At 38.8% G+C, this 142,706-nt stretch overlaps 4 protein-coding genes and 1 long non-coding RNA gene across 26 annotated transcripts; 3 read left to right on the forward strand and 2 right to left on the reverse strand.

The window, feature by feature from the left end:
* The first annotated feature begins 4,639 nt into the window (after window positions 1-4,639).
* On the forward strand, window positions 4,640-17,652 carry nr1h3 (nuclear receptor subfamily 1, group H, member 3). 2 transcript variants are annotated; one of them, XM_044355321.1, is made up of 10 exons: window positions 4,640-4,852; window positions 8,048-8,130; window positions 8,647-8,889; window positions 10,151-10,417; window positions 10,579-10,784; window positions 11,236-11,415; window positions 12,272-12,371; window positions 12,737-12,850; window positions 12,990-13,084; window positions 13,435-17,652. In XM_044355321.1, exons 2-10 carry the CDS (start codon window positions 8,088-8,090, stop codon window positions 13,579-13,581), a joined length of 1,395 nt encoding a protein of 464 aa, XP_044211256.1. In that variant the 5' UTR covers window positions 4,640-4,852; window positions 8,048-8,087; the 3' UTR covers window positions 13,582-17,652. The 2 variants fall into 2 exon arrangements, with proteins under 2 accessions (XP_044211256.1, XP_044211250.1); XM_044355315.1 differs by having other exon boundaries at window positions 4,640-4,847.
* A 2,801-nt stretch (window positions 17,653-20,453) lies between these two features.
* On the forward strand, window positions 20,454-72,980 carry madd (MAP-kinase activating death domain). 19 transcript variants are annotated; one of them, XM_044355351.1, is made up of 36 exons: window positions 20,455-20,854; window positions 29,089-29,306; window positions 30,510-31,151; window positions 34,366-34,669; window positions 36,215-36,346; window positions 37,146-37,259; window positions 37,418-37,498; window positions 39,712-39,768; window positions 40,669-40,841; window positions 40,951-41,186; window positions 41,287-41,443; window positions 41,569-41,672; window positions 41,859-42,064; window positions 42,394-42,647; window positions 42,899-43,038; window positions 43,793-43,894; window positions 50,219-50,327; window positions 50,464-50,650; window positions 50,986-51,136; window positions 51,518-51,721; window positions 53,154-53,204; window positions 56,142-56,245; window positions 56,598-56,678; window positions 56,962-57,120; window positions 57,692-57,812; window positions 58,722-58,784; window positions 60,021-60,141; window positions 60,320-60,425; window positions 60,530-60,640; window positions 60,730-60,837; window positions 60,963-61,127; window positions 61,214-61,286; window positions 61,543-61,649; window positions 64,877-64,946; window positions 68,365-68,411; window positions 69,617-72,980. In XM_044355351.1, exons 2-36 carry the CDS (start codon window positions 29,248-29,250, stop codon window positions 69,728-69,730), a joined length of 5,013 nt encoding a protein of 1,670 aa, XP_044211286.1. In that variant the 5' UTR covers window positions 20,455-20,854; window positions 29,089-29,247; the 3' UTR covers window positions 69,731-72,980. The 19 variants fall into 19 exon arrangements, with proteins under 19 accessions (XP_044211328.1, XP_044211286.1, XP_044211333.1 ...); XM_044355398.1 differs by lacking the exon at window positions 39,712-39,768 and adding an exon at window positions 46,480-46,539 and having other exon boundaries at window positions 56,598-56,681; XM_044355329.1 differs by having other exon boundaries at window positions 20,456-20,854; window positions 56,598-56,681.
* On the reverse strand, window positions 72,780-99,927 carry bbox1 (butyrobetaine (gamma), 2-oxoglutarate dioxygenase (gamma-butyrobetaine hydroxylase) 1). Of its 3 annotated transcripts, none has more exons than XM_044355405.1 (8): window positions 99,852-99,927; window positions 94,318-94,778; window positions 91,868-91,982; window positions 78,843-79,041; window positions 77,864-77,969; window positions 77,492-77,688; window positions 76,624-76,790; window positions 72,780-74,780 (listed from the first exon to the last, which is right to left on the reverse strand). In XM_044355405.1, the coding sequence occupies exons 2-8, from the start codon at window positions 94,720-94,722 to the stop codon at window positions 74,620-74,622; spliced, it is 1,350 nt and encodes a 449-aa protein (XP_044211340.1). In that variant the 5' UTR covers window positions 94,723-94,778; window positions 99,852-99,927; the 3' UTR covers window positions 72,780-74,619. The 3 variants fall into 3 exon arrangements, with proteins under 3 accessions (XP_044211340.1, XP_044211339.1, XP_044211341.1); XM_044355404.1 differs by lacking the exon at window positions 99,852-99,927 and adding an exon at window positions 98,473-98,560; XM_044355406.1 differs by lacking the exon at window positions 99,852-99,927 and adding an exon at window positions 98,158-98,257.
* LOC122984918 lies at window positions 98,627-111,257 on the forward strand. Its single transcript, XR_006404003.1, has 3 exons — window positions 98,627-98,710; window positions 99,880-100,045; window positions 111,081-111,257. It is a non-coding gene; the product is annotated as an uncharacterized LOC122984918 (long non-coding RNA).
* fibinb (fin bud initiation factor b) lies at window positions 104,157-105,971 on the reverse strand. The gene has a single exon (XM_044355407.1). It carries the CDS (start codon window positions 105,454-105,456, stop codon window positions 104,833-104,835), a length of 624 nt encoding a protein of 207 aa, XP_044211342.1. The 5' UTR covers window positions 105,457-105,971; the 3' UTR covers window positions 104,157-104,832.
* Window positions 111,258-142,706: the final 31,449 nt, after the last annotated feature.

A 142,706-nucleotide genomic window follows, 5' to 3' on the forward strand; every position in this document is an offset into this window, starting at 1 on the left:
TAACTAACTTGGCTAATGTTAGCAGTAAGTCTATGATCGAAACAACCACGACAATGACCATAAACAGTGTCAATACAAAACTTGTCAGGTGTCCTCTTTCAAGTGTTTAAGTTACATAACACGATTGCGAAATGACGCTAATGGAATAAAGTGTCAGTTAACTAACAAACTAACTAACGAACTAGTTACCGAGTCTAATTGCAAATTAGATAATTTAGCTTGATTAAAAAAAGCTGCTAGGCTGTGATAGTTTGGTCTTATAGTTTTGCCTTTGCTGAATATGCCTGGTTGTAGTGTGTGTGTGTGTGTGTGACTCTCACGATTGTAACTAAAAGCCCTGCAATGTACTAACACTCCATTGCAAGTAAAAGTCCTGCATGAAAAATCCTACTTAAGTAAAAGTACATCAGTATTAGTAGCAAAATGTAGTAAAAGTAGCAGTTTGGTCCCTCTGACTGATATATTATTGTATATGACATCAGTAGATTATTAATACTGAAGCATCAGTGTTAGAGCAGCATGTTACTGTTGTAGCTGCTGGCGGTGGAGCTAGTTTTAACTACTTTATATACAGTTGGCCAGTTTAGTCCAGTGGTTCCCAACCTAGGGGTCGGACCCCTCCAAAGGGTCACCAGATAAATCTGAGGGGTCGTGAGATGATTAAGTTTTTATACACAAATCTGTGTTCAGTTTTTGGACTTTTTCTCTAATCTTTGATTTTTGCTGAAATATTGGATCATTTGAACATTTATTGAAATGAAAGCATGTGAGAAGTTTAGAGGGAAAAATCACAATTTGGTGGAGCTGTTAACAACTCACAGACATCTGAAATGTGACTCTGACTACACACTGCTTTTTATAAGATGTCAAAAAGTTTGAAAACCACTGGTTTCATCTTTAACAATGTGTTATATTTTCAAAGCTTGTTATATTATCCATTGTGTCAAATCTTCATCTGAAAAGTAACTAAAACTATCAAATAAAGAGTGGAGTAGAAAGTACAATATTTCCCTCTGAAAAGTAGTGGAGTCAAAGTATAAAGTAGCATCAGATGGAAATACTCAAGTACAAGTACCTCAAAATTGTACTACAGTACTTCACTTAAGTAAATGTACTTAGTAACTTTCCACCACTGGTTCCTAAACATCCATGGTACATGGTAAGTGAAAACACCTGCGTACCCACACAGGTGTTTTTCCTCGATTAGTCCTCTGTGTGGGCGTGTGCAGACTCGACATCTGTTGCACCTGCTGCCAGACTTGCATCTTGATCACTTTTACTAGTTTGGCAACCTCATATAATTCCCAGCACAGCTCCACCCACCCTCAACCTGAGGAAGAGGTCCCTAGTCAGAAGAAGTGAAAACATCTGGGAGTGTGTACATGGCCTTGAAACACTGGATGTACTTCTTCTTCCATCTGTGTCGTTGTGGGAACTTCAATTCATTTTTGGGGCGGTGGCTCCTGAAAGCACTGACTCTTGATTTCACACCAAGTTGTTGCTGAGTATGGTTGTTAGTTTTTGCTTCACCGGAGAGAGTTACATCCGTTGGTACTCTGTGACTTTATGAAAAGGACGTTTCCCACTCAATCATGCTGACTACTATTTTGTACACTGATATTTGGTTTACTCACTGGTAGGCATTTCTGAACACATACACGCTGCAGTTTTCTCACCATCCGTCCGCCAATTTGGTTGCTGACAGTGATAATAATTGGGACGTTCCTAAAGTCCAAATTGATGTAAATACATTGTTAGTTTTGTCCAACCAACGGCCGAAAACCCAAAGGTGTGCGGTCGATGATTATAGAAGACTAATTTTATCTGAAGTTTATATAAAGCTTCATCAGTCTGAGTTAGTCATATCAAGTGGGTATCTGCCACATTTATAGTCTTTTTAGCATCAAATTCCCTCTTTGTGTTTCCTCGGACAGTGTTTCCCTGTTGAGCTGTGGTGGAAGTATACAAAAGAGGGACTTTGGCATTAATGGGACTAACATTGAAAGATATCGACTTGATTTGACAAACGGCCAAAATACACCGGGCATGGACATGGCGTGACATGTCTGTCACAGCAGGTCCCTCCAACAGGTAAAAACTACATACCTCATTGTAACAGGGACAATGCGAAGCAACAGTCAGGTTCTTTTTATATTGCACATTAAAATAAATCAATCAAATCAACGTGTATCCATGATCCTGTAGTTAAAACGATATAGTTAATTCATTCAGTACCAGTTAATATAGCCTACGCTTCCAAACCCTGCATAACCAACTGCATTATCACTTGGCAAAACTCAATATGCATGCAGTGACGGAGACTGAGTCGGTGTGGCAGGTAGAAAACCCCGCTCCGCTCCGTCTACGTGATGTACTACATCCATGCCTGGTGTATTTCAGCTGTGATGCCGAGTTCACGCTACATGATTTTTAGCCCAGATTTTCTACTCCCAAACAGTTTTGGGAGATCATAAACCCCAGATTTGAGGCAAATTGGCGTCAGCTTGGTGCTTGTTCAAAGACACGATCCAAGAGCTCGCCAATGCCTCACAGTTGCCCCGAAAGATATCAAGCAGACTAAATATCTGGACCTGTCCGGGAGTCCAAATGCTGTAGTGGCTGGATGATAGTTTCTATCAGAATACATACACCACAATACGAACAGGCAGCTACCTACGTTTTCATTGCATAAATATTTATTGACGCGCATGGCATTGTCATTTCCTGTGTCACTTCTCACGTGTGTTTTTCGTGACAAAGCGTAGTTTGGAGGCCAGAAAGACTCGTCAGGGATTCCTCCTGGTGAAAGATCTTGGAATGAAAAAAAATCTTGTAATATGTGACCTTGTGTCACCAATAAGTCATGTAGAGTCCAAACCTCAATGACTTCAAGATTCCCGATTAAAAGACAGAAGGTTGTATAGAGTGAACAGTACTACAGCAATCTGACGACTTTGAAAGTCATGTAATGTGTCATTGGCATAATTTGGTTGACTGAAGCTTCATATTAGCGTCAGATAATCTTTTTTAAATATATTTTTGCTCAGAAGGAGGCTTGTGGATTTTGTCCCCCATCACTTACGCTGTCAGTGCATTATAAGGGGATCTTCTAATGGTCAGTGTGAACAGGAGGAATGATTACAGCAGGAAAAACTTATTTCACCATTCATTCACCCAACGATTGTTTTAAGACAGACTTGAAAACCTGTAAACCCATCAAACAGCAAGATACTGTTGTGGAATTACAAATGTAGTCAGATTGATGAAGGGCTGAACTGACTAGTTGACATGAGAAATAAAAGAACTTCTCTAGTCTTCTAAGTTGGACAGTAAGATCTAATACTGTGAGTTATAATCAACTATCTGTGGTTATAATAATAATTTTATTTGTAGCACCTTTCGTACAAAAAATGCAGCTCAAAGTGCTTTACAACAAGAAATTACATGCACCAAGTGTTTTACATGAAAAGGACATAAAAGAACATAAAAGTATGTGGAAAAACATTGATGTAACATGAGATGGAAAATAAAATAAAAATAAAACCCACTTGATAAAGAGAAACTAAAATACATACAGTGCATACTGAATAATAATCAAAGAATAAAATATAATAAAAAAAAACAGTTATAGCATAGAATATGTTGAATGTATAAAATAAAGTAAAATATAACATTTAAAAAAATAAATTACCAAAACAGACAAGTTTTGAGGCATTTCTCTACACATGTCACCATTTTACGTATATCACTTACTATACATAGCACATGTGATAATCTGGGGATGAGAAAAACTTGATATCGAATTGAATCAAATCTCTCGGTTTTGTTCAGCGCTTTATCGATTTTTGTTGGCGCTTTTAATTCACTCCCAGCCGTCTATGACAACACGCACATGAACAAAGGTGACTGACTGATAAGACGCGGGGGACATTGGACTTGAACAGAGAGATCAGGGTGAGGACGACATCAGGTCACAGGCAAAGTAGAAAAGTTTTTTACAACCGCAGATTTTGAATTCACCCAATAAAACCTGCCAGCGCTTTTTGCCAGTTAGCTATTGTCTGTTGAAGAAATACATAGAAAACAGCTTGTTTCACTTCAAAACGACCAGAAATCTCATGATCCTCTACGCTGACAGGGCGTTTGACATATTGATTCGTAGTTTCTCAATATGTGAATATTGGACCTGTTCTGAATCTTGATAACTCTGTGTGATAGTCCTTTCTCTTTCAGTTCAATTATTGATGCATTTAATATAGATGTAATATTAGTTTATTGAGTGTTTTTTGGGTTTTTTTTTTGGGTGACATTTTTGGGAGAAGGGCTTTGAAGGGGGACAACCCTTACAGATTGGGGTCTCGGGGCAGTTGGACCCCAACGCTGGTTATATTTTGATGGGGAGAACTTGAGAGAAGATCGGGGTCATCTACAGGTGTCTCGTATGTTTTGAGGCAAACGGGGCTCCTTAAATTCTCAAACAGGAAAAGGCTGGAGCACCACAGTCCTGTGGGGATTTCAGAGCCATGCAAACGACCTATAGTAACCTCTTGTGTTCCCTCTTTCACCCTCCCTCCCTCCCTCCCTCCCTCCTCCCTCCTCTCTCTCTCTCTCTGTTTTCCCTCTTGTCTCCCATAGGGCACTGTAGAAAGGGACTCGTCTTCTTTCCTACTCCACTCTCTTCAAGATATCAAGTCATTAAACTTCCGCTCAATAAGTCACAGAGGTTTTGGCATCCTCAAGGCTCATCAGTTAAGCAAGTCCTCCATCAGCGCAGGGATATCGACAGACTGAGGTTGCGGACTCACGGGCAAGATGAATAGGCGATAAATAAGACATCAACTCCAGAGGTAAGGTCAGTCCAGTGCTATGACTGTCACACAGTCAACTGTGGCAGATTCATTTCAGCTCAATATCAATCTGTATCAAAATGTTGTGCTTTTATTTTAGTATAAACCAGTGTTGTATTATCTAAGAACAAAAAAAGTAATTGTACACAAATTTTTTTTTACTTTTCTGTGGAAATCTGTGGAAATAAGTGGAAAAATATAGACCCTTTTTTTTTTTTTTTTGAAACACTCTTTCTGAATTTCACATTTTTTCACAGCACATATGCTGCCAAATGCTGACATAGTTACTTTAAAAAACATAGCGTTAGTCATAGTCATGCTTTGCTTCATTTCGGTACAGTATTATGCAACATTAAGTGAACACAGTCATAACTGCTATTATGAATAAAGCCAAAAAAAACCCACCTTCACATTTTAGGCCCACATTAGCGCGGCCTTCATCACCAGCTCCTGCGTGAAAGCTTTTATCTGGGTGTGCAACAGTACCGCTTTACTACTTTACTGTGATATCTGGAAGCCTATTAGTCGCGCTCGTCGCCACTACCTCCATCATAACCGCTTCATGTGTTCCGGTGAACAAAACCTGATCAGTGTTATGTAATTTAAGACAGTCGTGTGTGTGTGTAATCACTGTTGCTCTTTCGTTTTCTTTGAACTGTTTAGTGTTGAGCTTGACACAATAATATGAACGACTATAAACTGCACAGCAATACAAGTCACGCAAGAAATACTGTGATTTTTGTGAGGGTTGTATTGTGTAATCTTGGTTACTTTTTTTTTGTCTATGGCGTTTGATTGACAGGCCTGACAGTAAGTTTTAGAAATCGCTACCAAGCTGGCACCTACCGTCAGCTTTACAGAGCACGTGCCCTGTTTTGTTAACAATCGGAGTGATAGTGGGTAATTATATCCTGTATTTTACAGACAAAAAAAGGTGATATCAGCCTTTTAGTTCTGTCTCTGCCTCTGTCACCCACGCATACAAACACACACACACTTAACACAGGTGCAAATTCAATGAATGACACTACTAGCAAACAGCTCAGCTTCACTGCTCAAACGATGTTAATAGCGATGGAAAACTTCAAGGATTTCAAGGAACGAAATTAAGATTGTTCAGGTCCCAGTGCGTCAAAGTATATTCCGATTGTGCGTGTATGTATTTAGTAAGGTAAATTAGAATAGACAGTGTAGTCGATATCCTACAACCCTGAACAGATATGTAGTTTATCATCTTTTTGTATCTAGATGTAAAAAATTAATGGCTATAACAACTCTTCATTTTTGAGAACATTATAGACAATGTAAAAAGTTTTTTAAGAGTTATACGTCCATATTCCAAACAAAACTTCAGAACATAAGCCGGTTTCATGATGTGTAAACTTATATTTGTTTGGATAAAGCTGCCTCAGTATTGGTACGACTGTCTTGCGGGTTCGTCGATGCATCATTGAAGTGCACAAAATCGATCGCCAGCAGGGGCAGCAGAATGTCATCGTAAGTGACACATAACTAGTGATTGATTAACACGTTTTTACTCTGTGGGTCGACACACTGCTTATGCATTTTGTTAAATTGTGAAATCTTGCAGAAGCGGCGGCCTTTGTCTTTATTAAGGTGATAATAAACATAAGCTGGCGATCAAGCGCTAAACAGAAGAGCCAGTTTTGAGGCACATTTTGATTTTAATACCCCGTACGATGATACTCTTCGCTTATTGTCCCGGGCAAACAACGTTCATAATGTTTTCATCTTTCCTCAGTGCTCTGAGAGCAAAGAGAGAATAAAAACAAACAATACAGTAAAAATCAAATACATTTAGGAACTGTGCAAGAAACAGCTCGATACTAGTTTGGATGTGGACATTTTGTCAGAGTCTGTAAAGATAAAATTAGGATTGGGTTTGCTGTGATTCACCAGAGATGATAGAAGTTTGTCAATCGTTATTGCTTCCTTTTCTGTCTCTGACTATATCAGACTATTTTTGGCATTTTGCTTCAAGGCCAATTTAGTATTCTCGTGATTTCCAGAGAATTTACTTTGTCATGATCAATTTCACAACATCATATCATATGTACGGTGATGCATTTTTAAAAAAAATCAAAAATATCACCCACTGTAGATGTAATAAATGTAATGAATTTGTCATAAAACTGGGGTGAAGTATTGTGCTACATCATATCACAGTACAATAATGAAAAAAAACCAAAGGTAACGTGCAGCTAAATTACTGAAACAGTGTGAATCAATTTTTTAAACAGATATTTTAGATATAAGTTAGAACTTTTTTTATTTTAATCATAAGAAATTACAGAAGGCTTTTTCTGTTTAAACTTGGTTTTCCTTGTTGTAGGCTGGTTAAGAATAGCCAAAAATCATGCAAGTGTCTCTGCTGAATCAGTTTCCTGAAATGCATCCATATGCGGCACATGACAAACTTTCATTTCTGCTTTTACAGCTAGTTGGCTTTCTTGCACACATGTTGTCATTGGCAGGATCTGGGTCCAATTCCAGACTTCTTATGTTTAAGATCTTTCTAAGAAATGTATCATCCTGTGTGAGATCATAATAATTATCCTGTCATCGAACTACATCCCTGTTTTGAATATGTACACAGCCAGCCACAGTCACATGGTCTACCCACAGTGTTGGCAGTGTATCGCACTTTATCACACTGCTTCAATATGTATGTCTGTTGAGTTTATGCCATTTTGTTATTGTGGGAAACCCTACTGAAGTGGAAATTAATTCAAGTTTAGGTTGAACACAGAGTTACGTATAACTGTATAATGCAGCAGGACAGCAGTCAGAGTCTCATACTTTAAAGTATGTCACAGGAGATTGCAAACAGTGTCTATGTCTGCCTCTTAATTGCAAAATCTTTACCACCTTGTTGACTACATACAGTATAAACAGGCATACTACTGTGAAAGAAAATAGAGCCAAAGAAAACAGGCTGAGGTATTTGTGAAACTTGTGTGGAACTTGTGTCCCAGACTAAGACTTTTCTGGGTTTAAGGTCAGTCTAAAATTGGCTGTCATCCAGGTGCACGTAGTTGACGGACCGACATTCAGACCTGCGTCAGCTAACATCTACGGCACCTTGAAGTGCCGCCGTTCAGCGAGACACGAAGTCCTCTGTACAATCCGAGGGAGCTCAGTTGTAATCATTACATCTGATTGTTATTTTTATTGCACAGGTACACGTTGATTTCGTAATGACAAGCTGCTGTGCAGAAGATGTCCACGCTGTCTGTGACTGATATCCCAGATGTTGGTCATGGTAAGAGGAACTACTTTTTCTTACATGTATTTATCCACTTTATCAGCTCAAACTAGGGTAGGTTCAAGTTCTCTATGTACATCTCTTTGTGCCATGCCACAGAGTTTGTATAATTTTCTTATTGTATGAGTGAGTATCCATTCTGGTCTTTTTTATTCTATTATCTATTATTTTGTCCAGCTAAAAGGAACATCTTGATTTATAATGAAATCAAGCTCATTCATAGACGTCTGCGGAATCAGTTTCCTGAAAAGCACACAACAAACTTTCATTTTTTAAGCCTCAAACCAAAGAGTGGTTTCCGCTGAAATTGTGAACTGTAAGCTTCACAAAAGTAGTATTTACCACGTGAGTGTTGCATAATATGTATCATATCCTTCAGCTGACGAACAACAAAGTTTATTCTCGACACTCGTCACAATTAAGACGGATGGAAACAAAATCTTGCAGGATAACACAAGTTTTGTTTTGATTGTGGTGTTTGAATGTGAACGGGTTGGTTTCCCCCTCTGTCAGATGAGAGTAAGGTGTTTGACGGGGCCTCAGAGCTGCAGCTGGACTGCATGGTCGAGGAGAGCGGAGGAAGCACCGCAATGAAGCACGAAAGCCTGCTGTCGCTGGCCGATCTCTCCCAGCCAGACGACTTCCCCGTGCCCGCTCACAATGGCCCTTCACTGACCGAGATGAGCAGCCCTCTGCCGATAGAGCCGAACGACATCAAGCTCGATCCAGCTGCAGGCGACACATCTGCCAGCATAGGTGAGAGAAAACTATTTACTTTTAAGTAGTTTCAGTACACGACTTTTCACAAGTTTTCAAAATGAAATTGTTGAGTCGAGCTCATAGGATTTGGTTTTACAATCAAACAATGAGTGGGTGTAGGGGGTAAACGCTCCACTGAGGTCATCAGGTGGGCACCCTCTTGCCTTAGTGTTTCGGCCCATGCAGCAACAAAACTTCATGAGGATCAGTGGAGTCCAGGTTTCTTCTGTCAATGATTCAGTCCTGTTCATGCGTACTGTAAATCATAACCAGCAGCGACAGAACTTCAGACGGATCAGTGGAGTTCAGGGTTCTTCTGTCAATGATTCAATACTGAGTTGAATACAGCCTATATGGAATGTCTCTGAAAAATATAACTAAAGTAACTGGAAATGTCCAGTTACTTGTCTCTTGAATAATCAATGTGCAGTTTCTGTAATAATACTACTTTGGTCACTGTTGTCATTGAGGGCATCACCATTCTGAAAATGAAAAAAATGTTCGTTACTTATGAGTTTTGGTTAAGATGCGTTAAAACGGGGCTAAAATGCGTATATGGGTGTGTGTGCGTGGCTGCGGCTTGTCTCTTCATGTATGTCTGCGTGACTGGTGTGACAACTTCCACAGACTAGACTAACCAGTAGCTTTACTGCGAATCTCCTCTTAATCTCAAGACATGTTTTCCCATGTATTGTCTCATTTCACAGACTAGTTTGAACGTTTCCTTTGAAATCTCTATCTTAGTTGCAGAATGAGGTTTTCAGATGCATTTAGACAGAGATACACAGAGGTACTGGTTTATTAGGTACACTGTAAAACTCCTCTTTTCACTAGCTCTGCCAAAAAATTGTTTTACTCATGTATATTAATGTGGGTCAACATAAAAATGTTGAATCAGCACATCCCTGACACATTTTTAACAAAGCCTGACCTTATGTTGGGTTAGATTGGATTAGATTAAACAGGTTTGATAATGAAATGGTAACTCTGAGTATTTGTGATGTTGGAAAATTTCTCCTCACAGTTTATTCTGAGATAAAATATGTTTTTTGATTTCGTAGATATGTCAGGATAAATGTATGCCAGGATAGTTAACTTGCATTGTACAGTACATCTTGCATTACCTACTTGCAAATTTGCCTTCAGAGTTTTTCTCTTACTGAAATCATCTTGAACAACATGTTTCTTGAAGCCATAATTTAAGTCTACGTTCTTAACATGCTTTATCAACTCTCTTTCTCACTTTCTGTGTGTGTAGATGGTCAGCCAGTAAAGAGAAAGAAGGGTCCTGCACCGAAGATGCTGGGTAACGAAGTGTGCAGCGTATGCGGTGACAAGGCCTCCGGTTTCCACTATAACGTGCTAAGCTGCGAGGGCTGCAAAGGCTTCTTCCGACGCAGCGTCATCAAGAGCGCCCAATACTCCTGCAAGAACAACGGCCGCTGCGAAATGGACATGTACATGCGCCGCAAGTGCCAGCAGTGCCGTCTGCGCAAGTGCCGGGAGGCCGGCATGCTGGAGCAGTGTGAGTTTGTGTATGCTAAATGAATCAGAGCTAAAGAAAAATTAGATTCAACTTCATTTTGGTCTGTTTGGGTTTGCAGAGTAATGACAATGAAATAAGGACATCCTCTCAAACTTGGGGATCGAACTTTAGTCGAGATCTGCTTCCTCTTTGACCCGTAGGTGTGCTCTCCGAGGAGCAGATCAGACTGAAGAAGATGAAGAAGCAGCATGACGAGGAAACGGCCCGCACGTCCACAGTGGTCACCCCCACCCCTCCACAGGAAGCAGCCACACTGGATCCACAACAGCAGGAGATGATTGAGAAGCTGGTGGCTATGCAGAAGCAATGCAACAAGAGGTCCTTCCTTGATCGACCAAAAGTGACGGTAAGTGAATATCTCAGAGGATAGATTTGTTCTAATCTAACATTATTAACCAAATAATAACCTGTGGTTTTCTTTCATATTTACTGGAGAACTAAAATATCAATATGTGACTTCACCAAGCACTCACCTTCTAATGATATTGTGTTTAGTTTACAGTAACAAAAGAGACTATTTCACTCAAAGTAATGAAACTGATTGCAAACTAAATGACAAACCCTGAAAAGTTTATGAATTATATTAATTTTGAAGAAGTTGAAATTTACAGAGATCATAACTTTAAACTACAACAATATCTGCAGTCAAATTTCTTGTGTGTGTTTTGCTGATTTTGGTTTTGGCATCTTTGCTGTTCAGATTCATCTGTTGAACCCAGAAGATTCTGTCTCCTGCTTTGGTGTTTGGATACATATCAATCCTAACCAATTAAATAATTTGTGTGTGCGTCCAACAGCCGTGGCCACAGAGTCAGGACTTACAGAACAGAGAAGTGCGTCAGCAGCGTTTCGCCCACTTCACTGAGCTAGCGATCATGTCGGTGCAGGAGATCGTGGATTTTGCTAAGCAGCTTCCTGGGTTCCTCGAGCTCACGAGAGAGGACCAGATCGCTCTGCTGAAGACGTCCACGATTGAGGTTTGTCATGATTTTATCAAGAGATGTTGTGTCTTCACCGATTAGTCTGGATGTAAGACATCGTAACTGTAAATGAGTGATTTCTAGTCAACGCTTTTTTTGATAATGTATGATACAAATGTGAGTGTTCTGAAACGTGAGTCAACCTCTGTGTCGTTGCCTGGGAAACTCTTGATGCGATGTGAGTGCCGCTGCTGTCAGAGTGCCTTTTAAATTACTGCAGAGTAAAAGCGAGAGCATATGGGATGCAGGTTAGCTAATGGTACCACCGAAAGAAAAAGCTCTAACACAGGGGACAAATATAACCACATATCTTCAAAGTTTTTCTCCAAAACTCTGGAGCCAAGCAAAAATACATATGGGGAAGAAAGGATCGTGACAGAAGTGGGAGAAGTGAGAGGGGCCGATTGAGGGGGGGAGCTCAAGCTTATTTTTATGCAATAAAGGCAGCTTATTAAGTCATCCTCTCCTTGTGACCTGACCGCACAAATATGCCATCCCGTGCGCCTTGTCTCTTTAGGGTTTTTTCGGTGCGTACCACCAGGCTAGGGGAAACACTGAGGCTAAATGTAGAAACTTCAAAAAGAAAAAACTATGGTACTCAACCATGACACTCTACTACAACTCCATACTTTCAAAATATGGTATGAAGTGCATAATCCAGTTTTAGCATACAGAAATATGCTAAATAAGTTAATAATGCACTTTTTTTAAAATGGATAGCACCTATAGGAATTCTGCTCCTCAACATTGCTGTTATGAAAAACTTGGACTTTGAATATCTCTGCATATCAATTTGTCTTAGTTTGGGTTTATATCAGTATTCCTCTCACAAAGACGTGTTTGTCTTCCTCAGATTATGCTGCTGGAGACATCTCGGAGATACAACCCTGCCATCGATAGCATTACGTTTCTGAAGGATTTCAGCTATAATAAGGAGGATTTCGCGAAAGCAGGTGGATTTGCTTATTTATGTCTGTCAAATGTTTATGCACGATATGAAAATGAAGTATCATTTAAGACGACTGCCTGTAGTCCATCTGTTTTATAGTCTGTTTGAAAAGACTTTGCCAGGTTATGCATAGTTTGTCTTTGCAGAGTTTTTGACTTTATGCAAATAGTCACCGCTATTTTCTAATACAAGAAGACCTGAACTATCGCCGCCTTCACAGTTCAGATATTAAATGCAAGACAATAAACTGACAAATGTTTTTTTAATCTCAAGAAAAAAAGTGTGTGTTTTGATTGATGCTGCTGAGAACCTCATTTCCTTCTTCAAAGTGAGTTTCCTTTGTCCCTCTCTCCACTTTCACCTCCTCAGGGCTTCAGTTTGAGTTCATCAACCCCATCTTTGAGTTTTCAAAAGGAATGAACGACCTGCAGCTGGACGAGGCCGAATATGCCCTGCTAATTGCCATCAACATATTCTCTGCAGGTCAGAATTCATAAACTAAGGATAAACAGTAAACACACTCAGAACTAAAACTGTTTTTTTTACCAAAACATTATCCAATACTCTGTTATAAAAGATATCAACAGATGCCTAAATGTTTCATGTGCTAAACACCGTTTAGATCGGCCGAATGTGCAGGATCATGATCTCGTGGAGAGGCTGCAACAACCGTACGTGGACGCTCTGCGCTCTTACATCATGATAAAGAGACCAAATGTAAGTGCCCAGGGGTTCACGTAACCTCTTCTCTTGTGACCAACAGTATGTCAACATCACTTGGTTGTCATCATCACAACAAGCACATTGGGTCAGGGCTGAGGTTTCACCTTTTTTTTTTTTTTTTTTTTTTTTATAAGGATAGGTGGGTGGAGTGTTGTTGCTAGAGCAGAAATTGATTTTACTGGAATGAAACCACTAAACGTAAACCAACTAATCCTGTATTTTCCTCCTGTAACAGAAATCTGGAGTACAGTTCAACATTATAAGTCACTCCTAGACATGTTACTGAAGTTATCAGAAGTCCTCTTCTTTCTTAGTATTATTTTAAGAAATGTTGTTTTCCTCAGGATCACTTGATGTTCCCCCGTATGCTGATGAAGCTGGTGAGTCTTCGTACACTAAGTAGCGTCCACTCGGAGCAGGTTTTCGCCCTACGCCTCCAAGACAAGAAGCTTCCCCCGCTGCTCTCTGAAATCTGGGACGTCAACGAGTGACTGCAAACCTGATGTCACACTCCGTGGCTTTTTCGAAGCCTGAGACAGACATGGTATCCAGCAGGAACACTGACTCCTCTCTCTGCCCATCTGGTCATGGATTTGTTCTAGGGTTGAGTTGTTTTTCTTTTTTTTTTTTTCTTTTTTTTTTTTTTGTCGTGGGAGGAGAGCCTTTACTGCCCTTTGCTCTCAAACAGACTGTTAAACGGTTTTGTGTTCACGAGGAGAAACACGAACACCAAATTTTCTTTGAGCCTTTGTTGTTCTTCCTTTTTGTGTTGATGCTGACATGATTGTGGCGATATGAAAATACCAGCATCAGGCTCTTTAAGCCAGTTATCTCTGATTTAATATGTGTTGAAAGTCAATCTCTAGTGCAGTTCTAAACTCATCCTCTTTAACAATTTAAAATCAGAAAGCTCTGAGCAGATTTTAGCTGTTGCTGTCTCAAAAACGTCAGGATTACGGTTGCACATTCAGTCGAAATAGTGATTTTTTTTTTTTATTTTTATTTTGCAGTCGTGCAATAGGCGGATTGGAAACAGAGTCGGGCTTGAGCAGACCCATATCTGCTGTTCACTTTATTGATGTTAAGATACATGGTAGGCCATCTGGTTGGTATTGTGCATTGTGATATGGCAACTAAAAGTTTGTATTTCATTTTGGAGTTAGTGCAGAAATGGAAAGGTCGGTGTAGTTGCTCAGGTAAAGTAATGTGAAGTAGACCTCTGGGAATTAGAGGTGTCTTTAATTTCTATTAGATTACTCACAGTTTTCTTCCAAGTACATAAGGGACCCTTTTGGTCATTTATAGACGCCCACAAACCTTTTATGTTAAAATTGTATATTTATTTTCACAAGAAAAATGTATAGAGTGCACACATGAAAAATATCCACAACATTGTACAATCACATACTAACGCACAAGAAGGTAATATTCTACAAGAGCTGATGGTAGTGTGACTGGCACAGGGCCCCCCATTTACACGAAATGTTGATGTGACTAAATCTTTTTTTTTTTTTTTACGCAGTGCACTGCTGTCTTGGAATGGATGGTACTGATGTGTCATACAATTCCATGTAAAGATAAAATGTTTTTTTTAAAAAAAAAAAAGCAATCGAGCTACTATCTGTGACCCTCCTTTCAAATGAATAAAAACCCAAGTTGACAAAGTTGTATTTTTAAAATCAAAATTGAAAGGATCGATCCTGCTAACGTCCTTATCGTCATATGTTCATGTGAGATGTACTTTTACTTATTTCATTACAAAGCAGTACAGCTATTTTTCCGATAGGGGATCTTGATTTGTGATATTATCACTAGTGTTTAGAGGTGTGAGAAATGTATAAACAATGTACATATAGTATGGGAAGGATATAAAGAATTTCACAACCTTTTATTTTTTATAATATACGTTATGAATGATACTGAAGAAAAAAAAAATGTATACCTGAATATCCATCGGAAAACTAACTTGATCTAAAGGTCTACCATTGTCTGAGTATTTTTGCTTGACCAAATACTCGACACCAACAGCTTTAACTGGTCAGATTTTGGGAAACCAATTTACCAAAATCTATATTAACAGGGAGCAGAGAACAACAGGAATGAGTAGAAACATTGAAATTGTAGTAAACATTTATTACTACAGAGATCCAGATGTTTATATTCATGTTATACTTCCCATGCATTCTCCTGTGCAGTGTAAATTTGAAATGCTGCATAAAGGATGATAAAGGAATGTCAATGTAAATTCATCATTGTGCAGTTTTTTTTCCATCTTCATACTCGCGTTTTTTTAGTGGGTTGCAGTTACTTCAAGAGGGCTGAAAAACTGAACAATACATCACCCTGTTGCAGTCTCTTCATTAGCTGTATGTGTAGCTATTTACAGGTATCACCACTGAACATCCATAACCACAAATGTAAACTGTTATTAGCCCTTTTTTTTAAAAACAAACTGCTCCAACCATTTCAGCTTTTTCACCACTGGCATTTATTTCACAGCACCACTTAATATCAGACATTATACATAATGTTTATACTTTTGTATAATTTTCATCTACAGTTCCTTGTGGTTTTTAATTAATAAAAACGGCACTTAACGTTAACACATGATAGCTGAAATGGAACATTGACTCTTCACATGAGCACATAAATATTGTACAAACACCCACATCTCACAGTAACACAGGCACAGGTGCTGTCCTCCTCTATTGTATTAACAGGGTGGGCCTGGTTTTGATTTGATATGAGATAATTCTGTCCATACGCACTTGATGATCAGATCTAAGGTGTGTTTCAGTAATTTGAATGTTAGACTTGGGAGTCTCTTATTTTTCTTACTTTTTCCACTAACATGTATGTATTACTGTTTTGTTGTTTAATTTAATGAGCTGTTATGATCTCCCAGATGGTCAAAACATATTTTTGAACAGCAGATGTTGTGATGCGTCACAGTAGGAAAAGCACAGGTGTCGCTAATATCATTAATGATGGCTCTTTTCTATTCAGGTGCCACAGTGAGTCAGCATATATAACAGCAGGACCCTGAAACAGAAACGACTAAATGTAATTCAGCCATCATTATTTATTGCTTTTCCTACTGTGACATGTCAAAATGTCTTCTGTGGAAAAAAAAAGTCTATTGTTTTATACCTCTGTCCATCGCACAGGACAGGAAATGTGTGTCTCTGAAGCCCAGGCTTAACATAAGATCAAGGGAATACAGCAGCAGTACTTACTAACACAACTCTATTGATGGTAAAAGCATTCATCGGTTGTGTTTGCCAATTTAATCATCTGATGATATGTAAATTAGATTTTTATGTTTTGTGGTGTTGATTAAATGGTCAATTTTTTAAAATCGAGCAGTGGAACATAATTCACTGCTTCTGCCTGGTGCATTATGGGTGAACTCTGGTTGGCTGTGATTTGAATATATTTACATCTTACCCCATGAAAGAACTGTAAATGTGCAAAAACGCATTGAGCTCCACCTATTGATGGGAAGTTTTCCTTCCACATTGTGTACTGTATCAACAGTAGTATGTTCTTAAATCTGTAGAATCATCACAGAAGCAACGGTTACCAAAGTGTTTTAACCTCTAAAAAAAAAAAAAACACCAGATATTTTCTTCTGGTATTGGAAGCATGTTTGTTTAATACAAAACTACATTAAAAGTTGCAGTTCCTTTTTTTAGCTGTATTGCCTGAATTAAGTGTCAAACTTAATATCAGCACTCAGTTTAACACTCAAAAGTATAAAAGATCTTCCTGATGCACTGACGGCCATAAGCAGTTTTTTTTTTCCAGTACAGACAGAAGTCAACAGAGAAAAACCATTTTCTGACCATGTATTGTATCAAGCCTTTTGCCTTCCCACTCAAAATTGATTCATTTTTTTAATGATGCTCTAAAAATGGGAACATCATTTTGATATCGATTTTCTTACATCCTTCTAACCCCCGTGGTAATATCTTTAATGATTTTCTTTATGACCGATGCACCAATGTTATAATAAGCAGATTAACACCAGAGTGTGCAGCACGACGGTGGAAACATACCAAATGATTTTTAAGTTGGATACGCAACTGAAACAAATCATCTTTCTTTTGGGTCCCTTTGCAATGAAATGTGAGGTTGCTTTTGGTTTTCTGCTTGCTGAGATGTCACTAACCATTACTGTAAGTTCAAAAGTAGCCTCTTAATATTGGGGTGAGTTTTCCCAACATGCCCCAATCCAATCCCAGGTCAATCTACAGAAGGAATTTGATGGAAGTGACATGATTTTTTTTTTTTTAACATGTACTCCAATCAAATGAACAGGTACACAGTAAAAAAGTATCAGTGGTTTGCTTAATGTACATGTTTTGTTAATGCTGTAGGTATCAAGGTTAATTGTGCTGTACATAAATTGTCATCTCTGATCTCGTTTAATTCCTCTGTCTTCAAAGGGTGACACTGTAAACATTATTGATACATAGAAATGCAAAACCTATTTTAATACTTGTAACTCCTGAAGACCTTCTGTTTTGTATGTACAGTAAATTAAAGCTGTCGTGCTAATATGTTTGGCATCAGAATCACTTGTTTACCTGGTCAGACATTAGAGGTGTTGATGCTCAGGGACTCCAGTGAGACCAATTTAAATGCAGGCAAGACCTTGGTGAATGTCTCCATATACTCAGATTTATTTGGTGTTACACAGTAACTGCCCTGTAAATAAGACCTTGTTGAATGTCTATATAAAAATGTCATCGTTCAGGCTGAATATACTGAAGTTACAAGCTCAGAAATAAACAGGGGCAATCTCCCAGAATATTGGGCAAAGTGTCATGTCATTAAATGTGACACCTTCCTGTATTTCTTTATTAGCTAAGCTAGGAAGTGAATACATTTCTGTGACCATTAACCCATATCAGTGACTCCCATTGTAAAATCACAGAGGAGTTTCTGGATAACTTCATAAAAAAGCTTGTATAATCTGTCATTAAAAACCAGTTTGGATGTTTAGGCTATTAAACTGTCAAAACTACATGAAGACTTTTATGTTTATTAAGTGCATATGAAGGCTTCTAAAATGTAGATGTTCATGGATGATGTTGAAAAGTTGTTTCTCTTCGTTGTTTCAGAGTGAGCATGAGACAGGTATCCAGAGTTAACATTTAAGATTAATAGCAGGACTCTAGTTGCAGTATTTTAAATCATATCTGATAGTTTGGTGTATCTGTTGTATATCTAAACTAATGAATATTACCTATTAATGTTTCATATACAGGTGAATTAGCTGACTGTATAAAGTTAAGTTAATGCAAGTTTGGTCTTGTATTTTTTTAGAATTATAATAAAGTTCAGATCAGGACACCATGAAACATGGAGGCAATAAATGCACAATCATTGTGCTATTGAAAATGGTGGAGCCTAAAATTACAGTTATATAACAGAAAAGGATGTGTCCTACTTTACCTCACCTACAGTCTTAAATGTAATACTACATTAATTTTGGCTTGAACACACTGAACCCAAATGTCATTCCTACTGTAGACTAAATCTAATACAAATGCTATAGATCCCTGTGTGGTTATACAAAATCTTAATAATTCAGAGATAAAACACACATGCAATAAACTAATACAGTGTGTTTCTGTGAAACTGATAGATAGTTCTACCACAAAATAATTCAACCTAAATTTAGGCCTACAATTCGTATATGAACATACAGTACGCATCTTAATATTATGATGACTTTCATGTATGACACTAGGCTACATGTATTGTTGTACATATTTGTTTAGTACCTTACATGTCCAAAACATACAGTATGGTGTATTAGACTACCATAAAACACATATTTACTAAATATGGTGGGTATGATCATGACATTAGACAAAATAAAAATGTTCATATACCTCTAAATTGCATATTTTACAACATTTGATTTAGCACAAAATCAAACTTGATTCTCAACACATTTTTTGAGTGCAGGATTTGGGCATTCAAATTTGTATAATATAGTACCCTATATTATAGCCATATAAAAGCATTGTTTTTATAAATGATATAACTCAGAGTAACAGCATACATCTTTCAGCCACTAGAGGGCCCTCAAACAAATTGAAAATGTGTACGAAAACATTTTAAGGACGCTACACTAATTTTAGTGTTAATTTTTACCAGGTTTTGCTTTTCTTTCAGCAATTTTAATTCTCATAAATTGTAGTTAACAGTTGGATGTGCACAGCTTGGAAGGGTCGCTTTTCAAATCTTCCTCGCCTGGTTCGGTGATAAAACACTGTGAAGTAAATAATAAGTAAATCGCTACTACTACAGGTTTTCATCAGGCTTGTTTAATGCTTCCATTGAAAGCTCCAGAAAAAGCTATCAAATGGACCTTGAGTTCATTTTTTTGTCGTTTTTTTGTTTGTTTTCAAGCTCCCATTTTAGGATTTTATGTTGCTATAGAAAAACTGAGATTATTAGAAAATTTAAGGGAACTATAAAAAAATTTGGTATACAGGGGCTTTATAAATATATTTATATATATATATATATATATATATATATATATATATATATATATATATATTAGGGTTATGACTACTCATTTTATGGTCTCTACCAAATTCGTGTATCAGTGTCTTAAAGCTAATACCAGTGTTAATATGAGAGGTCAAAGAAAGGTGAAAGGGTGGGGGTGGTGTGGGTGGCAAGTCCTTGTTACGGCCTGAAAAAGGCTTTGTCTGACCCTGAGAGAGAAAGAGAAAAAACACTGTAAAATACTGCAAATGGTTTACACTGATTATAAAGTGAAGTACCACTACTGCGGACACACTACTGGTCCCTGTAGGGAGCATTTAGTGGTTTTTGTCAGACCTACTTAATGCTTCAGTTAAAAGCTTCGGAAAAGGCTTTCAAGTGGATGTTGAGTTAATTTTTTTGGTCAAACTATTCACAGATACAAGCACTCTCTTCTCATCCAAAATGTTCTCTGAGCTCCCATTTTAGGATTTTATGTCGCTATAGAAAAAAATTGGATTATTAGAAAATTTTGAGGGCTCTATAATAAAATGTGGTACTAAGGGGTGTAATTAAATATTTTGGGTTTATTATCGTCACATTTTATTGTCTCTGTACCACATTGGTGTACCAGTGTCTTAAAGCTAATAATACTGTATTTTTATACTTTTAATCATGATAAATTGCATTTAAAAATTACGGTGGGGGGTGGGCAAATCCTCTTTAGGACCCCAAATAGGCTTTGTCCGGCCCTGTTAAGCGACAAAACACCTTATAATACTGTAAACTGTTTACACTGATTATTGAGTAAAGTACCAGTACCACAGACATGCTACCAGTCCCTGTAGGAAGCATTATTATCATCAGGTTTTTCGTCAGGCTTGTTGGTCGCTTCCGTTAGGTCGGGCTCTGAGTATGCGGAACTCCCTGCAGACCGATGATGATGAAGAGGATGTTGTGAAGGCAGGTTGTAACTGACCGAGCCACCCGTTCACCGAGCACAAGAGGCGGACACGCATTTCGCATCATTTATTATTCCACGAACCAGTCGGTCGGAGTAGCTTGACGTCTGAGCCGTCGTCCGTGTCCGATGTTTCCAATTCAGATATATAATCTGAACGAAACGAAGGCTGAATTCATACACACACCGCTGCCTCTCTGCCTCCGTGACCGAGGAGGGCACTCACCACCCAGGCCGTCATCAGCAGCTGGCTTCGCAGCGACTGTTAGCGGCTAACCGGCTAATGTAAGCAGGTAAGGATGCTCCACTTTGACGTCTGTGCTATTTAAACCCAACCGCCGCGTTTGGTGGCACGTATTCTGCTCTTTTTCTGACGTCGCCACCAGCTTGTTTTCATTCGACAAATCATTGTTTTATAAGACACATCGGTTGAAGCTACTGCTAGCAGCTAGGCACAGCGAGCTAACTAGCTAATCCATCCGTGACGTAGGAAAGCATAAAGCTAGCAGAGTGGAGGTGAGAAGATGCATCTTTGGGATGAACGTGTATCAGGACGAGCCAAGGCCTGGTAGGTTATCATAAATATACAACTGATAACACACCCACAAGCTACATGGCTAGCTCTTTCAGCCTTATCATATGTCTTATATTGTTATAGTGCCCTCCTCCTAGCCTATCTCGTTACTCTAATCTCCACTGTTAGCCCTTGTTAGGTAGTAAAAATGCCCACTGACGTTAACAGTTACGCCGCGTAACTTCACTCCTTACCTCGGTTATACCCTTGGCAGTATTCCGTTGAAACCCCTGTGTCATTGTAAAGCCATCATTGCATGAACGTCTAAAACGTAGCCTTTCGAGGTTGCATTATTTTACATTATGTCCAACAAGCTTCCGACTAGAATATTGATCCACCAACATTAATGTCACGACTGATCAGAGTCAGTTAATTTAAATGGATTGAAGCCCCTGATGTTGGAGCTGGTAAATACAAGATGGCAGAGACAACTAGACACCACTATCCAATGAATGAATGAATGAAGAACCCATTAGTATGTAACCTACACCACCCTGCAAGATGAGCACACATAATATATATAACCTAAATGTATTTCTCATAGCTTAAAATATAGTCATAAATAAGAGAAAGCTTTATTTCAGAGCCAAATATTCAAACATTGACTGAGTGAAAGCAGCCATAGGTGTTACATACTGATGAGTTGAGATAAATACCAACTGAATTGGTCCTAGGGCTGCATCTAACGATTATTTTCATTAGCTCTTAATCTGTCAGGTATTTTCTCGATTAATTCATTTAATTGGTTGGTCTCTAAAATGTTCAAAAATGGTGAAAAATGTCCATCACTTGTTTCCCAAAGTTCAAGATGCAACCAAAACCCAAAAAGATATTCAGTTTACTTCACATTTGAGAAGCTTGAAAATTTTTTTCTTAAAGAATGACTCCAAACAATTAATTGATGATCAAAATAGTTGGCAATAAATCTAATAGTTTTGAAACTAATCGACTAATGGACCCGTCATTGCTGTTCTAATTGGTTCTGAGTTCAAATTTGACTTAAATGTCAAAACCTCAGTACAAAATATATAAAAACAGCCAAATAAAATGATGACAAATGGCTTGAGGGGATAAATGCATCATCCTCCATACACCACGGGGTCAGTCGTTTTTAAAATGCAGATTGGATCATGGGAGTTTTACAAGCAAATGTATTGCTATCTGATTTGTTGTTAAATAAAAACCAAGTTTATATATTACCATTGTTATGTCCTATACAATGAGTTCCCTCTGTGAGCTCAATGTGACAGCTTGCATGATGACACACGAGCACATCACAGCACCTAAGGGCCATTGTGACTACACAAGTGCATAATGTATCTATAGGGCCGAACGTGAATCACTTTGACTATGTGAATTTGATTACAAAAGCTAGATAAGGTCTAGAAACAAAGCCATGGTCCAAGAAATTGAATATAAACAGAGATGAACATCTGGTACTGTGTCATTTTAGGCCTGCAGACATTCAGGCTACCAGTTTTATTGACAGGGGATCAAAATAGTTTCTAAATCTCTTTGTCTTGCACCATAAAACATTGTACCATTGTTTTATATTGTAGATTTGAATTTAAAAGTGAGGATTTAATAATCAGTGCTTTCACAATCTACAATGTATCTCTCTCTCTCTCTCTCTTGTTTGTGTATCTTCAAACTAAAACTAATTCAACACAGCCTTTTCCATCTGTAGTTATTGCTGTTCATTGTGACTGGCAAGAAACGCTGTCCATGTTGGAGGCCTGTGAATCATATCATCTCCTCTCTATGCTTACATAACCAATAAGTGCCGCCTGCAGACCACTCTGACCAGATTCATCTGTTGTGTTAACCTGCATCATTATCTTGCCTTTGAAGATTACACAGTTGTTGTGGTGATTCTTTATCTCTATTTTGAGAGAGAGAAACAAGCTCCATGCTCACTCATTAAGTACGATCAGTGAAGTGGCGTAGCCCCTTCCATCTTCATCTAAAAATAATGCTGTGGTCCTGTATCTCTGCTGGCTGAGTCTGCCTTCGGCTCTGCTCTCAGCTCTGCTGCTTCATAAAATAGCCCTTTTGGCTGTGCACCAGAAAGCACTCATGTTGCCAGACCTGCATGTTGATTCATTGTATTCATGGTTTTGCAAGATAAAAAGGTCTGTGCCGTGTACAGCCTTATTCTGTGCTCTTAGAATATTTAATATGTTGTTTTGAATTATTTCCTTTGCATAATTAGCGACCACTGCGAGAAAGGTTCCAGATGTTTCCACTGTCGAGAAATTAGTCTAAAGAACTTTATATCAAGAATTAGCTTTCAAAATTGAGTATTTCTACAGCAGTGCCTGTCTCTGAGAACAGATGCATAGTTATTAATGTTAAGTGACAGGTTACTTTGGTCTTCTTGTTCATCAACATGCGGCCAGTAGGAGACTGTCAGGCTCGCAGTGCATTTGAATAATTTCACCAAGAGTGATGAGCGCTGACATTAAGCTGAATCAACAGGACATGTTCCAATGCGCAGTGTAGTGCTGTTTGAACCGTGCCTTCTTATGGCACAGCACTCATCAAATACTGTTGCATTGGACAGTGTTAGCCAGCTTACTCATTCCTAATGTTAACCCTATCAAGTACGGAGCAGCTTATTTACTTCCCACTAAAGAAATAAATAAATATGGGTTTTTTTTTAACAACTATATTGGTGTAACCAGGTTTTTATATTAATATTTGTCAGTGCCATTGGTATAAGCATTTTCTATTTCAGATCTAGTGAAATTTTGATAATTATTTACCATCCTGCTTCATCAAGATTAGTTCAGAATTGTTTCACATCTCAGTGAATGGCAGCTCTATACTTAGTATCTGAAGCCCTCTGTAATAAAATCACCCCTTTAATGTCTACTGGATGCAGCTGTGCCGTGGCTGCAGGGGTTAATGATAGCCTTTGTATTAGGATGTTTGACTGTAGTCCCACTCATGACTTCAATGCAGCCCATTTATCTGTGTGCCTGGTCTGATTTTGCCAGATGAGTTCACATCTCTGAAGCAGAAAATTCATTTGTTAAATGTCAATATTTGTTCACAAATGGCATACAATTATATTAAATTATACATTTCATGTGTTAATCACATCACACAAAATGTTATGGTTCTAATATTAATATAGCCAACCTATTTTTCTCAATATAGATGAACAATACAATGTCTTTATTTCTGCTGATATCACTTTCAACATAAAAAGAAACCAGTGGGTGTTGATGAAAGGTATTTTTGGGTGCTAGAAAGGGAGAGAGAGAGGCGCACCGCCGCTGCAGAATGAATACAGGGGAAACACTGGGGTGTGTAGCCCCCAGCCAATAACAGCGTGCAGGGTGTGAAGTCGGGACTCTATAAAAAACGTAGCGACTGCTTTACATCGCTGTCTCCGTCTCTCTCTCTTCTGCTCTCTGTCTGTGTCATAGATGTATAAAGAGAACACGTCTGTGTCTGTTTAACCGAGGGCGGGGCTGAACTCCACACATACACACAGAACAGAGCAGAGAGGCCGCAACGGACAGGATGAAGCTCCAAGCATTCACACCAAATCCAGCAATGCGGCACCTTCCCACAGGGTTGTGAGGAGATGTTGGCGTGTCGATTTGTTTTTCAGAACATAAGTGCTGCGAAACGATCGGAAAATAACGTTTCATTTATCTGATTCACTGCTTTGTTCTTGCTACCGCCGCTCCCTCTCTTCATTCACTCTCTAGCTGGCTTGACCACTGCTGCTCTCTCTCTGGGCCTTTTCGCACCTGAAAGTCTGAACCAAGGTTCATGTTTTTGTTACATTGTATACATTTGATCTGATTAGTTTTGGTTTCACATTGCAATTATGTGAGCGTGCTAAAGAACTTAACATGCCTGTGTTTCCCTATACTTGACATTGATTGGTTTGTAGACAGGTACGCATCTGATGTAGGTGTGCTGTCAATCCGGTGCGTAGCCTTCTATCGCTGTTTGACTTAATGGAGAAAAATGAATGAACAGATCCAGACCGAGACCACCTCTTTTTGTCAGACCAAGATTTGGCTGTTTGTTCCGGACTGTGGTGTGGGGGAGGTTTCAGACCTGTGATTTTGGTTCAGATCAAACTGAAGAGTCTAAAAGTCCAGACCAAACGAAATAAGTGTGAAAGGGCCCTCTCTCTCTCTCTCTCTCTTTCTCTTTCTCTCTCGCTCTCGCTCGCTCATGCTCTCATCTTGCTTGAGGGACCATCTTTGAATGCTGTGTTTTTAAACAGCAACTGACAAACCCTGCATACTACGCCTTTGCGTTGCCTCTGAAATGCGTTAAGTGGACATCGACACTGCACAGGAAGCATGACACAGTAACAATGCAGCCAGACCACAATCATGTCTGACGGACCATCATGAAACAGGAACAATTGCACAGAATTTACACAAATTACCCCTGGATCATGCTTGTGAACCGGCCGTTTTAAACGTTTTCTAGTAGAAAACACGGCCTAGTCCTTTTCCTCCCGGGTTACTCAGCTTTTTGAATTGAAATGCATAGATGGTATGAACCAGTCTGAATTGTAGTCCCATTAGCTTATCAGTGCAGGGACAACATCCTTCAAGAGACACTGAAAAATTGCTCTGGGTTCAGAGTGTTTGTGTTTCAGGGTGGAGTTTTCGTGTTGCATAGCCTCATGTGCCATGTGTTGGTGTTAGAGTAAATGCTGTTCACCATGACACTCTGGTCTAGATAGGTCCTGTGACTGCAGCATGGTGAAGTTGTTGTTTTTTCCCCCCATATATGTGTTAAAGTTGCTGATGTGGGCTTGTGACTTATTTTTTTCTTCTCATTGTCTCAGCTTCAGTGCCACTGATGTAATATAACGTACATCACATTTGGTTTTCAGCTGTCTGAAGCGTCAGTAGTTAACAGTCAGGTTTTGGAGTCAGTCGCTCATAATCAAAGAGGCAGGGGCTCCTCTGTAGAGCCGCCATTTTATAAGAATGTTTAACAATCATGCTGGGATAAATGTGTTGTAGAAGAGGCAGAGACACCGACTGTAATCTTAAAATGCACCGCAGCAACATTAAGATCTCTGAATATGAAAATGTTGTTCTTTTTTGATGCCGTCTGTGTCACTGTAATGTAAAACACCATGGTATAAACAGTAACTAATTAACAAACGAGTGTACATGAAGCAGATCGAGTGTGATCTTGACCTCTGACCTCATTGTGTGCAGGAGAGGCAAGTTCCTCATGTGGATCAGTAACGTATCACATGACATTACCGAAGCTAATGATATGACAGGAAATATCTGTGGGAATGTGGAAATAATAGTATTTCTGGGTATAGTCTTAGGCCAAATTCTTAAGAGCTTAACCTAACATAATCCCTACCTCCTCCTGGTTTGTTTGTTTTTCAAATTGAGTGGCTTATGAATAGTCAAGGCCTTTCCAAGAGAACGACCAGAGCACAAATCATTTGAGCTGATAAAGCAACAGTGTTAATAATAGGTTTGTAGAGCTGTTAATTTGTGCACATTTTGTTCATGAAGCATGTGATAAACTCAAATACCGCTGTGTGGATTTCATAACTTTAGGATTACATCATCTTGTGGCATTCTGACCGTTATATTATATTGAACCGGAGCTGTAAGTGTGTCCATGGTGGGTGGGGAATAGCTTTCTGTAGACCTTCGGGTTACCTGTTAGTCCTAGGGCTGTGAGGGAAATAGTACAAGCTTTGAAGGGTGCTTACTCCATCAAGGCCCCTAAGCTGCTTACTATATCAGCGAGCCTCCCACTGAAAAGTCTTCATCCTGCTACAAAAACAACCAGCTGAAATAGTCACCAAAAAAAAAAAGAATGCTTAAACACTGTCAAAGAATTAAAGCCTTTGATTTTGAAAGTATTTCTCTATAACATTAAATATTCTTGACTCAATAAGCAACAAACAGCAAAGTTAGAATTATGTAATGAATAATTAAACAGTCAAAAACTCAGATTTGATTAAGAGTGACCAAACAAACCATCAACTGTCTCATTTTATTCGAAGGTTTAAGGCTGAACAACTAATCAAAATTTTTATCCAAATTGCAATATGACCTCCTGCAGTTTTCAAATCACAGGAGGTGAAATATTCATTAAAGGTGAAACGTGTGTCAAAATACCTTTTTATAAATGAAATATTGTCGTGCTGCAGAGATGTCCTGGCCTACACATCGTATCGCACTTAAAATATCATCATTGTTTGGTACAGATCCCTGCAAAAATCCTACCATAATCATTTTAATATGTTTTTTCAATAAAAAATAAGAATAATGATATAAAGTTATCACTCCCTCTCATATCACAAACCATATTGCAATTGCAATATCAGTCTAAATAATCACAATTAGGTATTTTTATTCAAAATCATTCAGCCAAATGTTACTAAATCCTGATTGGTGCATGGAAGTACGTGACATCACCTATCACCTTTTTTTCCCCCCTGAGCCCCGGCCACTTCAAACCAGTAAGAAAAAGAAACAGAAAAAACAGAAATATAGACATATCTCATGTGAAATAACCAAACCTTTTTTAACTTATACATAAAGTTTTGTGTTTGTGTAGGAAGTGATTGAGAAAATAGGTTTTTAGGGCCTTTACAGGAATGTATCAAGCATTTTCTGAGTTTAGTGTGGTTGTTTAATCATCTCATGTTAGTATGGTAACTGGTAAAACGTGGATAATGTGGCATGCTAAAGATGCTGGTGTCGACTTGTCATGTTCGACATCTTTTGTTCTCCTCGTGCTTTGTCTTATCGTCTTCAGTTTACCCTTTCTGGTGGAGCCGATCACACCATAAAAGGGAATTTCTCAGCATCAACTAGACAGCGTTGTTAATGTCTTTCTATTCCTGTAATTAAACAAAAAAATGCAACCGTGACATTGCAATGAAATTTCCAGTGAAACAACAGTGCCTTTTTAGTAAGAAGACACTCTAAAACATTCACTTTTGAGTATCAGCTCAAAAGCAGAGATGTAATCAGGATCTTTATTGCCAACTCGAGTTGAATTTTAGTGCATAAAACAACATCATGATACCATATGTAACCCAATTTAGTGACCTGCAAAAAAGCATGTGGTTTGCTGTATAATTGGGTTCACCACAGTCACCAGTAGGGTGGCAACGGTACACAAACTTTACGGTTCGATATGTGCCTTTATTTTGGAGTCACGGTTTTCAATACAGCAGAGAAAATGAAAGGTAGAGAATAACATTTTGGTCTCCTACTTTAAAAAAATGTAAACATCCAACAATGGCTCATTGGCTGTAACTGTTACTGAAACAGTTGAGTTGTGCTGCAGTGGAGGAAAACAACCTTCCTGTTTCTTGCAAGGACACCTGGCTGATGGCTGTTGCTTTCTGTGATGCTGAAACTCGATTTATGGTTCCTCAGAACAGGTTCTTAACGACGTGTTATCCGACCACATTGGAAATCAAATGTGTTTTGTTCTGAACAGCTTCAATCAAAGGCGGAGTGAAAAGCCTATCATCACAGAGAGAGGGGGATGGGGAATCCGCAGTATCATTAAATATGAGGATAACAACACATATTTTTAGCCGGTCTCTCCTGGAAGGCAGTCAATGTCATAGGAGGATTGTCCAGCTCAGGTCTCTTGTTTGTCATTACGACAGCAGTGATGCTACATGAGCATCGGTGACCATGGTAACCAGGCTAACTTGGCTAAGCTGGCTAGCATACATCCACATCGGAGTAAGTGGATTATTAAACTATTTTGACAGTAATTGTTTGGGTCACAGAGCATACCGAACTAAGGAAGTCGCTTACCGAACTGAACATCCTGTACCGAACGGTATGGGACAAATACATGTATTACATGTATGTATTTGTACTCTTGTTTATTTCATTGTGGCCATAGAAATGCATGATCTAAAACATTAATCCATGTTTTTGTAATCTCTTTTTTGTGTTACAGGTCTGACTTAGTCTGTTTTTGAAGCATCATGATGACAACCAAGGAGCTGCGTTTCACCTCTATATCCAAAATTTCCAAATTGTAATGGAAAGCCACCAGTGACTTAAGAGGGAAAATATATCCTGGATGCCGTGACACACAGGACGTGGTCAATCCAAGATGGAGAAAAAGAAAATGTGCCCTCGCCTTCTCGACTACTTGGTGGTGGTCGGAGCAAGGTAAGAACATAATGTAGCTTCAGGTAACAGTTTTGGTTTAAAGGAATGTTGCAGTCAGCTTAGTCATAGAGGAGGCTGTACATATTAGTTTCAAAACCAACACATAATTACATTAATTCACCCACTCATTAAAACCATTTTACATGGTTTTGTCACATTTCTGTTGTTGGTCTGAATGTGTCTTAATTGCTTGCTGTGACTTGGCATTTTTGGAAAAACTCCAGTCTTGACATTTGATGGTTTCAAGAGTTAATTAACTTCATTAACACTTCAAAATTGGTGGTTTTGAGTCGTTCCAGCAGTTACTCCCATATGATGGAGCATGCATAATGAAGCATAATAGCTCATTGTTTGAAGCACAGCAGCCACAGGAGAAAACTGTCTGGTGTCGGGGTTTCCACAAAACTCAGAAGAGCGGTTGAGATTGTGACTAACATGTGAATAACTAGTCCACTTTAAAGGAGACCACCTTAAGTGAACGTGGGCCTAAGTCGTCGCTAGCTTCGGGGCTAACCTCCTTTACTTCAACTGGGTGGCGAGCAAGATACAGGAACTTGGCTTGGGCCTTGAGGAGTTGTACTGTACTGTTGTGAACTGTACACACGCTGCAGTGTTCACAGCTTCAGACCTCAGACTTCCTGCTCCGGTTGCCATTTTCACCGTCACACACACGCGCTCTCTCTCTCTCTCTCTCTCTCTGTCGTTCTCAACCACACGCTTGCTATGCCCTGAGATATTCCTTACAGGAGCTACGCTACTTGTATAACACATTTAAGTTTAGAAAACATCTTAAAATACATAAAAAAATAATAAATAAAATTTCCCCGATGCTCAGGCCTGGCAGGGGGTCAACTCAGGCCCGTTCTTGGATTTGAATAGAATATTTGCCTCTGTAACCACCAGACTACTGTCATGGCTTTGTCAGCCTCTGCGTTGTAAATTGTGTATCAAATGAAGGTTTTCATCGCTCCTTTTTATGAAATGCTTCACTAATCACTTAAATACTGTTTCTAATTGATTTCTAAACTGTTTTTTTACATGTGGATATAAATAGATATGAGTAAGACAATGAGAGGGCAGCACTACAATATACAGACAGACATCTTGGATAGATAACTGTGTATTACTGGTTATTATTTAATATGTTTAGCTTTGTCTGTGTTGCTTTAAAACAGAACAAATGTTTGTCCGTCCTCTTTCCAGGCAACCAAGTAGTGATAGTGTGGCTCAGACCCCACAGCTCCTCCGCCGCTACCCACTGGAAGACCACCACGACTTTCCACTCCCACCAGACGTGGTGTTCTTCTGCCAACCAGAGGGCTGCCTGAGCATACGCCAGCGTAGGGTCAGCCTGCGTGACGACTCCTCATTTGTTTTCACTCTGACCGACAAGGACTCAGGAATCACTCGCTATGGAATCTGCGTCAACTTCTACCGCTCTTTTCAGCGAGGGCATCACCGTACCCGCGGGGACAAGAGCAGTCACACAGAGACAGCAGCACAAGGGGCGGAAACCACGAGCGAGGGGCTCGACGGCAGCGGCGGAGGCCCGGCTTCCACGTTAGCGCCGCCTAACAACGCCGAGTCAGCGCCCCAGCCTGCCTCTGGAGAAGAAACCGGACAACCGGGTGCCGAGCCGAACGCCGGAAAATCCCCGCAGCACAGACGAAGCGCGGCTAAGATGGCAGCCAGGAACCGCAACAGCACGCTGACCTCGCTGTGCATACTCAGCCACTACCCCTTCTTCTCCACCTTTAGGGAATGCCTATATATTCTCAAGAGGCTGGTGGACTGCTGCAGTCAGAGGCTAACACAGCGTGCCGGGCTCCCCCGCGCCACCCAGAGGTGAGGCTTTTAATATCTTTATAGCTGATGTGATTTCATTCACTCCGCCTCAGATCAGACAGCTAAACGATCTTACAAAAGCTAAGTGAAAATGCATCAAAGAAGATTTAAAGATGGATTGAAATCAGATTGTTCAAACCACATCTGGAGGTGGGTTTAGACTCATTCTAGCCAGATGTTTAAAAGGTGTAAATGGTGTCCCAGATGGTTCCCATAGTAAACCTTGGGGAAGCGGCTGTTTGCTGCTCTTTATCAGAGGTGTGGTAGTTAACCAGATGTACAACAACCACTTAATCCTCAGCCAGGGTCCCAGGGGCACCACGAAAACAGACTTTGTACATCAGAAATGCCAGAATCTGATGACAGATTGTGATGAAATTGTCGAGTATATTCACACTTGCCAGATGATTTCTATTTTTTGACACACCATGACATTTTTTGTTTCGCCACCTTTGGGCTAAATGTCAACTTTGATCTCAAAATCAATAGTAAGATTTCCATGAAATTAGCTGAGTACATTCATATTACCAAGGGGATAAAACCTTTGATTTTAATGAACCCATGGCATTTACTCACACACCTTTAAAACCTTCAGTACATCGTTCATTCCCTCAACACCTCTGTAGTGTATTATTGGATGTAATTAACTTTGCAGCCTTTAGGAGGTAAGGGGGAGGTTTAGTCTCGTTAAAAGCAGTAGTTCAGTGACAAATCTGTAGATGCACAGCTATAAATTCTTTTGAATTAATAAATAGTACAACTTGAAAACACTAGAAAATAAATTTGGTATTACCAGACCTCATCTGTAAGTAGCTGAATAGCATCATTGCATTTATGCTGATATTGCATCGCACGCTAGTTACTGACCACTAAAACACAGGGCGGATACATTAGATTAAAATCCTCCAACGCTTAAATTGCTTTAAAATTGAATTTTCAAGGCAAGGAAAATTTGCAAACAGTGAGCATAAATGTGTTGCTTTAACAGTGTTTCTTACCGCTTCTATCCTCCGCCATCTGCTTCTCTTATTGTCCACCTGTTATGTGTATGTTTGTATTACAGAATAAATACAAGAGCCTTTGTCTGTGGATCCGTGCAGTTCTGCAGGCCATCTGCAGCTCATGTCATGTTTTCACAGTACGCTTTATGCTGTCACACTCCACCTTAATGATAAATAATGGCAACCGAAATATCCACAATGAGTTTCATCCGGTTTGTTTTGACTGAATTGTATGACATCAATATTTAATTAAATGTTATAGAGCCATGTTAGACATGTTACTAAAAAAAGATGGTGTTGAGAGTTTAGTTGGATATGCTGAAAATACATGAGCTGCTTTTAACTTATACAAAGAGTGAAGCTATGATGTATTTAGCACATTAAACATGATTTTTTCTTACTAGACGTGATGTAAAGAGGTAAACATATTTCTTAATTTAACCACCAGGTATGCTTGATTCATATTTTTAGTCAAGCTGCAGTAAATATTGTTTTTATTGTTACAATTTTAATGTGACATTTTATCGTGATGTGGCAGTATTTGCAGCGCTCTTTAGGTTACATCGTTGCCATGGGTGACACAATAGATTGCAATTTTGGAGTGACAAAGTGTTAATTAGGCTGTCACTTCACGCTGGCGTAGGCCCGGTATGATTGAATGTTGGTTTTTCTCTCAAGGTGCACATGTTTTCTTCACAGTCATCTATTTATAGCTGTAAATCCAGTGCAGCGTTTCCCCCCTTTATCACTACAAGGGAATGTAGGAATGTCTAATGCACAGTTAATCTCATACCTTGTTATTTTTCCTCTTTAAATAATAAAAAAACAAAAAAAAACTGTGCAGTCTGTTCACATATCATCACTAAAGAATTATGGCTTATGTGACAACCTCAAAAAAGCCATCCAACCCAGAGGCTGAGCACACCAGACCTAAGAATAATTTTTTTTTTTCTGACATGGTCGGTTGAAATGTGGTGTGGCAATGACACAGTAGGAGGAGAGCACTGGCATAATGGCTGCGAGCGTTTTGCGCTGCGGCGGCGCTGACAGATTGAGGTCTCTGGCTGCCTTCGGGTAGCAGCTGCAGTTGGTGGGAGGGCTCCAAAGGACTAATGATTTGTCTCCCTCCTTGCCACACACACACACACACACACACACACACATTAAGTATACACTCTAGAAAGGGGTTTAATGGCACCATGTGTGTGTAGAGTGGAGGGTTTTCACATCAATATTTCGACAATTACTGAAGAGCCTCTCCTGTGTTTCGGTCTCGTTTGCTCATCATATTACTGATTACACTGGGTGTTTGCCGAGGCCTCATGGAAGCAGTTTACAGAAATAAAATGAGCAAATGATTTAGTTTAATGTTTAACCCCAAAATTACTGTTAACTGATGTCAATAGATGTTATTAGTAAAGCTTAGCATATGCTGCATTTCACTGAGAAACTGATTAAACCTTTTAAATTATAGATGTACAAACAAGGCCTTCATAAAAGGGTCACTGTATATAATGGCAGTATGTTTTTATGTTTTTATACAGTGTAGTGTAAAAGCTGAAATGATTAGTTGATTTACCAGTTAGTTCATTGATAGATGATGAATTGGCAACAATTTTAATAATTGATTGTTTGTTATTTAAACATGAATCTGCTTCCTGTTCCTCAAATGTGATCATTTGCTGCTTTTCTCTGTTTTATATGATTGTAAATTTATTATATTTTCTAACTATTTCCTTAAACGTTATGGACTAAACGATTAATCGCAAAAAAATATTTTTAAGATTTATCAGTTGAAGCCCCATCATCACTGTAGAAACTTGTAATAATTTTAGTCTTAAGACTTCAGTCCTGTTGTCTCTTATGTTGGTATTTATATCACAATATGGACTATTTGTGGTGTGTTTCATTTAGATCCTTTGAGCCTCCTCAGCTAGTGCTCGAACTGTCAATTAACAAAATACTCAAATTTTTCTACTTTAATAGATTTATTGTTTAATTGTTATCAAGCTAAAAATCCAGACGTTCACTTGTTCCAGCTTCTCATAGTTGAGGAATTATTACTTTTACTGCTCTGTTTTTATAAGGCATTTTCACTATTTTTTCACCTTTTCATAGATTAAACGATAAAATGACAAGTTAATTGTTAATATAAAGGAAAAACTGTTGTTTAACAAGAGGTCTGACTGTACACCTGTTCATATCCTCTTCAGGGACACCATGTGGCGAGTGTTCACCGGGGCGCTGTCGGTGGAAGAGAAAGGCAGCCAGCTGCTGGCAGACCTGCGGGAGATTGAATCCTGGGTGTACCGGTTGCTGCGTTCACCTGTGCCAGTGGCGGGTCAGAGGCGCGTGGATGTGGAAATGCTTCCCCACGAACTCAAACGGCCTCTCACCTTTGCACTGCCTGACAACTCCCGCTTCTCCATGGTCGACTTCCCCCTCCACCTGCCCTTAGAGCTGCTGGGTGTGGACGCCTGTCTGCAGGTTCTCAGCTGTGTCCTGCTAGAGCACAAGGTAAGCACAGGATGTGAAACGTCTCTTATCGATCATCGCCGAGGCTTATTTCTTTGTTTTCCTTACTGTTTTTTAAAAAAAGCAGGAAGAGGAGCAGTGTGTTCGGCTTTAGATTGCAACCAAATCACCTTTGGGATTTTATTTAAGGCTGAAGTGATTGTTTCAAGGGGAAGCAAAACTATATTTAGTATATTGTGGTTGGTCAATGGGTTCTTTTGGAGTGCAGCTGTGTGTCCCCGCCTGGACAAAAAACTTGAGATCTCTTGAGAAATACCCTGAGTGACCTTCACCCGGCATTTTCTGTTTGATATAGTCTCACTGATGCCATTTCAGTGAGATGTGGATAAAGCATGATGGGTAAAAAAGGAGCCTGCATATAGCGCACTCACTGTATGACTGAGAGGAAAGACTCTTCATCTCTGTCTCTCTTATCTTTAACACTAGAAGCATTAGCAGGGATGTAACTGAATCCTTGTTTGGCTGCTGCTGGTGTAGTGTTCTGTTGTTGCTCTTAGTTTACAGTGACATCGATACTAAGGATGCAACTAACAATTATTGTCATTTCTGATTAATTTCTAGATTTTTTTTCTCAATAGATTGTTGTGTTTGATCAACAGTCCACAACCCAAAGAAAATCAGATCACCATCATGTTTGAAAAGCAAGAAAAGCATTAAATCATCTCATTGGAGAAGCTGAAACCAGCAAAAATTTAGCATTTTTGCTTAAAAAATAACGATTATTATCAAAAGAGTTGCCAATTGATTGACTAACTGATTCATTGACTAATTGTTGCAGCTATAATTGATACACAGACTAATTTACAGTGATCCCACAATCAAATCTGAGGCTCACATCTGCAGGCCATTCTCCTGTTTTTCAGTTTTTTTTGTCAATCTCAGTGTTAACCTACCCCCCCCCCCCCCTCATTTTGTCAACATCTGTGTGGAACTGCATTTTAAAATGTAGATCGATTTAGAAAGTCAGATTTAATAGCGCATCCATGAGCAGTTATTAGTTACATCATGACTTTGCCGTTGTCTGCGGACCACCCGCACTTTATAGCCTACATCACAGCGAATAAATCCTCAACTTATGGGAGACGCTGCCGTCACGTCTTGTATTCGTTCATTTTAGGCTTTTGAAGAAGAATTCAATACATCATTAAATTCAGTCGGGCTGAACTAAGTGCTGCCTAAAAGGCAGAATGACTGAGAAGCTGAGAGTCACTTCCTGTCGAGCACTCAATGCTGCCGAATGAATTTTTCATAAAAGTCAGTTTTTAATATTGCTGTTATGAATCCAAGGTAAAATCGTCTTCACACCTTTTTTATCTTATGGTCAAAAAGAGGAAATATGTGTAGCTCAGACTTCTTGCTCTGGTGTTGTAACAAACCATTATTTGTCCAACCGTCCGTCTATTTAAATGCGACTGTATAAACACCCACCAGTTTTTATGAACATAAACGTTTGTAGTTTTTATATCTATGTACTTTATGTCTGTTGTGTTTTTCAGTCATGTTTTATGTTTTTTTCTCTTTTCTCAGGTTATTCTTCAATCCAGAGATTACAACGCTTTGTCTATGAGTGTAATGGCCTTTGTGGCCATGATCTACCCTCTGGAGTACATGTTCCCCGTCATCCCCTTACTGCCGACATGCATGGCCTCAGCTGAACAGGTAAAACTCATCATTGGTCATTAGATGATTTATGTGTTTATCTTTAATTTTACCAAGCAGTAAAGATGTTTTTGTGGGGTTTGGGGGTTATGGCAGCCAAGTTTCCATCCATATTAAATGGAAATTGTAACCACATTTAGAGAAAATTAGCAAAAGAAAATGCGAATTAATCAGTTTCCATCCACCACTGTTATGCGAATATTTGGAGTTGGCATCATCAAGATAATCATTTGTCGTCTCTAATATATTCTCCAGTCTGGTGCCATTAAACCAATTGCAAACCAACAAATGGGACGATGTAATTACAAAGAGCGTCAACAGTCAAACCTCAAATGATGGAAAACCATGTGGAAAACATGATGGAAATATGGCATTTGTTTGTTTCTTTGTTTTACATCATGATGTATTCATTAAGTCTCCACTCCACTGCATTTTTTCATGTTTTGTTTTTATCGATATACTTTTTCCACCTCAGCCAAGCGTAAAAACATTTTGAGACTTTCTGACTTTTTTGAATTTCTGTTGTTTCCAATCAGGTTTTTTATGCACAAATAAAAACAGGTCAGTGGAAATTCATGTAGTGTAGAGAGACAGGAAACTTAGGGAAAGAGAGAAGGGTATGATGTGCAATGACGGTCCCCCAGCTGGAATTGATCCATGGATGTCGCAGTTATGCGTTATGTTTTTTAACCATCAGGCTCCCGGAGCGCCATACGCATGCTATTTTTAACTGAAAATGTTTTCTGTTGAGGCAACATCAAATTGTGACTGATTGTTCTGTTTTTTTTCCTCTGCACAGCTCCTTCTTGCCCCCACTCCCTACATTATAGGTGTGCCAGCTAGCTTCTTCCTCTACAAATCTGATTTCAAAATGCCAGATGATCTGTGGCTTGTGGACCTTGACAGCAGCAAGGTCAGTACATCAACACGGTGTTCTGCCTGTTTCCAGATGTCCAGATTAAATTTACAGATCAAGGCTAATTGGTATGCTATTGGAGGGACATGTATTTTTGTATAATTAGATTTTCAAATAAATTTAGAGTATAATTGACTGTTTTTTTTTTTCTGCAGGTTATAGCACCCACCAATGCAGAGATTCTACCACCTCTTCCAGAGCCTGAAGCCGGCGAGCTTAAGAAACATCTGAAGCAGGTACTGTATGTGATACGTCTGATTTTGGCCTCATAGATTTTTATCAGTGTAACATTTTCTGATTCTGCTGAGTCAGTCAGGGCTCTGCCCAAAACCAGTGAGAATACTGGTACATATAAGACATTTGCAGAGACATTTCTGGAATCCAGGTACTTCTTAAGACTGTTACGTGATTTTACTCCTATATATAAACGTAAAACTTCTCTTTCAGCTGTGTGAAGAGTAGGGGCTTCCTACTTCAGCAGAGTTGTATGTATTGTATTGACAGAGTGTGAGAGCATTGGAAATGGGTTTTGTAGTGCACTAACATAAACAAATGTTTTTTTCTTTCCTTCCCCCCCGCCCCCGTTTTCTTTGCATGCTCTAGCTGTTGGAGGTAAAATCAGATCTTTGGACCCTGCTATCCCAGCAAAACCTTTAGTAATACTGGTAGTAACTAACTCCCTCTAACCCCAATTATCTTACATAACATCAGAATCTGGTTCTGATTCATGGAAACACCCCCCCTCTTTATCCTTTCTTCCACACTGTGATCAACACCATTAACATGTTTCTCCCAAGTCCATTCACATCCTATAGAGCGTAGCAAATATAGAAACCTGACTGCTCAGTGCTCTTGTCGGCCATGGCCAAACTATTAGCGGTTGTTTCTCCTCGTTTTGTAAAAATGGGTATGAATTAATTATAATTTTAAATTGAACAAGTTCTCTATTTGAACAAAAATAGGCATCTTAAATGCCAGTGATGAATGAGATCCTTCTTTTGGTTTTCCACTTGTTTCGCTTTGAAGTGAGACCAACAGAGGAACGGGGTTATAACCCTGAATGAGATTCTAAAATTAATTGATATTCACTTTTTAATCATATGTCTAAATGGCACAGAAACATCACTGAAACCTATGTTTAATATTGTCCTTTCCAAAAAATAATTGGTTTCTGCCGGTAAGAGTTTTCTAGGTTATATTAGTAACTTTAAATACATAAAACTTTCTCAAACTCACTCTTTCTTAAACTGTATTTTATTCTTTCATTAAATACAAGCAAATCATCACTTGTCACATATGCTCTTTTCAAACAATTTAGAGGTTTATATCCTTACATACACTCAGTCTTGTTGGATATGTCTTGAATCAGAGCCGGTTCGGTTGCTGTGTGTGATTAGCAGCTCTTTCCCCGTGTGCGGATGTGTGACTTAGAGGCTGGTGTGTAGGAATGTGCAAAGCCTCTGTTTAGCAGTTGTATATTTGGAAAGAAGCACACACTATTGATATCTGTGAATGGAGAAAATGTCACTGGAGATGGTTTTAACTGATTATCTGAAGACTGTGATGCCAAAGCAGAATGCTTTCGATGTGAGAGTCACTGAAAATACTTGCACTCGAGACTAAAATAAATCAATTCCAACTAGGAACTGATTTATTTCCTTTATTTACTTATGAAGTGGTTGTGGTATTATTTCTGTTCACCCAACTTTTTTTTTTTTTTTTTGAACAATTAGGAGCTACAGTTAAGGCTTTTTTGCTACAGGTGTTTTAAACGTGCAAGTATTTTATCTGTGTTTCTGAAAAGATCTGCTGTTTTTGTATCTGTCATCACCATTCCATCGTAACCACTGGTTCGTCCCAGTTGGTCACCATGGATGGCCTTCATGTGTCTTTTTAGTGGCTGGATTGTAAAGGTGAAGTCTGGTTTTTGGTTACATTATTGCTTTGTCTTTGTCTCTCACTGTCTTTCATGTTGACCATAAAAAAAAAAAAAAAACGTCTGTTCTTTTCTCGTATTCCTCTTTCTCTCTCGCTCTTTCTTCCCCCAAACTTTTTCTTTCTTCACCCTGTTCTTCTCTCGCTCTACTGGCCGTCCATCACGTTTTCAAGACAAACACAAAAATATTTTCTTATCTCCTTTCTTCAGTAAATTCATAGATTTGAAAGACAGCCAGGAATATTTCCTTGCACCTACAAATCAAAAATAACATGAGCATTTTGTTCATAAAGTAGGATCTTTTTGACTCACATTTGGGTGGCACCAAAATAGACTTAATAGCTGTCAGCAAAAACTGACAAAAAGGGAAGTACTGTTGAAAGGAGACAAAGAAAAGAAAGGGAAAGGGCCATGGTTCTGACCCTTCCGTCGTGCTGTTCCAGTGTCACTCACAAAATTATCATCCCAGGCCTTCATGTGACTCTCCTCGCATCTCTCTTATCCCCTTCCTAGTGTCTGGTTAGGTTGACCGTGATCACCCAAAAGCAGATCTTCTCCTCTGAAAATAAGGTTACTCATTTCTCCTCCTGTGGAATGTGTAATGCCCCTGCACGGATATCTTCTCTCTCACATTATTTTTGCTTGTCTCTACTACTTGTCTCTATTCTCAAGACTTGAATAAAATGCATAACAGTGTCGCAGAATGATGCGGACCAGTTTTTGATACACTGCTTAGCTCTGGCTTGAGCATGACTGAATGTGCGTGCATCTATCTTGGCATCAGTGAGTGTTCTTGTAACCAAAACAAGATATGATGAAGCTAATCACTTTGACAAAGTTAACATTCATCCAGACCCAGCAACTTAATGTTCCATTATGCTAAGCTAAACATTGACACTTGAGTCTGCAGCAGTTCCCTCAAAGCAAACCATGCATAGTGACTGACTTCCCTTGTGCTCCTCCTCTCCAAAATGACACACCCACCACAGGCATCAACATGCACAAATCTAACGCCCTAGTTACTGTACATCCTGAGAGAAAAAGTGAAATCATGGAAGTGAAAGTAAATGGTGAAACCGGGGAAAGTCTGTGCCTGGACCCCATTATTTAGCAAGAGAAAATGGCACAAATTCATTTATTATTTTTTACCTCATTATATCAAACTCCTTTTTCGCACTGCTGTGCGGCAGAGATACTTATTAGAGATGTACAGTATGTGTAGATTCCTCTCAGCAAGTCAGCGAGATCACCCCTGAATATGATCGCTTAAACTAGACACCTTTCTAGCAGGCAATCACTGAATTGTTTTCCCTCTTTTTCATTGGCAAATGATTATATAATGTCCCCTAAAGTGTAAAAATATTAACTAAGTGTTGATGCCAATCGTGGGAGTGGTTCATCACAGCGCTCTTTTTTTCTTTCTAGCTCCCCTACAAGGTTTATAATTTGTGTCACTGCCACCTATTCTAGGCCTTGGCCAGTATGAGTTTGAACACCCAACCCATTCTGAACCTGGAGAAGTTCCAGGAAGGTCAGGAGATACCCCTGCTCCCACCTGGACGAGATAAAGCTTCGCCATCCTCCACGGAGTTCAACCCCCTGATTTATGGCAACGATGTTGATTCTGTGGATGTAGCCACCAGGTAAGCCTTGTGTCTTGCTATTGTCCATTTGTCATGTTTCAAAATAAATTCATTTGTCAACATGAAAATAAAGAAATATTAAAGCAAAATAACGTCTTTGTTTTTACAGGGTTGCCATGGTACGGTTCTTCAACTCCCCGAATGTTCTCCAGGGGTTCCAGATGCACACTCGGACCTTGCGTCTCTTCCCCCGTCCTGTGGTGGCTTTTCAGTCGTCGTCTTTTCTTGCATCTCGGCCACGGCGTTCTTGCTTTGCAGATAAACTGTCTCACACCCAGGCAGTGGAGTTCTATGGAGAGTGGGCTTTGAATCCCACCAATCTCGCCTTTCAGAGGATACATAACAGTAAGACTCCATACAAGATTATGGTAGTTGTTTTTTCCTTTGCATTACATAAAGTGCATTATATAAAGAGTGTTAACTCGACACTATGCACATGTTTCAGATGTGTTTGACCCCTCCTTAATTGGTGACAAACCCAAGTGGTATGCTCACCAGCTACAGCCAGTGGTCTACCGGGTGTACGATGGAAGCTCCCAGCTGGTTGAGGCTATGGCTGGTCCTTTAGAGGACGAGGGCAACGAATCTGACCCCACAGACAGGTAAGGAAGAACCAGATCCTTGTCAAAGTAATAATCCAGTTCACTCTGCTTAGCTGAGTTTATGAGGTTTACCAAATCTTTGTTATCAGTCAGCTTTTGGTGATGAGAAATGTAATTCGTTGCAGTGGTAGTGACAGTGAGGCATACGATGACTCCAGCTCTTCCTACTCCTCACTTGGAGACCTTGTGAGTGAGATGATCCAAGGAGACATCCAGGGAGACACGCCGAGTAAGTTTGACAGTGAAAGGTTTAAATGAATCATTTGTTCGGTCACTGACTGTGGTTCCATTGTTGTCAAGTGAGACTTTGGAGCTTACGTGCCCCCTTGTGAGATTCCTTTGTAATTTCTTTTTGTTATTACAAGATACATGCTGACCTCATTCTTCCTTGTTGTATTTTACCTTGACGCATTAGGCTTAGAACCACATACCCATGCTGCACTCGGAGATGCAAGTGAGGTTGAGTTTCAAGATTTCCAGGACATCAGGGAAGGCCAGAGCTCGGAGGGTCCACCCAGTGGGGACGGACCTGCTGAACCCTCTGATGGACAACCCCTTCGCTCAAGCTCCAGCACAACTGCAAGCTCAAGTCCCAGCACAATCATCCAGGGGGTCAACCATGTGTGTGATGCCTCAAATCATTTGTGAAAATTATAGTTTTTTTCCTCATTTCTTATTTAGGCTAAGTGAAGAAACTGAATATGTAATATTTTGATTAATAATTTGATCTGCATACTTATTCATGTTTCACTACTATAATATCTTAACTTTTGAAATGAAGCATATTTTCAATCAGAAGAATGAATGTGGCCAACTAGAGTTTAATGCAGAATTAATCTCATCTGGATCGAAATGATGGGAAGGAGAGTAACAAGGGAACACACATTGAAATAATAGATATAATCCCCATGAAAACCACAGATTAATCCTTGTGCTAATATTTTTTTCAGGAGCAAGGGGAAGCACCTGAAATGGAGGCATTACCAAGTGCCGCCTTACAGAATCCTGTCCCAGGACTGGGCAGCCAGCCGTTCCTCAGAGCTCCAGCTGAAGCTGGCCTGGTGGACCCAGCCAACAAAAAACAAGAGTATGACAACCCATACTTTGAGCCTCAGTATGGCTTCCCCTCTGAGGATGACCCTGATGCAGAAGAGCAAGTGGAGTCATACACCCCTCGATTCAACCAGAACCTCAATGGCAACAAGTGTGTTTATACTTGTTCATCACTTGAATGAATGCATCATCATCATTCAAATGGGCTCTCTGACCATCCATGCAATGTTCAATATCAAAACCCAGCATGTCATATTAATCTCTCCATTCATGGTGGTCTTGAATCTTTGGTGGTGTGATGTTGTGTTGTGACCTGAATGCTTGAATGTGTTTCCCATATTTTATGTGTATGTTACTGTGTCTGTGAGGCACCGCTAATGTCTTCTGGTTATTTTTCTCAAGGGCACAGCGTCCTTTACGTCCCAGTAGTCTGAGGCTCCCCGGTGAGTCTGACGGGGAGGGAGATTCTCGCAACAGCTCGCCAAACTCCACTATTTCCAACAGCAGCAATGATGGATTTGGAGGACTCATGTCCTTTGCTAGTAAGAATATTTGAAGTCCATTTGTTTGTTTTTTTTCAGCCATTTCTTTGCCACGTAAAAAGTGGAGTGATTTTTGATGATGAAGAATTGGAGAAAAGTACTTGTGAGATCACGTTCATCCATTCTTAACACCCCATTTTAGATTCAACACACCCAGTTTACGTATTCTATAAATATGACTTTTTCTTGTACATTGTGGACAGAATTACTACATTTTCTCTGGAAAAGAAAGAAAGAACTGCTGTTGCAATGACTGTACATAGCATTTACTAACTCAAAAAATGGGATTTAGTGTTAAATTACTCTTTGAGAGATGGGTTACATCAGAAGGTTTGGTTTTATAGGAAGTTTTAGTCTTTAATTGTGGATATGGACAATTACATATTTACTCTACAGAATTACTTGATTGTCTCTGGAAAAGAAAGAGACAAGGATCATCAGATAAAATAGACTGTGCATAGAATTTACTAACTCAAAAAAGTGGATTTAGTGTGAAGTTACTCTTAGAGAGATGGGTCTTTAATTGTGGATATGGACCAATTACATATTTACTCTATTCAATTTAATAATTTTTTTTCCGACAGCTGGGTCAGTAGCCTCTTGTTACTGAAAGAAAGAAATTTGTGCTTCTCTCATTGATAGCACACCAACGTTTATATGAAGGTTGAATAGCGCTGAATTATGATGCCTTTGGTTTTTGCATGATCATTAAAATGTTCCTATTTCTGATTATGTTATCATTTTTTCACTACAGGCAACCTTTACAAGAACCACGGCACCAGTTTCAGCCTGTCCAATCTCGCTCTTCCCAACAAAGCAGCGAGGGAGAAATCAACGCCTTTCCCGAGTTTAAAAGGTACGACAACACAGCCGAACTGACCACTTTTACATCTGTTCAGCTTTCTTCTGGTGTGTTTCTGTCATTTTATTCTCTGTCCCAGTTGTTGCATTTGTGGTTTCAAGGGTAATAAGAAACATGATCATAAAATGTGTTGATTAGGACGTAAAGGTAGGGAGAGGTGAGAAATTACTGGATAAGAGTAAAAAAAGGAGATGCACTGATTTGCCTTAAACATCTTTGTTTCTCTGATCCACTCATCTTTTTTTTTTATTATTGGCTTCATCATTGGTTGCAGTCATGTACATGTTTATTAAGAGATTTTTTTAAATCCTACTTTATACTAATCTACACTTGAATACTATGATTTGAATTATTAATAATTAACAAGTATTAAAATGGTTATAGCTCTATGTATGGTCTACATTACTTATTCACTAAAAAGTAAACCATGCATCTTTACATTTCTTAAAAGCATAGTATTTTTATTCAATATTTTTAAATTTCAACATTTAAATTTACTTTCTGTCCTTCTCTGCCTTTTTTGTTTTCATTTCTTTTTCTAAATTATGTGTAAAAGAATATTTTGATTTTGATATTGAGGAGGAGATGGAGCAAGCAGGTTTGTAGAGATATTTTTATAGCCTGACTTTCTTCCCTCTGGATTGCCAAACAGATATGGCACTATTTTAAAGGAGAATATTGAGGATATATCAAACAAAAGTTTTTCTCTCATGAAGTCTAAAAGGAAAAATCCACTCAAAAACAGACATCGCATTTATTGTTGCCAGGGTTTTGCAACTTGTTCTCCGTCTTAAGAGATGAGCAAGTTTTTTCCATAAATATGCAGCTTATGTCAGGGGCTTGAGTTTGTTATTCATTCACCAACCTATGTTTGAAGTGAACTTATATGAACTAATGTTTGTACAGGTGTCTTTTGCAAAGTGATAAATGTCACAAAACAGTGTGAAAATGCAGTTTTCCAAGCAAACAGTAGGAGCTGAGAAAAAAAAAGCAATCCAGACCAACTGCAGAACATGTGGTTTTATGGGTGTTAGGACTCAGATATTGATATCAGATCATATAAACAGCAGTTTCATGCGCTTGAAATACTGAGTTAAAAAAAAAAAGAAAAGAATCCAACCACAGTCTCAGCTGATGCTCATATTCAGCTATTTATGAATGTATTAACTGTACCAGTGAAGGTAAACTATGCACAGCATAAACAAGTCATGTTTTGCTAAAGATACATGATATAAGATAGAAGAGGATATGAAATTGAATATTTTATACTTGCTAGTGGCTAATATTTATGAATTCTTTTCAAAGATTACAAGGCCAGTATGAATTCTGTTTAGGCTGGATTTTCGCTTTAACTGAGAGAAAAAACAGGTGAAGCATGGTAATCTAACTCAATAGCTCCACTCCATGTGGAATAGCTGCCATAGAAATAAATGTTCTGTTCCTTTTGATTTTGATGTGCTTTGTCTTTGTTGTTCAGATGACCCTGACAGCCCGGGTATGTTATGTCTGGTGTGATAGTTTGTTTTAGACCCCCTGACTAGGCATTTATCTATCCTTGAAGTGACCTTTACCTATCCTACACCCTATATCTCAGCCTAGGACTAAGATAGAAGATACACCTTTAGTGTCATTCATGTATATCCATGCCTCCCCCCCCCGCCCCTGTTCCTTTGCCATTCCTCTCTGTGTGACTGGTGGGAGTCTTTTTGATGATGGAGACATTTATTAGTTAAAAGATTTCCTCTGTGACTGACAAATTGTTACTGGTGTGGCATCTGCTCATCCTTACTACTGCAAGAAGGATGCTCAGTCGCTTTTTAACCGTGTTTGCTTAATTAATGTGTTAATACAGTTACATATATGTGTGTTTGAATGACATTCACAGAAAGAGATGTCCTCAGTGAATGGAATCTTATTTCCCACCCGACTCCTTACTCTCATGCGTGTTTTGCTTTGCTTGCTTGTTTTGTGGCTTGCCATTGTTTTGTGTTTCCTTCCCTTTTAGAGGTCACGCACTATTTTAAACATAACCCATAAAAGATCAAAGGTTTTCTAATGTCCTTTTATGACTGTGTGTCAAGATAACCTTTTTGTTTTTGTGCTCAAAACAAGATTTATGTCTAGTAGTAGAATTTAGTCATGTACACATTCTGAAAAAACAACTCCAACTCCATCCGTTGCCCTAGATTTACATTTTCTGGACTGTTGAGTGTTATTCACATCAGGCTACTAATATGTATATACAACAAAGTATGAGCTATGTACAGCTCCTACTTGGTACTGTTTGTAAAATGTTGAATGTGTTGTCAAACACATTGCATTAGTCATCTTATCGAACACTTTCAGGGTTGATACCATCATCAGTACATATTGTCTTTTTCTCTTCTCTGTCTGCCCTTTTCTCTTTTTACTTTTTTGTTTCTTACTTTGTTTATTTATTTATTTTCTCTGTTTTGGCGCCATGTTGAGTGTGCATGTCTGTTGTGTTATGGGTTGATGTTCAGACTGGTTGTGTCTGGGCCGGTGTCCCTCTCTCTGTCCACCTTTTTCGCGGCACTAATTCTGGGTTTTGTGTGCAGTATTTGGGCTAAATTCTCTAATGGAGATAATTACAGAGGCCGGCCCGGGGAGCGGAGAAGGTGGGTTCTGCCCTTTTTATCGAGTGAGCTGCATGCTTCTCCAAGCCAGTCAACTACATCTCCCAGCATCCCCCTTCTGTCTATCCTCATTCCAGTCACTGTGTGTGTCATCAAAGATTCAGTGGAGCATATGGAGTCTGTTGTGTTATCACGCCGCCACTCATAGTGACTGTTGTCCTTCAGACTAACTATTATTTCACTTCACAGTTCACAATTTTATTTATTTAGATAGAACTTCATCACAAGCACGTTTTAAAGGACTTTGGAGGAAAAACTATGTCTAGAGCTAACATTGATAATCACAGGAATAAGTGAAACAATCTATTATGCAACACGTAACCACAGGGAAGCAGCACAAGACACAGAACAGGATGTTGAAGGGACAGATTAATAATAACTCATCTACCAGCATCTATTGTTTGTCATTGTTTCCTCGTCCTTTATGCTACCACAGAGTACAAATGGGGTTGGGCCCAATCATGCTGTAATTGTGCTGTGCACAATGAACAGTAACTACAGTAATATTATGCAAATCTTGAACCTTAGTGGGTGAAATTATTTTTTCTCATCAGAAAACTAATTTCAGACTTTTGCCAGGCAAGATACTGGTTGTGTAGATGGTTGTTCATGTCATTAAAAAAAAAAAAAAGTCTTTACTGTCAGTGCTGTTATGTCTCTAGTTTTCTGAATATTTTCAGTGATTACCGTGGATCTAGAACAATATATTGAACATTTTAGAAATGTACTTTCATTTGTACTGTAGGATCTGTAGCTGGAAGTGAATTGTGTCTGTTATATTGTGTTATCTTCATGAGGTTTTTTTTTTTTTATCCCATTGTTAGCTGTGTAGCTACTGTATGCTTATCGAAAACACTAAACCAACGATACTACATAGAGTCATCTGTGGCTCTCCACCACAGTTTCATCACATTCATCACAGAATCAAAAGTGACAACAATCCCATTATGAAATCTTAAATCAGTTGATGAAGTTGGTTAATTACTGTCATCATTCTGGACAGTATTTTATCCAGTGCAAAATTATAGGAGGTGGGTCAGAATAGACTGTGTATTTCTTAGCCTGTTTACCTGCTCATTAAATCAGTTAATTGAGTATTAAAATAAGGAACCAGCGTAGTGCCTGTGAAGAGAGCGTGCTTGTCACTCAAATTGCCTTTAAGGCTTACTTTTTCTTATTACGCACAAGTTTCAATCAGGAGTGTGTCGTGTGAATGATATGCTGATCCATCAAGTTGGCCAAACAATTTTCAGTTCTGCCAAAATGCCCCACATAACATGGGCAGAGCTGATGAAATTCAATAACAGAAATGCTTAGATTTCTGCCCTCAAGAGACTTTAATTATTGGTCGACAGGTATTTGGTGTTCATATTTCATATTTTCACAGATGTCCTCCCAGTTACTGAATAACACATGCAATGTTTAAATCCTCATAGCTGCCATATAGAAAAAAAAATCCTTAGATATAAACTGTAAAATTGCATTTATAATATTTTTTTTAATGTATTTTGTCACTTAATGACTTACTATGAACGACTGTGTCTAAGTTCAGCCTGGCGAGTTCAGTTCAGGCTGAAATAGGAATGATGTTGGCAGACTTGCTTTTCGTATGCTGGCGATGTGCCAGGCATCTGTTGGCTAAGTTAACAATATTTTCTAATTTGTTGGTGTGCTGACATGATTGTGCAGTTGCATTTAAGCTTTTGCTGGCTCACACTTGGGATTCACTTCCACATCTTCCTTGTTACTCAGGTTGACAAATCATTCGAACCCTAAGGCTAAGTACCATTTAAGAAAGCCACAGCCTCTAAACATCCTCCATTGATAAACCTCTGGACTCTTGTAGCTTTTGTAAGAAGCCACATTTGAAAGCTGGGGCCTGGCCAAGACTTGCAGGCCATTCTGCAAAAGATATTGATGAAGGCCCCCAGCCAGACACCCCATCGGAGCTACTTCTCTGTTTGTTACTAATAAAACTTTTCCACTTAGCCTGAGATATGTGTAACCCATGCTCATGGTGGGAAAAAATATCCATAAACCATCTCCAATCTCTTCCTCCGGTAATGTTTATCATACTCATAAAGAGCCTCAAGTGCCTTGTGTTTTATGTCTTTTGTCTCTCTACTGGAATCATAACAAAACAATATGGTTTTTATACAAAAATCTGCTTGTGCAATCAAAGTATTAGTATTGTGGATAAAACCCAATTTCTTGTCCCCATGACACCCCAGCAACAATAATAAACAATAGATCCCTGCTGTCACATAAAACTGACAATAAGACAGCCTGTAATGACAGATGTCAGATCATTCCTCCTCTCCCACTGTCTCCATGCCTCAGAAACAAAATAGAGAAGTTTTGAGTTATATTGTAGCTTAGCGTGTTTAGTGAACTTGGACTGAAAAATGTATTTGGTGAATATGTGCCATGTTAAACAGGAGAACAGTGGATAACTTTTCATGACAACCTTCAGCACTTGTATTTGGAGTCTGTCCTGTCTCAATTAAAGTGACACATTTATGAGTGAGAAAGTTTTTAGTGTTTTATAAAAATTTTTTCCTTTTTAATAATTACGTGAACTGTTGCAACAAGTGCACATCTGCCCCTGAGCTTTGTCAGCACTCTCTGTGACATTTGATAACTTTCACGGTCATATATAATAACAGCAAAAGGGGACGAAGGTGAAAGAAATTCACATATGGGGAATTTATGTTGGCGTTAATGAGGGGAAAGCCTGAGATGTGGAAACACTTTAATGTTTTAATAGCTGTGTGGAAAAAGGTATCACTAAGGTATAAAGCAGCAAGATATGACACTAATTAATGACCTACTTCATTAAATGCGGCAGTGGATTGGACTCAAACGGATCAGTCTGAGTCAAGTCTCATCTATTTATTCATTAGAGTCAGTTGAGTGAGATGATAGTTTCCTAAATGTTTTGAGCCTCTTTAATAATGATGCTAATGATAAATGATAAATTGATTGACCCAACCCCTACACACGGTCCACTTATAGATGCACAGAGAGTCCCACAGCAGTGTGGCAATTAATTAAAATGAGTCAGCTTATGACCTTTTAAAGTATAACTTACTTTATCTTATCATTCACTCATCTCCTTTTCTTTTGTGCATGATATCACTGATGTAGTCGCTGTACTGAGTCTCCTCAGTCTGACCTCACATCTATCTGCTGCTAATGTGTGATGCCACCACCAAGAGCACCATTTGGACTCCTGTGTGTGTCAGTGTGTGTGTGTGTGTGTGTGTGTGTGTGTGCGCACTCCATGTCCCTGTTTGATTTGTCCTTCACCTCTCTTGTTGTAATAATAGACTCTAGCAGCTTCAGTAATTTGTGTGTTCAGCAGTAGATAACCTACAGTAGAGTCCAAGTGTGTCTGTTGTCATAAAGTGATGCAAAATTCCTCCTTTTCTATTTGATGTGGTAGCTAGAAGAAAAAAAAAAAAAAAAAGACTAGTTTAAACGCTGTTTCCTTTTCTGGTTTACAGTGCCTGGTGAGCAAGTGCCTCTCTGTGTGTCCAGTCCAATTATATTGAGTGTTCTTCTGTCTAGTGTGCTAGTAGTTTGCAGTTTGTGTTTTGTTATTTTTTGTAATCTCACTCTGTGGTGTTCAGAGACCTCATTGATTTGGCTCTTCCACCAGGCGCACGTGCACCTCGGGCACTCGTGGATCAGAAGTCTTCTGTAATCAAGCACAGTCCAACAGTGAAGAGAGAGTCGCCCTCTCCTCAGGGTCGCGTCAACAACACAAGGTAATATAGTCTTTCAAATGTACAATATCTGTCTTGCAACATGGAAGATCAGAGCGTATTGTCAACGTATCAGAGTGGTGTTTTATCATTTCTTCTATTTGTGGAATATGTCTGAAAACGTGTTATTTCGATACAGCGAGAACCAGCAGTTCTTAAAGGAAGTGGTGCAGAGTGTCCTGGACGGACAGGGAGTCGGCTGGCTCAACATGAAGAAAGTGCGCCGCCTGCTGGAGAACGAGCAGCTTCGTGTCTTTGTGCTCAGCAAGCTGAACAGAGCTGTGCAGTCGGAGGAAGACGCCAGACAGGAGATCATACGTGATGTGGTGAGATGATCGTTTTTACCCCACTGTGAACTCATGTACCAAGAAATACACATTATTAACAACAAAACCTTAGGAATAAAAGCACAAATGTCACATTTGCAAAACAGCCTAAAGGCACAATGTAGATGCTCTGCTATCTGTAGATTCTGTATGTTTTGCAGCATCTCAGTCGTAAGTAATTGATAAGCAAGATTAAGAAGTCGTGATCATGCTCAAGTGCACTCACACCAAGATCTTATGTTATTACTTGTATTCACAGCTCGATTTAAGAAAATAGGACCTGTAGTGTTGCTTCTATTTTTCTGTCTAATCGAAATGTTGAACCTTGTTCCCAGGAGGTGAGCCGAAAGGTGTACAAAGGCATGCTGGACATCTTGAAGTGCACAGTTTCCAGTCTGGAGCACTCCTACACTAATGCAGGCCTTGGAGGAATGGCTAGTGTATTCAGCTTATTGGAGATTGCACGCACACATTATCAAACCAAAGGTACGTTTCCTACATTTATCACAGGGATGCATACAGGAAATGCTGTTTTTTTTTTTTTTTTTCCATTTATATACGAAATTGATTTTTATAAATTCTGTCAGCTCATTTTTCAAAGCTTTTGTACTGTGAAGCAAAACGGCAGCGGGCTTGTGCTACTAACACTTGTCCATGTCTTTGCATTGTGTTTGTATGAAGCTTTAAGCTGCGTGCTAGAGGTTAACCCACTAAAACATAAACTGTAATTATAAAAATTTCCTCACTGTTTTTCCTCCTTTGTCTGACAATCATGCTCCTCTCTTAGTTTGAACCTCTTCTTTTTTTTTTCTTTTTCTGTAATTTTGATGAACTCTCTTTGGCCCCTTAATTTTGGTAACTTGGTAGACCCAGAAAAACGCAAGCGAAGCCCCACAGACAGTGCTGGAAGCCCAGGGAGTAAAGAGAGTCCTTCTGGTCGTATGGAGACCGCCAGACCTCAGGGCCTTCTGAATATTCCTCACCTGCAGCTGCCGCACCACGCAACGGGCAGAGGAGCCCGCCATTTTGATACGCGGAGTCTGAACGAGGAGAACTTTATTGCCTCGATTGGTGTGTACACCACTCCGGCCCCGGTTGCATGTGCACTGTGAGATCCCTTACCCCGTCCCCTACAAGCTCATCAACCTCAGAACCAGTCCCCACCCCTCCTCCAACCGTCTCCAAGAAAGTCCCTTTCACTTGTCCCCGACAGATTCTTACAGGTGTTACAGTATTCCACACACTTTGACGGAAACACTGCCGCTAAAATGGGCTTTCTAAAAAATTTGGGCTTAGAATTAGTAATGTTGAAAAAATCATGTGATCCCACGCCAAATACTTGTATTCTATTCTTCTATTTCTGTGTCTTTTGAGGATTTCCAAAGTGTAATATTGGTATAAAATTTAAAATCTAAATTCAGAATTTGGCTTTAGTCAAATATTTGCCCTGTAAGCACGAAGAAGCCTTGAAAAGTGTTTGGAATATCACCCTGTGTACCAGCCTGGACTGCGTGTGTTTGTCTCCCCTTCCTTAAACATCTGTGCCCCTGTTTGCCTCCTCTCTGGAGTTCTGTTGTCAGCCTCTTAGCACCTTGAATGCATGTTTTTGTTTTTGTCTTCCAATACTTAAATCTGCAGTAGTGGACGAGGGAAACCAGAGGTATGCGCATCGATGGTAAAAATCGGTGTCTGTGCCTTTACTGCAGGTTTCTGCGAGGCGTGCTGTAGAAAACCGGCAGCTCCCTTTGCTCTCAGCATGGAGGGTGGAAGCATCACTCCCCAGTAAACAGTCCCAGTACAGAGACAAATTTCACTGTAGCAAGTGGTTTTGTTTCTATTGGTCACCAAAGAACCAACTGACTTAGAAAATCCTTTGAAAATCCTTCTATCACTTAATTTTCTGAGAATTATTCTGGGTCTGTATACGGGGGACACTTTCAGTCAACCACCCTGACACCTCTCCTACCTGCACCCTTTCTCTTCCTGTTAGAAGTTGCACCTTCAATTCTACAGAATGCTGTGAGATTTGCATCCCGGCTTCTGCAACTGCTCCATTTCACCTGCTGGCTAGTCGGCCTCTCAACCCCATCCCATGCTCTTTTCCAAACAAACCATCTCTTGCTCACCTTTGCTCTGGAGAGCCAGACAACTGCGATCTACGAATACTGACCTGTGGTCAGAGCCAAAGCTCATTCTGATGTCACTGTGTGGCTCTCCAGGACTTTGGGCCAGGAGCTTTGGGTGTGTTGTAATGTTACCTTAGTAGTTGTCACACACAATGGATCCAGCTTGACAAGACGATACTTTATTTTTCATTTTTTCCAGATTTTAACACAGCTACATGCAAACATTACAAAACATCCTCATTTAATAGTGACAGATTTCAAAATGCTTTCTTTGTTTTGTTTTGATTTCAATGCTCATCCACCATACATGCCTTTTCAACCTGCTCTCTGACTCTCTCTCTGTCTTTCTCTCCTTGCTTGCAATGCATCTTGGGTAGAATTGTGGAGCAAGCACCAGGATAAGCAAAAAGCTATGGAAAAACCACAGAGTAAGAGACTTTTCACACACCAAAAAAAAAAAAGAAAAAAAGATTGGGGTGTTCAGCTGTTGACCTTTTTTCCACCTTTTCAACTCACCAGTGTCTTTATACATCAACTGATGCAAAGGACTGTACCTAATAAGCATATAAAGTGGATAACCTGAAGAAATATAGACATACGAGTCTCGGTGTGAGATATTTGAGATCGAGATTGATAAATTGAATGGATTAAATACTAGAGCTAATAAAATTGTAGATGTGGATCAGGGTCATTTTTTACTTTTGTGTAAAAGTTAATGAGGTTTAAAATGGGAAGTGGAGAGGTAGGTATCTACCAACTGCACATGACACATTATGACATGCAGCAGTGTTGGTAGTGGTTATTAAACTGCCTGTATTTGCTATATGACAATTACACACTTATTTTACTTCCAAAAAAACTTGTGTCTTGAGATGGACACCGAATCTCGTCTCGGTGTCTTTTCTTTCCTTGCACAGATTGGTATCTTCTTTTTCCTCGCATACAGCAGTTCATCTGGCATTATAATTGCTAGTTTTATTATTATACAGTATGTAATGACTTTTATTGAAGGAAAACTACATTTTATTATAATTTTGGTTTTATTTTTATTGTTAGGGGCATCTGTTTTATTGGTTGGGTTCTTTATGCTCACCAAAGTAGTTGCTGACATCTGGAATGTGGGAAGGAATATTATCATTGGTATTTGGAAAATAAAAATAAAACTGAAGAGTAAAATTATTAACCTAATTGCCCATCGTAAACGTCCATCTCAGTAGAACAACCTCTACGTTCAGCTTTACTCGGTTCCACTGTTCTCTTCGTTGTTATGTGCACTCAGTTTCCTGTGCAAAGAGGGATTAGTAGTAATATTTCTGGTACGCTGTCTTTGGCTTTATCTCCAAATAAACTGGTTTAGATAATCTTGCTAAACTGTCAGCTTTTTAACAACCCGTACAACTGTCTGACCGCCTGTGCTTGTTGCGCCATTGGACCTACTTTTAACGATATCCAGGAGATCTCAGCAATTACTTTGGTGATTACAGTGTTATCAAAACCGATTGAACAGATGGTTCGAGCAACAAAAATTCCACAAAAGTTGTAATAAACCATAGTTTTCCTTTGAAGTAATGGCAGTGGCTCACAAGGTTGGATGCAGAACCTACTGTAGAAACCAACATGTGTGCAAAAGCAATTCTTTCGCTCCACATTTATCCCTTCCACCTACAGTTTAGGCAGTTGTCAAATCAATTTTAAACCCAACAGAGACCCAACATTTTGAGCAAGCACTTGGAGACAGTGGCAAGGAAAAAACCCCATTTAACAGGAAGAAACCTCAAGCAGACCAGACTCTGGGTGGGTGGCCATCTGTCTTGACCAGTTGGGGAAAGGGAGAGAGGGGGAGAGAACAATGCAAGTTCCACATAGAGATGTCTAGTAGTTATAATGATAATAATTATAGCAGTGGGTGATGAGCAGGATTATGGGGGCAGTGGCTGGCTTACAGAAATCCAGATTCAGCAGCCCCAGAAGCAGAAAGCACAGGAGGAGAAAGGAGAGATGAGAAAGCACAAGACTACAGGAGAGAGAACATGCTGAGTTAGTAACATGCATTAGTGGGACATGAATGCGTACAGAGAGAGAGGGAGAGAGGAGCTCAGTGTATCATAGGAAGTCCCCCGGCAGTCTAGGTCTATAGCAGCATAACTAGGGTTTGGCCCAAGGCAAGCCTGAGCCCGCTGTAACTATAAGCTTTATCAAAAAGTAAAGTTTTAATCCTGCTCTTGAACGTAGAAAGGGTGTCTGCCTCCTGGGCCCAAACTGGAAGATGGTTCCACAGAAGAGGAGCCTGAAGGCTCTTCCTCCCAGTCGTTAGACTGTATGTTATTCTCTACAACATTAAATATAAAAGCAGAAATGTTCTCTCGGGTGGATATCTTGCACAAAATCTGTCTGTTATTTGATTCTTGACATCAAAAAAATATGGGAACTTTTATGCTGTAGTCACTGGCTTAAGCTCAAGCAATATGTAATTTTGTTTTCCAGTGTTTTTTTTTTTGTTTTTTTTCCCCCCTGAGACCATGCATCAAGATGAACAGAAATGAATTCCTGCTGCCCTGTCCTGCTCTTTTAACTGTTATTTTTTCCAGTTTCAAGTGGCTTGCTGTATATTTACAGCAAATATTCTACAGTTTCTGGTAAATTTAAGGCTGTATTAAAATTGTCTGCAAATGTTAAATGTAACAAAGAACTGAAAAAAAAAAAAAGCGTAAGGATCAACTTTCCACCGTGAAGGTGATAACGTCAGACAAAAATGACAAAGTACAAATCACACTTGAAACAGAAAATGTCTCCTTTACCGTCCATCAGTTTGTCTGCATGCCTAACTGCCTGTGTCTGTTGGTTGTTTCTCGTGTAACTTGGGCCACATTTGCAGCATTGACTGAGAATTAATGTCACGCTCTTGCAGTTTTGTTTTCATTTGTAATTTTTCCCCTATTGTATCACACTCTGCTTGCCCCTTTGTCACTTCTCTTTCTGGTCTTTAAAAGTTATTTTATAGATTACATAACTTGGTTATGAACCAGTATACATTGTGAAAACATTTAATGAAATATGGTTTCTTACTCCTTCAGATTGTGTATAATAGTCACCCTGTACAGTATTTTTATTTTAGCCAGAAGCAGTTTAAGGCTCTGAAGTCTTGGATACTAAATTAATTCACTGATGGAATTGAAAAAGTGTTATAAGTTTTGCTTCATCGCAGTCATAATGCAGTGTTTAAATAGAGGCTTTGGCACTTTAGATGGACGTAGTGTCAGTGTTGCTGTGCTGTGGTGGCTTCGAGTCAGGCGACTCACAATAAGGTAAGATAATGTTGTTGAAACGTTCATGAAAACGTGCTGAAGATTGTGTGTATCCCTCAGGGTCTGAAGGAGCGAAGCAGCAGCGCCCCCAGGTGACTGATGCAGAGGAGAAGAAATCACAGATTAGTGCCGATAGCGGTCTCAGCGTCACATCTGGATCTCAGGTTTGTTACGTGAAAACATGTTGACGTTGTCTAGTGAATCAAATGAGTGTGAAAGCTTAAGTAAATAAACAAACAAAAACTAATATCACAGTCCAACACACTGAGATGTTGGTTGCACACACAACCTCCAGGCCTGAGACTGATCCTCAGTTTCACCAGTATATACATATACATATATATTAATATGCTAATGTTTCAGCCTTTTGGCCTTCACCAGAGTTTGTTGTGCTTGCAACCTGCACTTCATGGTGTGGGTCTTTGAATGTTAAAAACTATTAATAATGTGAGAGCACCTTTTTTAGAAAAAGTTTCACACTGAATCCCCTTTTTTTTTTGCTCCTTGGCTTTGTAGAAGAGCGACACAGAGTCTGTAACGAGCTCAGAGCCTCCGATCCTGACGAGAAGCACCAGCCAGGACTCAGAGGCTAGCACAGTGGTAGGGCACGGCCAACTCTGAGCTTAAGCACTTTGTTTTTTATTTATTCCACCTACATACTTAACGACACTCACTGCAGCTCCCAGGATGATAGTTTCAGCCCAAACTTTCAACTTTTTTTTTGTAATTGTCTTTTGAATATGTAATTTTAAGAAAGACATATCCAACATTTTTACACAGAGCAATTAACCATGAAGCTGAATTTTTTTTTTTTTAAGTAAACCTTGAAACATTTTCATTTATTCATTTGTTCTCACATCTGGATTTTTCTTTTTTTTAGATAAGCAATAGCTCTGGAGAGACTCTGGGAGCTGACAGTGACCTGAGCAGCACAGCAGGAGACGGCCTTGGTGGGAGAACTGCTCCTCATTTAACTCAGTCCAGAGGGACGCTTTCTGACAGCGAGATTGAAACCAACCCGGCCACCAGTGCAGTGTTTGTAAGTTCAAGACTCACTTTAAGTGAAACTGCACACTGTACAGTTCTTACTTTAGATAATAGTTCATTGTCAGATTGAGGATGTGCAGATTTTAACCAAACTAGGACACCAGTTTGGTGTAGTAAGTACATGTCTTACCTATTGTCCAGGCGGAGGTCATTGAGGTCAACAAAGCACAGGAGATGGTTGAGATTTTAAGATTCCCATGTGCTTTAAAAGAACTGGAAAATAGCAGACTTATTATTCCATTCCCAGTAAACACCTGAAAATGAAGGGAAAAGAACTTCATGTCCTGGAAAATTGCTTTTGTTTTGCCAGGCATAAACTAATACAACTGCCAGCAATTGAAAGTTTGTGATGTGTTAAAGCTTAAATGGTGGTTAACGAGCAAGAGTATTTTAAATAGGCAACAGTTGTTTACATTTAAAAAAAAAAAAAAACAAAAAAAAAAAACTGTGAATGCAGCTCAGGTCTGGAAAACTGTACTGCCTGTCACAATAATCAGGACAGAGCAAAAACAGTGCTCAAAATATATGAAGTCCAACATTTGTGCTTTGTCCTGCTTCCACAGGGAAAGACCCACACACTGAAACCAGGTGCAAAAGATCATTTACCTGCTATGGCGAAGGGACCGCCCCCCCAACCCATGGAGGACATCAGTATGAGGATCTACCTGTGTGAAGGCCTGCTGGGTATGTTCTTCTCTCTGGTTTGGATGCTCCTTATCAGAATCACGTCAAACAGGGAACATGCATGCTGAAAAACATTTCCTATTTTCAAATAACACTTGATTCGTGTTTCAAATATTACAAGATGCTTCCAGTAAGTGTTAATAGATGTTGTGTGATCTGTTTGATTTCTGTTCTTTTTTTTACTCACTACAACTTGTGCAAGATCTTGCTTTCACTGGAAACAGACCTAATGTTTGTGTAAAGTTTTTAGTTTTGAGTGAACAAAACAGAAAACAGAACATGTGATGACACAGAAGTGGTCCAATAATCTTTAAATGTTTATTATAGAACTGTGAAGCAAACATTTGTCAAAAGGTGAAAGGTCTGATGCAACTTTATAAAATGAGATTTCCCAATTCTTGGTGATGAATTAATATTACTGAGTTAAGTAGAGAGATGTGTTCACTGCTGTTTGGAAATGAGTTGGAGAGAACATATGTGAGAGGTTTGATAAAAGTGATTTAAAATATGTAATTATAATATTTGCATGTGAAGAAAACAAAATGAAAACATAACATTTGGTGCTTTAAGAATGATTTTTTTGTAATTTTGTTAAGTCATGACTGCAGCTGCTGCAGATTAATTACTGTTTAACAAAAACGATTGCACAGCCTCATCACCACAAATCAGAGTAACCAAATTAATGCTCAGAAATATATTTAAAAAAAAAAAAATAATAATGGAAGGCTTTAGTATAAATTTACAAGTGTGGTTTGTCTTTGTTTGTCCTTGTTTTTGTTCCCATGGTGCGTTCTCGGCTCGCTCTGCTCTTGTTTTTGCCATTAAATCTACTCACCTCTTGGCCTAACCCCCCTCTTGCTCTCGCTGCTTCTTTTCCCTGCTGTTCCTCCTCCTGGGAAATTCTTCCAGGCCGCGATAAGAGCTCCGTTTGGGATCAACTAGAAGATGCTGCCATGGAAACCTTTTCTCTAAGTAGGGCTAATCTCTTGCCTTTGCCCCCTTTTTTTCCTGAGTGTGATGGTGTATCTGTTGTTCACCGAGGCTAGCTGTGTGTTTTAATCTTTCATGTGGTGCGGGTTTTTCCTGTCTGTCGGTGAGCCGCACATCAAAGTCCTGCGAGTTTGTTGATCATGAGATCGAGGTGGGAAAATAAGAGAAGTCCTGCAGAATTCGATCGCAATTAGTCTCACAGACAGCAGCATCATACGTGTGTGATTCTTTTGCTTTAACTTTTAACATTTACTCAGTCTCTGCTCTCACCTGCCTCTGCACCCGGTTTTCTATCCAACTTTTCCTGTTGACCTAAAAGCTTAACATTTCATGGGTTTGCATATCGGATGAGTGCTTGTCGCCTTCAAGTGCTGTCAGAAATGTAATTATGAGTTGAGCACACTCAAGCCACCAGCTGGTAAATAAGATTAGGAAATGTCAAGATTTCCACTGAGTACAAGAGGGAAACATGAAGCCGCATCTGCTACAGAAATATTTCATTCCTCCTTTGTCTCCTCAAAATAACATTTTGTTCCTGTAATCCTTATAGTCGCTATGCTTTCGTTTTCTCAGTATAGTTAAAATGTCATGATTTATATTCCCTCATTGAAAGTATCAGCCAGCAAAATAAAAAACGTCTGAAGTCATGTAAAAGTGTCAATGAAGGTCACAAAAAGCAGCACTTGAAGGCAGCATCAGATACTAAAAAATTACAATGTTGGTCATTAGAAAAAGCTAAAAATAAATGTTTTATTAAACCTATTAGTCGCTGAGCCTCCACACAAACCTTCCTGCTAAAATAAAGCCTGAAACAATGTTACACAAGACAACAGCTGGCCACTTTAAATATATACACAGTTAAGCTTCAGTAGCCGTTATTATGTGTCTTGCAGTCGGTCTAATCGACACTTACTGTTGCTCTTATGCATGACTAAGAGCTATACTCTGCTTGTTCAGGATTGTTTTAAAAAAACTAGCTGTAGAAAAGCTGAAATGATAAATATTGTGATGGATGAACTCAAACAATGAAGTAAAATTCTAGTTTTTTATCATATTTGACAGAAGTTACTGTGTAATGTAACTGAAGATAAATTAGTCTTTATGTAATAGATGTTGTGACTGCATACGTTGTGGTTTGAATGACTCAGTTGTGTCGTTGGTGTCAGAGCTGATCTTTGTACATCTTGAGCTACATGTGTGATGTTTTGACGTGTTCAGGTAAGGAGCGCTCCACACTGTGGGACCAGGTGCAGTTCTGGGAGGATGCCTACTTAGATGCCGTCATGTTGGAGCGTGAGGGGATGGGGATGGACCAGGGACCTCAGGAGATGATCGAAAGGTTCAACATAGCTGACGTTTAATGTGTTTTACTGTCTGATTTTTAAGATACAGTTTAAAAGTTCAGGTTTCCTTCTGCAGACTCGAATGATTCTTATCTTTATATAACTTTATCTTTTTCATAGTCGTCTAGAAAACTTTTGTAATCCTACTTTATATTAATACTTGTTTTGTCACAGATACCTGTCACTGGGAGACCATGACCGCAAGCGTCTGGAGGATGATGAGGACAGACTTCTGGCTACCCTGCTGTACAATATGATAGCATACATGCTAATGATGAAAGTACGTAGTGCAAAACAGTCCAATCACTGACTTTATGCTGTGTTTGACATTTTTACCAGCACCAACCACCATTTTTCACCATTTCTCTCTTCTTTTCTTTTAAGGTGAGTAAAAATGACATCCGGAAGAAAGTGAGGCGTTTGATGGGGAAGTCCCACATCGGCCTCACATACAGCCAAGAGATCAATGAGTTGCTGGACAAACTGGCCCAAATGGTGAATATTTATCCTTTTTTTTTTATTATTATTCAGCTGGTTCAGCTGTTCTGCATCTCCTGTAATTAATTGTACTGTATTTTTTTTAGAACGGCCGCGAGCTGTCCATCAGGCCCAGCGGAAGCCGTCACATCAAGAAGCAAACGTTTGTCGTTCACGCCGGCACCGACACCACAGGAGACATCTTTTTCATGGAGGTAAGCAAACTCTTGACTATTTGTTCTTTAATATTACAAATAAACCTTGTGGAAATCAGCTGGAACCTCACCGTGTTGTCGCTTACGTTGAGGAGTATTTCACACTTTACCCGCCGACATCTCAGGTGTGCGACGACTGCATAGTCCTGCGCAGCAACATCGGCACGGTCTACGAGCGCTGGTGGTACGAGAAGCTCATCAACATGACTTACTGCCCCAAGACCAAGGTGCTGTGCCTCTGGAGACGCAACGGCCAAGAGACACAGCTCAACAAGTTTTATACCAAAAAGGTCAGAAGCTCTATCTTGTCTCAGTCGTACTCTGTTTTGGAGAACGTCGATCATTCATAGAAATATTTTCCTCTTTTGCTTTCTAGTGTCGTGAACTCTACTACTGTGTTAAAGACAGTATGGAAAGAGCTGCAGCAAGACAGCAAAGCATTAAACCAGGTACACCAGTCTCATTTTTCTCTCCCAGTATGATTACAGCTCATTTTGTTGGCCAATCAGATACCAGCATTTTCTTTTTCCGTTTAAAATCTGTAAACTTCATTATATGGAACTGTTCTAAAGCTGTAACTATACATCAATTCTGCCCTCTTTAGTATTTCTACAGCAGCATGAAATGTTATTTTTGTTCATTTCTATCTTATTCTGTAGAGATTGATGTTCATAGCTCTAAACTCAGGTTTTGTGGTTTCCTCAGGTCCTGAGCTGGGCGGAGAGTTCCCCGTCCAGGACATGAAAACTGGTGAAGGGGGACTGCTGCAGGTCACGCTGGAAGGAATCAACCTGAAATTCATGCACAGCCAGGTAAGAGGCCAGTACCACCGCAGAGAAGCTGCTTCTCATCTCACACAAAGGGCATGAAAACAAACAAAAAAAAAAATCACTCATCACGGTTCATCCCCTTCTGTCCACCTCTCTGCTCGTCTCTCCTCTTCGCCTCTGTATCATTTCCTTTCATCTTGTGACCGTCTTCCTCTATTGTCATTAAAAAAAAATAAAATAAATCAAAATCTTAGAGATGATTGATAACAACATGTTTGATTGGCATTTTCTCATATCGTACCTGATGTTTTCCCCTTAGAGGAAGAATTCCTGTTTGTGCTTTTGCTTTTTTGGATTTGCTTTTTTTCAGTTTCCGTTTGTGTTTGTTTGTGCGTGTGTGTGTGTGTCTGCATGCCTTTTCAAAAAAAAAATTTAAAAAATGAACACATCCTTCCACACGCGTTTCTTTTGACATTTGTGGTGCTCAAACCTCATATTCATTTACTGTGTGGGAGGACATGAAGTGTTGATGTGTGTGTGTGTGTGTTGTGCATCAGTGGTAAGACGGATGACCTTGAGCAACGACTTTTCATTAATAATTGGCTATTTAGTAGCAACTTTCACATTTAAGTTTGGACCCTTGAACATCGTCACGTTGTTGTCTTCACATCTGTGCAGTTAATTATAGTCAGCGTTCGTTTATTTCCTGAGTTTTGTTAGAAGCTGTGATTGAACGATATGCTGTAGTTGAACAGTGTTAGAGGTGACTGTGCTGATGCTGATGGTCCCATAGAATTAACAGACACTTTATACATTTATCTTTAATAATGACACAACAAGAAAGTTTGGTTGAATGTGTTACCAAAGAGCAACATCCTTCATCAGACATCCTACAGAGTAAAACTGTTTTCTCAACAACAAAAGTAAATTAAAGGGTCGATTCACCCAAATTCCAAAAAATCTGTTACTTTTGATTTTATTTGTCCAGTTTTAAGATATCCATCTCTGAGAGATTAAATGTCATTTGAGGTGTTCACACAATTTCATTTTAAGTATTCAGCAGCATCATGTATTTCCAAATCTAATGTCTTAGTTACTAATAATAATAATGATGATTACTGATTATTACTAATAATTTACAGCCTTAACTTCCTACAGAGGAAATAGTTGTGATGTCCAACTTAAATTAAAAGTGCCCTGCAGTTCTCTTGTAAACAAAAGTCATATTTTCATTGAGTAACACTCACTGAAGATATACGTGTGTTTCTTTGAGGTCTAACAAACGTTTCCTTCGTCATAAAAACTGACAGCAGCTGCGACAAAATGTCAATATCGGTCAGTATAGATGCTCCTTTTTCTTCAACATCACAGCTAACAAAAAGCCGTCTGTCATTGACTTGTAAACTGCAGTAACCAGAACAATTATCTCCTGAGCCCAGCCGGAACAACTGTCAATCAAACAGGTCCACTCAAAGGACCGGAGAGTAAAGGAGCACTTCCGAGATACGGTATCTCCGAAGACCTTTCTTTCTTCCTTTCAGTAATAAAAAAATGATAAATATCTTTGACATGATTTCTGACTGCGACAGGAGATGACTGATTGTGATTTCAATTGACCTTTTTAGATGTAATTTTCCACTGCTGTGAGCACCACAAATTAAAGTCTATTCACCCCCACTGCTGCAGAAATCTCAGACGTTGATATCTTAAAACTTGGGCTGATAAAACCAAAACCAACTTAACCAGGTGCAGTGTATTTTTTTGTAATTTAGATGAACCGGCTGTTAAACTTGGATGTTGCTACAGGGAGTCACTGTTATGATTATCGCCTGCTTTTTCTTCGCCGCTTCTGCTTTTGCTACTTCAGGCTATTTTTTGGCTCGAGTTGAACGTTTGCGCTTTATATTGCAAGGGGTAGAGCGCTTTTTAAAAGTCTGAACTCAATTAAACATCAGCTATAAGAGTGTCTCAGCGTAGAGCACCATGTTTCTAGAAGAAACGATTACCATTATCGACTTCGTAACGGTCGTTAGATTGTGAGTATTCTCCAGATCGGCGTCTTCACGGATAGTTTTACACTTTTTTGACTGATTTCACAAACTCCTCAGCAGCAGCAGCAGCAGCTTTATTCAGCATCCGTATGATATTTTATTAAAAGGTTAAATGGTAAAGTGAGTGAGCGCCGGGTGGGCAGCTCTGCAGTGATTCGGTGTCGGGGGGGTGGTGGGGTGACGTCTTAACATCGTAGCGGGAATTAACCGTCCTTCAGCGACTGCCCTCATTTATGTGTTCTGCTGTGTGAGCAAGTGGTGTTGGTGCCAGCCCTTGTTGCTGGAGGAGGAGGCATGGAGGGCTCTGGGGGGACTGAGATGTTTAAAGTCCAGGAAAACAAAGGTGAATCCAGCTCTCAACACCCTAGTCAAACCTCTAGTCCTCTTTTTTTGTTTTGTTTTGTTTTTTGTTTTTTTTTTAAAAATCCTATTTCCTAGTTTTTGGGGGCTGATTCTCTTGTGACGGGTTTTCATATTGGCTCTGGTAACTTCTTAGCTAGATTCTTGATTTGAATCCGTACGAGGCTCCTGTGGATAGTGCCCTCTCGGAGTGTCGTCGAGTGTTTGTGCTCTTCTGTCCGATAATAATCCAAACCATTTCTCTCCCATGCTCTCTCCCCCTGCAAGGAGCGGAAGGTACACAACCTCTGCTGTGTTTGCTTATTAGCAGTTACATCTTATTGGGTTCCTTTTTTATTTTTTTTTGCTTTCTCTATCTTTTCTTTTTACTGTCGTAGCTGTATGGCAAATCTAATTTTGTGTCCTTGTCTACATTTTTATATGGAAATTCCATGTATGCATCATATGGGCCATATTACATCTCTTAGCATAAAAAAAAGAAATGTGTTATTCTCCTACTTTTGCTGTTTTTACAAATATAAATACACATTTTTTTCCAGTTCTAACACACTTCATTGATGAAACATCTTGAATTAGTTTTCAGCTTTGAGCAGACTTAATGCATTTCTCCTCATTTGACCGTCGCCCATGTATGCGTTTGATCATGGAAACTTCTCATAGTGTGCTTTTCTTTTTTCTTTTTTTGGTTTAGCTGTTAAAAGCTTGCATTCCATGTGTAGTTGTTTTATTTTACCTTTCATACTGAATAAAACAAGTTTAACATGGTTATTATTTAAATATGAAGTGTTTAATTTCATCCAGTGTTGTTGAGTTAATAATGTTCTGTCTTGTTTTGTTTGTTTTTTTGTTTGTTTTTAGGTTTTCATAGAGCTGAGTCACATTAAAAAGTGCAATACAGTGAAGGGAGTCTTTGTCCTGGAGGAATTTGGTAATTACACCATCTATTGATTCTAGGCCTGTACTCGGCACGGCAGTAACTCAGCTTCATGGCAAACGTATTGACCGGAGCTAATAAGGGTTCACTAAATTGTGTACTCGCTCCCCTCGAGGAACGCTGAGACACTCGTGTCTGGAGGTGTTGATGAATTCCTCAGAGGACGTGGTGTTGAAGTTTATAGCTAGGAACATTTCATTATGTTGATAAAGAGAAACAGAACTTATGAGAATAACAATTCAGTCATTTCAGTGTGAAACAGAAGAGCGAGGGCAGAAAGGCTAATCACATTTTTCCCAAAACAAACAAGCTCAAGGAGAAACTGTCTTAGTCAAATATTCCACTAAAGGAAGCTGTCAGTTCTTATGATAGATACATATCTTAATGTATGATGAATAAAAGTAATTTACAGTATCTATAAAATGTCACTTTAGAGAACACAAAATAGAGATCCTTATGTGTCATAACAGAAAGATCATAATCACAAGATTCTGACTCGTAAAAAAGCGCTCGTCAACATCCAAGACGTATATAGGAGCTCTGATACGTCCAACTCGACACTCTGTGATATGGAAGTGCCTGAAAATCATGCAAATAAGGAGGCTTCACATCGTTTAAGGAGATTAATCCACATTTTCTGGATGTGATGTCAACGCACGGCGTTTTTAACCCTCATTCCACCGGCTCTGTAATCACACAGCTGTTCTATGCTGCCCTGTGACGTGAATGCGCGCAAGTTGAAAACCTGCTAATGTTTCCCCATTTCTACCATCCATCCCGTAACACATGAACGCCTCTGATGTTAGCAAATGTCTCGACAGCTGAGCCAGAAGAATAAACATTCAAGGAGAAGATTGCTGGTGTTTCATATTGTCAATAAATCTCATGAAAAGACCAAAACTAACAAAGTATCTTATTCCTCCATTGTTGTCCAAAAACCATTAAAAACACATTAATGAGACACACGTTGCACTCGGTTGACACGTTACTTCATTACATTAAAGACAGACGCTCTAGTTTATTGTGAGTCAGTTCCACATCTGTACACTCCTGCTGCTTTAGTCACAACTAATCCCCAACAAATGCTCTGTTTACTGAGTAACATCTGCTTAAAACTACAGATCCCAGCTGCCTTTTTTCAAAAAAAAAATATTTGCGCCCCATTTTTTTTTTCAAGATTTACATCTTCAGTAGGAACCAGTGTGTTTGGGGCTGAGTGCTGACTACCATATTGTTTATTTTTGGACTTTTTTGACCAATAAAAATCCAGAATAACACTGCTCTTATGTTGTAAGAGCACTGGATGATAAATCCTTTAGTTTAAAACAGCTACACCTCTAACTAAAATAATAAATGAATAATGGGCCAGCAGTGATTTTTTATTTTTACATTTTGAAATATTTTACATTAACTTACATGCAAAAAAAAAAAGTCCTTTATTGAGGTTTAAGTAAAGAACATTGAGCAGTTTCAGCTCTCTGTTAATAAGATTTTAGAAGAGAATTAATGACCTGCCCTTCATTGGTTTGGTGAAATTTACAGCAACAGAGGAAAAAAAAAAAACTCTTCCACTAAAGTTTTATTTTACCATATACATCTGCCAAGTGCTATTACAATTACAAAGACCATAAAAAATACTTTTAGTCTTAAAGTCACATCATAAAATCAAAGTCACATGTTTCACAAAAGGCAATACAACAGTGAATTTTAAAAAAGGCCACAATTGACAGCAGCAGTATCTAGAACCCAAAATTTAATTTTATTTAAAGGTAAAAGAGATAGAAATTCATTATATGGCTTCATTCCTTAAAAAGTGAGACTTGATTCTTGGTATTTTGTGAGATATACAGATTCAGATGATACAGATGATGAAAAGAGAGCGACGAGGGTTAGTTTTGTAGTTCAGGAGGAAGGTCAGTGAACACTTGACATCTGTAGAAAGCCGTCAGCGCAGTGTCGGATCGGTAGAGGTTGAAGTTGAGCGCCAGGCTGGGTTACTGTCGTGTCTCTGTGCTGCTTTTGTAATGTTGCCCTCATCTTTGCCACTATGAAAACCTTCATTCTCCAGCAGGTAAAGTGTTGTCACCTTTCTCCTTTCTTATTCAAACTAATTCTGTGCAGAATATTTCCTCAGTCCATCCTTCCACTGAATTTTTTTTTTTTCTTTTTTCCTTTTTCTGTATCACGAGTTTTCCTCTGCTTCCGTCATCACTTGCTTTTCATTTCGGAGATCATCACCCCCCAGACTCCATCTCCCATGTTGTCATCGTTCTCTGACAGTCTGCCTCAGTATCTCAGCAAGTGGAGATCTCAGAGGGACTGTTTTTTCTTTTGTTTTGTTTTGTTTTTCTCTGAGGTGATGGGCAGAGAGATTTAACATTTCCGAGCCCTTCATCTGTCCAGATCTCAGCCTCCTCACCTCTGCTATGGGTTCACAGTTACTAATGAAAAGTCCGTCTGTCCTGTAGACAGCGACATGGTCCTGGGCCAAACGATTTTGGCCTCCTGTAGCTGCTTTTCTGTGATGTCTTTAAACTGTCAGTTCAGTGGGATGGAGGGGGGTCGGGGAGGGGAGGGGAGGGGGAGTCGTCCTTTTTTTTATTCTTGTGTTTCTTGTTTTTTATATTTGAAACTTTACAACCTGTGTAGTCTCTTGTAAAAAAAAAAAAAAGACATTTGTGTTTTTATTTGTCCATTTTTGGGGCCATGAACGTCCTCACCAACAGTCAGCTGTTTCTCACATTTAATACTTTCTTTTTTACCATATAAAGAGTTCAGAGCTGCAACGATTAGAAGGTTACAGAAAAATAACCAGTACTATTTTGATAATCTATGAATCATTTTAGTCAATTTCTTTTAAGCAAATATGCAAAAAAAACATGCTGTGTTCAGCATATCAAATGTGAAGATTTAATGCAGGTTTTTGTCGACGTGATGGTGAACTGAATATCTTTGAGATTTGGACTGTTAATCGGACAACACAAGAAAATTAAAGACTTGGACAAACTGATATTTTTCACTATTTTCTGACGTTTTATAGACAAGATGATTAATGGAAAATAATCGGTATATTAATCGATAATGAAATTACTTGCAGCTCCAAAAGAGTTAAATCTCTCAAGTAGCTGTTTTGTTATTATTAATATTAATATTATTCATTCGTATTAAAGAAAAACAAGATTTCACAACTGAATTTGGTCCAAACAAGACAGACAACCACTGTCACCGTCTGTCTTCTGTGAAGTTGACAGTTTTCCTGACTGGTGTTGTTGACTCTTCTTGGCCCACATCTCATTTTACACCTCCTTCAGATTTCACCCCCCCCCCCCCTAACCCCAAAGCTCTCAAACATAAACTGAATGAAGTTCCTGCTGCCTTTGAATTCTTTGTTTTGTCTCTTGCATCGGCATAGTTCCTGAAACTAAAGAAGTGGTGATCCACAAGTACAAGACCCCCATGGTGAGTCCTCACTTTTCTTCTTCACACCAGTCACCAGGTGTGCACAGCTGAAACGTGCCTCACAATATTTGACATTTGTGTCTGTAAACATGGCAGATGCAACTGTAGAGGTTCCTATTTTTTATTAAATGAAGGCTAATGCTATAATCTCAAAGGAAGCACTTAATTTAAACTGTGCCGGCTTCGTCTCTGTGTTCCAGCGACACTATCTGACTCCCGCTGCTCATTAAAGGATTACAGCTCCGTCGGGAAGTTTGGCCCTTTGGTCACCTTTACCCAGCATGTAATGAGAGGACGGCATCAAAATGATCTGCCTTTAGTGAGTTCGTCCGTGTTGAGACTGAAAAGAACTGTGTAAAAAGAAAAAAAGGGCTTTAATTAAAAACGATCCAGGAAGTCCAGTTTAATAAAAGTTTGAAGAGACAAAACCCTGCACAGCTCTTCATAAAACTAAAACCGAGACAGTATTTTACAAATCTGGAACCTTGATAACAGCGACAATCGTTTAATTCTCTGACATGATGTGATGAAACCACAACGATTGAGACGTCACTGACGCTGTCACAGTAATCAAGCTAATAAGCGTTTCCGCCACAGTCGTAAACAAACACGGCATCTGCGGAGGACTTTGTACCGCTGCGCTTATTGTACACAAGAGGAGGGGAAAAAAAAGAAATCACAAGATGTGATGCGCAACACTGAGAATTCCTCTCTGAAGAGGTGACAAAGTTCAGCCGGAGCCTCGTCGCAGCGCTCGGCGTGATTGTTTTGAGCAGAAGTGAATCCAGACAAAGAAGGGGTCAACTTGTTGTTTCATGCTGTAGCGACACTCAAATCACACTTGGGTTGCGTTAAATTTCAGGCGACACGCTCCAGAACGCAACGATGTGTGAAATCGACCTCGTGTAGCTCGAAGCGCGTACAAACTCGTAAACTCTGAGCATGTTTGAGGCCAAAGTGGAGTTGAGGTGACCACAGGGGCAACTTTCCATTTGATCAGATTCTCAACAACCAGCAACTTTCTGACATTGCTTAAAAAACGTCGTCACTCTAAAGAAAAACACAAAGTAACTCAGTGAGTTTTGGGTCAAACTGTCCGCTTTCCTTTTTGAAGACTGACATCTTTTGTAGGTTTGTTCACACAGTTGTAACCTTTTCACCGGGGCCTCGATCTCCTTCCTCATGCTTGTTTTCCTCCTCTGCAGGCACATCAGATCTGTTACTCAGTCCTCTGCCTTTTCTCCTACGTGGCGGCAGTGAAGGGGAAGGAGGCGGAAGGAAAACCCAAGATCCTGTCACCGAGACCTCTTCCTAGCTAGTCTACACCCCGCTCCTTCTCCCAAACCCTCCCCCGCCCCCCCTCTCCGTCCTCTCTGTGCCTCTCTACTTGAAATGGCATCTCAGCTCTAATACCACAGACTTCTGACAATCCCTAACTTTATTCTAAGCACACAAAACCCGCTCCCTTCCCCTCTTGTATATACGAGCCTAAGATCCTTTTTAGACCCTGTCGTGTAGATGTGTTTAACCTCGGTCTGTGATGTCGTGTAAATACTTCCGACCCCCTCATCGCCGTCGTCATACCGACTTGCTAAATGTTTGCCTGCTCCTTAACTCAGGAGAAGTGACTCCCCCTCGATCTCTTCTCCTCTGTGTTGAACGTCTTCTATTGTTCCCGCTGCCAAGACCCAACTGTTTTTAACGATAGGAGACGTGAGGGATAGCCCCGAGGCACAGAGTGCATGCAGGTCCCGTGCACAGCCTTGACATTCACTACAGAGTAGCCCCCCCCCCCTACCCCACCCTCACCCCAACGCCCCCCAAAACCTCTCCCCACTTCGTCTCCATACGACTGTGTGAGTTATTCTGTGCTATGTGATTACTGTAAAGTTCCAGTCTGTCCAAGTTTGAAACTGGTGAAACATCCAGAGAGCCTCTCGTAGTGCAGGATGTCCCGTACTGAAAAATGCTACTGTAAACTGCACCAGAGCACCGCATGTAAACGCTTCTTAAAAAAGGTGTTTGAACCCTAAAATAATGTGAGTGTTCTCAGATGTGTTCTCTTTGCCCTAGCTCGGCCCGCCAGGCTGAATTACTGTTCTAGTTCTACTGTAAAATTTCTCGTCTGTGGTCTGCTGTTATCAATTGCATGTTGAGGATGAAAAAATAAATATTATATATATATTTCTATATATAGTATTTATTTAATATATACATATATTTACTGTACATTTCTCTGAAAATGAAAAAAACAAAAAAAAAAAACGTTACAAATTGTTGATTTGCTTGATGTGCAATACAAAGTAGTTAGCCATTGCCAGAGCCAGGTTTTCTTGAGTTAACTGGCTTTCACAGGGTGAAGAATGTAAGAAAGTACTTTTTTTTTTCTATAGAACATATTGATTGAAGTGAATATGATGACTTAAGTGTGACATGACTGTTTAAAGTTTGTCTTTTTAAACGGTAAATCAACTCCAAATCACACATGGCAGCGAACTCTGCTCTGTACGGGGGGGGGGAAGCTTTGCAGCACTCAGGCCACGCCCCAATCAGTGATGTCACACCAGGTGTTTTCAAACAGCAGCAGGTAGACGTTGTTGTTGTTTTAGTGTTGGCAGAGAGTGTACAGCACCTCTTCCATTTGGATTCAGCCACTATAAGCCATGTGACGTGTTAACACGTTATTTTGTTTATGCACAGAGCCGTCGATACAAGTTGGCATATTGCCGTGTTCACGTTATATCGTTCAGACTGCAAGTAATCACCCGAGATGTAAAAACAGTTCAGGTCAGTCTCCAGTTGTAATTCCAGGTCTGAGATCGGTGGACTTGTGACAGCTGTGATCTCCCACTTTGTCTGCAGAGCCTCCGTTAGCTAATTAACTCATTTAAAAGGACCTATAGACTTAATATCTGGTTCCAAATATAAAGGCAACAAGAGTAGCTAATATAGGCAGTTTGTATAATGTGACTACAAGTTCAACAGTAGAATCATGTGTGAACGCTCCTGAGTCGGTTTCCTGTTCTTCACATGCCGCTGACGTTGTTTCAATGCAGCAGAAGAAGAAATTGGTTTGAGGTTGCATGGATGATGTCACACTTTCTGCAAGCGGTTGGCATTGATTTATTTAATGTCTGAACAGGTCGGTCATTTCACAGGTAAACTGTCACATCTTCTGACAGCCTTCGTCTGAAACGGTCTTCTGCTGCCATTCTGTTGACCTGTACCAGGAAATTTAAAAACAAAATAAATTAAAAAAAAAAAAAATGCTGCATCCAAATACAAGTCAAGAACTTTCTCTCAACTTTTATAAAGACAAAAAAAAAGACAAAGCAGAACAACAGCAGAATGTCACGATTTCTGATGCAGGCGATCACAAACATTTGACCTGGGATTTAAAATATGCAGCATCCAAATATCAGCAGGTACCCGTCCTTTCTCTGAATCTTTTTAAAAAGACTGAATAACATTAATAATGACAACATTCACTTGTTGAAAGCGTGACATCATCTACAAACAAACACCTCGGGCTGGAACTATCGATTATTTGATCCCACAATTAATAATTTGGTCCGAAATATCAGAAAATCATTAAAAATACCTTTTGTAATTTACCTGAATCTGAGTTAACCTCTTCACATTGATTGGGTTTTAGACTGTTGGTCAAACAAAACAAAGATATCCAGTTTACTATCACAGGAAAACAGCAAATATTCACATTGGAGAACCAGAAAACTGCATTTTTGGGCATTTGTTTAATAGCTGACTTAAACAATTAGCTCTAATTCAATCATTACAGTTGTCATAAGCAGTCCAGAAAAAAAAAAAAAAAACACTTGCTTTTACATCACTGATTGAGTTGTGAAAAAGTGCCGCAGTTTCCTGTCCTGTGATTGGTTGTAGATTTACCCTTCAGACATGTTGAAACCTACAGACGTCGTCATCTGCTCCCCGAGGAGAATCGTCAAGTCTTAATGTTGTTTCTGTTCCGTGATAGTAAAAGAAATGTTGAATCTGGTCCCATTGCTGACCTGTTAACTTTCACAGTGAGCGTGTTTGTGTGTGTGTGTGTGTGAGTTCGTGTGTAAGTGTGTGTGTGTGGGTGCAACGTGAGTTCATGTGGTGAACAGTTTCTCCAGATCAGCAATATATCGGTACAGCTATATCACTGGAAGATGTTTTATTTTGATTCTGACATGCTTGTATTTCTAAATAACTGAACTGTGCAAAAGAAAAATAATCAGTAGGATGTTCACAAGATGCTGTTTCCATTCATGAATAACGCCGCACATAAAATGTGTAAATAGGACAGAAGTCAGTCTGAAGCATCTCTGGATTTGGTTTGGGGAATTGGACACAGCTCTTTCTGCTTCAGTTAAAAGGATGTTTTTTTTTTGTTCTTTTGTTGTTTTTTTTAAACTGGATTATTACAAACACCTCTGTCATTGTACTCGCCGGTTGCTGTAACGAAAATGAAATGAGATGCCAGGTGTAAGTATTCCAGTATTTGAAAAGGTATTTATAGAATATGTACAGCTTTGGCAATATAATAAAGTTGTCCCAAATGAAGCTCATTGTTCTTTTTTTATGAATAATACAATCTAACTCACACATCGACTTTGTAAAAGAATAAAAGAGTAGAAGAAGAGACGTTTGGAGCTTTGAAGATTTTATTCTAGCGAGCGCTGTGACAGTTCAGTGAAACATTTTTACAAAATGCAAGTTTGTCTGATCGTTTGAAATATTTGGCTCCAGATTGAACACCAGCACAATCTTTAAAAAGTTGTATTTAAGACTGGATTAAGGGAATAAAGGCACATTATTAAAATGTGCAAATACACAGTCGACCCACCGCCGCAGAGGACGAAACATCAATCAAACCCACTAATGGTAAACAAGTCTGTGAATGCATGACCACACTTGTCTTTATAAATGTTTTAGGTTACACAAAAAATGCCTTAAATAAATAACTTGGCAACTCTTGATGTGGATTTAAAAGCAAAATTCTATTTACAATAACAATAGTGAGCAAAACAGACTCATCGACATCAAATCACAATTTAATAGCATCAAAAGTCTGGATATTTAAAGGGTTAATTAACTACATAAAACATTTTATCCCGTTTTATCCTTTAATATGCAGAAGTTTCGAGGTTTCTGAAACTTTTGTCAACCATATCTACACGTTAGAAGTAAACAGCAGTGTGTCTTTCTATGAACTGATGATCCACACTGTCAGATGTGGTTTCACACGGGGGTGTTTGTGGATTATCCAGAGCAACCGGGACACAGTTTCTGGAAAGACGAGGTGCCCTTCAGTCTTTGCAAATGTATTTTTTTCAAAGCTCTGAACTCCAAATACGAAGTTAAGTTTTCACATCTATTGCACTGAGGTGGAGAAGGAAGTTTTTGCTTGACCAGATGTTACTGGGGTGAAGTAGAGAAATACATTATGTCTTAATTATGTTGTAATTTGAGTGAACTGACCTTTAAATATACATCTACGGTTAGTTTGCGCGGCCAGCTGCGGTACAGCTACCAGTTTTAAACTTGAAGGCAATTCAGACTGAATGAGGAGAAAGTCAAGGATGTCACATCCTTTGTGAAGGCACATGATTGTACAGTAGAGGTAGTGAAATACTGTAACAGGCAATAAGAAAAAATAATGCCTTATTATAATACTACTGACATTATCGTGTACTATAATACACTGTGGAGTAAAAGGACAATATATAAAACCAATTATAAAAATCAGCCTATAAAAATTTGTCACTAGTCACTATGACTAATCAGTCCAAAAGCCCATTTAAGTTATAATTTGAATGTAAAATGTCTTTCCTAAGTCTCTGCTGAGATCATTCACACCATAAATGTCATTTTTTTGCATTGTAGTGTTGCATTAAGTGTCATAAATGATAGATGATGTTCCAACTGATGAGGAAAAACTTACTACAGGAAGAGTCTTCACTTATCTAAATCACTGATGCATAATCTAACCGACATCTATCATTTGATGCTTGACTACTTCACTCAGTGAGCTCTTGACCTGCTGTCCGCTATTTCAGTATCTTTGCACTTTGCCCAATGTAATTTCAGCTTTTTAAGAGCAACATTAAGTGTGGCTCAGTAGTTTATAGCCGCCTGGTACCGTTTAGATTCTCTGCAAAGGCTGTAAAGCTACGTATTTAATTTTGGGGTTTTCCTGGGCTCACATGTCCTCGTTGACGGAGCTGCGGAGAATCCGGAGACGAGACATGACTTCGTCCCAGTCCAGGTAGGCGCCCTCGAGGTGTCGCAACCGGTCCGGCCTGCTGATGTAGCTCTTCCGGCCGTGCAGCAGACGCCAGTTATCAAAGGTCACGATGTCGCCTGCAACACAGCAACACCCAGAGATCAGATATAAGAGGGATAATTCATGTGATTTTTACTTTATTATCTCAGTAAGGAATTAGATTTTGTTATTTCTCTCCATCACAGGGAGGTCGGGGTCGGCTACAGCAAAGTTGGTAGTTGTTCAGCTGGAGATAAAAAGCCTCAATATGTTTCAAACTAAATGTTTTGGACCGCGTGACAGCGTCCGAGACAACCATCAGACAAGTGTCGACAACACCCGACAATCACACCCAACTTCATCCAGCGAATGGCGGAGGTGTGAAAGAACTCAGGGTTTTAACATCTGTCTCAAGTTCTCTTTTCGTTCTTCACACAACTACTTTCATCTTTTTTCATGTGAACAACGTGTAACACAGCATCACACTATCAACACACACTGCCTGAAAGTGTGATTTGCACGATCATCTCTCTAAGTGCCGGGACGTTTGAGTGTTATGTTGCCTCAGAGTCTGGACCTCTACGGTTACAGTAGCGTTTCAACAGTACATGTTGAACTTTTCATGTTTTCAGGTTTTTGAGTTTTAAGCTGTTGCACGCTTTATAGGCCACAGGAGTACAGGTCATGCTGACAGGATGTGTCAGTAGGAAGTAGGAAGTACAGTCAGGGCCACTTTAGGCCTCCTATACTTATGAAATATTAGGCTTTGCTACATTAAAGCTGATGAACTTATGAAATAATGAGTGTTTTACTTTACTTACTGTGATAACTGTGTTGATTCTGTTGACTGTATTGTTTTTCCAGTAAATAAACACCTCGTATGTACAGTATGTTGCATCATGACAGTTGCAGAAATAACAAATTGAATTGAAATGACTGATGTGTTTAAATCAATACATAAAGCACTTTGACAGGTATTATATACAGTCTAACTATCCTGCCAGGAGAATTATCTCGAGGCTATAGTCTGACTCTGTTAATAAATCTGACGTGCTCCAACACGATCTCTTCGGTATTCTTACAATAACACAGGTTTGTAGAGCTGAACGATCTCTGCAGCGAGCGTGTAGATGAGTCCTGAGAGGGAAACGTGTCCGCCAGCCACCGACCGGACTGCTTAAAACATAAACTCAAGTGAACTTTTAACACTGTTTAATGTTTTCACGCTTACTTCTGATGGCTGGTCGTCAGTTTGCTAACACATAAAAGCTGAGAAGGCGAGAGCTTTTGTCAGTATCAGACTCAAGAGTACGAGGCTGTGACTATTTCCTGGAAGCAGTACGTTTGTTTGTTCATTTTTTTTGCCAGCGTTATCTATGACAGCAGATTTTAGAGTGTGATTACGCCAGACGGGTATAAACACTTTTGCCTTTAGATGTGGTTGAATGACATGTCGTCCTAACGGGTTTGTTTGAGGCATACTGACCCTGAAGCGTCCTCAAGGACACGTCATTACGATGGATGTTTGCCAACATTGAATCTAGGGTGCTGCTGTTGAAACAAAGGCGCCATCCTGCTACAATTTAATGTCCTTAACGTCTCAGACAACATCATTATTCCCTCTGTGTCTCCTGATGCTGAGGACACTTTGCTGAGCAGTGATTATTTAAAGAGGGCCACAATAGATTTGGGTAATTTGATTTGGTCTGGAGCGACAGAGATGACATCGACATCCTTGATGTCGTCATGACCTTGTTGACGCTGCTGGATATCAGCAGAGTGGATCCTTCTCTCAGAGCCTCACTGTCATTTTTAAGTTATTTTTAGTTCAAACTTGAATCATTTATAGTCTCTTAAGACTGTAAATGTGGTAAGGGGGTTAAATAAATGAATTTATTTAAACATATATCAGTAGAGTTTTGAGAGGAGGTGCTTGCTGACCTGGCTCCATCCGGTAGGTGACCACGTTCTCCGGTCGGTTCATGATATTCACGTAGGCCTTCAGCGCTCTGTAGAAGGGCTGAACCTGATGTAAGGGCATGTCCAGCACTGAGTCTCTGGTTGCGTTGTTGTAGTTTATCCTCAAGACTCGACCCTCGGCGTTAACGCTGCTCAGAGAGAGAGAGAGAGAGAGAGAGAGAGAGAGAGAGAGAGAGAGAGAAGGACAAACCACCAGATGATTAGTTTAACAGAAAATTAATCTGCAGCAATTCTGATAATCAGACACTGTCTATTTCCAGCTTGTTAAAGGTGAAGGTTTGCAGTTTTTCTCTTTATTACGTTTCTTGTAAATGTAATTAAACAAATCTTTATTTCTATAAAAATACTTTGGGTTTCGGACTATTGGACAGATAAAACGAGCAATTTAAAGACATCATCTTGTGCTCTGGGAAACTGTGATCTGCATCTTTCATTATTCTCTGTCATTTTCATAAATTAAATGTTTAATCAATTTTTAGTTTTACCTAGACAAGATTTAAAATGCCTCGTTTATTCACTGGACACATTAACTTACACTACAATACCAAAAGTATGTGGACACTCTAACAGTATATATCTACAGTATGTGATTACTTCTCTAACATCTCATCCCAAATGCGTTGCTGTATCAGCCTCCACTTTTTGTTAAGGCATAATAATTACCAACAGCAGATGGCAGTGTCCTCCTACAAATCTCTACTCACTCGACGATGAACTGCTGCATCTTTCTTTAATGCATGTCATTTCCAATTTGCGTTGTCTGGATCTTTACTACACAGAGATGTTATAAACGCGTGTGACCGTGATCTGACAGGCCGTCTCCACTCACTCGATGATGCATTTCTTGGACTGCAGCATGAAGTCGCAGTAGTCCGTCCCCGTGTCGGTGAAGTCCACTTGGAGCGAGGTGAGGGTGTCGAAGGCCTCCGGGTCTTCTCTCTGCAGCTGCTCGGCCATGTGGAAGCCATCCACCACCTCGCTCTCCCCTCCATCCACAGCCTGGTTGATGCAGTGCAGAAACTGCACCTACACACATGCCGGACAAATGTTCGTTTTACAACACAAAAAAAGGACATAAAAGCCAAATACCGCCAGTCAAAACAAACATATAAAAGGCTGCAAATAAATTCATAAGTGATAACATATCTGTTTAGTGCAGTTTAATCCTCTAAATAGACCGAGTAAGTCAGATTTTACTCACTCCAGGAGCAAAGTGTAATGCAGGATAGTCAGTGTGGAGACTGAGCTTGCCTGACGTGTAGGCCACATTGTTTGCCATGTATTTGTCCTGGACCTGCCATGTGTGCCTGAGGATAAAGATAACATAAGTTAATAAACTCCACCTTAATTATTTAAGTTTGGCTTTAGAAGATCAGCAGCGACAATTAAGCTGTGTGGAGAGAAAAAGGATGAGATGAGATGAACTTTGCGGTGATCCCTGAGGGGAAACCGGGCAGCTTCATAGCAATGCTTAGACGGTAGCTTCTGAAGAAGATACTTCATTGAGATGCAGCAAGAGTCCGAGCGCTAATGAGGTAAAGTTATCTTCCATGTTCTGTTTGCCTGCCTCGTTTGGATGCCTGACTCGTAAAACAGTCTAGTTTTTTCTGATGGCAGGTCTGCAGCTTCAGTCTGCACTCTCTTTACTTCCAGCAGTATGAGCTCATCTGTTGGCAGTGGAAAAGCTTCACGCTCCAAACCTCTGTTCTGACTGAGTGCACCAGGTAATTCCTCTGGCTTATAAAAGCTGGAATGCTTTTAGGTTGTTTTCCCCGTCTCTGTCCTCAAGTAATCAGCACCGTAATAAGTCAAAGTGATGAACTCCCTTGTGATGAAAGGGGCCAACAGATACTCGCTAAGCTTCTCCATGGAACCAAAATGAATCAAAGTTACAGATAATTGAACAGTGCACACATTTTCCTACACATTAATGTTGTAAACTGAGAAACTTATATCAAAATATCTGGTTGCTTTTTCTGTGATTCCCTAGAAAGGGAAATAAAGGTAAATAAAGGTCTTTTGTATGTTACTTTTACTAATAACACTCCCCGGGCTCTGCTCCAGAAAAAATACGCTCAGTGGAAAATTCAACATTTCAAGATTTAGAGGGGCCTTAGATTATTAAACAGTGGCTTGGCCGAGGATGACTGGAGCAAAATGGGTGAATGTCAGAGTCTTACCCGTAGAACGTCAGCCTGAGATAGCCAATCCTCTCGGCGAGTCTGGCCACATGGCCTTGCTCTGCCGGAGCCCCCTTCAGGTATACAATGCCAACGCGGCGCAGAGCCAGGAGCCAGGCCAGCGCAGCCTTATCGTCATGGAGGACTTCCTGGTAGTCGGCTGTGGGGATACGTAGTTTGCGGTCCCAGTAATAGCGCTCTGAGAGGAGAAAAAGGACACGGAAGAAATATCAGTTAGTGGGGGGGGGTTTTTTTCATTTGTCTGACAAGGAATAAACCATTTCTGCAATGCACCGACATGAAGCTTTTCCACCCACCAGTGAGTCTTGGTCCAGTCCTGTAGCTGCTCTGTTAAACAAACAAAAGCTGTACAACAGGAGCAGAATATCTACCCATCATAACTTTATCAGATGTCATATTTTTCCTCCCCGTAGTCTGTTATAACCCGCCACGTTCTTTCTTTTAATGCACACTCTTCTCCCTGCTGCAAGAATAAATCTCAACTACTGTTTTATTCAACAGAGGATATTGGCAGGTTTATGTGGAGGCATAAATGATAGGTACATATGGACACCATTCACAAAGCATGAATTCACAGAGATACTGAATGTTTTCAATAGAGAAACCTGCGTCAGCATCATACCGTGGTTTGGTACATCTGATAAAAATGGACTAGAACCACCCAGGTGTGCAGCAGAGATGAGCATTAGAGCGTGCCCGATCCCTAATACTTTCCATAACACATGCATCACTACCTTTAGAACATGTTTTCCTCTGAGACGAGTTAAAAAAAGGCACATAATGCATCTGGTCTACTAAGGACAAAGAAAAACAGGTCAACAATAAGTACGAACACACACTCTCCCAATAAAACGTGCAGTTGCCATTTTTCCAATCTTAGAAATAAAAACTTCATTTAAAAACTGTATTTGAAAACAGTTTTATGTTTGTGTTAATTATAGGTCTGTTATTGGCTTTCTTATTAAAACCCATCTCATTTAAAGAACTTTGCAGCTTGCCACTGCATGCGATAGTCTGCACACTTTAAGATGAATAGCTCACTGAGAAAAAGCTGCATGTCTCCCTCAGACAGACAGAAGTGGAAAAAATCCTCCCACTGCTCTCCACCCAGCTGGCTCCACTCCTTTTTCCATGGAGCCTCTCTCTGGTGACTTCCACAGAAACAGCTGCTAAGTACATTTATGGGAAGAGGAAGGTTTAACTGAGGAGATTGTGTACCTGTCTGATGTTTGTGGCTCCTCCTCATGTCTTTTTCAGTACCCGCTGACTTTCAAAAACAAATATGCCAACTTGCTGCATCACAAACAGATTACAAGGCCGAAGCCTGCAGGAGAGATGGACACATAGCAGGGCGAGCTTGCTGAACTTCACGCATAATTTATCACTATTTAAAACTGTGTCTGGAACTTTGAAAACTAAATGTGACTGTTTACTCTGAGAGGCTGTGAAGATTTACAGTTGCAACAGACTTTAAAAAACTAGCGATGAGAAACTGCGGGGCCTCGTTTCTCAAAAGGCAACGAGTCACAAAGCACGCCGAGATGCAACATCAGTCGGAAACACAGTGATCATCATGACTCGCAGACCTCCCTCCAGGCTGTTGTCACAAACAATCAGTTTCTGGCTGCATAGTTCAAAGGGTCAGGAACTCCCCGCTTGTTAAAACTTGTCAAGAGGGTGGAGGGAAACCAAGGCTAAGACTGAGAAACTGGGGCAAAGGTCAAGCCTGAATGTTACAATTACTCTTGTGAAACTGGACCTGGATGTCTTGTACAGGTGCTACGGTGTTTAAGCGCCTCGGTTTGAGGTGTCACCCATGACAAAGAGGCTACAGCTGCGGTAATAGTGAGCGTATACATCAGCTGTGCAGACCTGGCCGTGGTTCAGCTTGAATCTCGTTTTGAAAACTTATCACGCTCGCCGCTGTCGAGTGAGTTCACATCGTGTCGGCCGCCGGGTCGAGCAGAAGATGAGAACTTTACACGACTATCATGTAATCAGCTCGTCACATGGGCTTTGTTTTAACTGGAAAGGCTAATCACAAATCTTAGATGTGAAAGGATCACAAGGAAATATTTTTTTAGCCTGGTCAGCTCACACTGGTCGTTGTCAGGGGTCTTGACATCCGAACTGTTGTAGATATAAATCTGATCCAATTTGGAACATAAAACAGTATTTTACACTTATTCCACTAAAAATCCATGGTACACTACCTACCCACACCACACCTTAGACACAAAATTAGTGACTAACTGGTGAGCATTTAGCAGCTTAAGAGCCTGATATTTCCTTCAGGATTTGGTGGAGACTAAAACAAAGCTATAAAGGAGAGTGAATATTGAACTAACATTAATCAGGTGGCTAGAAATACAACTTATGCTAATATGTGTGTCTGCTGGATGTGTGAATGGGCAAACTTTGCTATTTCAATTTCTAAAAGGTAATAACAGGTCATTGTTGTGTTAATTATTTGTTTCTGCTGCCCCAGAGTGGCCAAAACATAATTGAATTCAGGTGAAACTTTCCATGGTTTTCAGACTGAACCAAAACAATGAAGTTGTTGGTTGGAAAACCAAAACAAACAGCTGAAAGATGCTAAAAATCTCAGCAGATGCTGCCGAGGGGAACTGCAGAGTTGGGTAATAATTATCTGTGGATCTGTCATTACAAGTGACCCCTTTCATGTAAATAAGTAAGTAAAGCCTTATTTATATAGCACTTTTTTAAAAACACACAGTTACAAAGCACTTCATAAACACACACACGCAAAATTAAAACAAGCAGATTAACAAAATAGTTTTATTTACACAGAGAGCAACAGACCAAAATGAAACGCAACAAGACATGAGAACAAGAAGGGAGGTTTATAGAAAGGCTTGCCGATATAAACGGGCTTTTAGGCGCCGTTTAAAACAGTCCAAAGATTCAGCAGATCTAATAGATTGCAGAAGATGATTCAACAGAGTCGGGGCTGAGACTGTGAACCTTTTGTCTTGCAGTTAGTGTGGGGGGGGGGGGGTAGACAAAAGGCCGAGATTTGAGGATTGGAGTGGTTGAGAAGTGGAGTGAGGAACCAGGAGGTCAGAAACGAAGCTTGGGGCAAAGTCATGGAGTGCCTTATACATAATCAGCAGGGTCTTAAGAGTTGATTCTGAATTTTACAGAAAGCCAACGGAGGGAAGCAAGAACAGAGGTAATGTGGGACCTAAGGCTGGTTCTGTGAAAATAGACACTTGATCCATTGGTTATATAAAAATATTGATTATAGCCGCTTTAAGTAAGTCAATCCCTGCAGAGCTTTCAGTGACTCTCTGAGGAGTGGACTCTTCTTGTGACAAAGCGACTATTCACGGACTAAAAGAGAGACATGAGCGGTGATTGATGCCTTAAGACTGTTGATATAAAGGCATTAAGATGAACTAAAAAGAAAACAAACTGGAAAAAGTTGCAGAAGAACGACTTAAAGACGAATAAATCGAAGATTAAGTGAACAACATTAGATGACTCATCTGAACTCCAACATGCTTTCATGTTGGCTTCAGCGCCCTGCAGCAGTACAGGCTGATGTTCCGGTCTCATTGGTGTGTAATACTCACAAATACCCCCTTATTCACCAGACGCTAATTGACCGCACTGTTTTTTTTTTTCCTTCTACAAAGGCCTGTGTGTCAACCTAACCCTCTCTTGCATAGTTTCCAGCTGTGGTTAACGGAGATACGATGTCAGAATTAGCATGTGTGTGTTTTTAAATACCTGCGTGTAAGAAAACACAGCGAGGGGGCGTCAAACTGAGACAGTCTTGAGTTTCTGCTGTGTGCTCATTTGTGTAAAAAAAAATCACTGAGGTTTTCACAGGAAGGACTGTGCTTGAAGGGACACCTCTGACAGTCTGACAAGATAGTATATGTGCATAATCCCCTCCCCTGTTTCCCCCCCCCCCCCCCCGGTCGTGGTCTGCTACAGTGGCTTTTCCAGATGAGGAAACCTGAAGCCGCGGCTCCTGTGGCTGTCATGCAGCTCTCCCCTCACTGTGCTCTGTTAAAGCTCGGAGGGCTGCGTTGCTCTCCTCTGCAGCTGGGAGCGCCTTCAAAGCTCTGGTTCATTCACTGCAGTCATCCAGAGAGCTTTGTTTTGTCTTGGTTAAGTTTTATCACAGAGCTCGGATCAGCTCACTTCAATGGGCCATCTGTGGAATGCACACTGGAGGGTTCAGTGTCAAATGAGCATAAACAACCTTTTTTTTTTTTTTTTTTTAAGAAATAGGCTCAATAAATTGAATTCAATCTGTTATTTATGGCAAAAACACATCTTAGAGATTTTACTGAATATAACAGCAAAACATTAAATATTTAAACTTAGGCATTCATGCCTTATTTCAGCTGCGATTCAAATAAACCATTGTACAATATTTCCATTTTTTGAACGCTTCTGTATCAATAAAGGCATCTTTCAACTGACAGTTTGTTACTTTTTTTCCAATATGTACTAAATCATTGTTTAGTCTCTGCTAATGCTTGCGTAAGTGAATACATATCATAACAGACTATTATTTGAACCAGGTTTTCCACCCACAACTCAGCTTGTGTACAGCTGCAAGTATAAAATCTGATTTATGATTTGCGTTCTTGAGAAGATATAGCATACATATTACATATACAACTCACTAAACTATATTAGCCTGACAACTTAGAGCTACTAAGTTACTTTCTAAATTCATTTTTAAAGGGGAATAGCAACATATCTGATGACTGATTAAGAATTTTCAGATGATTTCTTTCCTAAACAGTCAAAAGTAACTGTGACCTATATTTTGCCACCATATTTATTTGTCCTTGTATAGAAGAGACACATTCAATCATATTCTTTACTCAACAGTCTAAACATTTGCAATATAATTAAAGAAACTGGCCCCGGTTATATTCCAGTTAACAATTAGCACATATGTTTGTGTTTTCACAGTGTACCTAAAATCTCTGTCTGTGCGTATCCATGGAGCTGCAGAGTCACACCACCCTCCCCTAGTTTCGACAAACACACCTTTATTTATGAGACAGACCTGGATGACAGAGCAGCCAGCCTCTGATTTCCCGGTTTAGAGGAGACAGACTAAGCAGTGTTTCCTCACTGGAGAGCTGCAGGCCCTCCGCGCACTAATCCAAACCCAACTCTTTCTCCCTCGGCAGGTTTAGGTTCCCAAAATTCTACTGAGCCTTGCGGTAGTTTGTCAAATTAGATCCTTTTTGCCAACTTATACTCAATGATTTCATTATTATCTGAAGTGCCAAGCAGAGAGTCTGGGTCACCAAAAAAAAATGAAAAACCCAGTTCTTATAATCATGATGTAAACGGTGTTGAAATAGCAAAAAGAGATGACAATGAAAGGAGATTTGACCCAAATACAGTGAATTAGAGGAATGCACTGAGAACTTAACTGTGTCTGTGTGTGTCTGTGTGTGTGTGTGTGTGTGTGTGTGTGTGTTTGTGTGAAAAATAGTGACATTTGTTGAAAAAAGGCCAAATTTCTCAAGAAAGAGACAGCTGATATGTGGAACATTTGGCTGACCTACATAAAAACAGACTCAGCTGTCTATTATAGCACAATAAGCCATGATAAAAGCTAATTTTGACAAATGAAAACACTGAAGTCATACAGGAGATTTAGATTCCACGGATTCCTTTCAGGTTGATAACACAAGCATGTTCACGTGTACGAGAGCACGTGTGTGGAAAGTCAGCTCTGTCGGAGCTGTTAATGGCGTGTGAAGTGATGGTCAGCTTTGGGAGAATATACAAGTTTTTCCCATAATGGACCTCCGCAGTAATGTTTCCAGGAGCCTTTCTGTCAACTGCCGAGTGATGACATGGAGGACTAAATTCAGACCAGAAGGCGAAGAGGAAACATCAGCCAGACAGCAAATTGACGAATCAGCTGCTACACAAATTAATAGAGCAGTAGAAATATAAGCAGACTACAAAAATCTAAACTTAATATGTAGAAAGGTAGAGAGAGATGAAAGTTTAAAAGTGAAAATGACTGTATAAAATGCTTAAAAACTTACTTAGCAAATGTAAGGCTGAAAAGTTTGAATTTAAAAATATCATGTTTACAAATGATGCTATTTTCCACTCCTGTTAGGTCTTCGGACAGTCTGTTCTAAATAGAGAGATATAATCTAAGACATACTCAGACTCAGAAAGCGGAGGTGCACCCGTTACTGTTTATACTACACTGGGTTTCTGCATGTGTCCACACATGTGGAAATGGCGTATGGTTATAACAATTTTCAGCTGCACTTGGACATCCGCAAAGAGTCCACAAGGACCCTCATGGGCAGATGACAAAGGGTTAGTTCTAAAGTACAATACTTTCAAGATTTTATAGTCAAATTTGTACAAAAATAAGTAAAGCTTTTAAAATGTTTCGAAGCAACTTAAACTGTTTTTTTTTTTTTTGGTAGACCAGATAGAAGAGCATTACAATTTTCAGGCCTGCAAAAGATCATCTGTCTGTGTTGGTACCACAATGTTTTACCAAGTACCACAAAGAGTGTGACAGATAAATTACAAATTGCTTGTGAGTGAGTATTTTCCACCTTGTTTTTAGATCACATATGGCCTTCTGCGCGGTGCTAAGATCGATTAAGACCAGATCGTTGAGGTTAAGACATGATGAAATGCTTAGGCTTCTTTGACAGGCAATCATCAGCTTAAGGTTAGATATTTTTCAACTTTTGGCTGCTACTACTGACTGGAGGCGTTCTTGGCAGGCTGGAGGAGGATGTAATAGCGACAGCTGTTACAATGAGAGAAATCTCATCGCACCTTCAGTGTCGTCACTGTTTTCTGTCAATTGGACTCTTATAAACTTTTTCTACAATAAATTCAATAAAATGTAGCTTTTTCAGCCTAAATACTTTCTTTACATTTTGTGATTTTTTGTGTGTGTTTATTGATTGAGTAGCCTTGTGTTTTTACTCAGAAATTTCTGTATAAGGGGGACAGTAAAGTGGCCAATTATAGCTGTGACCCAATTCAGAGGATGGACCTTATATGAAAAACCTACTCCATGAAAGACTGATGGCCAGGCTAAACCTGCACGTCTTCCCTAAATTGGTACACTTTTATTACCAGAACAGAAGAACAGTATTTCATGAGACAGGTGTGTAGGAGAGGGACGAATGGATCAACTTTCAATGATACATTTATTTGCGGCGTTCGCAGTTCATTAGACAGTGTGCAAGAGTTTGGTTGCAACTTTTGATACTTTCATCACCGGGAAATTGCCCACAATTCCCCTCAAGTTTAGACTTAACTGTAATATTTCACTTCAAATCACGATTGACAAGAATGTATTATGGGATGCTGAGGTTTGTAAAAGATACACCAGTTGTGTCTTCCAAATTTTTGTTCAAAAAGAAGACTTGATTTCTTGGATGAATTTGAGGGAGGCTTTGAAATGGGACAGGTCTGTTATTCAGTATTCAGTCTAGAAATCAGGACTAATGAGGATCCAGATCCTGCATTAGGATGTGGCTTATGTGTCTAGTCCTCAATGAATGATTGGTAGTGTGTCAGCCATTTTGTATTCAGTATTACTCATTCTGCTAAAAACCCTGACGAAGGCCATTTGCTGAAAAAAAAGTTGTCTGAATAAGTTTTGAAGGGTTATCTTTCACATATTTTGTGAGACACCGTGTTCCTTAACACAATCCAAAAGGCCTCCCTGTACTAGATGTTTACTCATTTTCACATTAACACTTTGACTGAGAGAACCCAGCAGTAAAAAAGAGTAAAAACAATCCCAATCTTAGTATGTAGAGTAGAGTAGAGTATGACTTTATTAGGACCAATGCATCAATGTAACATGGAAACATGGAGCTTTGGTGGAATCTAACACTCGTCAGAACGAACTTGCAGCCAACTCTGCTTTTGTTCTGCTAATAAAATACAAAATTATCAATCAACTGGAGGAACAAAACAAACACTATCTGCCAATGATTATAATAAACAGAATAGGAAATCGATTTCACATGGTCAAACTACCATGAAACCGCCTTGAAACCGTGAAACCACATCAAACTTTGACCAGAAGAGCAGAAAGAAATGTGAAGGGAGTTTGGCCAACGAAGGGCAGGCAGTGGTACTTTCCTCTATTAGTACAACTCAACACAGTTATCATGAGTGATCACAGCAAACGACTCAACTTGTTATAAAAAATGACATGCCATTATGCCTTGTTCAGAGTGAGCAATTTAAACAGTTTGCTCAATTAGAGAATGGTCGTAAAGGCAGATTGGAAAAGAAGGATTACGTGTCCAAACTACAAAAGTGAGGTGATGTGTGAGAAAGCACTGTGAGCTATGTGTTTGGGCATATTTTTACTTTCTAAAAAAGTCCATTGAACCTGTATCATATCCGTCTTTTAAATACCAGTGACATAAAATTAGTCATGATTCCCACCCTGACTAAATAAACATGACAAGCGCAAAATGGGAGGCCTGAGACGATGACATGGTTCAAATATTAAAAGCATCTGGCAGGCGTTTGAGTAAATCACTGACAGACTTATCACCAAAAAGGAAGAGTCATTGCAGATAAGGACGTGAGTGACACAAGCCTTTGTTGTTCTGGGAGCAATTCAGCATCCTAATTCTCCTCCGAGTGACGTAATAAGTTCAAAGTGCAAATGCCAGCAAAAAATGACTGGTGTGAACTCCAAAGGTCCTGAACACATCAATGAATCAGATGTAGTTTAATGAGATATAACTGTTGACAATAACAGACCTCAAGGCTTTTGATAAAAACACTAATAAATCTGACAGCATTCTTGTCACATAGTAGTTGACTAATTAAATATTTGTCTGCACCACATTTTATGGCAATCCATCAAATAGTTGTCGAGACAATTTCTCTCTGAACCACAAATGTGAGCCTGCTGTCACAGGATCACCAAAGTCATTAGTATTTATGTATAAAGGTTCATGGCAATCAATGGATGTTGAAATATTTCATTCTGGACCAAAAATGATGGACCGACCAACCAATCCAACCACAAAGTACACAAAGTAAAGTGCAGCTGAGCTGTTTGGATGTCAGTGGTTTTCAAAGTATTTGGTCATTAAGCCAAGTGTTGGACAAATTGAAATTTTGATCTGATGGCGGCGCTAAATGAAAAATTAAGGGATCACAAAAGTCATAACAATTCATCTTGAGGGGGGTGACAAACCATCAAATAGTTGTTGAGACATTTCACTTAAAAGCATATATGTCAACCTAATGGTGGCGCTAGAGGAAAAGTCAGGGGACCATCAAAGTCATTAGCATTCAACCTCTGGGCACCATGGCTAAATATTAAATTTTAGTACAGATACATATGAAGACAAGTCACTAAAAACCAAAAATGTCAACCTCAAGTTGACCCTTGAAGAGAAGTCTGGGGATCACCAAAGCCAGTAAGATTCATCCTCTTGGGGCCATAAATGTCTGTACAAAATTTCTGGGCAAACTATTTGATTGTTGTTGAAATATTTCAGTCTGGACCAAAGCGGAGGACTGACCAACCAGCCAACTGACCTTTCCATCCCTAGAACCACGTCACTAGCTTGGCTTAAATAAAAAAAATAACACACTGGATTGCTGTGGCCTAACTCTAACCAGCTCAGACTGGCCCAAAATGATCAGTCTGTAAAACCTCAGTTCTTTTGCAAAACCTACGTAAAAAGACAGCAGAGCTACTAAACATAACCAGAATGTTGAAATTCAAAAAGCAAGACGGCTCTGCAAAAACTAAAATAAAGTGTCCAAACAATAACAACTACATATTGGGATATTGGAGAATTTGGCAATAGCATCTCACAACAGAAAGGCAACATCCAAAAAAAAGTCTTAGAAGTTAACTGAAACTAAAAACTTACATATATTGGACGGGACCGAGAACGTGTCTTTGAGAGCTCTTCGGTTACATGTAAAGGCTCAGGGATTTTGTTCGTTCCCAAGGAAGGAAATACTGACAACTGTGAGCTGTGTTTGGTAAGAACATGCAGATCTTTTCTTGACCCTAACTCTAAATCAGTTTTCCATATGGCAGAGTCAGGAGGGGGTCTGAATGAGACTCTGGCATTCATACAGACGCCAGCCTGTAAGGTCCACTGCCTAACGCTGTTTCACATCCAGACCGTACTTTGGTTCAGTTTTGTCTAGATTGGACATGCAAGGACAATAAACTAGAGTTGCTGACAAATCACATGCGCATCAAATACGCTACAGGAAACAAATTGAAAATCTACCAGAAGATCTAATTGAAGAGGTTATTATGCTTGGAAACTCATTTAAGAGTCAAATTTACTGCCAGTGAATGAGGAAAACTAGAATTTGCGCAATAATCAACTGGATCCTTAAGTGAAACTATAAATTGTCAAGATGACTGAGTGCTTAACTGTTTAAAAATAATGACCAAAGACAACAAATTCAACATGTTCTAGTTTCATTCCTGTATTTGGGAATGTGTAACACACACATTAAAATGTTCTCTGTTAATGTTTTAAGTGCACATGAATAGTAATGGTTTAAATCTCACACCAATAACAGCTGCTGCTAAACGACATACTGCGGTTTGAGTTGCACATCTCCATGGAAACGGCAAAAGCAGAGGAAGAAAACATTACTCTAGACATGAAAACAGAGGTATGGCACAAGGTGAATAATATCCCCTACGCTCCCATTTTAAATTTAACCTCACAGTGTCCTGTGTGTGGCACACTTTTACTGTTGAGGACACTTTAACAGGCAAACTTGGGCCTATAAAACCAAGGTGCTCTGCATGAAAAAGGAAACAGAACTTCAAACTTTAAACTGTGGACTGTGCTTCTGTGAGTTAGCGTCATGGAGAAGTAAGGAGTGAGAATATGAGAAAAATCCTCCGAGGTGAATGCTGTTCATCATCCATCTTTCAAGAATGTAGACCTTTCCAGTATTTTTCAGAGCAAGGAATTTCAGGCTGGCACTCAGGGGGAAATAATTAAACCCAGGGAGTGTGTGTGTGTGTGTGTGTGTGTGTGTGTGTGTGAGCACGTCATCTTGTATTGTGTTTTGGTGTATGAGCTTAGCAGTATCTTCCAGGAGCGCTCCTGGCTCTGTGCTGAGTGGTTTAAAAAAAAAAGTCTACACTACAAAATGACTATCTGTCTCTATAATGTAGTGAAGGGGATCTGTTTACACTTTAACATGAATGGAAAGGCTCTGCAACACACACACAACCCTAATCAGTCTGGAACAGAGACAGAGCAGGAGCCGCTCAGCCCTGTGGGTCCTTCAGGACCACGTGTGTGTACACAATCCGACTACAGTCCATCCCCCGCTCCAGTGAAGTGCCGCTACCTTGTTCCACTGCTGAACTTTCTCCTCTGCTGTCTGGCAGACTGTAAAGCGTATTGGGCCATTGTAAATGTACTGTAAAATTAGTTCTCCTTCCAGTCTTAAGAAAAACCTCTTTCCTTAACAACCCTGCTATGTTCCTGAGGGAAAGAAACGTGTGGAAAGAAAGGTTTAAATCAGGGGCATCTTTTATCCCCAGGAAAGGTTAGCAGAGAACGTACACTTATTTTCATCTTAACAGCTTCTGCTTAATTGCATAATGGATGTGAACAAGCATTTTGTCCATAACCTCTCAATACCTGCTGTTGCCACATGCCAACTATTGCCCTTGAATTCAAAATATTTCAATTAAAAATATCAATTAGGGAAAAAAATGATAGATTAAGAGAGTGATAATGGCAATGCCAATGCCAGAAACATCCCAAATGTATTAAAAAAAAGACAAAACAGTCAACAAACAACAGGGCCAAATTAATTTCTGCTGACTGTTGGACAAGCGTAGATTTCATGAACCAAAAACAGGAATTAGACAGAAATGTGCATTTCTGCCAAAGCAGAATCTCTTCCACTTAAATTTTTATATTGACTTCATAACAGACAGTGCATGTCATGCAGGAAAGAACACAAATTATACCCTTTCCAATGTGGTTACATTGGAAGGAAAGTATGAAAATTAGATCATCTTGTATTTTGCAATAAATTAGAGTTAATGTGGTAGCGTACTCAAGTGTTTGATAGAAAGAGCTAAATCAATGACATTGACTAATTTATCACATTTCAGCTTTGAACATTTCTGCATTGAAAAATAAAGTATGAAATTCATCAGGTCTGATCTCATCGGAGAACCAAAACGGGCTGCTTTTGGATTTGGGATTCTATTTTTTTTTATTATTATGTTGGACTGAGATATGACGGTGTAATTGGGGATTTGGATGTTAATGATAAAGTTGTGTATCAGATGGCATGGGATCTGACGTTCACGCCATGTGTGATTCATGCTAAGCCTCATCAATCTGCTAGCTTGCTACTTGTGTACAAGCACGTAACACTCCCTGCCTGCCAAGCAGACGTTGCTGTTCTCAGATACGGTTTTTGAAAATATAGCAATACATGACAGTGTTTTTTCATCCTGTGAATTCCAATACAGCCACATTATTAGTTATGGCCTCCTTCGAAAATGATCTTTGGCCATTACATTAACAGCAGAGTAATCAATTAGAAAGTAATCAGAAGTTTCAGACCAGCGCAGTTCAATCTATACTAATGTTTTTTCTCTACAGTTTGTGTGCATTATCTTATTACAATTTCATATCCCACAACACCACTGACTTCATGCTGTGAATACACATGGATACATACATTTAAGAGAAGATAAGCACATCCTAATACATCATAAATTAAACTCCAACAACGATATGTATGTGTATAGTTTTAGTGCTGGTGCCATCTCATCTAAGCCCCTGATGCACATCAAACATTTCTGTGCAAACAACAGATCACTTACAGCAGCTGTACACACATACAACAGTAATTGGCACCCAATACCAGTTCATTACATGCAATTTTAAAATTACAAAGCCTGGTACATGTATTTGTACAGTGTAAATGGAAAATATAAAAGCTGGACTCACCATTGAGGAAGAGCTCTTCTTGCATTGCCTGTCTTGCAGCATGAGAGAAACAGCGTTTCTTGAGCCACTCTGCGTCAAACACACTAGTGTGCTGGTCGGGCCACACAATGGACACCTGGGGAGGGAAGGCAAGAGAACTGAACTGGTAACAAGGTAAAAAGCTCATGATCCCCACTGGCCAAAATGTTTCAGATTTTTTCCATGTTGCCACCTCTTTAATATTTTGCTGTGATCAACCATCTACTGAAAGTGTGGTGTCTCGCTGTCAAATAAACAATAAGAGAAAAACTTGTCTATTGACTGGAAATGATGAGGTCAAATACTTGCTGGGTTTTCTGTTTTAAATGAATGCATGATTGCACTTGTTTTCAGAAAGAGAGAGTGTCTTTCAGAACAGACTGCCCTTGAAGCCAAGGAAAGCAGTACTCTCTTAGGTCATACAACTGAGAAAGCCCTACAGTACATACAAAAAAAAAAAAATCAAACAGTTTTTTCTAATTAAATGCAGATCGATTTGTTGATCATCTGCTTCTTTTTTTTCTATAGCCAGGTGAAAGCTTGTTGTGTCACTTAAAACATGTTTACTATAATACTACAGTAAGTCTTGGTACAGGAAACAGTAGAACCGCATTGGGAACTTATAGCATTTAATTTTCACCAACAAAAGGAAATGGCACAGAGCGTCACTGTGGCTTGGCAGCACTGTCACATCACAGCAGTCTGTTTATGGCTGTGTCGCACTTCAGGAGCTGAAGCCCCTGAAGGACGCAGCTTATGAAGGTGGTTCCTTTGGAGGATTTAAAAGGTCAGGCTGAACATGACATTCCTGACAAAATGAGACAACGTCACCTGACAGTTGCTCTTAAACAGTAAGCAGAGTGTAAAGTTTCATCATAATTGGATTTACAGAATGAGTTGTGATGTTTCACTTCAACACAGGGTGGACAACAGGAAAATAGTAATAATAATTATAATTATAATAAACCTTTCTATAGCACCTTTCAAAACCAGAGTTACGAGGTGCTTCACATAACACGATACCATAAAATACAGGTGCAAGATAGAAAACAGAGAAATAAAACAAACAAAAAAAGATTTAAAAAGAAAATGCAATGAAAACAGTGGAGTTAAAACAGAACAACAGTAAATCTTTTGAATAGCCATTATATAAATATTATAAAAACGCCAGTCTGTACAGGTGGGTTTTTAAAAGTTTTTAACAGCTGAGGTGCTGACTCAGCTGATCTGACACTGAGGGGGAGTTTGTTCCACAGCGTTGGAGCTAAACCAGTAAAAGCATGATCCACTTCTGTTTTAAGCCTGGACCGTGAAACTTTTAACAACATCTGATTCTCTGATCTGAGGGGTCTCGGTGCAGAATAAAGGGGGTTAAGAGTTCTGAAATGTAAAGCGGAGCCAGGACATGTAGGGATTTAAAAGTAATCAATAGAATCGTAAATTGAATTCTATACTGAATGGGGAGCCGGTGATGTTCAGCCAGGACTGGAGTGATGCTGGGTGTTTGTAAGAAGCCTCGCTGAGGCATTCTGCACCAATTGTAGCTGCATCGTTTAGGCAAGTAAATAATGAACCGCAGTAGTCTAGGCGGCAGGAAATGAGGGTGTGGGTGAGTTTTTGGGGAGCAGAGGGGGAGTAGGGTATCAGGACAGTCTTAACATACCCATGTAACTTCCATTTATCTTAAAACACCCAAACTTTTAAATTGAAAAACGGTGTGCAAAAACATTTCCCCTTTTGCTACTTTTGCTTTCAAACATCACTTTGAATCTTTTCAGCCCCAGTCTGAGTCTTTTTATACTGAGTATCTGCTGATGCCAACTCCAGTTCGATACATAATATTTCATCTAAAATGACGATGATAAATGATGATTAAATGTGTATCTAACACGCTGAAATAACTGGTGTAGCCTACTTAATTTGTCACACCTTATTTTAACATAAGCCTCTTGATCCAAATACTGGAGGTCCTGGTTCAAAACTATTACAATGATAAGCAACAATGACTTTTATGATATAAATGAAGGTTCAACTGCGAGAATGTGACTCCTGAAATGGACATGATGCGATAACCGAAATGTGTGCTGGGATTTTCATTGAATTTGAAGACAGCACCTCATTGCAGCTCCAGCTCCATCTTTTACAACGGAGTCAAAAAGAGCAAGCAGCACAAGTATACAGATAACTGGACAGATAATAGGTTTTAAATAAAGTTAAGGTAATTGCACCTGAAATGTTAATTATTACCATCTCGTGGATTGTGAAACTGTGCAAGCAAACCACTTAATGTAGGGGGCTTAATGGTAAACCAGACATTTACACTGCCAGTTTGGGTATGAATTTAAACATTTATCTTCTTCTCTTAGTATAAAACATTCATAACTTTTGTATGAAAACAGAAAAACACAAGTCAGGTGAAGGCAGTGGCCTACCTTGTTGTCGTTAGTGACCTCCACAACGTTGATTCCCATGTGGATGTCAAGATCGGACATCAACAGTTTCCGGGCCTGAGCCGACTGCAGCGTACACAGTGGACACTGGCAGTTGTCTCTCAGCCAGGTGAACGGGTACAAGCTATGGCCTCCGTCCTCCCACTCCACCTCAACCAGCCTCTCCTCATCCAGGGCCCGGACATGCCTCATCGAGTGGCGAGCCACAGGAAGAGAGGCTGAGCCCAATGTCTGCTGCCCACGGAGCTGCACTGAAGTCAGACAAGTGGGTGTTGGACTTGCAGCCTGGCCTGGTCTACGACAAGCCCTCAGAGCCCGGCAGGTCATGGCAGAGGTGCTCCTCTGCAGGGCCGGCAGGGCGAAACGTGAAAATGTACTCAACCACATTTTTGAATGGTTTCCTCCAGGAAACTATGTCTCCGGATCAGAAAGGGCCACCAACTCTGTAGTTAATGAGAAAGCAAAGCAACAGGATTAAACAACGGGAAGATGGATGGAATTACACACTTCCATCTTTGAATTGATGAGCTCAAACACTGGTAGGGGGGGGGGCAAAAATCCAAAAATCCTTTTGTTTCAGCTCCTAAATTGTGAGGATTTGCTGCCTTTCTTTGTCTTCTATGACATTTGGGTTTTGGATTGATAGCAAGACAAAATTAGACATTTGAGAATGTCATGCTGGGCTGTCAAAAACTGATGGGTATTTCTCACTTATTTCTGACATTTTATAAAAAGATTAAAGGATTAGTCAGGAAAACAATCAAATGTAGAAATAAACAAATAAACAGCTTGCTCACTGCGGGACGAGCTGTTTATTTATTGCATGTGGTGCAATAACTAATAATTGGACACTGGAGCCCTGCAGTGTGTGAGCTGTTTATTTGTTTATTTCTACATTTGCTCACTTTCAACACAGCACCTGCACCCTTTGGTTTGGATGTTGGATGAGTCTATCTCAGAAAAATGATCAGCAAATTCATTAGTGATGAAAATAATACTTGTAACAGTCCACTTCAGCAAACCAGAATGTCTAACTGGTCATACTGTAATTAATCAGGGTAGACAAATCAGAAATGAGCCGACACAAGGATTGAAATATTATGCACTGATGTATTAAAAATATCAGTGAAATTATGGTGTTACAGTAAATTTTGCCAAACCTATTGGATAGTTCGACATGTGATTGTCAGCTGTGCAGAGCAAAAGGTATTTTCTAATCTTGGTCTGCTGACTGTGTTTTTTGGATAAGATTTTGGGCAAAGCAGCAGCATTACTTCAAAGTGCACTGTGGTCCAAATCCTGCACCTGTGTGAAGTTTCGTATCCAAAGTATTCGTTGAGATCTTTCCCCTATTAATAGCAGGAATTTCCCAGACATACATTCATTCATTTGTGGCGGCCTCCCTCAATATCAACACTGACCGCCACATATTGATTTTATAGGGTTTTTTTTACTATTTAAAATGGGTAAAATGTTATTCTGTCGTAGAGCTGCTAGCGGCGCATTGATTCGATCAGCCCCTCCTCACCCCGCTCTCTATCTCACAAACATGTTGATAACGGACCCGTCTGTGAATAGCCCCTCCTCTCCATGCACACTCTGAATCAAAACATGATCATACGTGGGAGGAAGGATTGTTGTTGGTTTTTCCCCGTAGAGAAGACGGCTGGCCGAATTCCTGAACCCGGAAACATTGAGTAGCCTGATTATTTTCTTGATACATCAATTTATTGTTTGGTCTATAAATCATCAGAAAACAGTGAAAAATGCCCCCCACAATTTCCTACATCCAAGGTGATGTCATCAAATGTATTTAGTGTAATTAATGTTGAGGGGATTGGTAATGTACTCACGTGACTTCCATTTAATTTTAACACCATAAACTTTTATCCCTATGCTACCTTTGCTTTTCAACTTCACTTTGAATCAGGGACGTCCCAACCAAGTCTTTATTGACCTCAGTCCCACTCACAGTCCTTCTATATTGGGTGTCTGCTGATATCGAGTCCAATTCGATACTTATATTTACCTAAATTATGATAAATAACATTTAAATATGTATCTACTGTAACTCACTGAAATAACTGATGTAGCTGACTTAATTTGGCACACCTTATACTCCACGAGCTTCTTGATCTTAATACTGGAGGTCCTTTTTTAAGACAATTAAAAGCTGCAAATTTGGACAGTTGAGAAGACTAAATGATAAAATGTTTAAGTCATTTTTACATGAAAATTGACTTAAACCAGTAATTAATTGTTAAAATAGTTGCTAAATAATCTTCTGTCTGTTGACAAACAGATTGACTAACACTCTGCTGTAATAAAACCCAACATTAAAGGACAGGTTCACAGTCAGCTGCCCAAAATGAACACTGAAATAGGTTTTTCTTGCTGTAATCATTCCTCCTGTTCACAGTGAGCATTAGAAGATACTTTCATAAAGCACTTACAATGTTAGTGATGGGGGCCAAAATGCACAGTCCTCCTTCTGTGAAAAAATGTATTCCAGTATAGGTTATCTGAAGCTAATATGAAGCTTCAGCCCTCCAAGTTAGTCAAATCAAGTAGATATCTTTCAAGGTTACAGTCTTCTCAGTGCCGAAGTCCCTCTTTTTGTTACTATACATCCACTGCAGTGCAACAGGGAAAGAGTTTATTTCTTTGCTTGCCTATTTTCAAATATCTCAGTGTGAATGGGAGCATTCAAAAACCTTACACTGAGCCTTATCATAAACTAACAGCCCCAACTGCTCTTTGATTCTGCTTAGTTCATATTTCCTGAAACTAACGGTTTTTAAAGCTGTGACATCACTACCAGCGGGTGGATTTCAATTTGATTAGCACACAGCGTCCATCCTCTGAATCAGTGGTGGAAGAAGCACTCAGATCCTTTTTCTTAAGTCAAAGCACTAATACAGCAATGTAAAAATACTCCATTACAAGTAAAAGTCCTGCAAGAAAAATCCTGCTTAAGTAAGAGTACATAAGTATTAGCAGCAAAATGTAGTTAAAGTATTACAGTAAAAGTAGTGGTTTGGTCCCTCTGACTGATATATTATTATATATGACATCATTAGATTATTAATACTGAAGCATCAGTGTTAGAGCAGCATGTTACTGTTGTAGCTGCTGGAGGTGGAGCTAGTTTCAACTACTTTATATACAGTTAGCTAGTTTAGTCCAGTGGTTCCCAACCTAGGGGTCAGGCCCCTCCAAAGGGTCACCAGATAAATCTGAGGGGTCGTGAGATGATTAATGGGAGAGACAAGAAGAAAATACAAAGTTATGATACACAAACCTGTTTCCAGTTTTGGGGCTTTTTCTCTAATCTTTGATTTTTTGGTGAAATATTGGATCATTTGAACATTTATTGAAATGAAACCATGTTAGAAGTTTAGAGGGAAAAATCACTATTTGGTGGAGCTGTTAACAACTCACAGCCATCTGAAATGATGTGTGTATCCGACTACACACTGCTTTTTGTAAGATGTCAAAAGCCAAAAAGGTTGGAAACCACTGGTTTCATCTTTAACAATGTTTTGCATTTTAAAAGCTTATTATATTATCCATTGTGTCAAATCTTCATCTGAAAAGTAACTAAAGCTGTCAAATAAATGTAGTGGAGTACAATATTTACCTTTGAAATGGAGTGCAGTGGAAGAATAAAGTAGCATCAAATGGAAATACTCAAGTATAAGTACCTCAAAATTGTACTTATGTACAATACTTGAGTAAATATACTTAGTTACTTTCCACCACTGCTCTGGATACAACCAAACCGTGTGTTGACAAAGGGTGTGTGAACAAAAGCTGTCTTACCCTCCCCGTTACCTCGTTTTATCCGCTAACGTTGTAGCTGACAGCAGCTGAACTGCTGCACATGATAAGTTTAGCCGGCAGTCTTTCGCTTTGAGGAAGAAACATATGAGTTACACCGGCTGTTAGGAAGCTAGTTAATGTAAACGCACCTTCCGGCTCCTCCAGTTGCACATCAGTTTCAAAGCTAACACAGAGGCTAACCGGTTGACCTACTTCCAAAAGAGGCGTCTTTACCTTCTTTATTTTAAAGTTTATGTATTAAAGTGCCACCAAAAAGCAGTAAAAACGAGCCCGTCAGCCTTTAATAGACGTTACCTGTTGTATTTAGATGACAGGTCCTCTTTCCCTCCGGTGTCGCGTGCGTCAACACAAATGTCGTCTGTCAGCGCGAGACAGAAAGTAGGTGAAAGGTTGACCGGGAGGCAGAGCACGATGACATAATCACTGCATGAACGGTGCTGCTGTGTGATCCCAACTGATAACAGCGGCCGGAGCCAACAACGACGTGTTTTCACAAACAATAGTGATAAACTACAGTAGTCCCTTCCTACTGGTTTGTAAATCTAGAAAACTAAAACATTTTGGACAGATGGGGAAGTGTGTATGTGTGTATGTGTGTGTGTGGTAGGTACAAACTGAGGAACTTCAACCTCAGAGTGTCTCTGGGGGGAAGAAGTACTCAGATCCTTTACTTAAGTATAAGTACCAATACACCAATGTAAAACACTCCATTACAAGTAAAAGTACATAAGTAGTATTATGAGCTTGATGTAGTTAAAGTATTGCAATAACAGTAGTGGTTTGGTCCATCTGACTAATATATTATTATACATGACATCATTAGATTAGTAATACTGAAGCATCAGTGTGTAAGCAGCATGTTTGTGTTGTATCTGTTGGAGATAGAGCTAGTTTGGACTACTTTATAAACAGTCAGCTAGTTTAGTTCAGTGGTTCCCAACCTAGGGGTTGGGCTCCTCCAAAGGGTCACCAGATAAATCTGAGGGATTGTGAGATGATTAATGGGAGAGGAAAGAAGAAAAAACAAAGTTCTGATATACAAGTCTGTTTTCAGTTTTTTAGATTTCTTTTTTAATCTTTGGTGAAATATTGGATTATTTGAAAATGTACTGAAATGAAACCACGTGAGAAGTTCAGAGAGAAAAATCACTATATGGTGGAGCTGTTTTACTCAAGTACAAGTACCTCAAAATTGTACTTATCATAAGTACAGTGCTTGAGTAAATATACTTTCCACCACTGGGGAAAAGTTTATGGTTTTGTGGAATCTGGGGACCAGGTAAGAGAGGATTGGTCATTTAACAAGACTAAAGCTGAAACAAGTAGCCTAGTCAATTAATCAATTAGCGGATCAGCAGAAAATTAATCAGAAACTATTTTAATAATGGTTTAATAATAATGTTTCATGCAAAAAATGCCAAACTTTTCTGACCTCAGCCTCTGAAAAGTGTGGATTTGCTGCTTTTCTTTGTCATACATGACAGTAAATTGAATAGCTTTGGGTTTAGGACTGATTTTTGGATAAAACAAGCACTGAAGATGATTTTCTGACATTTTATAGACCATATAATATTATATATAATAATAATGAAACTACCTGTTAGCTACAGCCCCAAACTACACAGTACACTTTAAATCTTCATATCTCTTCAAAGTCAAATTTTCATTCATACCTCTGTTTACTTTCTACCTCCTCTGCAGGTTCAGGGAAGATGCAGGTGCCCAGTAGATGTTCAGTAGAGTCTTCACACCAAGTGACACCCGCTAACATCGGAGTTTTGATTTTAAAGGCTCCTTTTTACAATTATTAACCCAGGATCAGACACGTTCACCCGATTTATAACATGACAGAGCCATGTTTCAAAGGGTAAGTGATGATTCCAACTCGTCACCTTTGTTACTGAAATCAGTGCACACGTGTTAACAACAATAACAGTAACACTGGCAGTTTTATCATGTAATGAACCTTGTGGCTTTGGCTCAAGCACACAGCCAGCTGTCATAGAACTGTACGGACGGTACTTAAAGTCCAGATGAAATGGCATTTAGAGAGTATCAAACTCAAGTTGAAGATTGATTGATGGGTGGATGTCGTGATATTGTTGGTTGAAATGGGTTGGTTCAAGCCTACGTAAGCACACATCATATTTTGTTTTACATGAGCGGATTTTGATATAAGAAAGCAAAGAAAGTGATTTTTTGGGGAGTTTTTTTGCATATATTGTTAAATAGGTGCACAATATGACTGGGGATGTGATCTTAAAGGGTTAAAAAGGCATTTTTCATTTCATCTTGACTTAAACAGTTTTAAAAATACAATTTGACCCATTTAAGAATACAATATCTGACAGTAGAAACATGATTATGGTTAAAAATAAGGATAATTTGAAATGCTCATATGTACGATGGCATAAAGACTTGTTTATTCATTAAAGTGAATTAATGTATAGCAAACAGCATACAGTATTCTACTAAGACTTCCAATGTGCTTTCAAGAAAAGTAAAATTATTTAAATGCATATTAAAAATTGATGGAATTTGACATTTTTGGAATATTTTATTTTTACATTGTTGTGTAGCTTAATCAACTAAGACGGTAAACACACAAGCGCATAAAGAAGGGGCAAATAAATAACACAGCATGGCGCTCTAGCACACATTTTTTCTGTTAACCAAATGTCAGATTTTGCTAATAAACAAAGTTTATAAACAGCAGAATTTGGAAAAAATGACTGTACCATGTGAACCCGTGTGAGTGAGAAGGTACACAGTGTTCTGTTGAATGTCAGCCTGTAAATGATACTTACACCAGCATCATGAATTCACAGAAATAATTTATCTAATTATACCAAAGGTCAGCCTGCGGTGAAGGGTGTTAACGTTACACAACACCGGGGTAAATAAAACGCAATAAGGAAATACAGATAAATATAGAGCAATGTATTTCCACTACGGACGATAGTTTAAGCAGGATTCCTGCTATTTAAGATGTTTGTTATCATAGATATACATGGTTTTTCTCCAGAATCTTGCCAATAATCTGTTTACTTTAATGAGAATAGGGGCTTTCCCCTCTCTCATGGAAACATACAATGTAGGCGAAAGGTTTTTGGGCTGTGTGTGTGTTAGCTGTATATTACGCGTCACACGTTTTACCTCATTGTGAGTGTAATCAGTGGGTTCAAAGTCTCTATTGACTGTGTGGAAGTAAAACTTACACATAGTAAAAACTTTCTCACTGCACTTTGCAATGTTACATAATTTACCTCAGTTGGCATTTCTAATACAGTATGTGGACACTCTTTGAGACATGATGACATTTTAAGACCTTCCTCCTCAAAGCTTCAGACTGTTTACTCAACCCTATTCACTGTCTTTAAAGGATGAAGTATCACAAAAAATGTTCTTTCGAGCAGAACACAGGAAAAAAACAAGTTGTTTGTAAGGCGCTGCACCATCCAAAACACCATCAACACAACATCCTTGCATCTCTGTTCCTCATAAATACCAACAAGCAGCTTCTTCCTTCAAAACACTCATAATTAGGGGTCCCCTGCGTGTGTGTTTAATTCACAGCAGACCTCAAAACCTTGTAAAGCAAACATGAAGAGGATCTTTGTAATTTTGAAGCACGTGGCAATACAGAATGCAGTCCCAATGGTTATACTGTAGTGCTACTGCCTCACTGGAGTCTGCTATGTATCACAAAGCAGTGATGTCCTAAGGGGAGATCCCCAGTACCATAAGGAATGGTTTAATCTCATTTTGTGGTCACTAACCACTAATAGAGACCAGAAATGGTGGAAATGAAGAATGTCTCGCCTGTCTACATGAAATCACAACATATTACTTTCTGAAAAGTATCTTATAAAATTGATAATCCCCGCCATAAATATCATGTTCTTGCACAAAAACAACTCAGTACTTCAAACACAAACTCTTTATTTGAGAAAGACACAACACAATCCGTTGAGAATGTTGTCACACAGATTAGTGTTTGACACTGAAGTCCACGATTGCTGCCTGCAGTCTTATCCGTCAAAGTATTACACTTCACCACATATCTTACAAGAATAGATAAATGCTGCTCTATTTCAAAAACTTTATATAAACAATGAATACATATTAAGGTGTTCTGTAATAAAGATATTGGCACTCACAGTATTTACTTACTTCCAATAATACACTGTACATTTTTTCTAAGATTATACTGCCTGTGCAAAACTGCACAGTAGGCCTCGCATTTTTTTTTTTTTTTTTTTTTTTTTTTTTAACCATGTCACAACCTTTAGCACCAGAACAGTAAAGAACTGTGCAAAGTCTGCTAGCCTATATAAAGCAAAAACACAACAGAAAGGTATCCATGTGTAAACATTCTTTGATATTCTGGAGACATTCATCTGGAGTGTCAGAGAATAATGGCTGCTCACGTTAAGAGCTTTCAATCAGGCTACTACATGAGATCCATCTCGTCGTCTGCTTCATTGCTATATGAAGAGTCCCCCCCCCCCCCCTCCTCCCACCTTTTTTTAAACTTTTGGTTAATATCAAACCACTTCCTTCAGTCTTTGCCAAGCTTTTTTGATCAGAGGAGTCCGAGCAGGTTTTGGAAAACCCTTCATACTGTAGTCAGACGTGAGAGGAGTGCTTATAATCTGAAAACGGATACTTCCAGTTCTCGCCTCTGATTGGCTGACCCATGTTTAAAGCCGTTGTTTTACAAACACACACAAACACATACACACACACACACACACACACATCCCCACACTTGTGACTGTTTACAAGTATATATATATTCAATGCACTGACCAAAAATGACCAAGAAAAGAGGCATTTTTGGTACATTTGACTGGCGCGATTAATGCCATTCTTTATTTATTGGACAATATTACTGTAATTTGTATTCAGTCATGTTAAACATAGAGATGTAACCACCATTGAGTGTTTTCATGGTGCGTAATGTCTGACTATTACAACAGTCTCTATGTGTGGGCAATAATATACACAGTCAGACAATATATACAGTAATTGTCTAGAGATTTTGCAATACCGTTTATACCATGGTAGCTTTCTCTTTAATATCTCTGCGTGCATTTAAAACCATTGAGCAGGACCACTTTATGGCAACATTGGATTTTTATATAATTTCTTGCATCACTGTAATTAAGTACTTTGTTGACTTGTTACATATTTAATTTGACCAAAACAGACATTACAATCTGTTTTTTTAATTCGTTAACAATTCCTCAATTTCCAAAGTATTTAAAAGTTCACAATATGTTGATATTGTGATATTAAATTACATATCATGTGATAGAGGATGTTAACCACACCGCCCACTCTTAATACTCTCTAAGGTTTTTGGTGTCACATAAAGTCCAACAGACTTTTTTAAAAGGGACAGTTCATCCAAATCACCCAAGTGTTGAGAACTTCCTCTCAGAGATTTCTGCTGCCCCCGCAAAGCAATGAAGGTGTTTTTAATTACTGTTTGTCTCTCACAACATCGAAACATTCAATTTTAAAAATTCAGTTGCCACATCTCTTTCCATAAAATTTCCTTAGAAGACTGACTCATTCATGGAGCATGAAGTCAACAGTACCCTGTTAGCACTTTCTGTGGATTATCCTGCTGCGATATTGTTTAAGACACATTAATGCTGATTTTTTAATGTAATTTGCAGTGCAGTGAGCGCCATCAACAAAATCTCTTTAACTTCCATTGTATTGTGGTAGCAGCAGAAATCTCACTTAAGTAGAAGTACAGATGTTTTAGCAGCTATAAAAGTGTCAAAAGTAAGCCTACGCATTAGGTAGGTGTCAGTATTATATTATATTTCTGAATTACTACTAACACATTACTGAGTTGTAGCTGGCCAAGAAACTCTAATTTTAACAACTTTAGTCCTGTTGGGTAACTTAATTATCATAATTAAACATGTTTTATGAAGTAATCATGTTTTTAAAAAAAAAAAAAAAAAACCCTTGATCTTCAAAGTAACTTTCTGCTTGTTCATGGGGGAATGTTGGGTCTCTGTAAATTAAAGAGTGTAGTCTAGATCTGCTCTAAGTGCCCTGAGATAACTTCTGTTGTGATTTGGCGCTATATAAATAAACTTGACTGTAAGATGTAGGTACAGTGAGAATTGAAGGATAGTAATAATATTGTTTGAGGGGTGGGTAAAGGGTTGGTTCAGATTTGCAAATTGGTTTGGGAGGGTAGGACTTGCTTGTTTGTTAATTGTCAGAATTGTATGTATTATCTGTCTTTCTGTTTATGTTTTTGAGTCAATTAAAGAAAAGAATAAAAAGTAACTAAAGCTGTGACATACAGTAAATGTAGTAGAACCGAAGTATAAAGTAGCATAAAATGGAAATACTCGTGTAAAGTAGTAAAACTGTCACTAATAAAGGAACCACTGCTCTTGAGTTAAATGAGAAAAAAAGTGATTATTTGTAATTTATGTGAACCAACCCTTTAAGAAATGATTTTATCCCTGATATGAATGCTCAGAATTTCCTCCCTTGCCTCTGTCTCATGGTCACTCTCCACCATAAACAAACAAACAAACAAACAAACAAACAAACAAACAAACAAAAAAGAAAGAAAAATAGTACTGTAATGAGACTTTTTGCAGGGACTATTTTCTCTCAGTACTTCATGTATTCGTTCTTCAGTCTGCTCAGCCTCGTGCCGTGGCTGCGGATGATCAGAGACAGGAGCTCGTGCTTGTCCTTCAGTCCCAGAGAAATGTCCAACGTCTCCTTCAGGACGTCCCGCGTGTGCACGATCATGTTGAGAAAGTCGTCGTTGAGCCGGTGCTCCTCCTTCAGCTCGCTCTCCTGGCTCTGTTTGAATTTCACCTCCAGCTCCAGCAGAGATTTCTCGGAGTTTGTAAACGCCTCGCTTATCTGCCCGGTCTCCCTCCGCAAGTATTTACCGTAGCTGTCCTCACCGTCCAGGTCGTAAGAGATGCTTTTCCCGATCCCTTCCAGCACCCTGGCCGAGTCCTCGATCTGCCTCTTGATGATGGTGAAGTCGTCCCGTATGACAGCGTCCCGGTCCTCGTCGAGACCGCACTTTCGCTCGTCGGTCATTTTAAATAGCATCTGACATTTCTCCGGATCGTCGTTTTCCTCGTAGTCGCCGTCCGGCACGAAATAGTGATGAAAAGTGCCGTTAGACATCTCCGGATGTAAAGGTCCGCTGAAAAAGGCTCCACACGACGGCAGTGATAACATCCCGGCACACAGCAGCAAGTGAAGAAAAGCCATGATAACCACTTGTCCAAAAACACACACTCTCCAATATTAAATAGCACCGTTTTTTATAATTATTTCAGCAATTAAAAAAAAAAGTGTCAGTCTGATAGATATTTACTTCCAACCCGGCTTGGAAACATTTCAAACAGGTTTTTAAACGTCCGAACTGCGCAGTTAAGTTGAGGCTTTGTGTGGCTTTCACGTCCTCCTCTTCGTCCAAACTTGATACAAGCGGCGTTAAAAATGTACAAACAGCCTGACACCTTCTTCTTTCTTTTAATGGAGCCTGTCAGCCTCCATCACTGTTGGAGAGCAGGAAAACAGTGCATGAAAGTTTGTTTGAGCGTAGAAACACCTCTCAGCGCTCCCTCTCTTTCTCTCTCTCTCTCTCTCTGACTTCTCTCGGTGCCGCGAACGCAACATCTGGATGTCTCAAGTGCCGCGCTCCGGGTTTTTGGCTAATAATACTCTCAGCTACTCTCAAATTACAGCCCCTCCGTCACTTAAAGGCTGCATTCAGTCTGGACCAGGCTACCAGCGGGGCCAAGCTGTTAAGGGCTCACTGAAAACAGCAACAACAAGTTTGTCTTAACTCGCTGAACCGTAGCAAGTTGGCGCATTGTTGAAATAAGTTACTATTGATTTACACCAGTGAGAACACGGGAGACTTGTAAATATATACTTCTTCTGAGAAACATATTTTTTAATACTAGATGACATTATGGCAAAAAGAGGCGGATTCAAGTTTGTGTCATTTTTGACACTTTTGTGGACTTGTAATGGTTTGGAATATAACATTATTGGATAGAACTGTATTTCCAATAGCTTTCCCCCCCTCAAAGATGTCAAAATATGAAAAACAACTCTCAGCATTGCTAATGCAGGCATAACACCACAAACTACTTCCTCCAAATTTGCCATAGATGCCTCTCACATTGTCAACACTTTGAGAATTTCATTCAGTAAATTTCATTTATTACAATGAGACCGTTGTATTACTTTACATTATACAGTTCACAGGAGTGTGTTAATCTGCAGAACCGTGACATGTTGACGTATTGTTGAAATAAGTTACAGGACTAGTGAGATATACACCAGTGACCACGTAACACAGGAGCCTCGTAAATATAGTTCTTCTGTGAAGCATCATTTTTAACACTAGATGACATTATTGCAAAATGTTCATTCAATTTGTGCCATTTTTGAGACTTTTGTGGAGTTTTAATGATTTGTATTTTAAAAATTATTGATGGAATATGTATTAAACTGTATAATAGTATTTCTCTGCAAAGATGACAAAATACTAAAAACAACTCTCTTCATCATTGCTACTTTAGGCCTAACACCACAATCTAAATCTTCAAAAATTACCATAGATGCTTCTCTGACACATTGTCAACAATTAAGATTTTCATTCATTTAATTTCCTTTTATTATTATAGGACTGTTGTATTGATTTACATTATCACAAGAACCGTGAAAAGTTGGTGTATATTGTTGAAATAAGTTATTAGATTACAGCAGCCTTGTAATTATACTTCTTTTATTAAACATATTTTTTAATACTGGATGGTAAATATGGGGATTGAAGTTTATGTCATTTTTAGACTTTGTGGAGTTGTTGCATTATTATATTATTGTATAGAAACGTGCTGTAGGGTGTTTCTAATAGCTTTTCTCTCCAAATATGATAAAATATTAAAAACAACTCCATAAACCACAAACTACGTCCTCAAAAATGAGCATAGATGCCTATCTGACACACTGTCAACAACAATTAAGAATTTCATTCATTAGATTTAATCTTTTTCATTATAGGACTCTTGTATTGGTTTATATGACAGTGCACAGTGTTTTTTTGGTAGGCTATAAAGAGACATTGTGGTGAATTAAAAGTGTGGGTGCTATTCTAGGAACTCATCTGCCAGTCACTAGATCTGTATCAATATATAGCACATCCTGGCTTCAAGTTAATACGACTGTAATCTAGTGTAAAACACAGGATGAAGACTGTTGTTTACAGTACATTAGACAAAATCGACGACAAATAGATTCAGGAAAAGGTGGGTTTTCTCTTCCCTGTTACCTCTATCGACAGTTTAAACATGTCTAATAATAACATTTAACACTTAAATTGTCTGCTAGGCTGCAAATAATCAGTGTTTTTATTTAAGAATCTACTGCAAAAAACTGTTAATGTTATTATCTAAAATCAGAAATAGTGCTAGGGGATACAAGTATGTTATTTCAAATGCATCTTTATAAAATATAATTTCTATATATAACATGTCTGGACTGTGTAGTTTGCAGTACAAAGACAAGCTGAATTCAGGAGGCGTAAACATGCAAACTGAGCTTCCTCTGACCATCTGTTCTTTAGTCGCCTGCTGGCATCAAATGACAAGTCCGGTTTAGTTCAGAGGAAATAGAAATACACGTGATTGTCACCTGTTGAGTAATGAGAGCTGAAAACCTTTTGTTACAACTCAGACCTATACTTTGTTTAACAATGATTATAATTGTGCTAATTGTAATTGTCCTCTTTTCAGAAAGAAAATAAATTCAGCATGTTACAGTATTGAAATAGTAGTTTTAAAGGTGAAACTCACTTTTCAGTTTGTTAATCCAAGAAATGCCACTCACATGAAATGATAGCACCTTTTTCCACTTAGCTTAAGCCATTAGTCACAAAAGCAGTTCCTCTAGGGAAGAATCATTTCTTGTGTATCAAGAACCAACATGTTCAGAGTGATCTAATTTGCTAAAACCACAATTCCACTAGTGTGCATATCTTTCCAGTGGAAACAGCCGACGTTACACCTCACCATCTACCTCTGAGGAGTCATGCTCTCATTTTTCCACTGCATGAGTGATTGTTTGGGGTTGTGACTTGCATTCGTTTAAGCCTGAGAGGAACCAGTTGCATACACATTGTGAAAAACTTGGTTTATAGATTTTCAGTTTAATCTATTAAATTTGAAAAAAAAAAAAATCCTATTAAAATACAAAACGGAAAGTGATGACTATGTTACGTAAGCCTTACATAAAGCAAGGTCTGCAATGTGCATCAGTCTGATTCAACATTCAACAAGTATGTGTCTTAGTGTCATTGCTGCTCCCAAGTGTCTGGTGGTTTTACAGTTACAAAGTGTGCACTCTGCTCCAACAGTAATAGGATGCGCTTTTATTAGAAGCCTGCAAATGCTAAATCCAGTGAAAAGCGAATATATTGTCAGGGACCAGAGTGGTAGATGGGAAAAGCTCCTGCCATGTGACATTATTTTGCAGAAGGAATTTCAATGTGGTGTCAGACAAAAAAGAAAGAAAATGGAAAAATGAAGTAATGTTATGGGTTTAGGGTGTGTTACTCTGTTTTGATTTGACGTCTTTTGTGGCATGCTTACATTTACATTAAATCATTTTGAAAAGGAGAAGAACTCCACCTACTCACACAGGACAGTCTCGTAATAAAAAAAAAAAAAAAGGAGTTAGTGACCTCCCTTTTTTTGCACTAGAGCTGGAACAAAAAATACATACCAATTACCAGCTGTGTGGCCTGCTGAAGCTGCATTTTTTTTTTTGTCTTTTCAGTCTAGATGTTGAAAAAATGGAGTTTAACAATACATAGCAACATTTAACAACTTAATTTGTGATAAAGCGCCTCCAACTTTGAGCTGAATTGACACAGTTGGGATGAGGTCCCAGCTTCTGTGGCTTGGCAAACCTCTGCTTCCAAAACTGAGCTTGACTCAAAGTGATTTGGCAATTAGGCTCAACGAGTCCCTCCTGTAATTGCAGAAAAGAGTTTATTTATTTAAAATTTAGGGACCCACTTTGAGAGTGATTTATATACTTAACATTTACACTTATTATGGAAACTTATTACTGGATTCATATATTCAAGATAACATAATATTTAATGGATTTACTTATTTCCACAACTCCACACAAGGTGTTTTGTGTATCCAAAAGCAACATGGGCAAGATAATAGTGAGGTTTACCTTGGACCATTCTCAGAAAAAAGGTTGGAAACAAGCAGGGAGTTGGTGAAGGCAAATACATGCAAATGGATGCAGGCAGACATGCAAAAAGAGGCAAAGAGCAGTGCTTACAGGGAAGGCAGAATAGGAACAGATAGCTGGTGTGCAGTGGCATGAAGCTACTCTAAACCTGGCAGAGATTTAGTGTGTTGTGAATAGGTATGTATACCGAGTGCCTAATTAGAGTGGGGTGAGGAGCAGGTGTGTTGGCAGGTGATGCTCAGGTGACTAGGGAACAGTGGGAACTGACTGAGGAGTACTGCTGGACAGGCAGAGAATGACAGGGTCTGAAATGAACTGACAGGTTAGAACTGGCAGACGTGGATAATGACAGGACCATTGCAGAAATTATATGACGAAGCTGTCGCTGTGAAACTTTTGAGAAGTGAACACTTTGAAAGCCACATGTGGGCAGTGTAATGCAATCAAATGCAATAGTCCTGCAACAAGTGCTAGTTTTGTGATGTTATGTTGCTGTTGACACTATCAGAGAGATGTTTACACTACTCCATGGGAATTTTTGGGAGGCGGCAGTTTGTGATAAAATTATGGCTTCCAAATGAGTTTTTGACGAAGTGTCCACTAAACTTGTACATTTTAAGATTTACAAATGTAGTATTTATTGCAGGGACCACATAGTAGGCTGCATTTCACTGTGCAGGTGTTTTTTTTTGTTGTAGATAATTTCTCTATTTACCTGCCTTTCCCTTAAGGCTAGAGCGCTGTTTCCTTGCTCAGCTGGGAAGGACTAACCTCAGGAAAACTGCAGCTGTATTAATGCTTGCCAACATAATTCTGGGTAATAACAATCTATTCCAATTTCATTTTGTTGTAGATAACTGTTTTAAAAGTGTAAATGTACATAGAACATGGAAACCATTTTAAACAAATGAATCATATAAATCCGTTTCATGAAGCTGTTGAATAGACCCTTTTTACAGCAGACATTTTGACTTGTCAACACAGGAAAAGCACAGGTGGAATTACTGACATTAATGATGGCTGCGTCCCATTTACGTGAGCCGGTTCCAGGGCGTAATACCAGATATCGTGCATGCTCACTCATTGACTTGGCTTAGTGGGACAGTTAATGAAATGGAGCCATCATTAATGTTATTATTTACAGCTGCGCTTTGACAAGTCAAAATGTCTGCCGTGAAAAGTCCTAATGTGAGAACTGTGTCCAGTGGGGCAACAAAAAAATCTGCCAAGCTCGCTAGTCTCACCCAATTAGACATGAACCGGAAAAAAAAAACTCCTATAAAAATGTTTTTGGCTGTACTTCTTACTTTGGTCCCTTATGTCACGGTTTATGTCAAAGTCAAATTAGATCCGCACACCATACCAACTGCTTACTCAGAACCCTCTGGCAATCTGCTGTGTAGCTCCAAGCCAAATAAATGATGACTCTGCACGCAGTGGCTGCAGGACGGTGGCAGTGACATCATACATCATGTGGACTTTTAAGAGTCTGTTTGTGCAGCAGCTCAGACCCTGTAAAATTTAACACAAAACGAAGTTCCAATATTCATTCTTGTCCATTTTCATTATCAGTTGTTTCTCCTAGTCAGCGACTCTATTGTATTCCCTGACAGATTGTGGGCCAAGGAGGATACTGCAGGGAGACAGCCAGTGCTGAATATGCATGGCCTTGTCTGAGGAGTCTCAGACTATGTATCTGTAAAGCCAAATGTCCTTTGTATCCTTTGTAAAGTCGATGGTCCTATCTTTTGTGTATAAAACTGTCTCTCAGCTCTGGTGAGACAGACATGTGTGTGATGTTCTCTCCTTTTGCAGCTGTAATAAATTTTGACCATCCTGTTGGTTTACTGTTATCCTTTTTTTTTATGTGAGAGCAGCTAACAGAATCTCTGGACCTTTTCCAACTTGCCAGACTTATGTAAGTGCAATATAATATAAAGAACACACGATACAGTAAACCTTATTCTTTATATTGAGAGATTTCTCCTTGTCTCTCAGCACTATTCAGCTCAAAGAGATGCAGAGAGACAGGCTACATTTTTCTGGTGTCCACAACAGGACATTTTTCAGAGCACGTACAGTCTTTCGAGCCATCTTCCTGCTCAGCTTGCAACGGATACACTTTGGCAGAGCATGTGTGTTGCAACAGAAGTGCTCTGCTAGTGGGGTGACTCTTGGGATGGCAGTGCTGGTGTGTCCAGAATGAAATATCTCTGCATGGATAGATTGCCATGAATTCTGAAGCAGACATTCATCGTCTCCAGAGGATGAATCCTACTGACTCTTCCTGTGGTGCCAGCATGAGGTTGACATTTTCAATTTTTTTTCAGTTCACTTCACTGTTATTTATATAGCACCAAATCACAACAAAAGTCATCTCAGGGCACTTTTTATATAGAGAAGGTCTAGACTGTACAACCCTAACCCTTCCCCCATTAACAAGCATTTGGCAACAGCGGTAAGGAAAACAAAATTTGTGGTTTTGAGTGAAATGTCTTGACGAGTATTGGATGGATTGCCAAATTTGGTGCACACATTCCCCCTCAGGATGAATCATAATAACTTAATAACGAAATTGTAATTTGGGTTATGACCAAACACCTGCGCAGCTACATGACATTCCCATCAGCCTCAGTTGGACTTTGTGTTTTTAACAAATTTTGGCATTCTAACATGCTAAATTAAGATGATGAACATAATGTCATAACTAAACAACATTATACAGTATCTGCTGACATGCTGACACTCAGTACAGCCTCACCAGTGCTGCTAGCATGGTTGTAGACTCATTGCTATTGGACTAATTGACCTCACTACTTCTAGTAAATAATAAAAGTGTGTAGCGTTCTTGTGCATTTACAACAACTCAGGTACAATTTTGGGTCCTGTTTCACCAAAGTAAGAGATGTGATTGTGAACATGTGAGATGTGATTTGCAACAGGAGATCATTTCCTCTCTTGTTGATTTTGATATGTTTATCTAATCAAATAAAGCCCCATACTTGCTGCCCATGCATGAAGGTGTAAGATGACTGAGACTCAAAAATATACCTGCAATGTGCAAGTGACAATCATTTGTGAAAAGGGTCTTTGTGACCATTTGTGATCTGCATGTAAACAGTGCTCACAAATTACTTTCATGACACAGGCCCCTGATCTGAACTTATAACACAAATTATACTGCACATACACATGAAGCATTGTTCATATTTTTCATCTCACCTTAATTTTCTCATCTGTGTAATTCTGATTCATGAATTTCTTCATTTTCATATTTTTATACAACATATATTGAATATTTCTGCATATTGCTAGAAGAAGTCAGTGCACACACTGTCACATTTTGCACACACAGCATGCATGCGTTTATTTATATATTTGTACCTTAAAGCTTCAACCTTCTACTGTTGTAACATCCATTTGCGTTATCCCTAATTTATTCCATTCTTATTTATTCTTTTCTTCCTTTCCTTTCCTTTTCTATGTCATTTCCTGCTCCAACAACCCAGGCTCACAGTATGCCCTTCGACTCTAATGAAGTTATTTCTTCTCAGCCAGAGATAATGGCCCAAGAACAAATCCATTTGTCTGCTCAGTCAATGTCTGTGTCATTACAAAAGACATTTCTGAATGGCTGGTAATTCAGTTTCACTTGGGAAAATTGTATAATATAGGTAATGTGCTCTTTTTGCTTTGTCTGTATATGGACCTCTATCCCGAAGTGCTAATGTGGATCCACTTTTGATCCCCTGCTCAGTGATGTTTAAAAGCCCTTTCCACACAAGGACCGCTGATTGCAAGATTAACTTCAACTGTGTGATGCATTTAGCAAGTCTTCTTTTTCAAAACATTAATTACTGTCTCAGAGGGATGTCCAGGAACAAAAGATCGCATGAGAAGTGAAGATAAAGTTACATCGACATCAACCTCTCAGTTGCTTCAGACTCAAAAATCTGGAGGAAAATAACAATACTCATAATAAGATGACGTAATTTATTGAAACCCACATAAAATTATTTTCAGACATTTTTTATTTTTCAAAGCCCTGAGGTCTGGATCCACAGAAATGTTTTACCATTTGTCCAAAACTATCTTCCTAACTTGTGAAGCGTTTTATGATTCAAAAAATAAAAATATTATTTTATATTGCTTTTCACAGCCATTATTTTCATTGTCAGATATTATGATTTCTTATTTGAAATCAAAAACAAAACAGCTTGTGCTCTTGAGTCTTTAGTCTTGTCTGTTTCAAATCATGATCTTCTTCTCTACGGCAACTGGCAGGCTCCAGCTGTTGCTGTTCAGGCTAGCTCATATCCTTTGACTCACTGTGAAAAATAAAGACAGTTCTGAGTAATAGACAGCAAAGCACAGACTTGTGTTGGCAATGTGTCAATGCACATGTATGACTTGATTGATCTTTGAGAAGCAGGGAATACTTCACCACAGTGGACCTCATGTGAACTTGCCTTTACGCCAGAAAAGAACTGGATTTAGAACAGTGGGTGTTTTTCATTCTTATTTCTGTGGAGACCAGTAAAAAATAAATAAATAAATGCATTCAGATTTCAACCTTTTCAGAGAAAATGAACGTTTCTGTTAGTGACTCTTTCTTTCCAAGTCCTGTATAAAATTCACTGGCAAGTCCTCAGATGCCAAAAATGAGTCACTCCAAATAAAATTGCAATGAAACACAGGCAAACTTATTTATATGCTCTTCAGGAGCAATGACTTCAGTTTCAACACACAGGCGCAATTTTTTAACCATGAATGAGATTCTTTAACTTCAGCCACATACAGTAGCTCGCTGGGCATGAACTTAAGCTTGTCATAGGCCACTATGGACAAGTGAGCTATGTCAGCATGTGTTGCTCAGTGGGGTTACTTACGTGGAAAGATTGTGGAGTAGCTTAGCTAAATTTAAAAAAAGAGAGGAAAATAAATACACAAATAATATTAAAAACTGGTTTGAGGCTGATTTTTTTTTTTTTACTATTTTTTTTGTTACAATAATTCAATCAACTACTGTACGAGCTACAATAACCCAAACCATGTGCTGTGATTGACAATCTGAAAGGAATTAGTTAGCAAGCCAGCACAGAAGTCAAAATGGCTAAAAGTAATGGAAAAATGGTTGAAACTTCCAACTTTTGCCAAATTGGTAGTCGTGTGAATGCAACTTTGACCAAATCTATGTTGAAACAAGAGACCACGCCTAAACCAAAGACTGAATATAAAGATGGATGTAGCAAAAGTGTTGCTGCTTATAGTCAATGCCCTCCTTTCTCTTTGCTGCCAGGTCCTTCCATGGATGTATAAAGAGAACCGGATAGAGGAAGAGCACCGGGCTATGAAGCAAATTTGACATAGCGACCAGACCGTATAATTACAACATCACATGATGCACACTGGCCCAAAAAGACTTTTTCCCATAGACTTACACTGTGAAAGAAATCAGCGGATACATTTATTTGAGCATCACAACCCCCGCAAAATGACTCGTCTCACTATCAGAATTTGAACCATTTGGTCCGTTCACATTTCAAAATCCTAGAAGAGCCGTACAGTTGCTCTATGGGCCGCACAGATGTGGAAGCACTGCAGAAGAAGTTGAACTTTTTTGGCTTCATGTGCCATTGAGCAACTTTCATAGGAATGAACGGGGCCCCACCTCTGACGCTGTATCCAGTTCTCTTTATACATCCATGGGTCCTTCTAAATAAGTAGAATGGTCCTTTCACTCTCTAGAATCACACCTCGCTAAATTGGACTGAAGCACATACTAGCTTACTGGGAACATTGAGCTGCGCACACTTCAGCTAACATTAGCTACTTTAGCTAAATTGTTCTAACAGGGCAGGTATCATAATCAAGTAATTAAACTTATAGAAATATTGTGTCAATAGTCAACTCATTGCGAGTCCAGGATCCCGGGGGAAAGCAGCAGGTGAGCAAAAAACACTCACACAACAGACATATAAGCCTATTATGCATCTTCTAATCTTAATAATGGAGCAAAAACTTTCAAAATCACCACCAGCACACTTGTTAGAGGACCTGGATTTAGCGACTGACACCATAATGGCTCATTGAAAAAATTATTGATTTAGTATTTCTAGAGAGAAGTTGACACTTTTTGAATGAGAGTCAATTGGAGCCAGCATCTAGTGGCTGTCGGTGGCATTGCACTTTAAGGTGATTCCGCACTGGCTCCAGCCTCAAGCTGTGGTAGCTGCTGCTTGGCCTAAACATAGATAGTTCCCTGGTCACTAGGTCTCGTAACAAAAATTATTTGTAACAATATCTACTTTTATTTAACCAATAGTGTTAAATAACATGAAGTATATAATAGGGATGTACAGAGAGCCCAGTATTTGTATTTGTATCTGTATTTGTTGAGGCAGCAAAACAATTTGTCTTTGTATTCAAATAAAAGTGGAAAGAGGCTTAAAAATCCTGTTTTTGTTTTTATTACACTTTTAATATTAGAAAATTAAAGTGTTACAATAAGTGTTCATGAATAAACTACCTTACGAAGGAGGTCCCCACACCGGGTCTCAAACCAGAGTCTCACAGATCATAGACGACTGCACTAACTACTGAACTAAAACTTTACTCATCGTCTCATTGCAGACAGACCTCTGCCTATTTATACACCCATAACACAGAGACAGCAGAGCGTGTAACATGTAGGGAGGAACATCAAAGGCGATTCTCGCTTTGCACTTTTCATTTATTGCCCATTTTTAACAACCTAACTTTGTGTAAAGGAGAAGGGGACTCCCCTCGTTGAGACTTGCTGATAGATGTAACAGCAGAGCAGAGGAGAGAGACTGAGATAGCGATGTAACCGACTTGTGACATGGGTTTTTTTTTCCTCTGAAAACAAATAATTTTTAAAATATTTGTAGGAAACAAATATTTAAAAAAAGCACTATTTGTGCTTTGCTGAATAATGTACTGGTATTCAGGACGACATGCTGTATGTGCGCACACAGCATGACTCACAACATAACACTAGAATTACTCTTATTTCATAATGTTGAGGCAGACATTGCTTTGACAAGTGTTTGACAAGCAGGGTCTACAGCTTTTGATAAATGACGCTGTGCTTTAACAACCATGAAATTTTTATCTCGGGATGATTTAGATGATACGATTCTGTTTTTTCAACTTCACATTATGTCATACCACCACTTCCTCGTAGGCTGAGTCCAGAAAAAAAACAATTGAAAGCCAATTACCAGGCATAACACATAATTTATACCTTATCTCCAGTTACATTACTTACAATTATTACAAAATAATTAATTTCATTTGCATTTTCATTACATCCCAATCCACACTTCAGCAGAGCAGCGGTTTTATCTGTGGGTGACAATGAGTTGTTTTTCTTATGATGTATGAAACTGAGAAAATATATCACACTGAAATTAACTGGGGAGCAAACTGAAAGGAAACTGGATGCTTGTTGATGACTCAGCATACTGCACTATAAATTTAATAAGACAACTGCATTTTACAAAGACAAATCTACTCAATTAACACAGCCGTGGAAAAAATATCAAGCATTTGAGAGTAAAAACCCCACAGAGCTCTTTATTAAGAGATTGAAAAGTCTGGCTGCAGTCAGAGCAGTCCTGCGTCACTCCTCTTCCTCTTAGTGATCAGTGACATAATGTGCCTTGTACTCTGTCCAATGGTGACTTCAACAGTTTAACGACACAATTACTGCTATAAAAGATACCACAGTGACTGAAGGGACCTTTTCTGAGACATTGTATGAAGGAACTTTTGAAGTTGAATTGGTAGCAGCTTTGAGAAAAATCCCTTGTAGCTAAATGAATGTCCTGATTTTAATAGAGGTCATTTGTCGTATAAATCCTCAGTTTATCTAATGATCCTCTTTATTGGGAAAGGGAACTCGCTAAAGAATACTGTATATGCACTGGGATTCTTATCGCAAATATAAGAACTATAGAAACACAAACAGACAAATTTGTTTCCAAGAATAAATCGACGGTAATGTTATGTGCAGAATGAAAGTATAATGCATATATTCTAAAGGGACTAAAACATATACCATTAATGATACAACGTTTCTCAAAGCATAGATTAGAGACCTGAAATGTGACCTCTTTCCATCTTAAAACCGCAGCTTAATATCAGGAAAACTATAATCATAAAATGATAATGTCTTGCATATGCAGTTGGGGATGGCGTCATTCGGGCACATGTCTCATTCAGTAGATAATGACTTCAGGGACTTTGTGGTATTTGAGCTTAGGAAGGATAAATAATGCACTACTTCATTCATAGCACAGGAAATTTGGAAAAATAAACATACACAGCGGTCATTTAACTCTGCACAACTCAATTTTACGATACAGTTCTGATGAAAACAGTTACCAGTGAGTCTCAAGAGCCAAATTTGTTGATTGTGGTTTTCTGCACTCCAGCAGGGCTGGCAAGGATGTAACTTTACAAAATTCACTAAAGACAGTTGTCTTGAACAGGCAGTGTTGTGGTGTCTGAAATGACATGGGCACAAGTTTTGTGGCCACCTGGTGACGCTACATGATTGGTGAAGGAGCATTAGAAGCTAGAACTGGTCTGGCATCCTACATCTCCATCAAGAGCTTTTTGGGGATTGGGATCTATAGAGCCAGATGAGATTTTAATGTTGACCTCGTAGTGAAAGTCCATGCCAACTCATTGAGATATACTAATCAATGCCAAGGATAGGTTCACAATTTTTCAAGTCTGTCTTAAAACAACACTCAGGTGCCTATATGAACATTGAAACAGGTTTTATCACTCTAATCATTCCTCCTGTTAATATAATATAAAATGTGCTTACAATGTAAGTGAATGGGACAAAATCTACAGTCTGGCTTTTGAGCAAAAATTTATTTAAAAGTTTATCTATTCAATTCAACTCAATTCAATTTTATTTATATAGTGCCAAATCATAACAAAAGTTATCTCAGGGCATCTTTCACATAGAGCAGGTCCAGACCGTATTCTTTAATTTTCAGACACCCAACATTCCCCCGTGAGCAGCCCTTGGCGACAGCGGCAAGAAAAAACTCCCTTTAGCAGGAAGAAACTTCAAGCAGAACTGGGGTCTAGGTCGGCGGCCATCTGCCACTTATTATCTGATGATAATACAAGGCTTCGGTTGTCCAAATTAGTTGAATCAAGTGAATATCTTCTACAGTTCAAGTCTTTTTTAGTAAAAAATTCCCTCTTTGTGTCTTGACGGACAGTATTTTCCTGTTCAGCTGCAGTGGAAGTATCATAACATAAAAGGGAAATTTTTCATTAAAAATGTAAATAAATGTAAGTAAATTTGAAAGATACCCACTTGATTGGACTAATTAGACTGAAACTTCATATTAGCTTCAAATAAACTTTTAGATACATTTTTGTATGGAAGGAGGGCTGTGGATTTTGTCCTGCATCACTTACATTGTAAGTGCATTATGAAGGAGTCTCTTAATGATCAGTATGAACAGGAGGAATGGTCACTGTTCATTTGGGCACCTGACTATTGTTTTAAGACAGACTTGAAAAATTGTGAACCTATCCTTTAATATGAGAGTTAAAAAATTAGGTGTGATAAACACTGTAAAAAATGATAGTAGCCAATGAGGAACGCTTCCCCCAATAACAGAAGATGTGGTGGAAGACTATCAAGTGCCAACATCACTGGTCTCAGTATGTTTGAGTCTGTGGCAACACTGCTGATATTTAAAGTGTTGTTACAAACTGACACAAAAATACACACCTGCTACTGCTGCTGGTGGTGTAGACCTATAGGTTCTAAATATTTCATATTCGTTAGGGTTGGCTGAATGACCATGATGTGATGTCTCTCATCTTCATCTGCCATGTTGGCTTCAAACTGCAAGAGGCCACACACTTATAGTGCATCAGAAGGGATACTGTTTTATGGCTGTATCTGGTGACCAGTGGTTCTGCTCAAGTCATTTGTGAAAAGAAGGAGATATCTTCAAGGCACTGGTGCCATAATGAGGTCAACTGTGACCATTATTTATCATCCCAAAGACGGATATAAACTCTCAGTTATTATAGTGTAGACAGCGAGTCTGGAATTCTTTCCCATCTTTACAAGTCTACACAAAATACTTGCTGAAATATGTTTTATACATTTTTTAAGCACCTGCACTGACAGAAAGCACAGAATACACTACGTGCTCTTCCTGTCCCTTCCCTGCCAATGTGTGAGACGCCTCAAAGCATTTCAACAGCAGTCTACCCAAGAGCATATCTTCAAGAAGCCGTAAAGATTTTAAAACGTGGTGGCGTGCTGACATGACTACTGAGGGTTCATGGAGTACATGATTATATGTTCTGGACAAATAAACTTTCAGTGGTTCATCTAATGTTTGACCTGATAAGAGTCTGGTTAATCTTTGCAGTGATTGCTTCCAAAATGTGATGCCCTCTGCCCTTTGAGGTTAGGAAGTTAATGGAAATCAATTTTTTGAACAAACTTGATTTGTTGAGGTTTTGCCAAGGCTGCTTTGCCAACTAGTCAAGGAGGGCAACAACCTGAGGTCACCAGACACCAGGGGCTCTGAAGGTGCCACGTTCACAGTATAGGTCAATTGGTTTGTGGTAATATCATGAACTGTAAATCTTTAAAATACACACCATCAAAGTGCAACATCAACTGAAATTATAAATGCCCTAAGATGGTTTCTGCATTATTACCTAATATAGAGGCTCTGCTCTCTAGAGAGACACTGTGTCAGAGTCTCATTTTAAGACATTTTTTCTTCAATTCATAGTGTACTTACATGATAAATTTGTGTTGAATCAAATAACAACAAACTAACTGACACTGGGCTAGAAAATAGAACTCTAGGCACAATATAACTAAGGTGCTGTGTGTCTTCTGCTGTATGAACTGCATGTGGATGTTTGAAGATAACAGAGTACATAGATAATGCTGAGAGAGTAGGAAGAAGGGGACTGAGGTCAACAGGGGACAACAGCTCATTATTACTACATCAATGCAAATGTGGTTACACATGTACATTTATTAGTATTACTATATTCTCACAGTTAATTCAAAAATATACAGATTTAACACAGCAAAATGCTGCTTAGTATATATTTTTTTAAAGTGAAATCTCTTTTGCCCTATGGTGCAACTTCAGGAAACACATGCAAATAGACAAAACACAAGCAAATTAAGAAAACATATTCAACAGTTGGACAACACATGTATGGCATTCAGAAGAGCGCTGCAAATACAGAAAACACAACCAAAAACAGAAAACATAACTTACATTGTTGGCCCAATTTTCCAACACCACAGACAGACTCGGCTTCAGTAAATACTTCAGTGATGTGAGTCAATGGGATGTACTAAAGCAGCGGATATGTCTGCCGTGTTAAAGTGTCTCCTGGAAACTTTAGTTATTTTGTAAATCATTTCCGTTGTGTGATTTGTAGCACGTCTCTGTTTTTGATTGTGTTTTCTGTTTCCGCTCTCTTCACATGCTTGTGTTTTGTCTATTTGCATGTGTTTTCTGATGTTACAGTGCGTTGAGCTCTCAGGGCCACAGTAAAAATCTGTAAATTATAAAAAAAGTTGTAAAACTTCCTGCTGATTCACAGGATTTCCCCAGTAGATTGCTCACCAAATGTGCAGGGAACTGAGGAAAAGAAAGAGAAAACCAAGAAAGCGAAACTATGAGAAATACCCAACTTAATAAAGCTGTTGAGATAGTGTTCTGTGCTGCACTGAGTGGGAGTTCGCAGTAGCAAAGACCGCAATGCCTGTTCCAAATTGGGAGAAAAAGGGGGTAAAAATGCAGAAAATCACATAGTAGTGTTGTGTCATCTTTAAACCAATGGCCAACATTGGACAATTTGTTTCAGGAGGTTTCGATTACACAGTGCTGATGACACAAATTCATTTTATTTAGAAAAATAAATGGAGCTCCTTGGGTTACATGCTTACAATATGAAGAGACAGACCATTCAACCACAATGTTAGACAGGATCCATACACTCATACTCATTCATCTGAAACATAGGCTAAATACAATCGTTTATGAACAACAGCCATCCATTTGGAAACAACTAGATTAATCCAAAATGTGCGGCAGATGGGCATTTTTTCACAATGTATCAGAGTTTGAAAATCTGCAATACTCACATTGTTTAACAGCGGAGAAGAAAAGAATAATAAGAATTATTTTAACTGAGAGATGATTCATTCGACCACAGTGAATCAGTCTGGCAGCACCTTGGGAGGACCATAGAATCACTTGGACACAAACAGAAATGACTCATACACCATATTGCATCTTGAGCTGTGTGTAAATCACAGGCTGTCATGGGGACAGGCGTGAAAATCTCCAAAGCTACAGTATGTTCAGACTGGCAGACCAAATCCCAGCCAGACTGCTTTTTATCAGGGCTTGGCGTTAAAAGACACGCATGGGTATTAATCTTTTTGCAAGTCAGATACAAACCAAATTCATAGATGGTTGACAGTGAATTCACATCAAAATAGAGATGTGGCTCACTTTGGAGTTTAAAATGTTCTTCATGCCCGTCATGAAACAACTTGATGTCAGATCCTGAGTGCAGATAGTGACGGCAGCATGAAACGTGGCGGCAAATCGACTCTCTGTTGCTGAGGAGTTAAGCGCTCAACTAAACACTATGGCCTAAAAGTGCAGGAGGATACATCTGTATTCCTCATCTAGCCTACAGCATTCTGCTTAGCTTTTATTTATTGGCTCGCTGGGCATACCCATGCAGTTACTGCAGCAACCAATACAGGTTAATTATACTTGAACCAGGAAAATGGATGCAATCACTTCCAAATAAGAGAAAGCTCTAAAGATTAGAATTGATCTTTGTAAAATCAGATTTGCCTGGCATCTGAAGCATAACATGCTGTGTTTAAAAACTCACTTTTGGTGTTTCATTCATTATTATTTCTCAGTGAAATCGTTTTTTCAGTCCAAAGAGCTTGTAGCTTTAATAGATTTCTACGTAAAAAGACAGAATATCAACTACCAAAGGGAAATTACAGCATTACAGCAGCCACTTAATGTAAATCACAAAATACAGAAAACGATGAGGTAGTTAAAGGAAACAAATACAATACAATAAACTATGTTATATACAATAACTAAATAGACTAACTCAAATCTAAAATAAATAGAATAAATGAAAACAGAATAGAGCCTAGAGATGTAACCATAACCAGAATATACTATTTGCTGAGTATACACTGTTCAATGATATAAATATGCTATAATATACTGCACATTAGTACAAGTAAGGTGGATATTTCTATGGTATTGAGGTGCAGGATTGTACATGGATGTTAAATGAAATTAAGCATACATTGATAAATGAATAATTTACACAATGTATATACATATAAAACAGAAAATACTGACGGTACTTCAAAGACTATCAACAGATGAATATGAAATATAACAGATATGATGGATAATGTAATACATAAAAGTCTGTCTTCACTGTCAGAGGAGTCCTTCTACCGACACAGAGGACAGTTATTGTGCAAAGTGATGGCAGCTGGCAGAAATAACTTCCTGTATTATTCTTTGTCACAGCGGAGCTGAAAGTGCTCTGCTGTTTGACCAGCAGGTCATTGTACCTCAAGTCGCATTGTTCTGTCAGTAACATGCAGTGCAAGCTGTAAAAGCCTTTGAGCAATAGTTCACCCAAACTTGCAAATGTGGTCATTTCTTACTATTTTTTAACTGATTATCTTTTAGGGTAGCTCTGTCAGCCCTCTCCAAAACAACTGTTTAGCAGCAATGTTAAAAGGGAAAAATACCTTCTTACTTCTTATAGTACTTACTACTACTAGAAAATACTACTTATTTTCTTTGTGTTTGTTTTTATTATGTATGTATGTGTATGTTGTTGTTTTTTATGTTGTTTGTTCGCTTGCTGGCATTTTAGAATTGGTTGTCTGTATGAGATATGAATTATTGTTGTAGCAAGCAAGCAAGCAAACAAACAAAAAACTTTAAGGAAAAGCAATCTTAACTTTACAATTGCATGGTGGCTCCAGCAGTTCAATATTTGTCTCAGTATTTTTTTTTACCAGGTCTCTCTCAGCAGTGCGCAGTACCTCCCTCTCACATGTCTTCATAACTCAGAACACGGGGTTTTTTGTTATATAGACGATTCATTTCCAGCACAAAAGTCCAAAAACAATGCTCCAGATCAATAAGGCCGTTCCCCCAGGCATACTTCTCTAAATTGCCCATCATTAGCAGAGACTGCATCAGTGTGTCTCAGGGGGAATTGTTCACCTGGTGAGCAGACACAGTGTGTGGAAGTGAGCAGAGCTAGTTAGGTATTTATCAACCTTATAAACCATTCATGAGGTTATTTCATACATTCTGTCAATACCTGAACTTGCTCTGCTCTGACTGGATCGTACCTGACTCTGTCCTGCTCACTTTTAGGTGATGACCTCATAAAATTACTGTTTAGTTTAGTGGGTTTTTTTTGCTGCTGCGGGGTCACCAGGTGCTCACCTGTGAGCAGTTGGCCTTGCCCCTGGAGTCAGCTGTTATTCTCTCCAAGGAGGCGTGTATAGTGTCATCATCATTAACGCAGCATGTCTAACACCTCGCTTTGGATGTTTGCTGTTAAGAGTCGTCCCCAGGCTCACTGAGGCAGAGGTTGTTGTTGGTCATAAACCCTTTTAGCTTGGAGTGTCCTTGTTTTGGCTCAGTGTCTGCAGACTCTGGGTAAAGCTGGATCCAGAACTTGAACTTAAGTGAAAGTTAAAAGTCACTTTTTTCTCATAATGGCAAACAATAAAAATACAGATTGTACTGTTTACTCCTATATTGATTCTAAAGGTTACTCTTACACATCATATTAAGCAAGAGTATGTTGCTTGATAAATGTGTCTCTTCACTTTTAGAAACTAAGTTTTTTACATCTAAGTTGTCTCTTTTGAACCTCCTGAAGTGTGATTCTCAAAACTTTTATAAATATGGGTCCTTGTCCACATACAACTCTTTAACAAATGTTAGAGAAACATAGTTCTACAGTAAGAATTAGGGTAAAGGTTCGCAAAACACCTTTTATATATATATATATATATATCTACAGTCATCAAAAGAATAAGTTTTCATAAGTCACATTTTGCAGCCAGATATGTCATACACAAATTTATCAATGTTTGACTACTGAACTGAATCAGGTGATGATATAATAACAATAATAACTATTAATTGTTCCCTTTATATTGGACACACACACACACACACACACACACACACACACACACACACACACATATATATATATATATATATATATATATATATATATATATATATATAAGGATTGGCTACAAAAAAACATGACTCTGGATACTGTCAAAAGAATCATTGTCTAGCCAGGAAGGAAGGAAGGAAGGCAAGAGTCAAGTTAGTGCTGAAAGTCCTGAAACAACCCACGGCTGCCCTTTAATGAAACATTTCAAAGGCTGTTTTGTTGTATTATTGTGTTCTGTGTATTGTATATTATTGTATATACAGGAAACATTTTTGTACTTTTTGTTTTTGTACTTGTGTTGTTTTTTCTTATCTTGTGCCCCTGACTGCAACTTTGCCATCTGGGATAATAAAATGACTGAACCGAACGTATGCTTTTATTGCCACTACGCAGGGGTCTGCAGCGTGTAATTACACAAGAACATTTATTAGCCTCAATGAAAAGGTCACAGACGGTGGGGGTCTGTGCGAGGAGCATAAACCCAACTGTTAAGCCTCTAACTAGTTAACTTCTGCATGAGAAAGTGCACTTGTGGCCTCCATTGCTTCCATTGCTAATTGACAGGACTCCCTATATTACACCACAAGGAATAATTGTTCTTTTGGGGCTGACTGAAAACCTATTTACTGCAGGGGATGATTTAGAAATAGCTTTGACCCTAGATTGGCTTCTTTAAGAGGGATGGTTTCACATGAAATGTGATTGGAATAATTGCAGAATTACTAATGAAACAATGAAACTACTGAAACAGTTTGATTATGGCTGTTTATGCTGTATATATACTTAAAACTTCCATTCAAACACAGCACAATGGAGTTGTTGAGGGCCTGCTGAAACTCTGCCACAGGGTCACTTATTTTAGCTCAGTGTGTGCGCATGCTTTCCACATGCTGTAAGCAATTGTGGTAGTTGGCAAGACAGCTGAACCAGTGCGGTAATCTTTGGATCGTGCTGCTACATGAATGGTGGCTGAGGCCCTGTGAGTATCCTGACTGTCTGCCTGGGTGCCAGGCCGCGGGAATAAGCCCATCTCTGCCCATGTCTGCCTGTGAACGACACCATTAATGCCCACGTTGTACTTAACTGGGACAGAATTCTGCTGCATGAAAGAGTCCCTCTTTTCCCAAATATAATCCTTGTTTAATTTTCTTCCAGAACATTTTACCAATTTATTTGCAGGTCTGGGAGGATCATGATCCTAATGGGACTGTGGGTGGCATCGTTTCTGATGTGCCAAAACCATTTTAAGTCTCCTAGGTCTTAGGCTTTGCAATACTTTTAGAGCAACTGCCCATTTAATTAAGCCATTAAGCAGTTAATGATAATGAGGCACATTTACTACTTGAAATTCTTAATTATCTTTTTTCGATTTTTTTGTGTACTTGATTTCAGACTGAAGTAGACAAAATCAGGCTTCTTGTTTCCAGCTGTCAATTTTGCTGGCGGAAATAAAAACCGCTGCTAACAGTTTTTATTAGTCGTAGCCATAGCCATAGTTAATTAAGCAGACTTTACTGTAGCTCCAAGAGTCAGGTGAAAACATGCTCTCCAGCTGACTTTTATTGTTTCCAGCTGACTTGTTTTAAAAAAGAATCTAGTAAAAGGGATCTTAAATATGCACTTGATGGCTACATACTATATATATGTTGTTGTGCTAGCAGACTTTAGCTTAAGCTAACAGATTCCTGCAGGCTGCACTCACCAGTTGATGATCCATGTAGAAAACATGGAAATAAAGAAGAATTGTAATTGTATTGCAGCTAGTTAGGCTTGTTAGTATTAGAGGGGAAAATATAAAGTCAGACTGCTATTTCAATTCCAACATAACCTAGCAATACTCGGATATACAAGGAGGTTAGATTTGTTCTTCATTGTGTGTATTTTCACTTTTAATGTTACAAGGGTAAATGCCTTTAGGATGAGGACTAACCAATGTGTTTGTGGAACGTATCATTATCTCGGATAACAAGTTTGTTGCTTGATTGTAAACTTCTCCAAATCCAATAAAGAGCAGAACATGTGGAGCCTCTATACTCTGATATAGTAGCATCCAGCTTCCACACAATTAAAAAATACTACACACAGGATGTGGTCATTGTGAATGGGGTCATTTTGTTACGTAACTTGTAACCCGTGGAAGTAATGATCGGTTACCACTGTGGGTAGTAAGTAAGCTAGTCAGACATGTTTGTAGTTTACATCAGCAATCATTGTTTTGGGGAGTTTAGCAGACGGTCAATTAAGCACTGACTACTTTTCTATCCTATAGTTACATAAGACAGGGAGAAAAAAGCTACATTTGACCAGCCGTGACCTGTTGTGTAATTTCTTACATTTCTCAGGATATAGATCCATCTAGGAAATTGGCCAATAAAAGTTAAACACTGACTTTAACTTCTGTATTGTGGCTCTCTGGAGTTTCCACAGAACACACTTCGCAATGTGCCCACGGTGCCTATTAAACTCATTTTTATTGAACGGTCATTCAGTAATTTTAAGTTAGGCTTAATACCTTATTCTCTATATTGTTTTATGTACTTTACATGTTTAGGTTTTTATATGTTATAACTTGTTTTATTGATATTGTGGTTTGCTAGCCCTGTAATTTGTTTGTTTTTTTGACATTTCTGTTTTATTTTAGGAAGTAATTCCCCCCCAAATTGTAAACAGTGAACTGAAGGAGAAATACCTTTTTAACCTTGGTTGTAAACACTCCTTAATAGTCAAAAGTCATTTCAGTGACACACTGCACAGCTCAAGGACATGGACTATGACTACTAGGGAAACCATAAAAAGAGCATATGAAGTAAGTATTGTGGTTTTAGTGTCATAAAACAAAGCTTTTCTAATTCTGCTCTCCCACCACGAACTAGACAAAGTGCTGATTACGCAACTCTTTCCATGTGTCACCAAAAATAGTGAATAATAGTGGATACTCAAATGAAATTAAGCCTCGAAGACATTTCCTGACACATTAGGTTGGAGCTGGGCATGTCAAATGGACATTTATGGAGAGTGATCTAATCAGTGGGCAAATATTCCTTGGAGTTAACATGGAGGTATTGTAGAGGAAGATCAAAGATTGTGGTGAGGTTAGCCAGTGGCCTTTTTGTTCCACATTGCTGTAAATCTGTAAAAAACTGGCAATAGATTTAATCCTTTCTGGCTTGTATCACCTATTAAATACTAATGTGGGCTCAAACTTCCAGAAATCATGAACATGTTGCTTTAACAGGGCAAAGTTTGCTGGAGGCAAGTGACAGATTTTTCCTTAATACCCAAAACAGCAGATTTCACTGCACTGCAATGTCATTACAATGTGATTATAATATATTATGGGATTATTTAAAAAAACACATTAAAGTTTATATTTACTTGCCAGCTAAAGCTAGGCTTTCTACCCATCCCAGCTGGAGTAATCTGAAATGTATTGTAATTGTACAGTATTTTACTATGATGTATCTTTATCCACTTTTCTTTAAGGTCTACTTTGGATCCCATGTACAATATTTTTTGAAATTTTATATTTATTGTATGTATTTCATCAATTTCTTAAAGTTTCTGAATATTATTGGTGTATTTACTTACATTTTAAGACTGTGCATGTAATTATGATTACATTAACATTAAGTATTATGATTATTATTATGTGATAATAATAATGTGATCATTTTCTTTCAATACACAATAACATATGCAGAGCTTGTGAGTCCCCTATCACCCTATCACCTGTGATTCGTTCTCCTAATTGACAAGTAAATTAGAATAAGTGAAAATCATTACTCACTCTTTCACTTGTAGAAAAGTCCAATTACATTTAAGTTGGCTCACAGCTGAGCTTCTTGGTCTGAAACTTGCTTTGGACTGTGGAAAGTCACTGACAGTCTAATTGCATTTGGCTCAAGACTTTCTGTCTAGATTCCCTACAAGAATGTGCATGTGCACTAATGACACCAATTCTGCATTACTTTAAATCAATACTAATCAAATATCAGTATAAATATACCGTAATAGAACAATTTACTAATTTTTTCCTGTATGCAAACCAAACACATGTGAAAGGGTTTATGCTCTATAAGCTTTGTGCTCTTGATGCTTTGCACTTTTCAAATAGTAGGTGTGTTTAGCCAAGATAACAAGCCCATTCTTAAAGGAAAAAGCAGTGGTGGGAGAAGTATTCAGATCTTTTACTTAAGGAAAAATACCAAGATGGCAATGTAAAAAATACATCCTGCATGAAAAATCCTACTCAAGGAAAAGTACATAAGTATTAGCTGCAAAATATAGTTAAAGTTTTGCAGTAAAAGTAGTGGTTTGGCCCCTTTGACTGATATATTATTATAGATGACATCATTAGATTATTAATACAGAAGCATCAGTGTTAGAGCAGCATGTTACTGTTGTAGCTGCTGGAGGTGGAGCTAGTTTCAACTACTTTACATAAAGTTAGCTAGTTTAGTCCAGTGGTTCCCAACCTAGGGGTCAGACTCCTCCAAAGGGTCACCAGATAAATCTGAGGGGTCGTGAGATGAAATGTAGGGATTGAGCCCCTTCCAAAGAATTAATAGGAGACGAAAGAAGAAAAAAAAACAGTTCTGATGCACACATCTGTTTTCAGTTTTTGGACTTTTTCTCTAATCTTTGATTGATTTTTGGTGAAATATTGGATCATTTGAACATTTATTGAAATGAAACCATGTGAGAAGTTTAATCTTTAACAATGTGTTGTATTCTAAAGGCTTGTTATATTATCCATTGTGTCAAATCTTCATCTGAAAAGTAACTAAAGCTGTCAAATAAATGTAGTGGAGTGGAAGTATAAAGTAGCATCAAATGGAAATACTCAAGTAAAGAACAAGTACCTCAACATTTTTACTTTACAGTACTTGAGTAAACATACTTAGTTACTTTCCACCACTGGGATAAAAGTAGGAAGATGCAAAAGGAATCAGTATATTACTTGTGCAAAAGGTGACAAAAGTGAAGAAACGTGACAAAAAATGTAATGTTTCAGTTGTATAACCATCATAAGCACAACTCACAGATAACATATGTAATTCTAGATACTTGAATAGACTGTGTGTAAAAAAGCAAAGGGCAGTCAGGAGAAAGGTGCTGGTAGCTTTCTGCAAACTCAGCTGCAGTACAGTCAAGAGATGTAAAACACTTTCTACATTTTTATTTCTCAGATTGTTCTTTGGAAAGAAAAACTGGTTCATTCTTGAGTTAAATCTTTTTTTTTTTGGTTGCACAAAAGAGAAACAGACAGTGACATCAGTGAAGACTGTGAAAAATCTCATGGCTAAGATGAAAGACCTCATCCAAGTGAACCATTTCCAACACAGATTGGACACCCTGAGCATCCAAGAGATGTCAAAAGAACAATGAAACTAAATCATCGGATTCCTTTGTGTATCTTTCATAAACATGTTTTCATGGGTCCTGTGCTCCAGTGCCTCTGATGTGTTATCCCAATTTCTGTGCCTGCTTCCTTTATCTGTCTCGCTGTCTGTGTGAGTCTGGATTTCAGTGCTGCTGTTGTTTCAGCTCATGACTGGATGTAATGTCATCACTGTGGAAGGCAACAGTGTCTCTGCTTTGTGCTAGTGAAGAGCAGCAGTGTCATATTGAAGAGGCAGGGGCTCAAACACCAATTAAAAAAACTCCTACATCATTTTTTTTGGTCTTTTTCTGCATTTTCCATTCCAGTTAACAGAACTGTTGTTATTAATATTCATAACACAGCAAAGCAAAGATTTAATTTGTTAGTTAAATTTTGCAACTCAGGAACTCTAAAAATGATCTAATGAATATCCCTCATCTGCCAAAGACTGTGCAAAAAAGGTAAAAAAAACAAAACAATTTTTTTTCAGATTCTGGCTCACTTTTCGCTTAGAGTAGCCTGAATTCCTCAAAGGTTTTTGGCACCTTTCCAAATGTTCTTAAGCCCATGCTGATTTGATATGATTGACGCAAATTATGCAGTTTTAGTTCATAGCACATCATGCTGCTAACATCCTGTTCCACCTTATGTCAGATGTGGTTACTGGGTTGGGATCTGGGACTTTGTGGGTCACTGGAGAAAACTAAATGTGCTGTAATGTTTCTGGAGTTACTTAGAAATTCATGACATGCACCCGTGTCAAGAAGCATGAAGCGAAGTGAGAAGTTTCTACACAAAGAGACGTTGTTACATGCAGCCATAAGAGGTGTTGTCAGACTCTGTTCTTCATCTTTCCACACAGGACACACTCAGCCTCGCAAGGATCACCGACCTTCATCATGCTAACACTGTAACTCTCTCCTGTCCGTCCCAAGCTCTAACAAACAGAATCTGTGAAGGCGGCTCTGTTTCAGGGAGGAAATAAACCAAGATTAGAAGACAATAGTCCTTTCCAACATGTTTTTATTATTGCAGTAACTTCTACCGGAAGACTCATTGTAGTATGGGATTACTTTGAGAGAGGAGAGTTTTATTACCCCTCTACAACATATTAAGCTACTGTGTGCATGCTTATCTCAGTGTAGACTGCATGTACTGGGCATTATAATAGTTATATGGGTCATTCTGAATGCACGGAAATTGAGGATATATGCTCAACTCTCTTCTTCTCCTATGAAATGAACATGTGCCAGAACTTCAAAACTGATACACAAAACAAACTAGAAAGTCTGCATATTATGACTTATGCAGAAAGTGAGTAAGACATCAACCACACACAGGTAGACTTTGTGCTACTACTGTGTATTTCCATGGCCCTATGGATGGTTATGCCAGATGTATCCTGTTAACTAATCAGTCTCACGTCTGTGTATTGTCACTACCTGTGGGTGGTTGATGTCAAGCAAGCACTGCTCTCTTCAGTACTACAGTCACTTTGAAAAATTGCAGAGCTGCTTTATTCTTTTTGTACATGAAATCCTGTGTGGTACAGTATATTCTTACCTTGCAACCAGCTCTGTTTCCTTGCAGTTCCTGGGTGCATAAGTCACTGTTACTGTGTACCAGTACTTTTGTAGTTCTTGGTTGTATATTGCAATTCTGTTTGTGTATATTGTAATTCTACTACTGCCTCTTTTGTCTACTCTGTACTTGCAACACCCTGCGGCATCTTTCCAGGACAGACAGGTTGCTCTTTCTGATATCTGTCCCTTTTATCCTGACAAAGCTTTTTAGTCAGAGACTCAAACTCAAGCTGTTTGAGACTATGTCAGATGACTGTCAAATAGAAAACCTCAGCAAGCCATTGTAATGTTGACTAGGTCAATCTATTATTATCAGGCATCTATACAGTCTATGATCATACAGGCAAAGGTGTTGGTTGATGCTGACATCTAGTGGTAAAAAATGCTTCAGCACCATTTTATCACTGCTGGAGGGTAAAGAACAATAGAAATAATTATATAAATAAACACAAAATAAACACACAGGATGACAAATGAATGTTACACTGTGATGCACTGTGTTTTCCTACTCCCCTTGAAGTGGTCATCCAGTCTCCTGTGACGGAGGTGACTGCAAGTTGCTTCATACAAGGTCACCGCTTCAAAAATTCATCAATCTTTATTAGTTTATCTCAGAGTTGAGGTGCAAAGACACTACTTTGCATTATTTATCGTTTTTTTAATTAGTGTGACAGTTCCTCAAGAAAATACAACATCATTTATTTGACGTTTGTGTGCCAACCACCAATGGTTCAATTACCGAAACATTGCAAAATGTGATTATACATATTGTACCAAAATATAACAAGATAAACATGTCACCCTGAAAAATGATTGGATCTTGTATTTTACGAGTTCAGTTCTTGTAAGAAACCATTGTTGGGTGTGCCCTGGTGGCCTAATGTTACGCTGCATATCATATTACCACAATGTCTACGGTTTGACTCCTGGCTGGGGGACCCTCATTGCATGTCACGCCCTCCTCACTTCCCTTATTTCCTGTCTAGCTATACCAACTCTCAATAAAGGCTAAATGCCAAAAAAGTAATCTTGAAAAAAAAAGAAACTGTTGTTGACCTTCAGCACACGGTATTTGATAGACTTTGATTTCTAAAGGCAAAAGTCTCGCTCTTGAGAGTTTGATTTTATATTAAACACAATATATACACCGCTTACTGCATTTAACATTTTTTTTTTTGAAAAAGAGATGTTGGACATTCTGTGTGATGGTTTTTATGGTCCATCACATGATCTTTAATGATACAAACATGTTTTAATCACTCTGCCATAATTAGTGAACAGATGGTAAATATGAATGAGGCATTATCTGTTCTTAAACCTACAGACTTGCTCCTCAAAGGAAACATTCTTGGCTTAACTTTCCATTTGTCACACATTTAATGATTTAAAAGCAGCTTGTTCCTGTGATATGTTACTTTATCCCGATGGTTCAGCCTTTCTTATGTCACATCAAAACCATAAAAGTGACAGGAAACTACTTTCAATTTCTTCGCTTTTGAAAGTCAGTGCATGGCTCTTGGATGGTGACAACTCAATAACTTTGAAAGTATCTTTCAACTGTCCTGGATGTCTTCTTGATTATTTCTCTTTCTGAATTATGGTTCAAAAACTGTGTTACACCATCAGTCAGAAAAAAAAAAAAATCTGCTGATATATCAACTGGAGCTTTTAAAAGTGCTGGTTGGCACAATAATCCAAAGCCATTATGTTTGCTGTTCTCTGCTTATCAGTATCCCAAAGGCTTTGGAAAGGATAAACAAACATCACATAATAATGCAGCTCTTTTGTATCCCCTGTCACTCAGCGTCTGAGGTGAATTTGCAAATATCAGTTGACCATGTAAAGACGTGTCTTCGACAGACTGTCTGTGGTTTTGATTTTAGAAGACAATATTGTTAGAATCGCTCATTGCTCTGGTATTTGTTGTTTATAGTCAACATGTGGACACTACAACGCCTTGACGTCTGTAGAGTGAGTCATCTAAAGCTGTAGTTTCTAGAAATGAGCCTGCCGTTTGTTTGTCCAAACAAGCTTTGCATGCAAGTCAGTCTCCTCTGACACATGCAATCATAAATGAGAATAAAATTGGGTTTACTGGGTTTATTGAGTTTATTGGGTTTACTGCAAATAAATGAAAAACATACAGAGATTTTAAAGATCCACCTTTTCAAGTTTTTTTATTGTAACAATGGTTTAAATTAGCGTGTATAAGAAGTCGAAACATCAGAAAATGAGGCTCTACACAGCTTTTTAGCCTCCTTTAGCTTATTGCTTTGGTTTTTATGGCACTTTAGTCTGTGGTTCTGTTGTAGTGCTCTCATCATCAGTTTTGAGCTGTTTTTAGAAAAAAAAAGCTTTAATAAACCCACTGCCCAGCACCAAATAAACCCACTGCCCAGCAGAAAAATTTAGGAACAAGCTGGTGAAGAAAGTTGACCATTTTTTTTTCAGGAGTTGGTTGAAACCTAAAAGGACTTTGAATATTAGACTTAAGTAAACACAAACAGAGTTCCAAATTAATGCTTTGCGTAAGTTAGCCATAGCAACTTTATAAGGTGATAATATGTCAGATATATACATTTTTCAGCTTGTTTTGGAGTTCTTCTGCCAACACAAACAGAAAATAAATAAATTCATGCCGCTTTAACTTGAACATGATAACTAACATAATTACACTGTCTATTTCTGTCCTATGATTAGCCTGACTAATTAGTGGTTATACAAAATGTCCTTTGGCTACATGCAGAGAATAACCTTGCTTTTGGCCGTACTCCAGTTAAGCTGTTTACATGCACCTTTGACACCCTGTAACTGAGTCTCTCAGCATCCATTAATAAACCAGATTATTCTCGTACCACCTGGGGTGTTCACCTGCCCGCAGACACAACGCTTCACCAGGAAAAAGGATGAAAAACACCAAGCTATCAACTTTGAAATTTGACAGAAGAACAGACCTAAAATCCAAAGGAAAGAAATCTTGATCTAGTTCTTGTCCACAGTGTCTTCTGGCTGATAAACAAATGTATCTTTAATGCTGTGGGAGGTTTTGATAACATAAGGCATAATTAATTTGAAAAGAATAAGATATTTCTATATCACGGTGATCCATTTAGTGTCAGAGTCACATGATCATCTTAAGAAGATTTATCATAAGTGAATGATAAATTATATCTAATTATGTCTAACACTAACACACTAAACACAAGCCAATAACTTCAACAATAAGTTGGCACATCTTTGTTTGCACAAGAAGAAAAGTTCAACCATCACCCACGGACACTATTTTCAGTACTTTTCGCTACTGAAACACATATCTTTTATTAAGCTTGTGAGCATCTTTTTTATGTTTAAGGTAGTCATGAGGAAAAAGAGAATCAGAAAAACACCAAAACAGGCTCATAAAGCCTTTATTGGATATTCATAATGAAAAGTTAATAAGCTGTGGCCACTGCGTTTTGAGCCTGTGTCCCTGATGTAGGTGGCATTTTGTAATGCATTTCCTAAGGAAGGATAAAATGCCAACCAGCCAGGGGTAAACAAATAGGAAATGTTAGTGTGTGTACAGTGTATCTAAGGGTTAAACCTAAAAGATATCAAGGAAGAGCCACTCAGCTTTTCTGAGATCTCACTGGTTTCTGCAAGACACAAACGTTAAGAAGACGATTCAGCTCTAACAGTGAATTACTTTACCCTCCCCTGACCTACAGAAAAGCATCTTCACACACACACACATATACAAAAAAAACATACACAAATCACATGCTCTTCGTGGGTTTTAAGAGGGTATCAGTAATGCTTTTTGTGAGCTTGCAGTAACATTTCAGTCATGCAGAGACGGTAATCAAGCCCACAGAGAAGGCTCAAAGTGTAGGAATATATAAAGGAACAATCTGGCTACGTTTGAAAAAACATTTATTTTTATGGCTCACCTGCAGCCATGTTCTTTAGTTAAAACAGTGAGGACTCTTTTTTTTGTTTTTCATCTAAATTGACACACTCCTCACACTGTGTGCGGGGATGTGCCAGGCAGCTGTTGTTCAAATGTCGCAGGCATGTTGTGAAATACCTTGAACGTGATTACATGTTGTTACCTCAGACTAATGCATCTCCTAGAAGCAATTTACCGCTAAATTTCATTTTCACCGACTCTGAATCAAAAACCATTAAAACCTCCAAGGGAAACCACACAGGATTCAACTTTGTAGAAATTATGCACTTTTTATGATCGACTGAGGAAATAAGCAAGAGCAAGCACAGTTTGGGGTTTTCATTATGCCTCTCCAAAGATTTGCAAAGTGTTTCTGTTCAGACTGAGCCACAGAATCTTTAGCATACAGGGGAGAACAGTCATCAAATGTAATGTTTATTCGGAGCATCTGAGAGCTTCAATTTGGAGAACATACTGGGGAAAAATCTTTTCTGTTCTACACATGAAACTTTAATTAAAAAGTATCATTGTGAAACTGGAAAGCACATTATAACAGATGTAAACTGCTTGCTTGTTTTATGAAAAAAAATGTATGAATCCATTTTGAAACTAGAGAGACAAACATCCACAGTGTGACCTGTTATTCTGTCTGTTTACATCTAATCACAGTGAATTAACCTTAAATACTGTAATGGCTTAAAGGATGCTTCAAAAGATTCACATAAGTGCAGCCCCATTATGTTATTTTGCTTGTTACATGTTCCATCTCTCAGCCATTTTCCCAAATCGACTCTCTGATAAAGCCAAAGGGGCCTCAGAGCTCAAAATCTCATCCATATCCACATATTAGGACTTATTTTCTTCATTGTCCTAAAACCACTGAGGATATTTCAAAGGAAAGTTAATAAAATATTAATCATAAATTGGGAAATGGTTTCTCATACTGAGCATATTACTGGACATATATTGGTCACTTCGGTTCTAGTCTGCAAAGCCTCTGTTATATCAGTAATATCAGCTTTGAGTCGCCATGTCAAGAAGATAGAAATATTTAACAGATAAGAATAGGTAAAAGGGAGCTATAGCTGCAGTGTGTGACATTTTCTGTGTTGTCACAATACATTATCTGTAACATTTTTGTTGCGTGCAGTCTGTGTGATTCTATCCTCAAATATGTGAGCTACACTGCATGTGCGACAACGCAAACTGCATTTTGCTATTCAACATCAAACGGAATTTATGCAAAAACATGTATGCATGAATTAATGATGTCTGCACTCTTTCTTTAGAAGCGCGGGAACATGAATTAAGAATACATACAGTATGAATGAATGAATGAATGAAGGGGAAACATTTTCTCCATCATCATTATTCAATCGACATGCTTGTGTTTGACAAGTCTGCTTTAAATGAACATGGCTCCCAACTGAATTTATTTACCCACATGCATCTAAAGTTATTGACAGCAATGATAAAAGCTGGTTGAATCCTCTAAATGCACAGAGAAGGAGGTTCAGTGCTTCCTTTCTTTTAGCCGAGGAAACGCAGAACCCTGTGAAGGAAAGAGATGATCAAAATGCAAAGTTTTTTTTTTTTAGTTCATATGGTAAATTCTAATATAAAAAGACATTTAATTTCATACATGTGTTTTGAGAAAATAAGAATATAGACCCAGCATAATTTCTTCTGTGCATTGTGCTTGCCCCTCCAGACATATTTTAAGACATATAAAAAGACTCTTTAGATGGACTTGAATAATGATTTCTGCCTGATGTGTTTTTTCCACAAAAAAGTTCAATTACCTTGTTAGAAATTCTTAAAATTACATCTACTTCTCCCTCATTACAATCCAGAATCAATGAATATTCAAATATTGTTCATTTCAAAAGTGTAACTGCTGAACACAAGATGTCTCCTACTTCACTGTAAAGTCCGTTCTCAGTGTTTGTGCACTTCAAGTTTCGACCTCATACTTTTGTAAGTTGCAAACGATTGGCTCCAAACTAGTTGTGATGTCACAAATCCTGCTTGTACGTACTTAAACTCAGATTTAAGGTGAGCCCAGAAAACAGCCTTCTAGTGTCAAACTCTGCACACACTGTACATCATTCTGCACCAAGAAGCTCAACATCAAACTTAAGAAACAAGAGGAAAAAACAACAAAATATATTATTTGTTTACCATTTACTCACTTTGGCCACAATTTTCATGAATAAAACTTTTTGTAAGACAATCGAATCAATAAAATTAACAAAACCCACATTTTCAAGTGAAGCTCGACTTATTGCATGGTAGGAGAGACCAGGGACAGATGTAACATGGGACAGTTGTAACACTTTGAATTCCTCCAATCAGAAACAAGCTACAGTGATTACACTCACTCCGCACACGCTCAGTGAGATTTGTCTTATTGCTTACAAAAAAGGAGCCACATTTGAAACTCCCAGAGAAAGTTACCAGTGAAAGTGTTTTTTTTGAGGTAAAAATTTAACTTTTCTATCAGATGTATTTTTTGGATACTGTCCTGAGATCAAATGTCAAGGAATCCAAACAAGTATTATTAGAATCACTGTTTTGTAAGCTAAAAATAGAAACATGTGTCAAACTAGTCAGTCAAGCTAGTTCACATGAGGTGAAAACATGGCTGGTGATACTGGGACGGTTGTAACGCCTTGTTACAACCATCTCTGAACCAGGTTTCATTTATATTTTAAAAAACTAAAGGCCAACATAAACTAGATAGATAGATAGATAGATAGATAGATAGATAGATAGATAGATAGATAGATAGATAGATAGATAGATAGATAGATAGATAGATAACAAATTAGTCAGTGGAAACACATGTTTGGTTACAGCATGCGAAATATCAGACAGAGGAAGACAGACAGGGGAGTCCCACTTCTTTTGCTGGAGAGGGCTTCAGATGGCATAAAATAGGGCAAATCAGTCAGGACAGTGGCCAAATCATACGGCATTTGTCATGTGACATTGTACTGAATGTTGTCCTCAAACTAATCCATCCAGGATGTGTGTTCTACCCATTAAATAATTTTCTTGCATTATAATTTGATGGCTTCCCCTCTTTTTTGTCATGTAGTGTGAAAAAAGGTATTCATTATTTTAAATAAGAAGTGAATAGTCACAATAACAGGAATGATAAATAATCTTTTTTATGTTGAATATATGATTGATTCATTATGTTATATTTTTGACATGTTATAACCGTCCCTGGAAAGTGTTACAACTGTCCCAGTGTACAGGGACAGTTGTAACAGTGGAGTGACTGTATTTAAATCAATTTTGCAACCTGTACATATTTCATAAAACCACTTAAATACATTGTTTCAGTAGTTGACACATTGCAGTTTATAATATAGCAAATGGACCATTCCAGTGTAAATGGTTTTTGATTTATTGGGAAAATCGCAAAAAGTGTTACAACTGTCCCTGGTCTCCCCTACTTTTTTTCAGCTGAGTGCAACTTATGTACATCTCTACTTAATTTATTAGACTATATTAAAGCCACTTTGAGCAGAACTTTTATGTAATATTGTGATGGCGTAAGTTTTTGTATGTGGAAAACACAATCCCAGTGGATACTGGTGCAGTCTGGTTTGCTTTATGTTTACAATCTATCTATAATTTTGTCATCGAGATTTTCCATATTGCCATGTTGCTATTTTGGTCTATTCTGTCCACTTACATATTTCAGGTCAGATGTACTTGAGAAGTTTCCATTTCAAGTAAAGAATGAGAAAAAGAAGTGAAATATTACTACCGTCAGTTGACGTAGCATCCGGAGCCACTGGAAGTCTGCCGAGGAACAGCTTCCTGGAAGCTAACCAATCAGAACAGAGTGGGCTCATCAGGAGGGCGGCCTTGAAGAGACAGGAGCTAAAACAGCCTGTTTCAGACTGAGGCTGAACTAGGGGGCTGCATAAAGGGCCAGTATAAGATAAACAGTTTTTTGAACTATAAATCATGCAAAGATATTCCAGTAGAGCCCCAGGATATAAATATAGACTTGCAAATGTGCATGATACGTCCTCTTTGAAGGTTTTTTTTTTTTTTTTTTTTGGATTGAGGGTGTGGTATGTTGTGCAGATTGTGAAGAAGCCCTAAAAGGCAAATTTGTGATTTGTGATATTGGGCTATATAAATAAAATTGACTTGACTTGACTTCTCTCTGCCAGGGTTTCTTTCTTTCTGATAAAAACACTAGGAGTCGCTAAAGTCAGAAATATTCAAATCCAACACATAGAGGATTTAACTTCACTATTATTTGGCAGCTCAGTGCTGAGACTGTGTAATTCATAATACATTAAGATATGATTTTATCATTTACTTTGTACTTTTTCTGTTAAATACAAACTTAAATAGTTTTATATATGAAATATACATACTGTATATGTAGGTTTCTCATATTCTGTCTTAGTGCTGTCATTGTCTTTTCCTTATTCTACTTTATGTATTTCTATGATATTGTCCCCTTAGGTCAAGGAAAAGTGTTCTTCAAAGGAAATGAATTTATTGTGTTTGACTATTTGGACCAGTTACAGAAGATTACAGAGGGAACATTGTAAGGAAGGGAACATGTACTGCATGTTAATGTGTGTTCCCAGCATTATCTACATCCTGATAATGACCTCAAACTACTGCTCGTTCAGCTTTACATATTCTGTAAAGTTCCTGGATCTTAATGTACAGTGTGGCAGCCAGATATAGAGACAAAAATAGCTTTCACACATCAGTGTGAACATAAAACTTGAATCAGCATTCATAAATGTGCCATGTAGCTGTTAAGAACCTCTTCATAATGCATTTATCAGGTTTCTAAGTACCCCACTTTTTTACTTTTTCATGGCATTTTTTACACTTTTGTTTTGCACAGAAATTTAAAGCGTGTCTATTCTCTGTTTGAAATTTAGACACTTCTCTTATTCATGTCCCCGATGAGAATACATGATCCCATTATCTTCAAACACTGGCAAGCCATGTGAGGTACCAGTGACAGGCTGTCTGTGAGGAAGTCTGTGTGCTCGGGACAGTAAGCCACTGTAAAAGCTTATTTATGGCTGCATCAACAGCTGACCTCAACAAGGATATCTCCACTGCACTACTTAAAATTACTGTTATATTGTTGTGTCAAAGTACATATCTACTGCATGTGTCTAACTGGGCATGTATGTAAATGTTTTTGGTTAGAAGGTAATAATATGTAAAACAGTTTAAGGTTATGAAAGTCAAACCACAATATAACTAAAGACTTACAAACTAAGGAGTTTTCTGCTGTACATTAGTCCTGTTCAGTCAACTTAGAACAGTTTTATTGGCCTGTGTGTCTCAACTGTGTCCAACCTAACATGCTCTGGTGTTTTTTCTAAAGCTGTGTATAAGTTTGTTCTCTCAATTTGAATAGTATGACATTGTAATTTTACAATTTTTTATTTCATCATTCATTTTATGTTTTCCTCTGACCACAGTGTCGGCCAGATGGTCGGTCCACCACTTTGCTTCACACTGAAATATCTCAACATTTGGATAAATTGCTATGACATTTTGTACAGACATGCACCATCCCCTGACAATCAGTCCTAATGATTTTGTTGTTCCTCTGACTTTTCCTCTAGCACAACCATGCAGTTGACATTTGTAGTTTTGAGAAAATATTTCAACAACTATTGGATAGATGACCATGAAACTTGGTGCACACATTCATGTCTGCCTCAGGATGAATTATAACAGCTTTGGTGATTCCTTGACTTTTCATCTAGCGTGTGTGTTGTGTTCAATTCTTTGGTTAATTGAGCAAATACCTGCAAAACTAATGACAATCCCATCAGTCTCAGCTGTAGTTTGTGTTTACTGATCATAAGCAAATACTACCTTATTATGCTAAACTAAAATGCGAACATAATGTCACCTGCGAATGGTAATTAGCATTTGCATTGTTATTGTGAGCATGTTAGCAGCAAGTACAAGTACAGCCCACAGACTGTATATAAAGCAACTAGTGTAGCTTTAGATTGCAGTCACACAAAAATTTGCTGGGCCAAATTTACTTGAATGGTGTGGCCCAAAGCAAGGGGACAGTAAATATGATGGGTAAGGTTGTAAACATAAACTGCAGGTGCACACATTCATGTCTCCCTCAGGATGGCTGCTAGCATTGCTAGCGGGCTAACAACAGCAGGCCACAAAGTTGTAAATTATACAGCTTTTCATCAAAGTACTTTGGAACAACTGTATTGTGTGTAAAGTACAATATATCCTCTGCGTTATTTAATTGGTGGCAGAAAACAAAGGTACTGTATGTCATGATAACAAGAAGCCCATGATATTTATGTGTTAATAGAATAAAAAGGTACACTATAGGATTTTAAAAGTTTTTTAAAGGTGTTTTTTGTGTGTATTGCAATTTGATTAATGTGTGTATTTGTGTCAACATAACAACATTGTTTACTGCTCTGCTGTTGCTATGCTCCGTGTTATTTCCTTTCCTTTGAGACTTGGATTGATTTCTTAACAAGTTGAAGGAGATTTAATTTTCAGAAAAAAACAAGTACACCCCGCCCTTGTTCTAAACTCACCAAAGCACATCAGCTTTGAGTGCCACTTCATCCGCCTCACTCGTCCACTCAAATCATTTCAGCCAGGATGTGACTCAGATGACAGAGGAATGAGGCAACAACAATCCTGACTCATCTGACGCACAGTACCTGTGTGAGTTCACAAAGTCACACGTCATTCGGTAGCCTGATATAGACCAGAGACAAAGGCGTGGATGAAACCCGAGCTTGTCTGACTCCTTTCTGTTGCCATGACGACAGCAGCCGTTTCCAATGCCTCTGTGAGAAAAAACAAAAAAGTCTCAAAGGACCTGTGACCAGAAGCTCCGCCCACTAGGGGGAATTCACAAATCTAACCTGGCAACCAGGCAATCTGGCAACCGAAAATTAATACAATCAAGTTATTTAGATTTTGGGAAACGGTGTGGTTACAAATGGACTCTCTC

Source organism: Thunnus albacares, chromosome 1, assembly GCF_914725855.1.
Source record: "Thunnus albacares chromosome 1, fThuAlb1.1, whole genome shotgun sequence".
Classification (NCBI taxonomy): domain Eukaryota; kingdom Metazoa; phylum Chordata; class Actinopteri; order Scombriformes; family Scombridae; genus Thunnus; species Thunnus albacares.

What these genes read in the sequence shown, in the direction of transcription:
- nr1h3 (XM_044355321.1), top strand. Translation starts at nt 8,088, where the DNA reads ATGTCCACGCTGTCTGTGACTGATATCCCAGATGTTGGTCATG. An exon ending in GGCCGGCATGCTGGAGCAGT is followed by an intron (nt 10,418 to 10,578) that starts GTGAGTTTGTGT and finishes TTTGACCCGTAG; the next exon opens with GTGTGCTCTCCGAGGAGCAG. An exon ending in TGAAGACGTCCACGATTGAG is followed by an intron (nt 11,416 to 12,271) that starts GTTTGTCATGAT and finishes TGTCTTCCTCAG; the next exon opens with ATTATGCTGCTGGAGACATC.
- madd (XM_044355398.1), top strand. Translation starts at nt 29,248, where the DNA reads ATGGAGAAAAAGAAAATGTGCCCTCGCCTTCTCGACTACTTGGTGGTG. An exon ending in TTAAGAAACATCTGAAGCAG is followed by an intron (nt 37,499 to 40,668) that starts GTACTGTATGTG and finishes CACCTATTCTAG; the next exon opens with GCCTTGGCCAGTATGAGTTT. An exon ending in ACTCAGAGGCTAGCACAGTG is followed by an intron (nt 56,682 to 56,961) that starts GTAGGGCACGGC and finishes TCTTTTTTTTAG; the next exon opens with ATAAGCAATAGCTCTGGAGA.
- bbox1 (XM_044355405.1), bottom strand. Translation starts at nt 94,722, where the DNA reads ATGTGGTTGAGTACATTTTCACGTTTCGCCCTGCCGGCCCTGCAGAGG. An exon ending in CTCAGGCTGACGTTCTACGG is followed by an intron (nt 77,970 to 78,842) that starts GTAAGACTCTGA and finishes CTTTATCCTCAG; the next exon opens with GCACACATGGCAGGTCCAGG. An exon ending in CACCTACCGGATGGAGCCAG is followed by an intron (nt 74,781 to 76,623) that starts GTCAGCAAGCAC and finishes GCTGTGTTGCAG; the next exon opens with GCGACATCGTGACCTTTGAT.
- fibinb (XM_044355407.1), bottom strand. Translation starts at nt 105,456, where the DNA reads ATGGCTTTTCTTCACTTGCTGCTGTGTGCCGGGATGTTATCACTGCCG.